The 144,179-nt window shown below is 39.7% G+C and overlaps 1 protein-coding gene across 1 annotated transcript; it reads right to left on the bottom strand.

The window, feature by feature from the left end:
- Positions 1-33,813: 33,813 nt before the first annotated feature.
- LOC141941728 (insertion element IS476 uncharacterized 39.2 kDa protein-like) lies at positions 33,814-103,743 on the bottom strand. The gene is made up of 2 exons (XM_074864706.1): positions 102,927-103,743; positions 33,814-33,899 (listed from the first exon to the last, which is right to left on the bottom strand). Exon 1 carries the CDS (start codon positions 103,741-103,743, stop codon positions 103,063-103,065), a length of 681 nt encoding a protein of 226 aa, XP_074720807.1. The 3' UTR covers positions 33,814-33,899; positions 102,927-103,062.
- Positions 103,744-144,179: the final 40,436 nt, after the last annotated feature.

The following is a 144,179-nucleotide window of genomic DNA, read 5'->3' as shown; positions in this document are numbered from 1 at the left end:
GAGAAGGGGGAGACTTGGATCCTGAGGAAACAGTACCTGAACATATTTTCTGTAGTGGGAGATGGGTGGATTAGCTTTCAAGTGATGTATATGCTAGGTGATATTTGTGTTAACCTCTTCTGCTTGGTTCAGACCAAAGGAGGAAGAGCTCATGCTTGCTTTGCACTGGTCTCAGCTGAGGCAACAAGCAGCATTTAAATCCCGCCTAGATTCAGTGCTGGCACCTTCCTAGATGAGACAACTGCCCAACTGTGTGAGTGGAAAGGTAGATAAAAGCAATTAAAGTCATCAGTGAACATTGCAATAATGAATCACTAAGAATCAGAGTATTCACCTCTTGAGGAAAAGGAACGACTTCAGATTTATCCAAAGGTGAACCAGAGCACCATTTGGATGCAGTTATGTGTCTATGAAATAAGAGCTGGGTAGAGTGTGGGGATTTGGTTTCATGTGCAGATTGCATTTACAGGGCATGTTAAGTACTTCAGTATTTAATAAAAAAACAATTAGTTATCTATGCAGAGGACAATAAGACTCCTTTGGAAATATCCATCTCATTACCATTAAAAGCAAATAAAGTGATTATGAACAGTGTAACCATACAATTAACTGATTAAATCCACACTCTTGTCTATACTGGACCTGCTTTTCAATATGACTTTTATGATTAAAAAAATAGGACTGTACATGGTGATGCATACCTAAGCCTTCTGAGCATAAGTGAAATTTTTAATTAAAAATGTATGTTTCAAGATAAAACAGCTTTTTCAAATGTAGGATAATGAAAGAATAAGGCTGTTGACAGAGGTGTAGAGCTCACAAAAATGGCTTTGGGGAGAGGAGGAGGTAATTAACTTCTGAACAATGCTTAAGTATTTGAAAATTACAAAAATCATTTATTGTAAGGATACTCCCAAACTACAGATACAATTCTAAGTATACTGCAAAACAAAAGGCAGTCAACAAACTACAATGTTATGAAAAGTAGAAGGGATAAAGCAGCCTTGTCTCCTGTAGATTTGAAAAGATTGTATTGTTCTTGCCCAAAATTCTTCACAATGAAATAAATTAGAAGACCTATAATCAAGCACCCTGGACTGTAGAGAATTTTGACTAAAATGGAGGACATGGAAGGAAATATGATGACTGGACAACAGAATAGCCTCTCCTCCAGACACCAATTATGATTTTGGCCAAACAGCAGGGTATCTCATTTTTTAAGTTTCTTAGTGTAAGTTTCCATGTCATGTGTTAGAAGTTATTTTTTGTTCAAATGTATTTTGATGTGAATAACTGAAATCCATTTTCCTGAAAAAAGGTACCTAAGGAGAAATATATTTTACAGTTGTTGCATAAAGGCAAAGAATTCAATTTTCAGTATTTAAAGATCACAGTATCCCCCCGAAACATTTTAAAGTATTTCCCAACAAAATAGATGTTGACACTGAAAGATCAAAAAGTGGTTATACGGAACACTGTGGATATATAAGGAGTGTCATTCATGAGATGACTTTTTTTTTCATGTCTTAATGTACATTTTAGTATAGTGACCAATCTACATAAAGAATAAGAAACACCAGAGTTTTGAAGGTGCTAAAACCTAGCAAGACACCAAACTTGTCAAGAGAGTGAATGAGAAACATTCTAAGTCAACTGCAGAGGAAATACAGTGTTTTCTTAGTGTACTCACTATAACAAAAAGGAGTTTTGTGATTGTTTTGCGTAAGAGCTTCAGGAGTAATTAAATGCATTTCACAGAAAAGAATCATCAAATCTAGCAATGAACAATGCAGAATGTGAGAAAAAACTATGTCCTGACAGTGTAGGATGTTTTTTGCTAGAAGTATATTTTTCATGCATCAGTCAGCCTGTTTTAAATTTTACAAGCAGTAGTACTAGAGATTGCCTGAAACTTATAAGTTTAGAGAAAAAGACCTAATAGCAAATTGCTTGGGATGTCTGATAAAATAATAAGACTACTCAAGCTTCCTCTGTATGGAAAGCAGGCCTGAATTCCCAAACAAAGTGAAATACATAAGTGGATTTTCAAAATGTGTGTCACAAGAATTTATATTGGTTGAGGAATGAGAGAGGTTTAGCAAATATTCAGCTGAAGAGCAGTTAGTCTTGTTTTCTGATAAGCTGTCAGAAAACAGCTTTATATTTTGAGCTTGGATGGGCCTAATAGTTTAGTCACCATGTCAAGCATCAGTAAAACTTCATTCTGTCAGCAGTAGACTTACAGCGTGCCACTACATTTTAAAATGAAGAGTTGGCGTGAACTCTGTTAACCATAACCTCAGGCTCTTCCTGGAACTGTGATACACCCACGCCATGCAGCCTTCACTGAATATCATGTTAACACTCCTCCCCCATGCACGGCTGTTATACTGTATGTGAACAGCAACAGTCAAATATAAGACTAAGAACCAGCTGCACCCTATTATTCAGTTCACTTTCAGATTTGCATACTTACCAAATATTCCCTCAGTGGGATATTCGTTATTTCTAGTATTTTACTTAGCACCAGTACAGAATTTCCCACTAAAATAGGTTTTCATCAGAAGGGACTTTTATTCCTTGAAAAGACATTGGATCGCAGATATATATTACTTCCAATGAATTTCCACTGAAGCACAAGGGAATTTGGCCTAGAATTTCAGAGACTGCAGTTTCAAGGCAGCGCCATCATGTGCACTGCTTTAAGTTCAGGCATGTCAAGGCTTCCAGGGAACTTTCATACAGAATTAAGAACCTGAATACTAGAAGCCCCATCTCTCTCTTTTTTACCTAAAGAGCATGCTAGAACTTAGGGACCAAAGGCTTACGCTAAATTTTGAAAAAAAAAATCTGTCTTTCAAAAATCTGTGAAAATCTAACTTTTTTTTTTCCCCAAAGTTGAGTAGGCTTGGGACCTCATTCTCTGCTTCAGCTTCAGGAATGAAAGTTCTTTGTTTTGATGACCTCTACTTCTAGACCAGGAAAAGATACACTGTCTGACTGGTAGTGCTTAAACTGAAACTGAAATTGTTGCTGAAATCACTCGGGGACTGTCCCCTGGGAGTGACAAAGTTTGCTAGATTACATAGTTCACTACACTTCCAGTAAAGCAGTGCTATAAGCTAAATTAGAAAGTCAAGCCGCTTCCTGTAGGAAAATGAAAATTTTATATTTTCATAAATCAGAACAAAAGGAATCTGCAAATTCAGTCAGTGACATATCTTTCAGCACTGAGACCAATGGTAGCTGGAGTTACTTTTACATGTTTGCTTCCTTTTGGGGGACTGCTAAAGATACACATATAGTGACAGGCTTGGAGGTCTCTTAAACCACCAGCCTGGACATGACTTCAGCTCTTACAGCCTACCATAGCAGTTGGTAGGGTTCACAACAGAACTAATCACCTTCAGCTTACATCTGCTCAGACCCCATGGGACTTAATATGACCACTGATACAGTTTGTAATTTTTCTTAGAAAGCAATTAGAAAATAAAAAGACTAGGGATAACTGAAATTTAAAGGAAGGCAACAGCAAGAAAAAAGTGAAACCACGAAGCAGCTGAAGAAGAAAAAGTGAGAGAAAAAGAGTAGGAGGAAGAGAAAACAAATCTCAGTGAAACAATAAAATGGCATTGTTATAATGAAAATCAGCTACCTGTGACTGCCTAATTGACAGGATAGTCACATCTATTCCTACATGTTCTGCCTTAGTTTTAAAAAATTGAGCTGGGCTTGATTAAGTTAATTGCTCTAGGGGCTGAAATGAATGAAGGATATAAGTGGCTTGAGAGAAGTAAAAATAAGGATTCAGTATACTACAGCATATGTATAGAAGGGGTAAAGGGCAAGAGAAGACTCTGCAGTAGCATCCGTAAGGGATCATGCACTTCACCAAGTGCTGCTAGTGGGAAAGCTGCAGTCTCCTTTGACTCCCAGCTAAATCCAAACATGGCAGAAATAAGGTAAAGGCAGTAAGATCTGTTGCATAGTCATTAGAATCGTATCATAATATCATTGTATCAGTACATCAGCTCTGTGAGATAGTGCAAAGAAACAGGACGTGACAGTACAAGTGAAATGGGATTACCTTGGATCACAAATACATTAGGAAAGCATTGTAAAGGAGTTCATCCTTGAACAGTGTTAGATGCATGCAGCCCATCAATTTAATCTGAATATGGCTCAGGATTTGTAGAACACTTTAGACACACATGCATACATATAAAACACACAACGCACTGCTGGGAATTACGTGACCATGGGAGACCAACTGCCTGCATGCAGAATGGGAATGAAATGCCACTAGTAACGCAAGAGCTCTCATATCTGTGGAAGTGACAGCTCACCAACTGTAGCCTCCAAAGCCAAGACCCAGGGAAGATGCCCAAGCTGTTTGAGCTAAGGTGCCTCTAAGTCACGAAGCTGAGACCAGCCTTTCTAGAGGGAGAGTCAGACCTTCCATGGGTTGACTCACCTTCTGAAGTTGTCTGTCTCTCCTCATTGACTGCAGAGGAAGCCTGCTACCTCACATGTTATTTTTGGTTTATTTTTGGTAAGCAGCAAAGCTTTTATAGAAGGCCTAATCACAGAAGAAACCTTGCACTGAGTAATGATAAACTGATTCAGTTTAAATGAAACAAATCTACAGATTCAGTTTTTAATTCAAGAAACGGACTGTGGGTAATTAAGGTAATTAGTGAGTGATGTCAAGTGGGCTGATGAGCTCAAAGACTCATATGTGAGGCCTGGAATTTCTTTGTCAAATTTATGAATTTGTCTGTCATTCATTATCCAAGCAAGGAGGAAACATATTACGTATAAGAGGATAAAAAATTACCTGAGAAGGGATATTAGAGGCAAGCAGAGATTCTATAGGCAACTGGAAAAAACCCTGAAAATATGTATATCTTGAAGGTGAGAAAGTGAAGGAACAAAGTGAGAACTGCCATAGTATAGCTGAGTTACATATCACAGCAAAATTTAAGACAAATACCCTTGGCCATATAAGCAAGAAGAGATGAAGGAAAGAAGAAAGAGTTCCCCATCACTGCGGGTGAGATAGCATAAGAGAAATTAAACAATCTACATAAAGGCCAGGTAGCAAAGGAATATTTTGCCCCAGTTTTCAATGAAAAGAATGCTGAATGGGAAGAGGTGAAGGAAAGAAGGCAAAGAGAAATAAAAGCATTGAAATTAAAATTATATCCAATATAGACACAGAACTCAGAGCTCAACCTGAAGAAGGTATGGGAGGGAGGGGAAACAATCCAGAATATTGAAAGAACTAACACAAGAAATTGCAAGTCTTCTATGTGGGATTTTATGGAACCAATCAAATCATGTAATATATGAGGAAAGACCAGCAAATAAACCGGTAATATTTAAGAAGGTAAAAATTAGGATTCCATTAGTGGGGCCTCAGGAATGTGCATTGTTTAGAATGTAATTAGAAGGAAATAATAATTTCCCATGGAATTATGTTGAAAATGGGATAAACACAGTAACAGTTTACCAAGAAATATTTTTTAAATGAACAGTATATTTCTTCCTTAATTTTTTTAATAAAAAGAAACTTCAGATTTAATCTAAGATATAGCTCATCTATCTAGACTTTGCCAAATCATTTAAAATTTTTTTACACTGACAGTTAGTTAACAGAGGAGCTGAGGTTTAGCTAAGAATTGTACAGTAAATACAAAATGGAGCCAACTAGGAGATGGCAGCAGTTTGTACTGAGAGGTCATTTGATTTGAGGGACAATATTCTTAAAGATTCTTAAAAAAAATGACAGACCAAATGATTGAGAGCTTTCACAAATAACAACACATAATGTAGGAATGTACAAGTTCAGTTTGGGTGCTGACATAAAGCTGAGAGACACCATCAGTATGGAAGAGAACTAGAATATCACACAATAGGCTGAGCTAATAGAAATTCATGAATTACCTAATTAATATGACATATGGAAGCTCTTGCAATTACAGGTTCATAACAAGAATAATTCCTGTAAGTTAGGAGCTCTTAGGTGTTAGTGACAGCAAAGAGGAAGGTCAGTGTTATCATTTCAGTATTGATCAATCAGGGTTTCATCTGATCTAACTTCAGATGTCTGCAGTGTAGACATATTTCCCCTAACTCCTCAATCCAGCCTGCTTTTGCAGTCAAAGGAGACAAACAGGCACTTCCAGACACTATTGATCTGACCTTTTCCAGACCTTTACTTCAGAATGAGCTGAATCACTTAGTTCTCTCTATTGATTATGAAAGAAGTCTAGACAAGTGTATGAGTTTGGGATATCTACACTGTGAATATGCTTGCAATGAACTAGGCATGTAGAGCCAATATGAAAAAGACAAATGCAATATTCTAATACGTTACTCAAGATCTTTCTCTAAAGCAAAGAAATATTTTTTCTTTACTAAGCACTATGAAAAAATTTATCTGGAATTCTGTGTAAAAGCTTACTAATTCACATTCCAGGAAGATACATTAAAGCTGTTCATAAAGAAGGGATAATGGGATGACCTGGGGAAAGGAGAGATTACTGTATGAGAGGAGACTAAAGGAGCTTGTATTGTTTGGTTAGCAAAACACAGCCTAAGAGGAAATATGACTGCTTTCTATAAAAAATTGCTGAAAACCAGAAAGGGAAATGATGCTGCTGAAGCTAAAGGCTATGGGTACAAACACATTTGGATAGCTCAGTTCCCACCTTCACTCCATTATGCTTATTGCCTGCTCATCTGCCCATGTGCAATATTTATTCACTTCCAGGACCTCTTCAGGAAGCAACCAACCAGTTCCCACCAAAAGAGAATGTAGGAGTCCTCAAGCATCCCCAGCACATATATGCCACAGCCCAGAGCATGCAACATCTACTCTCTATTTCATGCCATGGAAACGCCATTCTGTGGACTGCAACACAGTCCTCACACTTTTAAATATGATGAACCCCACCACCACCACCCCCAACAAAACAGTCATCATGTTTTAGATGTATGTGAGCACCATATGGCCAATATGGTGTGGACTGGGTTCATCTGCTCACCTGCTCTACAGAGGATTAGCCTTGAGTATCAGCCAGTCTGCACTGCTTGGTCCAGAGGACTAGAGATCACTCTGTGGGGTGGGTGTGCTTAGCAATGTAGCTGTAGCCAATGTTGTAAATAGATGGGTAGATAAGGGCCATGGCCATGAAGAGGTTCATGATGGAAATTGGTTTCTAACCATCACAGGAATGACACTAAGAAACAGTTTCCCACTGTTGCTGTGAGGACAAGAAACTAATCAGCTTCAAAAGAAAGATGATGTGTTTTGTAATGCCTGCCACAGTAGGGATAATTTTTAGGCTGGGTCTGAGCTGTCATGTCCTTATCCACAAACCACCTATACTTCCAGCAGATACTACTTTTATCTTACTTTCTAGTATATGCCAAATGGTGTCTCCGTGTAATTCTTCAAGTCCAAAATGGAGTCTGGTTCACTTTTGTATCATGCCCTTTGCAATGATGTGTGCTTTCAGTCTTGCTTTCCTATATACTCTGTTCCCACTTGCTAGGAAGTTTTACAAAGAGCAGTCTCTTTTTTTTTTTTTTAATGTGAAGAGCACTCTGAGAAGTTCAAAGAGTCTCTAATGCCAAGAAATCAGCCCTCACCTAATTAAGAGCTCATTTACTCCAAACAAAATTGCTACAGTGAGCTACAGACTGTTTCTGATCTGCTTGGAAAACACCTTTTCTGATGATGCCAGATGAAATACCATACACAGATTTTTTTCAAGCACATATACTTGGTTCTCTTTCATATGTAATGAAGATAAAAGCTCTATCTGCACACAGGTTTTCTGAATATCTAACCATATGCACTTGTCTACATCTATATACACAGAGATATATACACAAGCTGTATTAGCAGTCCATGAAGGTGAGCAAAAAGTAACATCTTTCTTTTTCTTTTGCTTTCATTTTTTATTTCCTTTTCACCATTGCCTTCTTCTCTGTTTTCTTAGTCATCTTTCCTACAGCCATAGTGTAACAAGGTACTTAAGCACACACTCAACACGGTAAATCTATATCACATATATAGAGAGCATATACTTATGCATGAATGCAGGTCCCTAAGCACACGAAGCAGTGCACATTTTCCAGGGCAGGCTAAGGAACAGTCACCCACCTCCTTCCTTCCCCTCTTCCCATCATTTACACTGTCCTTCACAGCATGCTCCCATCAAAGCCATGTGATATGGTTGCAGTAACATGGACGTATGCCCTTCCCTGCTCACACTGCAGCTTACTGAACAGTCAGCTTGACAGTTAAAAGAATCATCCTAGGCTCTGGGCTGAAACTGGTGACAGAGCATCACAGTGCCTTACATTTACTGTTTGTAATGAATAGTGTCTGGGAATTTACCTGCAACTGTCACGGACAAGCTCCTACTAATGAAATCTGAGCTAGTGTCAAAAAGGAGAGGACTCCCTTAGTTTGTTTATCACCTCATTAGCAAAATTAATTAGCAAAAACACTTCACCATGACAATCACAAATGAATCCCCAGGATATCTACCTGGAGATTTTGGGATAAAACCTTTTCCGGAGGACTATTTTCTCCGGAATCTGGTTAACTCAAGCATTAGCCCCTTTCAGGTTTGCATTTTCTATGTGCTTGCAAGGATATAAGGAAGCTCTGAAAATAATTGGAAGTGCTTGATGTATTCACTGTCTGCAATACTTTGCAAAGCTTCTTCAGAATTGTGCTTTTCAAACGAGGATAACATTCAGCAGTATGAAATCTTCAGGGACAATTAACTTCTGAATTTTGTACTCAGAAAAATATTTACAATCCTCTACTGGATAAATGATAGCATGATGCTAAAAACACAAAAACAGAGCAGAAATATACAGATTATGGATTCTCTGGCCACTCTTAAAAGCAAAGCATAATTACATTAATAAAATGAAAAGGGAACCTGAAAGTAAAGGCAGGACTCACACAGTAAAACCAAACAAAAATGTGTTAATTAAATGCCAAATCAAACTGGTGCACTTTTTAACAAGATTTTAGGTCTTGCAATGATTTGCTTATTCTGCTAAACAAAAGGAAAGGAGTTTCACAGCATGGGAGCTGAGAAGAGAAACACCCGAAAATCGACATCATCTATTTAACAAACAGAGCTGGGAAAAGAATTTTTATTCAGCTAATAAATAGGTATTGTTTTCTTTAACTGCTGGTAAATGTGTACCAGAAAGAAACAGAAAATATTTCAGTTTTGCTGCCTTATTCCCAGCCCCGTGCCATTCTGTTCTGTTCCAAAAATTTTGGCAGCTGCTAAGCAGCCAGTGAATGCAAGTGAGTGACGTTCCAGAGAATGGGATGACCTTGCCACCAGTAAATCCATGTGGACAGGTTGGAAGAAAGCTCATGTCTACAGGGCAAGACAGACAGATGACAGTTTTTTCCCAGGGTAAGACAACTCACTTGGTGGACACAACAGACAATCTGGCTACTGCATCTGTAATCCAGATGGTCATTAGTATTTGAGAATGGCTCACTATTACTGAGCCCAGTCTAGTTCATTTAATGTAGATGACCTTCTTTGCATCACCTCTAAACCAGACAGCCACTTCTTGCCTAGAGGACCCCCTGCTTTAAATATGATGAGCATTAAAGTATACTACTGCATGCAGACCCAGACATTTAGTTTGTGCTGGTATTTGTGCAGTTTATAAAAAGTACATCAGGAATAATACACTGTATTTTGAGACATAACACAACAACCCATGACATGTTTCCAATGTGCATAATTTGGGTATAGCGAGGTTTTTTTTGTTTTGCTTTGGTTTTTTTGTGAAACCATTTGAAGATCAGATTTTCAAGTGATAAAAGTGGGTAGAGTTTCTCTAAGATTATCAGCTGAAGAGCTGAATCTTAAAGCTCTATTTTAAAAACCATGCAGAGAGCGAGCTTTCAGAGGGCTGAAAGAACAAATATGACAAGACTGGATGCAAAATAGATCTCAGTCTTTTCTTGAATTTTAGATCATTACTGCTTGAAATTAAAATAAGTATTATGTTTTGGGCAAATAATACATTGTTAAAAGATTTGGGAAGGGATTAAAACAAAATTTACCTCAACCTATTCTCCTAACAGTTTTCTTTGTGGGTAAAGTAGAAACACAATTTGGAGACTAAAACACTGGAATCCTGGAATCCTTTTTCTTTTTTTTTTTTTTTTTTACTGATTTTACGGTTCATCTGAACAGTTCAAGTATTTCAGCAGATTTAAGAGGGTACCCTCTAAACCCTTTCCTTATTCCTGTAAGCATTTGTGCATATTTTTCTTCATCCTTGAGATGGGAGCTACGATTTTAAAAAAAAAAAGAATAGTAATTGTAACTGGGTCAGTGTTTACAGTTCACAGTGTAAACCTATCAGAGGGAAGCTGCAGATGTCCAGAAGGTGATATTTATCCACCTGCTCAATTATGTGACACATAAAGTGTCCTAGAATGGATAGGCAAAAATTGAGATCCTTGTGTTTGCCATCTATTTAAAAAGTGCTGCTCGGTGAATTTAAGTGAAACATCATTTTGTGGTTAAGACTCTTGGGAAGAATATGAGTAATTTATTTCCAGTTCTTACAGATTTCCAGGATGACTTTGGACAGGTGACATAAGATATTGAAAGATATTTTAATGTCTAAGATTTACAGTGGATTTACACAGTATTCAAGAGACCTAAACAACTAAGCCATATCTCCAAGGATGTTTTTAGGCTGATCAGAAAGATTTAAGCATGAGTGTAAGAACCGTAAAACCTTGACCATTTGGATGACATAAAAAGTGAGTAAATGCCACATCATTTGCATGAGAAGGGCACAAACTTTCAGTTGCATCACTAGCTGTGATGACTGCTCCATTGTGGTTCAGTGAAAGGCAACAGCTACATACAGTCTGTTGGAGTGCCAAAACAGCTTTTTTAGCTGACACTTACGAACCCTTGAATATGACACAAAGCATCAAATTCAGCCTAAAATCAAGCTAGTGGTAGTCTTCTTCATTTTAAAAAACTGACATTTTTATCCAGAAAATGGGTCACGCTGTCTTCAACTCAAAGTCTTTCCAAACTAATTCTGTCCCTACCCAGCCAAAATCTCAACTGATTATACACTGGTCTTGCTTCCTGTCCTTCCTGTTGAAAGTGGGCTACTGTATCCAAAAGCATGAAAGACTCACGGCACTGGAGAGGAAGAATAAATGAAAGAGTCTGGATTTATAGCTCACTGCCAGGAAAACTCTGGAAATGAGGAATCCTAAATTCTGTTCCTTGCTTCAGGGATGGCAAATGGTTTTTCAGCTAAGGAGTATTTGGATGCTTGAACAATGTAGTATGAAGTCTGAGTGTGACTCTATATCTCAGTTACCCCTCTCTAGGAAGCAAGAAGACTTCCCTTTCCTGTCCTTTATCCATCCTGACATTACATTAGCATTTTCAGAATGGAAATTTTCAGGGCAAGGACAGCTCTTTGTAAAACCCATGTGGAAAGAGCTCCGTGCAATAAGGCCTGTTGTACACCAAAGATACCTTTTTCTCAGCTGCAGGCACACATACCTCTCCACTTGACACCCAAGGACAAAATGTCTCTGTATACCTAATACCTGCTCTAGAAAAACCCAGAAACTCTGGACTGTGGTTGCCTACTGTGCTCATAACGCCATCCCTAGCAAAGCAGTGAAGTGCAGCGGCACAGCTGCCACCGCCCTGTGTCAGTTGGGCTCATTGTCAGGCAGGGATGCCCTGGGAGGCACAGCTGATGTTTGTGCTCCTGCACAGATGGGCCTTCCCTTCCTGCCCTGGTGATTGCTGGAGTCCGGGAGTGGGGACTGCTGCAGGGTGGAGCTGAACCATAATGTCCCCCAGACATCCTTGTCCTCCACCATCCCTCTCCAGTGCCCTTCAGCTGGGGAGCTCTGCTGACTGTCTCCACTGGACACTGGCACTAGTGTGACCTCCACAACCCTGAACCCTTTTTCAACAGACACCAAGACCCCTTCTGCATTCTTAAAAGGTCAGCTCAGAAATCAGCAGCATCAGCAACATAAGGACATTCCCTAGCGGTCAGGGTTCACATGAAGAAAAAAATAAATCCACAACTTAAAAAAAAAAAATTAGTTAAGTACTGCAATGCCACTGGATTTCATTTCACTTCTCTTTACATCCCCTGACTAGTTTTCTGTCAGTGTTTCTAGAGTTTCAAGAGGGGGAGCTAGTTAGCTAACAGAGTCTCGGTTGTTACAAAAACTTCCTTGACAGCAGCCCACAGCTTTAAGATTTTAGGTGAAACAAAATGAAAACCGAGTTCACAGCTTCAGACTCATCCCTGAGAAGTACTTTCTATGGCATTGCTACTCCTGCTTTCCCCATAAACCTGACTGATTACTGAAGATATCTCATACACACAGCATGAAAGTTGATTATGTTTTGACCTGCAAAACAACATAAACAGAATTTTTAATCATGAGACACACAAATGAGCTTGTAAAAAGTTTAAGTATGTATAATATACAGATCTAAATAACCAAGGGTATATAAACTTATGTACAGAATTACCCGTGATTGAAATTCTTGCATCAAAGATTTTAACATAGTACAGAATTTCACAAAAGAAATGTCAGGGAAGGGAAGTGGCTCATATCTATGGAGACGAGGACTTCTGCTCCTAGCAAGACAAAATGCATTCACTTGCCCTTAAGAAACGTGGAGGAGTCTTGGGCCTTTGCAGAATGTTGTACTAGTTTGCTTGTTACATGGAACAGCAAGTAACTTTTACAGCTCTTGCTGTCTTTTGAGTTTTCAGAACAAAGATCAAACATAGTCCCTTTGTGTGGTTTATCTCTTCATGCACTCTTCTTCTTCCTTAGTTATGAACTCTCCACCCACACACACACCTGTGTGCTCATCTGCCCTGGAGGTGTTGTAAATGGCAGAGCCCTGACTTCTGCTGCTCCCTGGGCAAACATTCACACAAGTGTGTGGCATGTGCCGAGAAATGTTGTAACCCCTGTAAGAGAGCTCACTGTGAAATGGCATGCAAGGTTTTGTGCAAGATCACTGCTCTACTCCCTGAATATAATATTCTGCCTTTTTTTTTTTTTTTTTTAAATATACTCTTTTAATTGAAAACAATTTGGCAAAATTGCTAGTTGTTACTTCAGTCACTGGAAGTGTTCAGCAGGCTACAAGTGTTATGCTGCATTTGTCCCATCCAACTCTATCAAGCCAGGCAGTTCAAATGGCAAATGACTTCTATAAGCCCTTCTTCCCACAAAGCTCTCACTCTAAACATTGAGCCCTGGCAACAGTGGAGCTGTAAAAGGCCCGTGCTGTGCTCTGAAAGTCACACATGGAGACTCTTGTTCTAAAATCATGTTTATTTCTCATTCTTGCTACAAAGCAATACCGTGACAGGTCAGGTCCCACTGCATGTAGCTGTTGCCAAACAGTGACTCCATTCCCCTTTATTTCATTTCTGACTCTAGCTTTTCTAAACAGTGTTTCATGGCCAAAATCATTTGCTGAGCAGAAGCAAGTAGCATATCACACTACTATTGTCAATGTCTCTCCATGATTCTGTGAGGAAAATCTCCCACCGTTGATGCATTAACTCTTCTTTTCTGTAATACTATCTTCCATAAGGGGACAAATCTTCTGCTCCATGGTAAAACTGGTGCTATTTGTATGTGTCTCTTGCTAAGAATGAAATGTTAAAGTCAGTGAAATTGCTGTCATTGGTTTCTTTCAAGTCTTGAGTTAGAATTGTAAAGCTACTGAGGACACTAGGAATATGGGGAAAGTCCCAGAAAACTCCAGGATTTCATACTCTGGAAACATGAACTCATTTTTATTTTGTGTTTGCATTATTGTATGTTTTCATTTTCATTCCATTTTCTGAATCCTGTGATGTAACTTTCTTCTGCTTTGCATGTCAACTGTTTTACAGATCAGCCTTCCTCACTTAGACACATGTCGAAAGAGAGTAAGAGCTGATTGTTACTCACAGAAATGACAATATTTTTGGTACGCTTGCCAACAAATTCCCCTCCTGATATACAAAGCTATAAGCAAAGGAGATCGCTTCAGAACAATCTGGCCAAGGCTAGCCACTGTAGTCATTGCATTCCAAATGCCATTGTGGCTCCCAGCTGAAAGCATGAAAGGTAATGAACTTTCCATTACCCTTTAGTTACTTTGCAAATACTAATCACCAGTGAAGGATCCTCGTAACAGGAAAGGAGGGGAGGTGTGTAATATGACATCTACAAGAACAATAGTAAAGCAAATAGTAACTTTAATAAATTGCAATAGTAAAGCAAAATAAATATTATTCCTTTTTAAAGTGCTTTACCACTTGCACTTTATTCCTGGAGACAAAGAAGTAATTGTGTGCTCACTGAGTGTACTCAGTGGTCAGTGTCTGTTAAGGTGATCATGGTATGTTGCAGACTTGGAAGATGCAAAACCCCTATGCAATTTTATTCAGTCATGATGCTTAAATTTGAGAGTGTTTGGCTCTCCTTATGTTTATGGTTAAGCATAATCCTGCTCTTCAGTCTGTTGATGAAATGCACAGTTGTATTGTTGTCCATGGGTACTTGCGTAAGTGCTGGGGAAGAGGCAAGAGTCTACCCTCATCTGACAGACACTTACCTACCAGGCAGCCAGGTGGATTGTACGACAATCTTTTTAAGGGCATTGCAGATGCAGAAGCAGAGGGTAACATGGATAAGCTCTGAACCCAAAGGGAAGCATGTATCAGCAGAATCCTTGCAGATTACCTTGTGAGTAGATATATTGATTTTAATCACTTTTGCATGGCAAATTGCATCACTGTGGTTGCACACCATGGCTCACAGTTATGAGGCAAACTCTCCCTGAGCTCGTTATGAGTTTGAAGTAGAGAAGCAATCTGAATCACTGTTGTCTAAAACTTTTCTGAACTAGAATTTAATATTGCTCCTACAAACATCAAGTTATCAGATTGAAACCAGCGTGTTATTTCCTTTGCTGTTAAGAGTTTCCTACTTAGGGAGAATAATGTTCTCAATTTTAGTTGAATGGTTTCTTTCAAGACATAAGACCCATCAAGTCATATTGTTTTACATTTGGATAATGTTTTCTGCTTTGATGTAGGTACTGGAAGTATGAAGTTAGCTGGCAGTGGAGGTAGAGATAGAGCTCATCATTTGTTGTCTCCATGGATGAAGCTGAGCTGTCTCTAGGATCTGAGAAAGGGCACAGTCCCTGTTCAGAACATGAAACCTCAGTGAATTTGTTTGGTACGCAGGAGATGAAACTCTTTCCATTCTTTGGGATGGGAAAGGCATGTGAATATCTGCTCCTGAGCTCCTTCTTCCCTGTAATCCTCATGCTAGACAAATGCAGTAGTCACTGACGGAACAAGAAATTAGTAGTGTCCTTTGTTCACAATGTGGTGTTTCAAGGTGATGTCAGCCCTGGCTTTAGAAAATAAAACTGATGAACAAAGCACGGCAAATTAAAACATGACATGTAGAAAGGAATAAACTTTTGGATGATTCTGTCTCCATCTTGCTGTACAAAATGATTCATGAATTAATTCTCAGTCTGCATGGCAGCAGCAGGGGGAAGAGGCAGTTCATGATAAAATAAAGCAGAGGAGCACCTTCTAAGGCCAGGTTGCTCCTTTCCAAGTCTGGGTCCCCCAGGAAGACCTGTCTGGAGTCATGAAGAGAAGGCTGGAGTCCCACTCTAGTCTAGACAGACTGCTCCACAGTTGTTCACCACCATGTTCCGCACTTCTGCAGCGCTTGCCACAGTCAAAGGCAGATGCCACAGCACACAGTCCACTAGTCTGATCCACTTCAACAATTTCTAAATATTTATTCTATCTTGTTATCTAATTAAAGTTAATTATCTTTTACCACCACATTATCATTTTCTTCTGTGATAAAAATACAAAACTTAGTAGCAGCATTTAAGACTCCCCAACAGAATGCTTACTCCTGTACAGAGATTTTTGTAACACTTCTGTTTTCTTGCTTTTTATTTAGATTCCATGGCTTTTACAATTATACCAGAATGGGGCTATCAGCTGAAAAGCAGTGAACTTGCTAGCTGAAGCCTACAAGCTTTGTGGGTCTTGTTTACCAAGCTTGTGAATTCTGGCAAAGAGGCAACTGTAGATTTTCAATTAAATGAACAGATTTGCACAGAGCCCTAATACCTGACCTGAACTGTTCACTAGTAGGAAAATCACTGCATTCCTCTTTTAATTCCTTACCTTTCTCAGCAATTAATATAAGCCAGTAAGAACTATTGTTTTCAAACCCATGGGCTACATTCCTTCCTCTCATGGGGTGGTTCAAAAGTCCTTCTACAGAACAGTTTGCTTGACCACAGAGGGGCTATCTAGAAAATCCAGTCTAGAAAATCCAATTTATCTGTGGTGAACATCTCAAATACCAGGGAGTTAGATATCATATGTTTAGAGATCAAAACTCCTCTCCTTGCAGCTTTGGGCTTCTGACCGCCACCTTCTGGCTTCTGGAGTTGTGAATCTGTCAGGACATCATGCCTCTTAACTGGTTCTTCCAGGGACCTTTGAGTGTGTCTCCATGCAGCTCAGGGGTGCTTTCTTTAACTTTGGGATTTCTGCTGCTCTTGAGGAGTCATGATCCACCACAACCTTGATTACCTCATTGACAAATTTATTTCTCCTTTGCTTGCTTAGGGAGATGGCTGAATCCCCAAGTAAGTCAAAATCCCACTGGCATTTTGCAGAGTGCTTCAGACTGCATGGATTCTAACAGAAGCAATCTATGGACACAAGTCTTCATTCATTCGTGGTTCAAGCTGAGCAATGCTAAAGAGGATGGGAGGAAAAGTTAATCCTTCAGATGACACTGGCATGGTTACAATAAGACCAATAGTCAGTCCTTTAGCACCTTTTGTATATCGAGTTTGAAAGGCACCTGGCTATTAGTGAAATGCCTCCTGGAGTGTGTTTGTAGGTACAATACAAAATTTCCAGCTGCCTGGGTGGCATTGCACTAACTGCCAACTGGCATTTGGACTATTGTACACAAAAGGTGTCTTGTGACTGCCCGTCAGTGATGTCACAGCTACGTCAATAACCTTCAGTAAACACACAAAGTCTGACTTTTATCCTTTTCCTTACAATTTCCATTACATAATACCTAAGAGACTCTCCAGGCATTGCATTTCTAAGGCGATTAGTGTATTTCTTGAGAAGCTAATGTCACTTGGCCTCTGGCTCCATGCCTCAGAGCTCCACAACTGGTGCAAGTATTAACCATCCAAATGGTAGTGCTTGTTATGCCTGCTGCCTAATCAAACTGCTACATAAATGCCTTAAATGTAAATTGCTTTAGAGCCACTCCAAATGCAGGAAAATATTACAGAAAAATTAGAAAAAAGGATTTTCCCCCTCTTATCTCCCACTAAAGAACACGGGAAGCCTCCAAGCCAAAGTTAGTATTCCTGAGAATTCACAATTAAAATCTTAAGTCTTCTCTGTGTGATAAAAAAATACTTATTTTCTTTCTCATAGAGCGGGATTAAATCGACCATGTTTACTATGCCTCCTTATAGACAGTACAAGCAGACCAGAATCTGGAGTGGCAATAGTAAAACCTCAGAATGAAATAATGTGTTCACTAACTGAAGTGCTGGATGACTCTCTGTGGTAGCAGAAAACAACATATTCCATTTCACTTACTGCCAAAAATATGTACATAAAAGCAATGGGACTAGCATGCTGTTTCAGCTCAGTTATGGGGGAAAGATCTGCAGTTTCCTCATCCTCCCAGCCACCTTTCTGCCCTCAGTCTCACTGCTTCAGCTAGCACTGGGTTTGCTGTGAGTTGCCTCGTCACGGGTGATAGGCTCGCTGGGGCAAGAGGTGCAAGATGAGATTCACGCTGGCTGACTTTCTGGGATGCAGAGGTCTCATTGTCACTGGCAGCAGTTCTGAGGTAGAGGAAAACACAATGCATCATAACACCTCGGGTCTTTGAAAAGTGGATTTGAATGCATTATAGTACAAGCAGGCAGCTGGGGAATTTATTAACCATGATTTTAGAAAATTGAAACTCTGCTTTATAAGGTGGCTTTTTTGCTTTTTAAAGAGTAAATCAGATCTGAGTTCAGTGCTCACTGACTGAATCTTCATTATGAACTAACAGCAGAGTCTCATGTCATAAAAGAAATGTTTTTCTCATTCTCCTCCCAAACCTCTGCTAGCTCTTGAATCTGAAGTTTGAGCCTGGAGAATACAAGGGGTTTAGATGTGGAGGAAAAGAAATGAGCATTGTCCTTGAAAAAGTGTCTTCCATAGCATATGTTTTGAAATACTGAATTTCTTTTTCCAATTTGGTAATTTTCATCCTTCTGGTTTTGGGGCGGCAGGCTATATTTGTACAGTATGTGTCTCACAGTGAGGATGTACATTTCAATGTTTGAACCCTTTCAATCTCTAAGAGCTACAACCAGCTACAACCATCAAAACCAACTGCCATTTTGCGACGTAAAACTATCTTGTTTTAACAAAGAAACAGAAGCTGAAGACTTTCACATTCTCAGAGGCAACTTCCCAGGGGTCTGGTTTTCTCCAAACTCTTACAAAGCAGCACAGTGGGCTTCTTGTTGGATGAAATGTCACTGATTTTAATACATGGAATTACATGTATGTAAGCATCACATTCAGTAACAAAGGCTCAAAGGATCTTGCTTTTTAAATGGGTGAACACTACTCATTTCAAACTGTTTATTTCTTGGTCAATCATATTAAAAGAATTGTTCATTTGTATTTTATTTCCTTAATGCACTATTTTAAAATTATATTATGTTCCAAGATAGTTCTAAGATAAACCAATTTAAGATAACGAACCTAATTCTTCCTTTTGTTTAGCTCTGCTTAATGCTCCTCTGCCAGAGATAATGCCATTTTGTAGGTGGCAGCTATTAACTACAGAGACACAGATATTTGAAACAAAAAGAGCCTTCCTATTGCTAGGTGCTGGTATTATCCTCTTCTGCCCTTTCCGCAAAAGTTTTGCCATACATACCTCCTATGGAATGTTCTTGAGGAGCACAGTGTTGCACTGGCAAGTTTATCACTCTCTTCTGTACTGGATTTTTTTGTTTCTGTGCAAGTGGGTATCCCAACAGTTATAGATGCAGTGACCGTCCTGATACCCTGGTGGTCATGTAGCATTGTCATGTAACAGACAATTCTAGCTATTTGGAGAATAGCTAGAATGCACTCACTTAAGACAATAAATTCCCAAGAAAGGGTGGAATGTTCAGCTGGCCAAAAAATTCTGATTAAACATTTTTTCTTTCTTTGAAATTCTCAATATTTCATGAAAATAGTGAACTTCACTAAAATTCTGGTTGCCCTTCATCACCAAGACACCTGCATCACCTGCATCTTCTGTGCAGACTTCTTCCATTAATAGAGGAGCCCAAATGTCCCCAGAACATCAGGGCAAGCACCCAGACAAGCTGCCTTTAACACAGGTTGTTCGGGTTGTTCAAGTTTGCCCGGCCTGCTGCTCACGTGAGCTCCAAAGTCCTGAATGTAACAGCTAAAATAAGGCAACTTCAAGCAATAGTACATTGGTAAAAGTAAATTTAGATCTGGTACAACTTGTTACAGAATCTGCCAGCACAAGTTGCATAGAAGTAGAAGGCATTATCTGTCCCTCATAATCCCAATAATATACACCTCTGTAGCAGATTCTAGAGAACATGGAGGGCTTTGTCCCATATACATCACACTGATTTCCATTTACACAGACCAGTTCCCTTATCAAAGAACAGGCTTGATCAGTGGAGGAAATCAGCATGATCTGATCCTCCTAATTCCTCATGGTTTAGCTAAGGGGGGGGCTGGCCTATTTTATCACCCGAGTTATTTTTTTCTCAGCTGACAACAGGACCATATTGGATGCAAAGAGCAGAGGCCAAATGTTAACTTCATCTGACATGTAACAAAAGAACAAAGCGGGGCAGGAGGTGGAATATGTGATATATTTCTGCAATGTCCATGAGAGCAGCTGGCAACTGCATATCACCAAAGCATTCTGCTTGGTTCAAGATTTTACAGCGGTTTCTGAATTGTACTAAACTAATCCCATATTTTTTACAGTTTAGCTTTCAGAATTCATTTTCAAGATCAGACACAGGCACGGAAATGTATTGCCTTGAAAGCACTTTACATAACTGTTTCAGTAATGACTGTAGGTAACTAAAGTGATATCTGCAGTGACTCAAAGCCACTAACAAGGAATCTGTTTAGAATACTATCTTTCCAGTTTCACAAGCATCCATGGAGCTATAAAAAATCTGTATTGTAATATGCTTGTCAGGTGACTAATGACCAGAATTAATTTGTTTTCACATCCCAAGATTCCTTTTCTGTTTTATCAACATTTAATTAAAACCATTCAAACCGTTTTGTGGAGTGTAAGTTGCTCCACAAATTCAGCTACTATAAAGACTGTGAAAACACATAATAATGAATCTTGGTGTACAGTGATATTTGCCACAGCAATGAGATTTGGTCTTGATCTGAGCTTCCAGCTTTAGGCTTATCTCTGAAAACAGCAACACTTTTCATGATAGACTTGAAGCATAGGTGAATTATCTTATTCAGGGATATGGTCAAACCAAAAATGATTGCTAGCATCTCCAGTCCTATTTTCTGTTGTCAATTTCAAAGGTGGGTTTTTTTCTATTTCTTTGGAAGCAACAATTTCATTTTAAAGAGAAGAGGGAAAAGAATAAACTGATTAGGTAGTGAAGGTCTCCCGGTTCCATTCAGTAACCATCCATGCTATGAGGTTTATAGTGTGATGCAAATGTTTGCTGTGCAACATTTTCTCAGTGGTACCACTCAGAAAGTCAAACTTGTTCTCCAGAAACCAGTTTGATATAACAGCTCTTGCAATGCAAATGTACTTGTCTGTGTACCACTATCCATCCTCTAGCAGCATTTCCCAGTCACAATGAGGATCCTAATGTCTCAATAAGGTAGAGAGATGGCCTTTGTCCCACTGAATTTGCAGTGATCTAAACAGAAATAATTTTCAAGAGCACCTGAGTCAGAAGAAATAAGATCTTTTTCCAGTATGTCATATCTAATGACTAGTTTTAAATGACGACCTAATACTTCGAGAATATGCACGTTCAAAATTTTGTATTCGCCGGCATGCCATTAACATACAATACCATCTTTGTACAATAGCATTAAAATTATCAACTTGTCAAGTATTCATCCAGTCAGATATTCACTTTTAAAATTTCTTTCTGTGCTTTTAGCATTATGGGAAATGAGGGAGGTAAGCTCCAAGTCACATATGCATTTCTTAGGGTGTTCCCCAAGGAGGACAAATTGAGTTTCATCACCTTCAATTCATCAAGAGGTATTTAAGGCAAAGACAGTTTAAATCAGTTCTCAGAGTTCATGCAGAATATCTGCAGCACAGATGGGATTTCACCCAAATTTCTTGAGTTCTCATCCAAAATACTATCCTTCCATTTTATTTTAATGATTTAATGTCTGGATGAAAAGTTCTTAAAAACAAAAGGTTTTGTCTTCTTAATCACACAACAACACTTTGGAACTTTCTGATAACATCTTCAGGAAAAATTGTATAAATTGGATGTCTTTTTTTTATATAATATGGGAAGTTACATGATTTAATTCAGACAGCTACAGCCAACATTTATCTCATGAGATATTTACATCAGGTTTGTCTTGCACACGTTGTTATAGTTCTGTATGAATATGCTTCCTACCAGCAATGATGTAAAGTGTTAAAAGATGCCAAGTTATTGCTTAAAATGTTGCACTGATTCCCAGCATTTGTTCCCTGAAGATAGGGAAAAGTCTGGCATCATGTATCACTGTCTTCTAAATATGAACATCTTGAACAAAACAATCACAGTGAACCCCTATTATTGTTGTCATGTCTACAAAACTAATATTTCAACAGAGTAGCAATAGGAACTCCCAGTCCACAGATTAGGATTAGATTAATCCTCTAAAGGTGAATGCAAAGAAAGATTCTCGCAACAGGACAAAACAAAGATTTGTTTTGGAGTACTCACATCTCTGTAAATCACTGAAAGTCTTCATGTAAATTGACTCAGAAAAGGTGAGTAATTTACAGTTTCTTGTCAAATTGGCAATTTCATTGAAGGAAGAACAACAATGTAATTTCTTCTGAATTCTAGATCAAACAAGAAAATTACTACTTATGGACACAATACATTTTACATTGCTAAACTGAATTAGTATGATAAAAAATGGAGAGTGTTTGCAATCTGATTTGTAATTTTTAGCTACATTTTAGCCACCTAATGAAATGACATAAAGCAACAGTTGGAAAAATCTGGCCATCTAGAAAAAATGTAGGCTTTAAAGTTGACCTGAATTTTACTTCTAGTGCTCAATTTCTCTTTTCACTTAAGGAAACAAAACAAACAAACCAAAAATAAAGAATGAAAGAAGCGAAGAAGAAAAAGTCTTCCTAGTCACAGTCAATTTGGCCTCAAAAAAAATTTGCAACAAATAGAATAAGCATATGAGTTTTCCAAAAAGCTTGGCCTGCACAGAAAATTGTTAACAGCTAATAAAAATCATTTTTGAAGTTCAAATGCCTCACTGGCATTAATGTAAAAGCTCTTTTTATTTTATCCACCATTTCATATGCAACTTTTAGTGATCTCTAACTTAGGAACGATTTGGTGAATTGTTTTCAAACACTGCAGAAACTTTTACTTTTAGATTTTACCTAGAAAAAACCTGGGAGTCTGCAGACAAACATATTTTCCCAGCCTAAATTAAAGGATGAGGAGGGCTAAAATAAAACGTCTCAATCATTACTTTCCCTCCTCCATGACCTACAGAAAAACCTGTCACCGCTTTCTTGACAAATGTAGCAGCACTATGTTCAATGTGGCTGTGTGCCAGTGATGGCATTTGTACGAAGTAGAGTTTGATGTTCATCATGCCATTGTTATGTCATGTTCATTTTCAATGAAGCCTCACACAGGTACTGGATTTTTCCTGGTGAGTTTTCATTTTTTCTTCTCTGCCCTTTTCAATACATTTATTATGTTACTAAGACAGAGCGTATAGGGTTCATCTTTGATTGTTAATAAATTACTAATCACAGTCTACCAAATAGTTTGAATTAAAATTGTATCTGTCACAGTAAGCTGTACGCTTCTGTCACTTGCAGACAGCACTGAAACAGAAATATTTTCTCTCCCAAATATCTAATACTCCCACAATTTCCTCCCAAATTCATGTGTTATCTCACTCCTCAAATATAAAATAGCATTTGCAAATGCAATGGGAACATAAAACACATTAAGAAGTGCCTTGAATTGTTCCCTGCAGAGTTGTGTAGAGCTGTCTTCATGTGTAGGTTCTGTCGTTTTCCATCTCCCTTTGTGTCCACAAGATTGCTCACTGTTTGCAGGCCAGGCTGCTGTGAGGGGAGGTTGTTTCTTGGGTGCCACACTGCAGCAGGCTTCTGCTCCCTCAAAGCCCTCATATTATCCATGTAATTAGCTCACACAAACTGATTGAGAACAACATCCTTAAGCCCAGGTAACTAGAGTTTGTTTTCACTCTACCAGATAATTAATTCAGCCAGTTAGGGCTTCTGGAAATCAGGATAGTTTTGATCCACACGCTATGATATGAATATAGGAGTTTAATTACTGACCTGGACATGGAACTGTTGCTTTAAGACAACACAATGCTATTATTAAAAGAAAGAAAAATGAGTAAAAGTAAGAAGTAAGTAATAAAACCATGGAGACATCATGATTTTCCCACAGTGAATTTTGTGACTTCTCATTATGGGGTTATGCAGAGGAGTGAAAAATGAAATCATTACATTTTAACATTTTGTGTTCTTAATGTTCCCACATTAAGTACAGGGGCATAGATACAGCAGAAACACCACTGTGGCTGGCACAGTTCACAGTTCAGTTTGTGCTTCAGTCAATCGTCAAGATGCTTTTAGAAATAATCCGAGTATAGAAATGCATTATAAGCATTTTTTGATTGATTAAATTTTCATAGTTAGAACTATCTAGTTACAAATACCGTTTTTTTTCAGAAATGAAATTTTAACAGAAATTGTTAGCATCAGTTTTAAATTAATTTCTTCAGTATCTCTGTATGGAAAATCATTATCACTGGGGATATTGATCAGTGATTCCTTCGTAAATTCATATGTTTGAAAGTAACTTATTACAACATAGCAGAAAATATAAAAAAATACATGACATGAAAAATAACCAGGAGAAACAGTAACAGCTTTGACATGTCTTTCCAGATGGAGGTTTTTCTTCTGCATGAGATAGACAGCAGTTAGAGTTCTGATGGGTTTTAATATTCAGATCAAACAGCTTCCTGAGAATTAGAGTTAACCTGGTGCAGGAAGCAGTTACCAAGGAGAAAGTGTGATGCTATTTGTTTGTCTGCATGCGGTCTGTGACCCTCTGCAGCAGAAATATTTGTGCAGCGCATTTGGCTATCAAAGGGTTTGACCGAGATAGCCCAAGAGCAGCTTCACAATGAGCCTGGCCAGGGAAGAGGCTGGATGTTAGGATGAGATATTCTGCTCTCAGTGCAGCGATAGCTTACAACTGCATCTCTTATTAAAGAGTACTGCTGAATTGCTGAGAACTAAGCATTTTGCTGGTTCTGGCAAAAAGTCAATGAGTGAAAGTGAAATCGCACACACACACCCTTCTATTGTTCTGTTTGGAAACCTTCCATTGCTTAACAACCCTTTTCTATGAAAGGGGAGAAATGATGAAAACAATATCCCTATCTGAGGATTTGATAACACTCATTTAAACCTCCCCTCCAAAATATCTATCTACTGCAAAAATCCAGGTGAAAATTTCTTTTGTGAGATATTTAGTTCTGCAATCATTATCACAATAGCTTTCAGCCCACCCACCTGGAATTCTTGAAAGAACTACCAGTATTTTATGCTGAAAGTCCCTTTTATAGATATCATTATAACTTACATATTAATGAACTAATTTGATAGAATTATTCTGCACAGTAAGTCATACCACAGCTAACAGTCATATCAAAAGGCCTAACTTTTGTGTCTCTGATTATTTTGCAAAATCCTTAATCTTTGTCTGACAGGTTCACTGTAATTTTGCTTCTCCAGGGAAACCTTTATCTCCTGTACAAGTTCAGACTCCCCATTTTCATTATCTGTACAATGTGTTGACATATGATATAACTAGCAACCGCACAGAATAGTAACACTGAATGGCGGGAGAACATCTCCCTGTTTATATTACATGAAGGTTGATTTGATGGGCTGCAGCAATTGCCTCTGAGAGCAGACATAAGAGCAGCCTGACTCTTTCAAGTTGACACTTTGCAAATACCATGCAGGGCTTGCCACGGCTGCATGCTTTGTATCAATTGCGCCAGGAGATACAGCAAATGTCACTCCCCAAAGCTGCACATTACTAAATTAGTCCTAGTGTCAATTGTTATCTGGCAGCGGTCAGTTGCCAAGCCAGCACTGTATTTTCAAGGGCTTGCTGTTTTACAATGAAAAAGCACAGGCCCAAGAAGGCTGAAGAACTACAGACACCGGCAGCTGGAACACGTGAGGATTGCCAAGCGGCACTATTTCCTTTTGTTCTACCTAATAAGGCAACTCATGTCATTCCCTGGGTGCTTGCTTACAAACAGAAGACCAAATTTGTCCCTCTATTGTACTCTTCTATAAGCACCTCTGAGTGGAACCAGTGGCAGAACCTGGTCCGAAGGGTACAACTGCAAAAGCAAATACAGTGTGACACAGCCCAGATAGAAGACATAGTTTTCCTGAAGAAGAGAATGCTGTGAAGTGCTAAAGCCCCACCTCTGTTGCCTGAAGAACAAAGTGTGTTATGACTTAGGGGTTTCTTATTCTTCTGCACTTCAACTCTTGTAGAAAATAAACTTGTCTGGGAGTCATGCACAAAAGCCCACCTTATTTCACATTTCATATATACAACATTGTTTGCAGGAGATGATAGAAAAAAATCACTGGCCACGTTTGAATGCTGCTTTCATAACATTTCCTTTCTGAGCACACAAAACAGTCCATAAGACAAGAAAGAAAAAAAAAATACTGCTTTAAATGACTTTTCTTACTGGCAAATATTTCTTAGTTTATGTTTTAAAATTAATTCAAAGTTACATCTCATTTATTTCTCTGCATGTTGAGTCCTAATCTTCACCACATTTTCATTCTCCCACATTATAGTTAACTATGTCTTCAACTTAACAACTGAAGTTAGACAGCTGACTTACAAGTCACATTCAGAAGATTTGCCCTAATGCCTTGTCTTCACAGAACACTTTTGCAAGAATGTAGAAATAGTCATAGACTCTGACTCAGGCTCCTCTCCTTCAACACGGTGTAAAATACCTCTTATAGGCCATCATAGGATAATCTTTTTCCTACAGTAGGTCTCAATCTGTCTTTATACTTACAATTAGGATTAAGTCCTCAAATTGTGAAGTTTGGAGATTTGTAAAGATATATTCAAAATGTAACTTTAACGCTGGGAGTGGGGAGTGTATTGCCTTTTCTGTAAAAGCCCTATCCTTGGCAAAGAATCTTAGAGATGACTTAACAGCCAACTAGGAAATCACAGATGTACAGTTTCACCCTCTCTGAATTAGACAGAAGATAATGGCTCTTTGAAATTCAAAGCCTCTCTTCCCACTGTCCCTATTCTGATCTACTCTCCTAGTTTCCTCACTCCCATATATCCTTAACAACTCTTTCACACAGTAGGGCTCTTGTTAGCAATGTGCACAGATCTTCATGTTCAGAGTGGGCTTCTGGGTCTGGACCTCTTATGATGGCAAAATAGACCTCGACTATAATGCATATTCACTCTCCTGTCATAGAAAAGAGGAGCAAAAGGCTGGACAAGGAACAGATTTACTGGACTGGGAGGGAGGACCATGAGGTTGTGACACAAGTGTACTTGGCACATAATAAGTCAGCAGCCTCAGAGCAGCACATTCCCACCTTCCACCTGGATGCTGCAGGCAGCTGGCTGTAGAGTCTTGAAATGCCACTCTTCTGGAGGGGCCTTCTTTGTTTGCTTGGTGTCTCACTAGAAAAGACACCAAAGACATATGAATCCCATTCCTCTGTTCCCTGGTGTAAATCTGAGTTTACTGATGTCAAATGAGGTACTCTGAATATACATCAGTGCAACTGAGTCAAATTTGGCCTGTTTTTTTTTAAACCGATGAAAGGAAAATGACCAGCAGGTAGACACCATTTCTTCTCAAGAGTGTTATAAAACAGCTCATAAAATATCCCACCTAAACAATAATATATTTTGAGATGTTCATGTAAAATAGAAATTTTGCAGAATAAAACGTCAGAGTGCTACAAATCTTCAGAGACACCCACTGCCTTCTTTCTGGAACTGTTCCTGCTGTCTTATCTCAGTGATAGGATTTGTGACTGATACTTGTTAGGGTGCCAAATCTATCATGGGGATACCCTTGTCAGTGAGAAGAGATTAAATTAGTGGTATTATGAGAACTTGTGCCAAGATACAAATGCCCTAAACAAAGGGATACTTAAAGAGGTAGTACAGACAGGAAAATGACTTGGTTTAACTACACCACCATGCACGTTCTCTCCAGACACTTTCTGTATATGTATTTTCAACTAACACTTTAAAACGCCACAAAGTCTCATTTTCTTTTGCAATAATTTCATTGCAAAGAGGCTGAAGGAAATAATTTAATTGTAAATAGGCTGAAGGACATTTCTGCCATAAGCACATAGTGACTTAACTTTCTGAAGTTGTCAGGTTTTTCAGAGCTCTTCTTGTACCTAACTATGGAAGAGAATGACAGGCTTTATTCTTGGCGAAGATAAGGGAGTCTTTTAATTGGCATTAGTAAGTATTATACCTACTTCATTATTCCTTCTCACTGATCATTCTTAAAAGAGAGTAACATAGCCCTTTTATTATGGCACACAGCTAGGATGGAGAGACTATTCCCACAACAAACTTCTGCACTTTTATTGGCAAGTTACATAGCATACCCTTTTCCTCATATTCCTGCAAGCAATGCAAAGAATAAACATCTAGAAGAAAAGAAAAATATTTTTTCCTTATTTCAAAATATGTAGCTCACCTGCGCCTTCAAAATCTCAATTTCTCCCATATACAGGTTTTCATAAAGTTTCAGCATATCTGCATTGAGACACAGACGGAACTTCCAGGATAGTATTTTTTGAAACTGGATGTCAGCAGGAATGGACAGGAGAGGACACATCCAGCTTCTGGAAGGAGGCCAGTCCTGATCCCATTAATTTTACCTCAGAATGTAAAACTATATTACAAGATTTTAGGGCTTCACAAAAGCTCAGAGATCTGTAAAGAAATTTATAAATTGTATATTCCAGCAAATTTGTCCTGCACTTAGCCTAAAACTTTCAGAAAACTTACTTCATAATTAATGTTTGCTTAACAGGATTTTTTATTAAAGGACTTCATAACAAAATTTTCAATAATTAAAATATTTGGATTCATATCCTCCCTGTGAGAAGATACCAGTCTAACTTTGTGGATGAAGAAAAAGCTGTGAACACAGGGGTTAAATTCTCATGCCAGGTCAGAAACTCAGACTTAGTGGTAGAGCTTGGAATATAAACCAGACGTCTCAACAGCTAGCACTTCGCTTTAGCCACATGTTCACTCTTACATGTACTGGGCGGCCAAAATAGCAGGCGATGTTTCTCACCACTTAATTCGGTGGTCACAGCCTGTGGCAGGGAGTAAAGCAGAACTGGTTTTAGTGGGCCAGATTCCCTCTCTAGTCAGTTTAAAGCCATTTACTTCTAGAAAATTAATTCATCCCGATGCAGCTAATAGAAGAATTAGACACAGCTAGGATAAGGATATTTCAAATAAACTTTTAAAGTCATTATAAACATTCTTTACATCTCATATATAGGGATTCAGTGACTAAGAGATGAGCAGGGGTTGTTGCCATTTCTGTTTAGTTTTTTGGCAAAATTTCAGACTTTTTAGTTTTCTTCCTCAGCTACACAATTCAAATCACACCCAGTTTGGCTTTGCAATTCTCAGCCAATAGTGATACAAAGTTTTTTACACTTTCCCAGTTTCACTGCTGACTTGTGATAAACTAACAAAATAATGTCCCATTTCCCCTTTCAATTATTCTTGTCCTGCCTAGCGTTATGAAAGAATACAACATGCAAACCCAGGCTCAACATTACAAATCTACATACTATTTAAGAATATGCACTAAACCAACATGCCAAAATACACATACAGTAGGAACAGGGAGCAAAGCAACACCTGAATTGCCAAAATACACATAGCAACATGCAGTTCATAACTCACCCATCATTATCAATATGCATATACAAGCATGAAGAAAACTAGCCCTCCACATTAGCAATGATGCCTTGCTACCAAATTCTTGCACAGATCTGTGGTGAGAATGTGTACTGAAACAGGCATGTTTCTATTGTAAAAAGCCTGCATTCACATTCTAGGTGTACAGTAAGACTACTTTCGTGAATATGCAGTTTGGGTTCTTTTAATAACCTTTCAGGGTGCAGACACTGATTCAGTAGTCAGTAGCAGAAAGCCCCAAGTGATGATACAAGTATGAAATTCTTCAATTTGGACGTCTCCATAACATCAAGAAAAAGTAAGATTCACAGATTCTAGTGCTTCTTCACATTCAGTTTTGGGAGATGAGAGGATATTCAGCATCTTCATCACGTAATAAATCCTGCTTTCTTCTCCAATACTCTTTATTTTCCTGACGGATCACAGAGTGAGTATCAATCTAACCCTTGACATACTGGCAATCTAATCAGTTCTTTCATAATGATCAACACAGTCAGCTCCAGTGAATGTTATCTAAACCCATTAGATAAATAAACTCAATAAACACTATCTTAGCTGATGTTATCTAAAACCTACCCTAAAAGTGTCACAAGCCTGTCTGCAGCCCTGGATTTTTTGGGGCTAGCTAAAGATGCAATTTGTACTTAATGCAGACAGTTTGCTATTGAGTATACACACACGAAGGCTTGTGTTGTTTCTTATTTAATCATATGCTTTCAATTATTCAAGTAGTTCCACAACATTCTGCATTCAGGCAGAACTACTTTAAGTGAATAACCCGTTCCTTAGGACAAAAGTGATAAATACATTTCAATGATATTGAGTCATTGGCAATGTAGATCTTAAAACAAAGATCTTAAAAGCTTTTGGAAGGTAACAATATTGTGTTACTTCTGTATTTTCTCTGCTAGCCTCTCAGAAGAGTGTTCATTCCCCAGAGTTGAACAGTGATCATATCTCTGTTTTAACATAATTTCTCTCATAAGTATGCATTTGAAAGGATTTGGTTTTCCTCCATACTATTACACTTAGTCTATGGATTATGTTTTGCCATATTTGGAAAAAAAAAATAATCACAAAAATGGCAGAACATTTCTAAGAATTTCCTTCCTTCCTTCCTTCCTTCCTTCCTTCCTTTCTTCCTTCCTTCCTTCCTTCCTTCCTTCCTTCCTTCCTTCCTTCCTTCCTTCCTTCCTTCCTTCCTTCCTTCCTTCCTTCCTTCCTTCCTTCCTTCCTTCCTTCCTTCCTTCCTTCCTTCCTTCCTTCCTTCCTTCCTTCCTTCCTTCCTTCCTTCCTTTTTTCAGTTGAAAAGTGGCTTTTCATTGCCAAAGTTGCAGAACCTTATTCAAAGTATGAAGCTTCATGAGGAAGAAGAAAGAGGAATGACTAGTGGTAGCTTTGACCTACTTTTGAACTTTTCTTTTATAAGTATTGCTTCTCAGTTGGTAAACCACTACTCAATCCACAATGTAGAATCCCTTACTCAAAGCATAAACAATTTTTTTAAAAATTAGAGGAATTTGTCTTTTCACGGATGCAAATTCAACTAAAATCAAGAAGACTATAAGCCAATTTTCTTTTACACTTCCCATAGGGAGATAAACCACATCAGTAAAAGCCCTCTTTCCCACAGCTTGTGAGAGGGTGTATTACCTAGGCTATACCAGCTTAATAAAAGTGATACAACTATCTCTATCTGTATCCCTATCACTGTAATTTGTGGCTACTCTGCACAGAGCCAAGAGCTTGTTCTTTAGTGATCATACCAGAAATTGAAGGAAAACCAGAGGTATCTCCAGATCAATTAATCTGCAAGATAAGAACTAGTAGCTAACTTCAAAGCCTCACCAGTGTCTGCCTCTTCATGATGCAAAAGAAGAATGAAACATTAAGTCAGTGTATGAGTGCAGGCTCAACACTCTCTCAACAGAGGGAGTATTAACTGAGGCAGGAGAAGTCCAATCTTCAAAACATGTGAAAAGCCCACATGGAGCTAGATTCATTCTGTGCTTGCAGATTAGGCACCAGAAGACAACTCTACACACCCAACTAACAGTAGTTTAGACAGTAAGTAGCAAATATGACATAGGTATGTACAAACTTTCACAAGGTTAATTACCAAATTCTTGTGGAATAATGTATCCAAAGAGCTTTTGCAAATCCTTTAGCATATACTTTTCCTTCTTTGCCTATTAAATACCTGTTGAAACCTAGCTTAAAATATCTAAAGTAGAGCAGAACTGCTTGTCAGATGAATAATGTCCTATATGCTACAGACATTGCTCTATCCTATAATAAAAATATATGGATCAGAGAATTGGTGGCATTTCTAATATACATTTATTCATATATTCTATTCATATAGATTATGCTGTGTTTTGTGGAACCACAATGTGGCTTTAAAAAGTAGTAAATATATGTGGAGCTTTTGAAAGAGAAAGTATCCCAGTCTTAAACCCTAACTGCCCAGGAACATCAAACAAAATATTGTGAGCATTAACAAAAAATGGATATTTTCTGAGTGCTTCCTTCTAATGTACATCCATAAAGCCATAATTCCACAAACATGAACTTAAAAACAAATAAAGGATTTAACTGATAAAAGTCCTGAGTACAGACGTAGTGAAATGATTGCAACCAGTTCTTGGATTCACTCTACAAACAGGATTGGAAATACAAGAAAGAGTTCAAAGACAGGGACAAGAAACTCTATCTGTGCCACAGTAAAGACAAAGTGATTTGATCAGTGATATTTGCAAAGCAAAAATATGTCTGGGGAAAAGGGAAAGAATTTGGCTGTCAAAGAAAAAGCTACAACAAATAGCTGAGTGCTGAATTAAGAAAAACAAGATACATTTTCTTACAAATAGGGTATTTAAAGAACTAAAAGCATTACACAAATGTACCACTATTTGGAACCATTGATATAAAATTATATTTTTTTAATAGAAAAGGCTTTGTTTCAAACACCGATTTAGCAAGGAAGAGCATTCAGTAGGGTGAAGTTCATCACAATTAACATCAGCTACTTTGTCTACACCTATATCATATAAGGATAAAAGCCCAAAAGCCCAGATTTTCTCCATTCACAATCGAATTTTTTGTGGCATCCAGGGATATAATCACCAGAGGCCCTACCCATCACTCAGATTTAATCTAGTTTTATAAGGAACTCTACAGCCTGTATACGCAGGAGCCCAGTCCAGATGATCATAGCGTTTTCTGGACACAGAGCGTAGGGGTTTACAGAGTCAGTATGAGTCAGTGTCTTCCTTCATTAGCTAGTCCATACTCAATAGGGCTGCCTCTCTGCAGGTGGAGCAGATCCTTTAGGTCCAACCAGTAGGTACATGTACTTTGGGATATCATGTTCAGTCCCAGTAGACAACCCAATCAGAATTTTTTGTTCAGTAACTTGTTTAATTTTAGGCCAATATCCCAAGTTTCTACCTCAGCACATGGCAATATCTGTCAGATAATTCCCTGTCCCCAGAGGTGAATAAAGAAGAATAAGGGCTAGAAATAGCAGTGAAGAAAAAGCACAAGCACTGAATAATGCAATGTTATGCAAGAAAGTAATCTAATGTACTGGAAGCACTTTAGTAGTAACACAAAACCAACATTCATGGGAAATTTTTTGCTACCCAGGGCTTCATTTAATATAGTTTTGGAAGATGTTCCTTTTAGAAAGTTCAAAACATATGAAAAATGTATGAAATTTACTTTAAGGGCTGATTTTATTTCCAAAAGATATAATTTAAAAAGTTTACATATGCTCCATTTTATTGTTTTAACTTGTAAAAATGGAGGTATTTGAATTCATGGAAATATAATTGTTCTAAAAAAAAGTCTGTTCAGAGACTATTTCCTTAATGTATTAAACTTGTTTAGACGCTTCAAAGAATTTTAAGTTGTATATCAAGAACTGCACAAAGATAAATTAAGATTATTCTTATTTCACTTTATCTCTGCCAGAAAGTCCCCTCAGATCCGCAAGTCATTTCCAGAGATTTCTGGAGTCAGTTTCTCTTATGCAGGCAATATTGTTCCATCTCTACACGTGTGGTGGTTTAGTCCCTGTCGGGGTCTGAGACCACGCGGCCGCTGCCCCTCCCCCACAAAGGGAGTGAAATACAAAGCCCCGAGGCTGAGATAAGAAGAGGTTTAATACAACAGTGCAACAGCAACACAACAAACAGCAACAATAACAATAACAGTAATAACAATGAACAGAGCAAGATATCTACCAATACAGCAGTGAGAGAACCAGCTGCGCCAACCCACGCGATCACCGATTCTTCCCGCACTCTGGCGCCCGGACCTGACGTTAGCATGGCATATGAATAACCCGGCTAGAGCTTCCCCCCACTGCTGGGGAAAGTTAACCCTATCCTGGCTAAACCAGGACAATACGCAACAATTTAAAAATGCAGAGTAATAATATCTGAACCCCTTTTTCTCATTGTTAATTGTCTTGTTTCTTTCTGGTTTGTTTTTTTACATTACTCCTTAAATTTCTGAGATTAAAGACTAATAAGTAATGCTTTTCCATAACTCAGAGAAAGGCTTTGAATATGCAACAATTAATGTTTTGCAAGTTTACAATCTGATTTCACAGCACATCCAAGTGAAAAACTGTAAACTAAAATTAGATAAGTCAGGTATCTGAACTGCAAAGGACACAGTATTAAAAACTAGGACCAGTGTGGTGGGTTAACCTTGGCTAAGGGCTAAACTCCCACTCGCTCACTCTCCACCTCACCCCTCACAGCAGGACCAGGGAAAAAAAATAGGAAGAGGAATGAGAAAGCTCATGCATTGAGATAAAGACAGAGAGATTGCTTACCAGTTACTATTGTGGTAAAACAGACTCAACTTGGGGAAAATTAACTTAATTTTTAGCCAATTAAAATAAAAATTTAATTAATAATTTGGGTAGTGTGAAACAGAAAGACAAACATTAAAAGCAACACCTTCCCCTTCCCAGTCTCCACTTCTTCACCTCTAATTCCTCTACCTCCTCATGTGGTATGTGGTGGATGGGGTGGCAGGGGGTTACAGTCAGTACACAGTGGTTCCTCTCTCTGGTCCTTCCTCTCACTTCCTCTCTTCCCCTACTCCAGTGTGGGTTTCCCTCAGCTGCCGTGGATATCTGCTCCTCCATGGAGCCTCTCTTCCTCATCTGACCTTGGTGTTCCCTCTTCTATTTCTCACTCTTCTTTTGTTCCCTCTTCTTCCTGTCCAGTGTTTTCTGCTATTTCTTAAATATGGGGGGCAGTCCTGAAGGGCAAAGGAGTCCAGGAAGGCTGGACATTCTTCAAGAAGGAAATCTTAAAGGTGCAGGAGCAGGCCGTCCCTATGTGCCAAAAGATGAGCTGATGGGGAAGAAGACTGGCCTGGCTGAACAGAGACTTTTGGCTGGAACTCAGGTTAAAAAAAGAGAGTTTACGACCTTTGAAAGAAGGGGCAGGCAACTCAGGAGGACTACAAGGATGTTTTGAGGTTATAAAGGGAGAAAATTAGCAGGGCCAAAGCCCAACTAGAACTTAATCTGTCTACTGCTGTAAAAGACAGTAAAAAATGTTTCTATGAATACGTTAACAACAAAAGGAGGCCTAAGGACAATCTCCATCCTTTATTGGATGTGGGGGGAAACATAGTGACAAAGGATGAGGAAAAGGCTGAGGTACTTAGTGACTGCTTTGCCTCAGTCTTTAATAGTAAGACCAGTAAGACTTCTCGGGGCACCCAGCCCACTGAGCTGGAACAGAGGGACGTGGAGCAGAATGAAGCCTCAAGAATCCAAGAAGAAGTGGTTGGTGACCTGCTACACCACTTAGACACACACAAGTCTATGGGGACAGATGGGATCCACCCAAGGGTACTGAGGGAGCTGGTGGAAGTGCTCACCAAGCCACTTTCAATCATTTATCAGCAGTCCTGGCTAACTGGGAAGGTCCCAGCTGACGGGAGGTTAGTAAATGTGACTCCATCTACAAGAAGGGCCAGAATAAGGATCCAGGGAACTACAGGCCTGTTAGCTTGACCTCAGTGCTGGGGAAGATTATGGAGCTGATTGTCTTGAGTGCCATCACATGGCACATACAGGACAACCAGGTGATCAGGCCCAGTCAGCACAGGTTTATGAAAGGCAAGTCCTGCTTGACTAACCCAGTCTCCTTCTATGACAAGGTGACCTGCTTAATGGATGAGGGAGAGGATGTGGATGTTGTTTCCCTGGACTTTAGTAAATCCTTTGACACTGTTTCCCACAGCATCCTCCTGGCGAAACTGGCTGCTCATGGCTTGGATGGGCATATTCTTTGCTGGGTAAAAAACTGGCTGGATGGCTGGGCCCAAAAGGTTGTGGTGAATGAAGTTAAATCCAGCAGGTGGCCAGTCACAAGTGGTGTTTCCCAGGGCTCAGTATTGGGGCCAGTTTTGTTTAACATCTTTATCAATGATCTGGACGAGGGGATCTAGTGCACCCTCAGTAAGTTTGCAGACGACAGCTAGTTGGGTGGGAGTGTTGATCTGCTTGAGGGTAGAAAGGCTCTACAGAGGGATCAGAATAGGCTGGATCAGTGGACCAAGGCCAACTGTATGAGATTCAGTAAGGTTAAGTGGTGGATCCTGCACTTGGGTCACAACAACTCCATGGAGTGCTACAGGCTTGGGCAAGAGTGGCTGGAAAGCTGCCCAGCAGAAAAGGACCTGGGGGCGTGGTCACAGCTGGCTGAATGTGAGCTGGAAGTGTGCCCAGGTGGCCAAGAAGGCCAATAGCCTCCTGGCTTGCATCAGAAATAGTGTGCCCAGCATGATTAGGGAAGTGATCATCCCCGTGTATTCAGCACTGGTCAGGCCACACCTCAAATACTGTTTTCAGTGTTGGGCCCCTCACTACAAGAAAGACATTGAGGTGCTGGAGTGTGTCCAAAGAAGAGCAACGAAGCTGGTGAAGGGTCTAGAGCACGTCTTATGAGGAGCAGCTGAGGGAACTGGAGTTGTTTAGTCTGGAGAAAAGGGGAGGTTTAGATTAGATATTAGGCAAAATTTCTTCACTGAAAGGGTTATCAAGCATTGGAATAGGCTGCCCAAGGAGGTGGTTGAGTCACCATCCCTGGAGTTATTTAAAAGACGTGTAGACATGATGCTTAGCGATGTGGTTTAGTGGTGGACTTGGCAGTGTTAGATTTATGGTTGGACTTCATGATTTTAAAGGTCCTTTCCAACCTAAATGATTCTATGATTCTTTGTTTTTCCCAGAGGAGTCACCATCTGGGCTGATGGGAAAGGCTGTGTCCTGTGGTGGGACTGCTGGAGATGGTTGGAACCAGCTGGAACCGGTTGGAACCAGCTGGAACCAGCTGGAACCGGCTGTGTCCAGCACAGGGCAGCCCTGACCTCTCCTCACAGAGACCTCTGCAGCCCCAACTTCACAGTAATTCAGCCTTTTCAAAACAAGAAGGATTTGTCCTTCAGTGATTTAAGGACTTAAAGAGATGACTCAATGACACTGCTTTTAGCTCCCCATAGATTTTTATCTTTTTTTTTCTCACCTCCATTTTCTCTTTTTGTTTGTAGATATGTGTGTGTGCATTTTTATAGTATTAAAGCTGGTATTCATTTTATTTATTCCTACAGCAATTAGTTTCAGTGCACTGCACCACTAGAATTGGATCCTTATGTAACTACCCCAGAATGGTAGATAAGTATATGTGTTTAAGCACACACAAAAATCCCACTGAAGTCATAAGGTACAGCCCTGTGTTCAGATGCTGGTCTGACATCAGTCACTGGTTAAGGTAAGGTCCTACTGGTCTGGTAGCCTTAGATAATAATCCTATCACTGATTGAAACAGAAAATACAGAGTCTTTTGTTTAGGTGGCTTATGCATCTATGTTTTCTTCTTTAAACAAAGTTTTAGAATGTCTCAGGAGGACAAATCTTCCTCATTCTGCTCATGAGTGAAATTCTGCTGGCATCCAAGGATATAATGACCACACTTTAACTTTACACAGTGCAGAGTTAACACCATATCAAAAAAAGATTGCTACAAAGAGTTATAATTTTATTCTTACTGCCATTAAGGCACGCAAACTGGATCTCAATGTGCTCATCAAGGGGCCACTCTAATTATTAGACCTATAATCTTTGAGTAGGAAAGAAGGTAACAGAACAGCTTTGGTTTGTGAAAATCCAAACCACACAATGGCATTTAGCATGGTCATTACTGTGAGCAGACCTGCAGTGCTTGAAATGACTTTCTACTAGACCAACAGTGAAGGGAAACTATGAGCCATCTAAGCTTGAAGGAGTTGGATAGAAAATGAGAAAATCAAGGAGAAATGAGATCAACAATGGTGTATATTGTCTCTTTGGTGCAAATGGTTATCCTATTGACATTCCTGGGAGATGCGTGAGTAGGTATGTCCATGAATGATGGTGCAAAAGGTTTATGGGCCTAATTCTTCAGGAGCTTTTAAATTGTGCACAGACAAAAATTTACCTGAGGGAGACAAAAGTGACCATAGGCCTCCCCTACTAGCACAAGCCATTTAGGGTACATATTCCCTGAGATTTCCTCTGCAGCTCCAGAGTCATTTTTGCATTACTGCTTAATCATGAAAGATACCTTTCCCTTTGCCTTGATGTGGCAGGCCATGAACTGTGGAGAATCAGGGACAAAAATCAGATTTATCTGATTAAAGTAGTTGTACATATTGCAAGTTTTTTAAGGTATACCACTTCTTGTCCTAAAAAGGGTATCCAAAATAAACTTAAGAACTTGGACTGCAATCTCTCACTGTTTTGATTACAAAGGGAGCAGAAAGAGACTAACTCTGTTGTAGATCAAAATGTTTGGTCAGATTAATATCAGAATTTTAAATAATCAGATGTGTCTTTTATGAGACTAAGGGTTCTTGCCATTTCAGATACCAGCTCTGAGCTCTAATCTCTTGTGTTTTACTGCCATAAAAAAATGTTACAGCTATGCTATTTGTAGAATGGGAAACAAATTTTTATTCTTCTACTGTCTTCATACTTAAAAATAACTGTAGTTTTTCTGTAATTTTCAAATGCCCAAATAAAATAATGATCCAGGAGAGGCATGTCATGATAAAAATCTCATTTTAAAGGCAACTATTTGGCAATATTATATTAGTGAAAACAGGAATTATTAGTTACTCAACAAGAATTAGCTACTGAACAGGAATGAAATCTGCTAAGCAAAACTAGTGATATGGAAGGGGAAATAAATATAAAAGGAACAATGGTGTAAAGAAAGAGCACAAAGTGGAGAGGGCGATAAAAAGGAAGGATAGATTAATAGCAGTATTGTCATGCATTCCTCTCCAACTATTTCTGTCTGTAGTTTTGCATACATTCCCTGTTAGGCTTCAGTCCCACAGATAGGTGTGAGAATAAAAGTTGACTCATGATCAGCTCAACAGGAATGCATTTATGTTTACACTTCATTACAGCTTCAGGATCTGAAGAAGTGGGAGTGACCTACTTCTTACTGTTTGTAAATAGTTGAGGTTTGTGAGTGGTAAGACTCAAAGGGAAAATGTATGTTTACATGGATGGCAAGAATCTAGAGTCAGAACAGCTAATGCAGCTATTGAAATCATAACAAACTAATTTTTCAGAGCCTTATCTAATCTCTAACATTGATTAGAAGGCCTTAATACAGCACATATCATATTCTGCCTGTAATTGTCTTGGATTGTGCTTAGAAGCAATTGCCTTCAAAGACAAGATTTTGGGTCAAATGACTCAATGCCTGATCCAGTATTATACTTCTAGGGACCTAATCACCTACAGTACTTTCACCCAAGTTTTAGAAGATGCTGAGCACCTTCAATTACCATTGAAATCAGAACACTCAGCATTTGGAGAGTCAACACCATTATCAAACTGAATCAATGCTAAGGCTTGAGAGGTGGACCTGTACAAACCTCATGAAATTCAACAAGGCCAAGTGCAAGGTCCTGCACATGGGTCAGGGCAATCCCAAGCACAAATACAGGCTGGGTGATGAGTGGATTGAGACACGCCCTATGGAGAAGGACTTGGGGGTATTAGTGGATGGAAAAGCAAATATGAGCCAGCAATGTGCTCTCACAGCCCAGAAAGCCAACTGCATCCTGGGCTGCATCAAGAGAAGTGTAGCGAGAAGGTCAAGGGAGGTGATTCTCCCTCTCTACTCCGTTCTCATGAGACTCTACCTGGAGTTCTGTGTTCAGCTCTGGGGCCCCCAGCATAAGGACATGGACCTGCTTGAGCAGGTCCGGAGGAGGCCACAAAGATGATCAGGGGGCTGGAGCACCTCCCCTCTGAAGACAGGATGAGATACTTGGGGTTGTTCAGCCTGGAGAAGAGAAGGCTCCAGGGAGACCTTATAGTGGCCTTCCAGTACTTAAAGGGGACTACAGGAAAGATGGGGAGGGACTCTTGATCAGGGAGTGTAGTGACAGAACAAGAGACAATGGTTTTAACCTGAAAGATGGTAGATTTCAATTGGACATAAGGAAGAAATTCTTTACTGTGAGGGTGTTGAGGCACTGGAACATGTTGCCCAGAGAAGTTGTGGATGTCCCCTCCCTGGAAGTGTTCAAGCCCAGGTTGTATGGGGCTTTGAGCAATCTGGTGTAGTGGAAGGTGTCCCTGCCCATGGCAGGGGGGTTGGAACTAGATAATCTTTCAGGTCCCTTTCAACCCAAGCCATTGTATGATTCTATGGTTCTATGAAATAAGCTGCTATCTGCAAAACCCAGGAATGTACTTCTTTGTGTACGCAACAAAGGTCATGATCAACTGGGGAAGATCTTCAGTGGGTTATCTATATTCCAATATCTGTTAAACCTTCTGTGTTCTTGGGAAAGGAGTTGGCAGTATACTGTACCTGCATAACATGTTTCTGAACACTGGAAACTAAATGCAGAAGAAGCTATGTCCTATCCTAAAATCCTAACATCCCTTGTATCAGCTGGCCCATTTATACTTTCCTGTGTTCTGCCAGAACTGGGAAAACAGTCCTTCCTTGTCATGTTGTCTCACCACCTCCAAGATGTTCAAGTCAGCAGGCAGGTGATGTAGAGGAGAGAATGAAGAGAGTGGGAGCCCAAGCATGTGTTAACACTGTGTGTAGCTATAGATCTGACACATTCCCTCTCAGAATTTCTCCACTTCCCCACGCTCTTCCCTAGGCACGTAAAACTCCACACGGCTTCAACATAGGGAAGTGCAGATGAGAAATACGATCATATTTCCAGCTTCCCAGCCTCCAGTGAAAGTACTGTCTAGTGAAAGGGCATTCACTAGGCAGAATCCTCCTTTGGACTCTTACACATACATAGATTTACTTGTCTGCAGTCAGGCATCTTGTCTTCAGGACTGATTAAAAGCATATTTTTTAGTGTAAAAGCTAAGAAATGCACTTGGAAACAGGTAACAAAGTTTATATTTTTTCCATCAAATTAGCACTGGAAATCATCCATCTTGAAGTGCTATGCCACCACTCAGCACATTGGTGTTTTTTAGATAGCTATAGCTTTGAGAAATCAGCATCTTCCTGAGATTTTACACATTACTTCCCCTAACAGTAAGCAATGAGTTCTTTTGACAACGAAACCTAAGAGTTCTACCTCTGTTTATACTTCAAAATAATAAATTTACAGAGGTGATATTGCACTTTATTGCAAGGCAGCATTTTCAGGTTTGAAGCTAAAAAAATCTTTCCTAGATGGGATGTTAAGTTTGATATCCCCTTACAAAAGTCAAATCCCTCCCATGCCCTCCCACACATAGTCTTCTTCACACCCATGCAGGTATGTGACATGTACCCACACTCACTCAGCTTTGCAGTGCCACCACACACCTTATGACTTCCTTCAATTTCTCCATTTTTAACACCTTTTGCACCTTCACAGAAGGACTTGACTTTGCAAAACACCAAAATAACTTTAATGCAGGAATTTAGTGTGCATTCTTGTTAGGATTCGACTACAATGCACGGCATTTCCCCCAGACCCAGACACGAAAGAAACATAATCAAAAATAAATAAAATGGAAGAAATTTTATTTATGAAGCAGAACTGTGTAAACTTGACTGGACTTTTATCTAATGACAATGTTTCTAAACTCATGTTCATCTCCTTGTTGTCCCTTCTAGCTGTACCATTGGCACCTCTACTCTGAACAGATTTAACCTGTTCATTTAGGTTTCTCTAAAGCTTTAAATGCTACTCGAAAGTTCAGAGTGGTGTATCACAAGAGCCTGTGTCAATTTTTCCATTATCCTTTTGTTTAGTGCAGATTCCTTATAAGACCTGATGCCCTCCTTGATTCTTGGCTGATGAGTATTTGTACCCTGACATCTTAACTCACTGATTACATGTCCTACCACTTATATTTTGTACCTAGTAGTGAGAAAGGTGCAAATTATCAAAGGTGCATGAGGTCTTATATCTTACTGTGTTTAATGAAGCTGGCAGTTCCTATGTATATCACTTCATTTAGTTGAAGTGACCAAGTGCATGTTACACTGACTTCAGGGATAAAGAAATTACCTCATTTGAATGTATCTCAGCTGTGCTTCATGATCTCTGAGGAAATACTGAAGAAAATATAAATATGCCTGCAGTGTCTGATGTCAGCCATGATATGCTCTCCCTGTTTTAGATTTCTATATTTCATTTGAATTCACACTGCATTAACCATATGTGAGGAGTGCATTATGCGAGGATTTAGGTGCTACTTATCCTTCTTTTTTTTTAGCAGTACAGCAATCCAATACTTTATATCACTAGAGTTTTTCTGCCTTCATTGTGATTACTCCAAAGTCATGCAGATGTGGAAAGCTGAATAATCAGTCAGTGCCTGTATTGACATTTGTGTCTCAGAACACAGACTCAACATTTTGTTAACCTACAAAACATGTCTAAATATTATTGTTATTAAGCACCCAGTCTTTACCAGTGTGTCTGGATGCCTATCTGTTCAAAACAATAAAATTTCTTTTCACCAGAATTCAGTAGTCAGCCTACCAATACGTACAGATGAGCCAGTTTTTGACAAGTAAGTTTCACGTTAAAAGAATTTTCCTCCTTCTGACATTGTGGCTTCCAGTTCCACTATGTTTCTGCCATACATGCAAAAGGACTTCTGCTCCTGGTATGATTCTCTGAAAATTAATGAACAACACAGTATTTCCAGCAAAACAAAATTCACGTCCTAGGACTGAAGTCATAGAATCATAGAACAGTTTGGGTTGGAAGGGACCTGAAAGATCATCTAGTTCCAACCCCCTGCCATGGGCAGGGACACCTTCCACTAGATCAGGTTGCTCAAAGCCCCGTCCAACCTGGCCTTGAACACTTCCAGGGAGGGGGCAATGTCAGCAGACTGGATTGGGCAAGTGTTGAAGTGAGAATGACTCCTGTGTAACTTTCATCAGTCCTGGGCTGCTCAGTGCTTCTTCTGTCCCAATCAACCTGACCTAAGACCAGCCTCATGTTGCACCTGTTAATGGATAATCTTCTTCAGCCTTGAGGTTGCACATGAGACAGTCTGGCACTGACTCAGTGAAGTTAGATACCTCCTCTCAGTTCTTCCAAACCTCTGTCCTTTTGCCACTCACTTCCTGCTCATCTGGGCAAGAGAGGGGAGTGAAGGCTTTCTGTCCCAGAGGCAGGGCAGCTCCAGGGCAGCTGAGCCATGCAAACTGGCATTCATTTACACACACAGCATGATTCTCTTCCAAGGATCAACAGTTAAGCAGAAGTTGAAAAATTTTCTGAATCTTGTTTAGCTCTTTTTTCCATTTCTGAAGTACATCATCTTTCACCAACGATACTGTGGTAAAATCTCAATCTTGTCCTGAGATATTTTCTTAAGAAAATATGGGCAGAGATAGGAGACACCAGGGTCTCCTCACAGAGAGATGAAAAATAGAAGGGTGTTATACAGATAGACAAATGACATGAAATAAGTTCAAGATGCTTTTAGCAACTCTTTTTCCTTCTTTCACAGTCCAAAATTATAATAATTTTGTATTAACTATTTTCTTTGTATTTCCTGCTAGATTTAGTGCACTTAAGCAATATATTTACAGTAAAGCAACAGTGGATAATTAAATTCTGAAGCAGAGATGGCTTTATTATTATTGGGAGAATACAGTCTGTGTCCATGTGGGTCTACCCAAGTACTTCTTGAAATTCACCAGTGTTTCATTTTCACAAAAAAAAAAAAAAAAAAAGAAGAGGTGGAGGACACATTTGACTATTTAAACTGTCCCATTTCTATGTGTTTGAAATGAGGGTTTCCTATTTGTTTACTTAAAATATTTTTTTATGTTTCACAGTATAAAAAAACTAAAATAAATAAATATTTTAATGTTGTTTAAATAGAAGTCTTTGAAAGAAATAAAACAGCTTGTACTATTTCTTTCAAAAAGAAATCTGAAATTGTCAGGTTTTGTGCTGATTCTGAACAAAGCCAAGTTTTGAAATCATTAAATACAGCATTCCTACTCTTGGCACTGGATTTGTAATGAATTTCTGCTTGTTTCTGCTTTTGTTCCTGCTGACCATGGAGGGCTATGTTGACCTGCACCTAATCCCCTCTAGCAAATTATTCCACTGCAGTGTTTCTCCCTTTAACTTGGTAAATTCAAGTCCCTGCTCATTACTGTTCAGTTATTCTTTTGGCTGAGCATTACATAGAAATTTAGAGAACAAGACTTTTAAAATTCTTTTTTCCTCTTTCCAGTCAGATGGCTGCCTTAAAGCAATATGTTTTGATGAAAAACAGGGTTGCTTTTAAGGTACGAGTTTCTCTTTCTTTCTCTCCCATAATTTTTGATGGCACCTGGGGTAGGGAGGCCTGTTGCCTGCAAGAAGGAATGTGACATATGTGGTGCTTGTGAGTGAGGCAGCATCACAGGAATGGAATGTGGAAAATTGTCTTGTCTTGGTTTTCCTTTTCCCATTTACTTTTGCCTGTTTGTGTCTACAGCCTTTTCCTTCCCTCAGTTGTTTAGTGGGGTTTGGGTTTGGTTTTTTTCTTTCTTTCTTTCTGACTTTTTAGAGGAACTTTTGGGAAAGTCAGCTCAATTTATGCTAGCAATTATCCCAGAGGGGCAGGAACTAATTGCTCTAATTATTACTTGAGGGTCATACGGGGAGATTTAAAGCCTGAGGCCAGCTATAAAGGAGCAAGTTACAAATTAGCTTTCTTGAATTTGAGAGGCAGTTGATAAATCTTGGTGTTGTAATGTTCTTAACTGCTGGGGGAGAACCTTATAGAACAGGTGGAGCAAATGCAACAGTAATATGTTTATATTTCTATTTACGTGATTTTTCAATAGGACAATAGGTTAGATTGATAAAATACAGTTGCAATGAGATTCTTCTTTGTTTAGAGAAATATTTTTTAAGAGTAAGACTACCCCATGAGAGCACTGATACACAGAAGACATGAAAGAAGTAGTTCCTACCATCACTGTAGGAAGGTGATTGGGCTCACTAGACAGAACCAATTGTAAGATCAGGATCAAACCCAGAAACATGTAATAAAAGTAATCTGAATGTCCAAAATAGGAATCAGTAGTTACTGAAGTGACAATTCAGTCATTCACATAAGGTATTTGCTAGAATTCAGAGGCCATGTCCAGCACTGAAGTTTTGTTTTGGTAAAGTTTTGGGGTTTTAATACCTTTAGATTCTTAAACCTTTCTAAAGTCCTCATAGAAGTCTTTCTAGATGTTGGCATATTATCCAGTACAAACAAAAAGCTGCCTGGGGACTCTTGTGGCCATTTTAGCATTAATACAAATACTCATAATCATTACAGACCTGAAATAAGTCATTTGAGGGGCCCCTGTTCACCCTTCAACAGTAAAAGCAACTAAGTCTCAAACAGTTAGAAAAAAAGAAAAAAAGGGAAAGGGGGTGGGGGGAAAAGACCCACAGAAATAAAGCAGGTAAGAACTTGTTTTAGTTATTTCTGTTTGGACATGATTTTTCTTTCTTGTCTGGACAAAGTCTAAAGATAGGTTTACACCAGTTTTGATTAATAGATTAAAACACATCCTGGTTTTCATGCTAGAGTCTTCCCTTGTGTTAAGTGACAGAATACATCCTGACCTGGCAATAGGTTGCATATGTGAAATGTGAAGGAAAATTTATCTTCCAGATTGTAATCCCTACTGTAAATCTTGTAAGCACATGTACTCACTAGGGTTTTTTTTATATTAAGAGATAAAGAAGACTTAACTGGTACTAGCAGGTACCAGTAAATGTAGCTTAGTTTACAGTCACCTCATTCATTGATAGCTGACTGTAATGGTGGGCAGTGGGCATGAGATTCTAATGGGAAGGCAGTTTGTTCATCTTGTCAAGGTTTAGGAAATGAGTGAGAACTTAGTCGAAAGTGTAGCAGAAAAGCTGTTATGTAGGTTATGAATAATCACCAGGCTTTGTCAGGTGTTGATGTAGATTGTGCTCAAGCCTTCACCTCACATAAAATGGTGCTCACACCTTTAATAAGGAGACTTGATTAAGATGCCATAAACACAATTCTGTAGGAAAACAGAGGTTAAAGCAGCAGGAGGCATTAGAAGAAGCCAACAGAAGACTATGGGGGTGTTTTCTAAAGGTTAGAAGAAATCACTCCCGAGTAATTCCATCTTCCCCATACACATGGAAAGGATATTTCAGCACTTCAGTGGAAACAGGCAAAAAACAAAACAACAACCAAACAAGACAACATCTGTCAGAAATGCAAGTGACAGTTTCTTGTCAACAAAACATTCCCCTGAATTTTCAGGCTTGGAGTCTTGGAGACTGGTGATGTTTGAAAATAGTCACACTTAAGGTTTGAAAAAGGTGTCATAGAAAACCAGGCAGAAAGGAACATGGCAGAGTCATCCTATCCATTCTCCTCTCCCCCTCCAAAACTAAGAGCTACTCTAGCTACATCAGCCCTGACAGGCTTGCAAGAGCAGCTGCTACACTGAGGCAGAAGACTCTCAACCAGAACTTTGCAGCTCTCAGTAAAACCTACTGAGACTTATACTCCTGATGTGCTAAGCGCAAGCGGCACACGTGTGCACTCCAGGCCTGGCACAACAAGGCACAGAGCAGTGAGTGTCCTGTGCCTTTGAAGCAGCCCTTGGAGGAGATTGTACTGGCTGTCTCCAGGCTCGCAGAGACAGGCAAGTGTCACCTTGACCTTTGTGTAAAAAGCTGTGTATAGGAGAAATTCATAAGGTCCTTTACAAAGTAATGGCTGTGGGTTTTTAATCTTTTCTAGCATATAACCACTAAATAGCCCTGTAATTAGCATTGTCTGGGTAATGGATAATCTAGGATGTTCTTGCTTTATAAGAATTTGTTCTCTTAAACCCCCACTGTGTGCATACATATACATAAACACACACACAAGTTACTACAAAAATTTCAGTTGAGATCCCCAGCAGCTGAAAAGCATTAAAAAGACCACTGGATGCCTGTGCAATCTGTTCTTAAAAACCTCCGGTTCCAAAGATCACATAACCCTCCCAGTCAATTGATGCTACGGACTATCCTTTACATTATAAAATCTTCTCTGATGTCATACTTTAAATAGCAAAATTCTCTTTAATAACAAAATTCAATTTAATAGCAATAAGTTTCTCGGAGCATATTTCCAAAGTACCAATTACCCTTTGTACTAGAGCAGTCTGTCTGACCACTATGTTTCTTTCTGAGTTTTTATTTCTCTTTTTTGATTCATTTCTTATTTCAAAATGTTAATTGTTAAATTAAACATCAAATTATTAAACATGAAATTATTAGCTAAATAGGTTCTAGTGCTTTAAACAGGAGAAGCCCCCATGGGCCACCAACCTACCAAATTAGAAAATATTCAGACACAGGTGGTCTCTTTTCCATATTTGGGTCAGATTTTATTGTTAATCTAGGTAGCACAGCCTTGTAGAACCATGTCATGCAATTCTACCCTTAAACTCCTTTATGGCCTTGGAATCAATTTTGCCTGTTTCCCATGTTCAGCTGGTGTCTGTCCCATTTGTACATACAACAAGCTCTTAAAGCACAAGTAGTCTTACAGTGAGTTTCTACAGTGACTAGAAAAAAGTAGTCTCTGCCTTCCATAGGTATCTCTAGAAGATCCAGGAAAAGTGGGGGATGTACAGCCAAGCCCATGATTTAATGTTAGATGATCTGTGGTTGTATGATTTCTTTTCACATAACAGTTGGGTAAGAGAAAGGTGTATGACCTGCCAAACCTGCTGGAGATGTGCTCTCAGCAATAAAAACTTTTCTCATATGAGTTATAGAGATACCAACAGGAATTTATAAGCACATCATTCCACCCATCAGAAAAATATGTTGTGATCGCCAGCATAATGTGACCTGCCACACAGAAAATCCTGGTTGGACTGAAGGACAGGGTGCACAGTAGCCTCAAAGTTAGTAAATTTCCAGCGAAAATTAAATTGTGTAAGGTTTAAATGGAGAGTCCATAAACACAAAACAACTCTAACACATTCCAGCTGGTCTGAGAATGCAGGCTGAATGCACACAATAACAGGATAATTTTATTTTGAGCTAGGTTTCACTCCAGCCTTTACCACAGATTTATGTGGGCTTGGCATATATGCTCCTAACTGTATTTTTAACTTCAAAAGGGGATAATGATCAATTACAGGATCCCATACTGCTGTGCGAAGAGAGGGACAAAGATTTGGGGGCAAGGTACTGAGCAGTCCTGGCTTCAGTGGCCGGCATCAATGGCAGTCACAAGCACTATGCTCTGCCTCTGTAGACTGAACCCGTGATATAGAAAAGAGTAGAGAAAAAGTCCACAAGCTTATGGATCTTTATTAACATGGAGCTTATGTAAATTGCACATTAAATAGGTTACAATACTTCCACTTGGCAAGAAGAGAGCCAACCATCTGGACTGATATGATTAGCAATGTTCATTCTAATATTCTTTGACTAAAAAGCACATAGTTTTCTGGAAACAGATATACATGAGAAAAAATGGAGGATTTCTTTAAGCTGTATTAATAGTGGAAGTTGTGCTGTGTAATTCCAATTCATTTGGGTAATGAAGTGTACTAATTTTCAGACTCAGTCCAGTTTAGACACACAGCATGCATATGCCCTGTAATAGGAGTGTTTATTAATTATATTTAATTGTCATCGCTTTTCCTAATGATAGTTGTGCTCACCCCCGTTCATTTTGTTTCTGAAATGGCGATTAGTGAGAACAGGGAACATGGATGAATAGGCAGCTGGAACTAAGGAACCATGGGTGGCTGCAGCAGAAAAATCAGCCCTCAGCAAGCCAGCCATCAACATAGTCATCTGGGCCATCATGCTCCAGTGGTTGGGAAAGGAAAGCTTGCCCAACCCCATTGCTGCTCTCCAGTGGCAAGCAGGCTAGTCGTATGAACAAGCTGAGCGCCTTTCATATAGGGATATCTGCACTATGAGCACAGGCTTAATTAGAATTTTCCAATTAGCTGATTGCACATTTCTATGAGGTTAAGTAGTGGTAACCTCCGCATCACTCAAAGCAGGGGCATTAGGGTTTATAGGCCTTAAAAATGCCACCAGTAGGTGGAGAACGAGTGACATGAATCACACACACATGAGCACACATGCACTCAATCTTGAGCCATTGCTGTAACTTGCAGAGTTGCATTTTGGCACTAGAATACCAGTTCCCAAATCCTTTCCAGTTGCAACTTTACATGTGGTTGCAAACTGAGTTTCTGGCTTAGCACCAGAAACGGAATTGCTATCATGACTCTTCATGAGGTTGTAGTCTGTATGTTTGGAAAAGCAGTGTTAGAGGGTGATGTAGCCTCCACACACGCTTATGACCGTCTGAGGTGGTTTTATATTTAAACGTTCTTCAGATTCTCTGAAGGTGCACATGTATGCTAGGCCCAAGGTAGTATTTCCAGGTTCAAGATGCCATGAAATTATTGGCCGTATTCATATAATATTCTGGCAAGCACAAGGACCTTGAATTCTGTGTACATCAGAGGAGAGCTGACAAATGCTCCATGCATCTAATACATCTCCTCTGCATTCACTTGTTTCCTTGTACACTGTGATACACTGAGAAATACTTCCCAATTTCATGAGATAAAACTGGGGTAGAGGGAGGCTGTTGTGAAGGCTGTTGCAGCCCTGTCTTTCTTAGTGCTGGACTTCATAAATTCAGTACATATGTGAATACAATGATGAACAATTTAATTGCACATCAGCCTATGAGACAAAACTTTCTTGAAATCCAGCTAGTTCTGTTGCATTTTTTCTTAAAGTAACAAACATTTTTCTGTCAGAATACCTGACACAGGCCACATCAATGCTTCTTCATTTCTGAGCCCACACAAAGTCCCTAGGTATCATTTTCTTTTTTCAGTCGTGTGTTTCTGGGAGATTAGGCTCATAAAAAAGAAGTGCCGTAGACTACTTTCATTTTGTGTGACGCTCAGTATTGTTTCCTTTTCCTCCACTGGCAAAAAGCAGTATGCATGACCACCTTGGACAGCATATTTCTCTGTTGCAACTCATTCCCCTTTTGCTTTTGGAGCATCTTCTATGACAGTAGAGAAGGCACTGCATCTTATGATGCTGCAGGGGGTTTTTTTAGGGCCTTCTTTCTGAGAAAAATTCTTGGGCCTTCCTGGAACGTATGTGTATAAAAAATATGTCATATCTGAAGACTGATAACTAAAACACGGCAGTGTCATGGGTTAACCCCAGCCAACAACTAAGCCCCACACAGCCACTTGCTCAGCCCCCCACAGTGGGATGGGGGAGAGAATCAGGAGAGTAAAAATGAGAAAACTCATGGGTTGAGATAAAAGCAGTTTAATAGGTAAAGCAAAAGCCATGCGTGCAAGCAAAACAAAATAAAGAATTCATTCACCACTCCCCATTGGCAGGCAGGTGTTCAGCCATCTCCAGGAAAGCAGGGCTCCATCACATGTATCAGTGACTTGGGAAGACAAATGCCATCACTCCGAACGTGCCCCCCTTCCTTCTGCTTCCCCCAGATTTATATGCTGAGCATGATGTCATATTGTGTGGGATATCCCTTTGGTCAGTTGGGGTCAGCTGTCCTGGCTGTGCCCCCTCCCAACTCCTCGTGCACCCCCAGCCCACTCACTGGTGGAGTGGTGTGAGAAGCAGAAAAGGCCTTGGTGCTGTGTAAGCACTGATCAGCAGTAATGAAAACATCCCTGTATATCAATACTGTTTTCAGCACAAATCCAAAACATAGCCCCATACTAACTACTGTGAAGAAAATGAATTGTATCCCAGCCAAAACCAGCACAAGGGGGTAGATAGATAAATAATTTTTAGTGAAAAGACATCTTTTACCGCAAAGATTTCAAAGGGGTTTTAAAAGAGATGTGTCACTGGAAGGAGAGGGACAGTATCTGTCCCTCTGCATGCTCAGCCAGGACAAAGGACCACTTGTGCCAACATTGCATAATTCTATCTTCCTCTCTAGTTCAACACTTGCACATCTCTTGCCAACCTTTACTAGATACACAGCATTTTTCCACTGTTCCACAAACACTTTGAATCAGAAAGATGATGGGTTGGAGGGGAATGAGCAATTGCATTTTGGCAATTGAAATGTACTCCCATCTTTGTTCTCAGTCAGCAGCATCCTGTTAACTGTAGTCATGATGTCTTGTTTCACATTCCAGTTGGGACGTCTAGTCCCTTTGTTACAGCCTTTTGCTGGAGTCTGAGACCACATGCCTTATCGTATGCAATTGGGAAGCTGTCACATATATCACCCAACAAAAGCATGGTGCCCTGGGAGAGCTCCAGAAACACTGTACACCCATGCTACCAGAAGCCTCCAGCACACTCCTAAAAGAGCAGCTCCACATTTCAGGAAGTAACACATTACAGAATGATTCTTCCATTAAGATTTATGCTTAAAATAGAGGAGCCACAACCTCATGGATCAGCAGAGTTTTCATCAGCTGATTAAGCATGACAGATGAAGCAGGCTCCTGACCTTTCTGAGGCTGAGGGGGGAAAGGAAAAAAAAAGAAAAGAAAGAGAAATGGCCTCTCTTTCACCTCCGTATTCAATTGTGCACTTCCTCAAACAAATAAAAAGACACTTTTGCAGCTGAACAAGAGGCCATGCAGTTAGCCATGGGCCCCTGACATTGTTCAATCAAGACAGAATGTGATACTATATGATTTGTCTGTTCATTGGTCCTGGGATGGGCCATTGCTCCTAAGTGAAAAATAATAGCTGTCAATTACGTCCAGATCACTCTAAGGGCCCTGGCATTCTTACACAACCTGTTACTAAACTGTTAACTTTCTGATGTCTACCTTATTACTTTAAACATGCATACCAGACTGACCTTAAATATACAAACTGAAAACAATAATAAATCTTCCCTAACACTGGGAACTTAATTTGCTGAGAGCAAACAAAATCTTGGGATCTATGAACAGCCTTTATTTTTTTTTTCTTTTTTTTTACTTTGTGAAGAGTTCTCAATGTGTAAGTTACCTTCAGTGAAGTCATACCATGTACCCTACAAGACGATCCTGTCATGAAAGTCTCCTGGATCTGAGCATGACTGTTTTAGAGGACAGAAACTAATATCTGGTTGGAAGGAATTGTTCTGATGTCTTAAAAATATTTTTAAAAACTAAAAAGCTAGGGGATTGATAACATGGAACAAATATATTTCATATATACTTTTTAAATTTTTATTTGGTCTACAGTAGCATTTAAAGAGTTGGATAGAAGTTGGTGCACTTGTGACATGTAGCACAGCTTATCATTACTGAATTTGCCTTCATTTCTTAGCAAAATTTAGTCACAATCCTGTTGTTTAAGCATTGCTAAAGTTGTTAATTGAGATTAGATTCTTTTCTACAAGCTATACTCTAGTTCACGTAGGAATTAATTCAGGGAAGTCTCATGTCCAAAATTATGAAATAAGTTATTCTAGATCATTATGGTAAATTTCTTCAGAGTATGTAATATAAAAACCTATGAAAACATGCCTGTTTTTTCTTATACTTACAGGAGCAGTAGTTAGTTATATATGACTGCAAAGAGAAGTACTAATCTACCTTATAGCCTTCTTGGTTTAACACTTGAAAATTTACTAAATGTTTAAAACTAGACATTGCAATCTTTGTCATGCCACCTTCTTCCCTTCTTCCATGCAAGAGAAGCAATCTAGATACATTGTTCCTGATATTTGTGTGGATTCAAAGGTGTTTTAAGAAAGAAAAAGACTGATGCTGTGGAATGCATTCTGCAATTTTGCATGAAATTAAAATACAAAGAGATAAATATTGTTGCTTAGATTGAAAATGCTCACCTCTATAGGTTTCCTAATCCTTTGTGAACTCCATAGCTTAAATTCAGCTCTCTGAAAGTTTTTGTGTTCACCAGCTTGTTCTCAGACAGGAGCAGCGTTGCTGGTGGAAGGTACCCACCAAATGCTCCGATCGTCATGGAGGAGAGATAAACCTTCAGAAAGAGAAAAACAGCCCACAGAAAATTTTAACAAATTTTCAAACTTTGATTCAAACTTTGAAGTCCTAGAGAACTGGCACAGAATGAAGCAGGAAAGCTACATGTTCACACTGGCTCATGAATTACCTTTCACTATTACCGAAATCAATGGTTTTTTTAGTCACCATGGGCTTGTTCAGAGCAGGGATTTGAACATAATTCCCTTACCTCATGCTTCATTTTCTTTCCCTTCTGTTCTCCACAAAAGACTTTATAAGATCCCTGATCATCCCAAAGGGGAGACAAAAATACAGAAATATGTCTGAAGAGTTTTACTAGACACAAACAGTGTTTCTTATGCAGCTCTACATTCAATTTTTGGCAGATGGCAATCTGGAATTGTTCATCTATGTGAACACTCCTATCTGAGACAGCTGGATTAGGAGTGTATTTACTCTGAGTTTTTCCGGAGGCAATGAAAAAAGAAGTCACCAGCAGAATAGAATACATGCAAGTTCCAATACCTCTCCAGTGCTTACATCGATTGAACATAGGGAGAAGAACATGCAATTACGTTTGTACTTTCATTAAGGGAATCTGTGGTCCCCCTCTCAGGACAGCTCAGCGTTCATTCTAGCTCTTTGCTTGCTCTAGAGAAGCAGTGTCATCTACTATTTATCTAGTGGGAAAGTAAGCACTTGGCTAGCCAAGTAAACAGTACATTTACTCTTTGCCAGCCGATGTCAGGTTCTATTAAAAAATACAATAACTCAGGCGAATATTTTCAGATGTTTTTTATGTGTGCTGGTTTATTCTATTAAGTAGAGTTTTCCAGGCTGACTGTTTCATTTTTAAATGCAATAAATGAATCTGAAAAGTCAAAAAATACACATAATTATTGCCAGGTCTGCAACTGATAAATAGAAATAGGAACTTTTCTTTCACAGAATGTTTACCCTCCTGTGATGGATACAAAATTACAAAAATTGCTCTTTAATGGAATGGAAATGACATAATTTTAAAAATTCAAAATACAGTATAACAACATTACTTTACTGAGATTTTTAAATTCAATTTATTGAACTGAATCACCATGTTTCACTTTGGCTCCATTTAAGAATTCATTGTACCTGGACTAGTTACTCCAGTATCTGCTGTTCCTCATGTTCTATTTTCTGCCACAAATCTCCAGATATTCCAAGATATCTGAAACAAAACTTTAAAGAGGCAACTTGGCAGGTCAATGGAACATAAACAAAATTAAAAACAGCCCACAATTAAATGCTGCAGTTTCAATTCATACTGCCTTATCCCAAAATGTTTTGTCAGTTTTCCCTGATAAGAATCCCAAAATTTTTGCAAAGTCAGAATTTCCCCAAAAGAATTGCTGTCTGTGCCTTATGTAAATCTGAAACCAGGGAGAGATCCAAGAAGAAAGTGAAGTGACTGGGACAGCATTTTACTAACCTCTTAGTCACCTTATCTACAAAACAATAGACTGAGTGGTTGGTTTTGAGACTCATATTGTCCAGGGATTCATCCAGGGATGCCTTTTTTTTTTTTTTTTCAGTGATCACAGTTTTGGAGGCTTTAGGGTACTCTCATCAAAGCCTGTTGTTTGCGGGGGTTTCAAGATTTGACTGATGTTTTTACTGTCCAGGAAGGATAGAGGTCAGCATCACAGTTGGAGGCTTAGCCTGATGACAATGCTTTTGTGAAGGTGTGGGAATGGGCTGACTAGCAAAAAGAGGACATTGTGTCTGTGTCCATTCTCAACCTAAAAAAAAAAATGTTGTCTTGTAAGGCTGTCTCAGATGTTTGTAAAATAAGACAATAATTGATTGTGTTTCAAAAATGTGTCTGATCAGAGGCAACTTGGATTCATGGAGACACTTATGGTACAGAAATATTCTCCACAGTGTAACTTTTGCTCCTCCTCATAGCCGTGACACACAAATGAAAGATCACCTTGCTCCCACCTTTCTTCAGGGAGACACACCAAATAGCTGCTCATACCTAAAGAAATATTGAAAGACTATATAGGCCTTCATGTTAAATGTCTTTTCTTCTTTTAGCAGAAACAGTCCAACTTCACTACGCAATCTCATAAAAACTGATAGTGTACAAAACAAGAGCTTCCCACTCCAAAAGAAATATCTCCTACTGCCTTCCCACCAGAGAGAGCCCATCATTTCCTGCTGGGTCACCCAATGAAATTTCCTTGCCTGATCTTCAGTGTCAGAAAGGAGAGGAATAAAGAATTTCTCATAACAGGACATGGGTCATTCCTCCTTACTTACACCAGTTTACATCTGCACCATCATGTAAAATCACATACATCCACAATCTGTTCTGAAATGCTTTTCAGAAGAAATTAAACAGCCTTTCCCTCTCCTCTTCCCATCATAGCAACCACCAAAAAGAGGTAGGGACGCTTTCTGTATCCTGGGAACCTCCTCATGAGAGATGACCTTTCTTGTTGCTCTTGTATCTTGCAGCTCAAGTATCTCCTGCATTATCAACATGAAAGGATGTTTAAGTCCTGGATGTTTAAGGCCCAAAACCTGGAAAATTGTTTTGTTCCCTGTTTGACTGCAGACTTCCTATGTGACATTAGAGAAGCCACGGAGTCTTTCTTTGCTCCAGTTTCCCTTCTATGAGAGGAGATAATTTTACTTGCCCCTCTGAGCAGCTTTAAAGAGTATGACACACTCGGGTACTACAGCAACAGAGGGCACACCAACTCTTAACGCATGCATTTAGGGAGATAGATAGTTCCCCAGTTTGGCCAGGAAAGTCAGAGAATCTGGCCCTCCATCAACACAATCGGAACAGGAGAAAATAAAGCCAGCTGGTGCATGAGGGTCTTCAGTGGTTCTGGAAATCAGCAAACAGCTACTTCGCATATGCCTGTTTCAGACAAAATTCAGGAACCCATTTTATGACCAGTCAGAGCATGTTATCTAGTCAATAAGCCTTTGCATTCATGATTATTTCTACTAGGAAGCCACAGATATTATACAGAATTAATCCAAAGGAAGCAGCATTTGTCCCATCAGAATTCTCTGCTTAACATATATTCAATCTCAGGGAGAAAAAAGTAATCATTATATTGCCTGCCAGGTACAAAAGCAGGAAAGTTTGAATGCAAACAAGAACATTTGTTACCAGTTAACGAATGTAACTATTTGCTGTTCATCACTCTTCTGCCTCTCATGGAAGTTTCAGGCATATGATGAGAGAGTCAAAACGACTCCAGAAACTTTAGCGATCTGTCACATACTGCAAGTGTGAACAGTCAAAATGATCAATGTTTGAACGTGCCATGTGATGGTAATTGACACAACAAGGAAAGCTTTTATCCATATTGAATAATTGAGAATAATCAATATATTGGCAGGACTGATTCACTGCTGATTCACAGACGAGGAAAAAAACCATATTCCTTGAATCATTTATTCACCATGACTAGTTCTGTCATATCAAACCACAATGCTGCAACAGCACTTTAGAAATGACCACTGATTTCCATCAAGCATTTAGTAAAATTTTACTGCATAGTTAGGCTTCTGTCATGTGTTCCTTCAGAAACAAAGCCCAATGCCTATTTTTCAGACTACAGTCACAAATCTCATCTTCCAGCTGGAACAACGGATCTAGGTATAGAAACAACACGCCAAAGAGCAGCAGTTTTCAATGCAGAGATTGGTGTGACTGTGCAGCCTGTAAGCCTATCTTTAATGTTGGATTTTCTTGATTTATTACAAGTTCAGAGAAGATGAATAGAACATTTCACTAAATTGCATGTTAAAATATATAGTTGGTTATACATAATACAGCTATCTGGCAGAATATATTCATTGTAAAACACAAGCCTGTCTGTGGTTTCCTTACTTTCAGGTATTCTGGTTTTCCTCCTTGCTGACCATTTTGATATTTCTCTCAGCTTTCTCCATCTTAAATATCACATGTGATTTCACAAGCAGTGTTTGGTATCATCTAGGTAAACTATCTTTTACGTATCTTTTTCATAGATACATCACTGATTAAACAATTCTTTGTAAGAATAGTTCCTTTTCCCTCTTCCTTTGCACTGTTGTACTCAGCACAATCCATTTCCTAATCACTGTTGTCATTTATCTCTTCGTTTTACCTTGTCACCTACTTAATTCCACTAGAGGCATTTCTAACATCTCTGTCTAATAATCTCCGCTAACAATGCAGAACACTATTAGCATAATAAGCATTTCCCATCTGCACAAATGAGACTCCTTCTCATCAGTCTGAAAACTAACTACTGTACATAAAAATAGCCGGGAATCATTAGAATTAAAGACAGAACATGTTCCCCTGCAAACAAGCTTCTTCCCTCTCTCCTCCTAGTGATAACAACTTCAGCTGTCTTTGCAATAGTAAAGTATGCAAGTCCAGGATTGAGCACAAGGTCCCAGGCATCCATACTCTTTAATGTTACTATGATCTCTTGCACAGTTTTGAACTAGGACAAATGGCCAACAATGCCTAAACTCATTTTAGGGGTGTAGCACAAACCATGGGCTCATCTCAGTGAGCAGTGTAAAGAGTCACATTGTTCCATGGGTGAACACAGTTTGGCTGTATGCACCATGTATACCTCTATTCCACACCCCTGAGTATGATGCAAACCCTATGGAGTTGAAGGAAGACTTGCCAGGGAATGCACTTGGACTTTGGACCTAGCCTCTCTTCTGCATGGATACTTGCAAAGGTGAGCCATGTTTGAATAAAATGAGGTAGCATCTTTCTGCATTTATCATCTTTAGAAGCTTTTCTATCAAAAGCAGAGGCATAGGTGTTGGCAGACCCTTACATTTGTGTCCTCTAAGCCAAATTAATTCCTTCCTCACAGTGTCAGACTCAGGTGACAGCCATCAGCCATCACAGGTCCCATCTCGTCCCATATTTACCTGGATCTTTAATTTGGCAAAGTCCTTGATCTGCATAGTTATTTATCCAGTCAGTATTGCAATGGATCACCTCATTCCCATTGTTATGGGAGGGCCTGGCTTGTTCAAGGAGATGTCTGGCAACCTCAAAACATGACCAAGAAAACCTACTCTTTTTGACCATAGGCCTCTACAGTTTCAACAGCATCTCACAGAAATCAAAGGAAAGTGCTGGCAAGTAACTAGAAACACAAACAGGCCTCTTATTAACGTCGAAGAAGTCATGCCTGTGCAAAACAGATGCTTGTGTAATATAGCCTCCATTTTTTTCAATGCAAGATGGGTTTGCTCCTGAAAACTTTCATTAAGTATAAAACCAGGTTTCTAGCCATACCCCATAACTGCAGAAAATTTCAGAATGTCATTGGTCAAATCACAGCTTTATGCTTGCCTTCATGTAAGGGCATGCTAAACAGATTACTTTTTTGCATGAATTCTACCACATTTGCAGGCCTACCACTTCTCTCTAAGTTTCAAAGTATTCTGAGTCTTTCTTTGCTATCAGGTCATTGATGAGAAAGATGTATTTTTGAGTGTAAATGGCGTAATATCCAGGGGAAAAAAAAAAAAAAAAGAGGTTAGGCAAAGCTATTTTTCATCCTCTAGTTCCTTGATCTGCTTCATTGCATGTCTACATAAACAGCTGTGATGCCCCACTGGAGCTGGTGGGAGAGGAAGGCCAGGAATGAGGACTAGGACTGAGGGCAAAAACAGGGCTACTTCAGTCAACTTCCACTTTAGAAAGCTTTCAAAAGCTAAATTTTAGGCCTCTAAAATGGATCATAGTTTTGGTTTCTAGACCTTCCTCTAGTCTGGATTTGTTGTATAATATCTTTCAATATGCTATGAGGTGATGTATATCAGCTCTAATTATTTCATTTTATCTGTTGCCCATTACATTTCAACAGAAAAGCCCCCACCAAACCAAAACCAGCTTTAATCTTTATAGAATAGTGTTACTTTCAGCACATACTCTCTAGCACCCAGTTGCAGTGAATGGTCAGGATTTATTTTTGTTCTTCTTTGGTGGTGGTGATGATGGTCTCCATAAATAAAAGACATCTGTAAATAAAAAAGTCATTCTGAGGAAGAATAAAATTTTGCCTCATGCTACATCCTGCTTTAACCACAAATACAGTTCTGTCCCATACATTTTTCTGGAACACCTATTATTTTTGTTAGCTTTGACCAGGCTAAGAAGGAATTAAGAACACAGAAGGATTTCACAAGTTATGAAAAAGAAAATGCAAAAAAAATTCTAATACAAAGTCACTGAGTAAGCAATGAGCATTTCAGTGTGTATCATTAGATTCTGTCCTTTGTGGCTGTACACTTGCCTCCATTTAAGGGCAGAGATAGGAAAAAACAGTTTATTTAAAATGTTGCAGCTGTACTGGTAGCTAAAAACATCACATATGTCTTCGGTTGAGGCTGAGGGCCTTGCAGAGTAACTGAGATTGTGGCCTGCAAGCTGCTGGAAAGGAATGGCAACAGCCCTTCAGCTTCACTGACCCTGCAAAGGATCCTTCTGCACATCTACCTCTTTGCACTGGTTCCCTTCAGACCACCACTGGCCAGACATTGGTGAGTTGTGTGGCAGCCTTCAGTGTGCAGTGGAACAAGTGAGATCTTTTTGAAGAGTTTTAGATCTTACTTGGCCATTTTGAGGTGATTGTTTCTGATGGAGATTTTATTTTATAATTATATTTATACATAAAAGCAGAAAACTGCAGGAAATAAGTACATTGTTTAAAAAAAGGCTGTGCCTATACTGGTAGACTAGGACTGGATAATGTAGACAAGCTCTGACATGTGTTCATCTCTACTGTTTTTGTCTACTGTCTGGCAAAGACCAGGCACAGCTGAGGAAAGAGTATATGCAAGGGTCTATCGGCAGCCAGGGTGAGGCCACCCTGCTATGGGGTAGACACTTCAGCCATATGGATATGATGCCATTTGACCACAGGACCAAATAAGAGGCCCTGGCCTGTTTTATTTGCTAGTTTTGGTGTAGCTAAAAGCCTACAGATCCCTAGTCACATCTGACTTTGTGTCTGAGGCATGCTCCTGGTGCTTCTGGTGCCCAAGGTGCAGGTAACAGAGGCAGACTTGGTTTGGCCTGTTCTCCCCCCCAGAATATGATGTAATTCAGCTCAGGAGATATTGCAATTCATCTCATCATGAGAAGTGTCACTACATAATTTTTGCAGATTATTAAGGCACTAGAAACCATGGTTGTTGATAAACTAGAGGTTTGTGTCATATGCCACAAATTTTCAGATTGAAAGAACAAATTTTAAGTAGAGAGACTCTTCAAACAGTAGGTGGAAAACACAAGGATTTAAATCAGGAATTGGATAATGCTAAGCAGCTTTCATCTACTTTAATTAGAGATAATGTTTTTTCTTAATCATAAAATTGAATTTCTGGAAATCAATTTAAAATGTGATTTTTTTAATACTTAGAGAAAAAGAATTTTCTTTTATATGTGGAGAACAATTCCAGGCTATAAAACCTAAAAGAAAATTTCTTTGTTATTATGTTTTGACCCACATCTCAGGTTGGAAATACCTGATTAATCTTATTCCTAACAATTAATTAACAAGGATCCATCAATTATTTATTAGTATCAATAACTGCCAATTTATAGATCTGTTATCATCAGTTTTAAACATAAAGACAAAGTCTGAAATTTTTCCACATCTACAACATACGATTAAAAATATTTTTTCCTTAAAATATAAAATAAAGACTACCACATAGGTTGTTGAAATTGTACTTCAAACCCCATGTCCTTATCAGTTTGCTTATAGGCAGATTAAGGTGTTTCTTTATTTGAATTTCCCTGAACTCTAAGATACTGATGAAAATATTTTGGTTTCTACAGGAACAGTATGTAGAAATATTTCCAGCTTTTAGACACATTGTCCTTATAGTGTGTCTGTTTTGTTTGCACTCATGTACATAAACACACTGAGACTATAGATTAGTATTATATATGAGACTAGTGAGAGTACTTACTATGATGAAATATATTGTGTGTGTATGCACATTTGTGTTGAATACAGACAATAGTTTTCTTTTTCACTTGTTTTGCTTTTCAAGTACTGAGTTATTTGGATGCTGAGTCAAAGGCTGCTTGATGTAATAACAGACTGGCTGCAAGAGAGACAACTTCTTGGGCAAATAAAGACAACAGGATATTTTCAAATACTTTAAAGCATTTGTAAAAAATGTTTAATATGTTTTTTCTTTTGTGCTACCCTGATAGAGACATATGATGAAATTATAAAAATATTCTGTTTCAGTGGTATAATTCTTCTGAAGATATTCTTGTTAAATAGCTACTGATACTGAACACTGTCCCCACTTTTCTCTGCTTTCATTTCCTGTACCGCCTGCCTAAGAAACAACAATGAATGTTGCTAATGTAAAAACACTGAATTTTACTAGAGTAGAATATTCAGCTTTGTATCTTTCACATGTAATAATATATCTTACATACATGTATCTATATCTTACATATATACACAATAATTGCAAATATGTATCTATGTATAGTTTTAGGTCATCTATTGTCATATTACCATGGCATGGATTTATCTTCTCATGGGATTTTACTTTGAAAAATCACCAATCCTGGGATCCTGAATAGCTAGATACACACAACAAATAGATGTCTAAAGGACTTCTAAAAAGGATCTATAAAGTAAACCGGGTGATGTGACAAATTCTCTGGATAAATGCATGATTTAACATGTTGCTTTGTATTTCAACACTATTTTCTCTATAGGTTGTTAATGCTTGTTTACATATCAGGGATTTTTTTTAGTTACATGTGCCTGAAAAGGGAGAATATTTTTATGGCTTTGCAGAGTAGACATCCACCCCCTCATTTACAATCACTGAGATGGAATGTGGAGATACTGAATTCAGTGATATTTGGATCAGGCCCTCAGACTGTAATTGGACACGCTGAGATCTCTGCTAAAAAAAGTTCCTTAAGGCAAATGATGCACTTCAGAGGACACAACCTAAATACGGCTTATAGGGCTTTTAGGAAAGCAGAAGTTTGGATAAGAGAGCTTCTAAGACACATGCCTTTCTTCTTCCTGAACAATGTGAACATTTAATTTTTCCTACACATCTCCTCCTCTTCTACTGCCTGTCAGATAAAAAAAGGCTCACAGATGGTTTTGTGGGGGAGATAAAAGACCCTCTTTTAACCTCTACCCCACCCCCCAAATAACTGCATATCCAATGCGAATTTATCAGAAGCCTTATGTGAGTTTCAAAACTTTTGCCAAGTCCACATTTTCTGTTTTACCAAAAATCTAATTTCAGATTTCATTCTTTTAATTAACAGATCACAGATACTACTTTAATTAATTATGCTCTACCAAATTAAATCAGCTATATGTGGGTGCTTGCTTTTCTGCTGAGCTCAGTTGGAATTACACTATCAGCACAAATGTTCACTGATGGAGAGGACCTGTCCGCTCTTATGACGAATGGGATCATTCTTTAGAGCATTGTGCTGGGTTTAGCTGACCAGATCTCTCCTAGGCTTACACAAGGGCAAGAAAACTTCCCTAATTAATTCCACAGCTAAGTGCCTAATCCAGCTCTACTAAATTCAAACAACTTTAACCACTGATTTCAACGGGAAGTTGAAATTGATTTCAAGCTCCCCCACAACTGTATTTCCCATCTAGAGGGTGTACGCTGTCCTTCAAGCAAACAGAACAGACATCAAATTCAAAATCCTGCAGATGTTCCCCCAGATTTGAGCAATATACAGTATTACAGTGTCACACTACATAAGAGAGCTCATCCTTCCCTCAGGACTTTCACCCATGCACTTTTCTCATTACCCCAGAGTCAGGCTGATGTGTTTAACTTAGTAAGTCAGAAGTGCCTTTTTTCATGACCTAATGAAAACATTAACATTTATTCTTGTTGTGTGATCATTTATTTCACTCTTAACTGTGTGTCTTAGAGTAAGGCTCAAAAATCAAAGACAAAGGGAATCCCAAACTCAGCAAGGATGTTAACAGTTGAAATGATTCTTGGCCCACAGTGAATTAAAGCATGGGAGCACTTCAGATGGAAGTTCTGCAGTTGAGAACAAGAAAAGAACCATAGTATAGTAAAACCAGTTTAGGTTGGAAGGGGCCTCTTGAGGTCATCTAGTCCAACCTACAGCTCACATCAGGGCCAGCCAGACCCTGACCATGGTCTTGTCTAGTCCGATTTTGAATCTCCAATGAAAGAAATTTGACAGCCTTTCCCTAGCTAGTGAGGTTTGTAGGACCATATGTTTATTCACAGAACCACAGTGGAAGAATCTAGGACACTGGTGATATCCTTGATCTCACCTTCTCCTTTTTGTGTGGCCCATCACAGTCTTTTATCTCATTTGATATTTTACCTTAAAGGTTACCAGTTCTGTGGCATGCTGAGTGCACCAAATAGATGTTTTATGAAGTCATCTGGACTATACATCGATTGACTGCACTTATGGCAACTGGACCTGATGACCCAGATGGTGTCCTGCAGGTCTCTGTTCCTAGCTGAATTTGTAAATATTAACTGCACAAGTAAACCACTACTTGCATGAATGACAGCTTGTTTTTCATAGCCTACAACAGCATATTTTTGCATGTGAAATTACCTGCTTGTGACAGCACAGGCATGTTTTGCATGCATATTTTATGAGAGCTGCCTTTGAAAGATGGTCTTTGGATAACCTATACAGTCCTCCTGGAAATCCATATAAATGACTTCTGTTCCAAGGGTAAATATATGCAAATGAAATAAAGAGGTCCCACCCTTCTTACAAAATTTCAGCTTCACACATGTCAATCCAAAAGATGCATTTTGCTTATCTGTTTATTAGAGGAACCACATAAAAAATGAAAGGAATGTTACACACCTCCTGTCAGCCCGTTCTCTATGTAAGTGTGAAAGAGATGATAGAACAGAAAAGATTGTCCAGTCCTTCACCTGCAATTAAGAGTTGAGAGGATTAGGCCACGCCTAATTTGCAGATTTGTTTCCATCCACAGTTCTATTCTCTACTATAAATTACTTAGACTGCTAAGGAATTGTGAAACAGTGTAAAAGAGGAATGTGCAAGAAATTAGGGAAGATAAATTAAGGGGAAGTTACGGAGTAAGCATAGTATTTAGCAAGACATATGCCCTGGGCTGCTTAACCTGCTCCCCAGGCCCCCATTTCAACATGACTTTGCAAGCACTGCTGACTGTTTTGTTTTATTGTGGACCATGTAGATAGTAAATGGGAATGGATGGGAGATACTACCAGGTGATGGAGGAACTCAGTAGCAACAGAAAAGCAATAAAAGAAAACATATTGTTTCTTATGTTCCTCAGTCCCACACTAAGATACTTCATACTTTCTGAATTTTGTATAAAATATTATGTCAGGTTTTCAAAGAACTCTGTCAGAATCTACTTGTCAAGTGAATAAGGGAAGTATGGCATGACACAATAGCAATGAAGTATGGCATGATACTGCAGCAATACACAAAAAAGTTGGGTTTTATTCCTTCGTCAACAAGCAGGTGGCCAGGAATAAGTCACCCAGGCCTTCCACTCCCTACTTCTGCACCTGCAAGATAACAATACCTCACTGAGATCTGTAAAGAAAAAAATGTTGATTACAATGAAAGTTCTCTTTTACTTTTTTTACAGGGAAAAAAGCAAGTTATGGTAGAAAAATGTCCTTGACCCCAAGTTGAAAGAACAGGAAAACACTTTTTATATGAAAGATAAAAACTGTGAATAACATTTCTCCCCATCTTTCTTCCACCACACTAAACATGCCTTTCATACTCTTAACAACTCTGTGGTGACAGGCAAGCCTTTCCTTTGTGTATCCAGGGAGCGGATTCTTAGCATCACTTCCTCAGCGACCTCCATAGTGGGCCCTGCTATTTGCTGCCTCTCTCAGTAGAACAGACATGGAAGATGAAGTGCAAGAGTAAGACTCCAATAAACCTTTGCTTTGGTGTCCAAAGCAATTCCCTAGCATGTCTCAGCTGCAGGAAAGTGCTTTGTATAATCTGAGATACCGGAGCAGAAAAAAGGAAGTGCTCTCTTCACACTGATAGCAACCTGCACTTATGAGTTATGAGTAGTCCCACTGACTCCTGTGAGACAGTGCAGATGACTGAGGTTTCAAAAAACCTCCTGTCATGTTTGCATGATGTGGGATCCAATATTATTATGCTGACCAAAGTGTTTATAAGCATCCTGCTAATGGTCATACTCGAGAAGCTTTGACTTTACCTCCTTCAGGGCCCAATCCAACACCCACGCAGGCTAAATAAATCCAACACCCACCCAGTGAAAATAACTCTTTAGAGAGGAAGGCAAACAGCACTGAAGGACACAAAGAGAGGCTGGCTCCCACCACTCCATTACACTTCCATGGGTTAAACTTAGCATGTTTTGCCATTTCTGTAGTTCCAGGTACTAAGTGCAGTTCCATTTCTATAATTCAAGCTATTAAGTACATTCATCATCTCATGAGTTCTGACCAAATGGCATTTGTTCAGATACTTTACAAATGTTCATGGTATACCTCATCAGGAATAATGAGATTAAACTTAAGTTCATATTCAACATAGGAAATATTTCGTAGAGCACATAAATGTTTAAAACATGATTGTGCTCTGCTACACCTCCTTTCAATGCAGTTTTAACCTCAGATGAACAAAACAACAGGGAAATCCTGCACTGATATTATAATTCTGAGGATTTATAAGGAAAACTGGGGGGAAAAAACTATGTAGCCTAGAAGGAAACTGTTACTTACATGTGGAAAAAAAATGCAGCAAAATCAAGCCCTACATAGCTGCAACTGTTTTTCTAACTGTATGAATATCCAGAAAGATACTTAACTTTCTCTCCTTGTTATAACAGGTTAGGCTAGTCTTTTGATTCATAATCTCTGACATATCTGTTCCTTAGTACTTTCTGGTCCCTAGTCATTATTAAAGTATGAAATAAAGCTGAATGACAAAAAGATCTACAGACAGAAAAATAATCACTATTCTTTAATGAGGGATGAAATTTTTGTCAACTGTTTCCAAAATTAACAAGAAGCCCCCCCCCCCCCCCCCCAAAAAAAAGCTATCTTGATTCCTACTTAAAAATATAAGAAAAAGAAGGGATGTAAAAAGACCTCATTTAGTCCATGCTCTTTCCTCAAGGATTTTTGATAATTATTCTAAGAATAGAAATGCCAGTATAATTTTCAGAAATCTTTTGTTTCTGACAGTTGCAGTATCTTTTATTGATACATATACTGTCTTAAACTATGATCTGCAATTTAAAACATCCAGTATTTAGTTTGTAACATCATGATATTTTGTGAAGGAGTTCTGTAGTGTGAATTGTCTTATTCTGGGCCCCCAGTACGATGGAGACATGGACATACTTGTGCAAATCCAGCAAAGGACAATGAAATGATGAAGGGACTGGACCATCTGACTGCGTCTGTTCAGCCTGGAGAAGAAGAGGCTCATGGGAATCTTATCAATATGTGTAAGTACCTGATAGGTGGGGAGTAAAGAAGACAGAGCCAAAGAATTCTCATTGGTCCCCATTGCAGGGTCAAGAAGGTTGTGTGGCTGTGGCCTCACCAGCATTGAATAAAGGGGAAGGATCACTCACCTCCCTTGACATGCTGGCAACACTTTTCCTAATGCAACATGGGACACCAAAGCTGGCATGAAACTGCAAAAAGCTTGTTCAGTTCTGGTTCATCTTCAAGTTGGTGTCTACCAGGACCCCCAGGTCCTTTTCTTCTATGCTGCTTTCCAGCCGGTTGGTCTCCAGCAGGTACTGGTGCGTGAGGTTACCCCTCCCCAGTTGCAGGACTTTGCACTTCTTGTTGAACTTCATGACGTTCCTATCAGACCATTACTCCAGGTGATATTTTCAGCTAGAGGTACCTTCAAAAACAACTAAAAGAGTTTGTGATTTGTTATGATTAAGATTAAATAAGACCTCCATGTTTTATGTTTGGGAAATATAAACTCTTCTATAGAAACAGTATATGTAAACAGATAAATGGAGGAAAGAGATCCAATTTTTCTTTTTCAGACACAGCCAAATAAAATTAGGAAACATTTACTGAATCTAAAATGCATCAGCTTCTTAATGATATTCCAGATGTCACTAAATGAATTTACGTTAATACAAAGCAGAAATTATAAATAAATATTAAAGGCCACATCAGGTAAGAATTCACATCCAGCCTCCAACCCAACCATGGACAAGGTAGATAGTCCCAAAAGCAGTTATCCACAATATATGAAGTCTGACTTCTGGTGTTCCTCTCCTATATAGATTATCTACTTGTATTGGATAAGCTTTGTAGCTCTCCTTTCTTTATCCTCATTCAGATTTCCTATTTTCATGAACCTTGCAGGAATACAATGTCCTTAAAACCTCTATGTCTCAGTCAAATATGATTTAAAAGTAATAATATGTTCAAATGTTAATATATGATACATAGTCACACTTAAAACACATTAATAAGCACAGGGTAATGAACCAAAGCTGCTCTGAATGGTATCTCCTTAAATCTATGCTTCAGAGCAATGGTGTGTACAAGATTTTCCCAGAAAATACTACAGAGGTAAAGAAAACATCCTTGCTTACTAATTCAAGCTGACACTACAAAAACTAGTTCTCTCTGTAATCTGTTTCACAAATGATGTAAACCAAGTAACACTAAACATGCTTTAGCTGTAAGTAGTTGTGTTTCATAGCACTACAATTAACTTAGGGAAATCTACCATATTGATTTAATCATGCTAATAAAGCATCTGGGCAATGCTGACATAAATATAATCCTTGTTCAGGGCTAAAGTTTACTTAGAATGGTCGAAGATAGAGCTTTCCCTGATTACTGATTTTTAGGAAAAGCAAAAAATATCTGTGGCAATGACTAACATTCATTCCCCTTCTGCTCAGTCAGAATACAAATGAGCTGACCTACAAGGCAAGACAGATATGCATATTTATCCAGACTTCTGCCTGTAAAGGTATTAGATGAAAGTTGTCTCATATTTAAACAATCGTCTGCAGGACTTACAACTTATGGTATTTGTTAGTCGCAATTAATACTGGGATCATCTGCTTCCTGACAGTCTCTGGCAGTTTGTTAGGAATTTTTGGTATTAATATATATTTTAAAGGTTGAAAAGTCATGCAATAGGTGCACATTTGATAGATGTGTGGATATATATTTAGAAAAGGAGTGGAAAATCCTAGCAAGTTGAGAATTTACAAAAAAAAAAAAAAAAACAAAACCGAACAAAGGAAATATCATCTTTTACTGTGTTCTCTACTTTTGCCATCTCTATTCATTCCTATGTGGTTTTGCAGGCCTGGTTGATGATTTGTCAGAAAGAGATCATATCACCAGGTTGTGTGCTTATAGAGACTTAGAAAGGATGAAGATTTGGACTCCGGAAAGACAAATCACAGGTAACTATTCAGAAGGAGCTATTACATGGTTACAAATATATAACCAGCTAGTAAATATAGTTTTCTTATTTATTAAAAAGCATTTCTATGCTTAAATGTCTTACTCAATTTGTGTATGTTACTTAATTACCTATATTGCATTTTGTATCTGTTTTTTTAAACCTGGACAACAATTGTGTGTTATTACTGATAATAAATTATAAAAGAATAATTATTTAGTGAAAGGAAAACAGATGTTTTCCCTTATTTATATCCCTTCTTGTGATATGGCTTTGATAGAAAGAAAAATTAGACCAAGTGTGAAGAAACAAGACAGGAAACTGGCCTAAGATTTCTTGTCATATGTGTGTGGTTGAGGGAACTTGTAAGGTGGGTAAGACTCTGCTTTGGTTTTATAGCAATGAGATTTGCAAGTTGCAAGTCTGTTTAATAGAGAAAGCTAAAAGCACCCCTGTATGGATTTAAATAGCAGTCTCATCTGTTCTACAAAAATACACCTTTCTTACTACTGTGATTTTGATCACCTGCTGTTCTCCAATTAAACTATGAACAAGTAAAAGGAATACAATATATTTGCATGTGAAATGCAGCACAGTAACAGAGCTTTTTTAAGCAAAGATCAATTTGGGAAGAACAATGTGTGTCTGTAGTGTACAGCAAAGATTCCTTTATTCTTCTGAATTGAGAAAACAAAGTGCTGGGAGCTCTATTTTCTTATTGAAAGAATTCTAGGATGACTTGCCACCCACCTGGGACTCCCAAGTGGCATGGTGAGTAGAAGGTAGAGGAATACTGCATGTGATAGAAGCAGCTTAAAGAACTATTGATGGAAAGGACTAGTCCAGAACTTAGAAAATACAGGTTATATTCTTGGTTTTATTGCCTACTTAGTGTGGAATGAGAAATGGTATTTCATGACTGTGTCTCAGTTCTATCTGTTAATTAAGGATTTTCTTTGTTTTGCGAGCTACTTTGGTCTAAAAGTGCAGGAAGGCCTTAGTTACTGATCTATTTCAGTGGTTTACAGAGAAGTTGCACTGTTCTTAATACATAGCTGCTTTGTTTCACAAGTTTAATGTTTTACATCCACAGAACTCAGAAAGGTAGAAAGAGGTGCATGGAAATAATATCCTTGTTGTTACAGGAGAGAGAACTAAGCTGCAAGGAAGTGAGGTACCTGATAGCAGCCATCTCGGAGAACAGCCGGGCAGTCAAAAATGGCAGCTGCATCCCCCAGTATCCAATAATGCCCCAATCCATTAGATCGTATCTCTGTCATGTAATAATAACATAGCTCTAACAGAAGTTAATGCACGAAGGAGGATTCAGTCTCATATCAGTCCTGTTTTCTTTTGGATAACAGAATTATCTGTGCTTTCAGTGCTGCAGTTCACAAAAAAACCCTTCGAAAAGCCAGGATGTTTGCAAAAGGAGTTTAAAGCAGCACAGGAAAGAATCACATCATTTAAGGTTTCCAAAAAAATGAGATGAAAGGAAGCTGTCAGGGCACCATGTGGGCCAGGGGCTCCTCATGGGGGTCTGTCAGGGCAGGGTCTGGTATCCAGGGCCATCCCAGCCAGGAGCGGGGCAGCCAGGGGGCACAGGGGCAGCCCCAGGCCCAGCCATCAGGCACCTCCATGGGGACAAGGACAGGCCAAGGCTGAGCCAGGACATGGGCCTGGCTCAGTGGGGCCCATGGCCTGGTAGGGCAGGCCTGTAGGAAGCTCGAGACTAGCCCTGTATGTCTGGGGCAGGGGCTGACGGCCCTGGGGGGCTGACATGGGGTCCTGGGCCGTGGGGGCAAGCTCAGGGGGACTGGTTAGGGACAGTGGGGGCTGGTGGTGCTCCTGGGGCCCCAGCAGCAATGTGGGTGTTAGGTGGCTTGCTCATGTGTGAGCCCTGCACTGGCAGAAAGCCATGCTGAAATGCACTGGGGAGTTTTTTCATATCAGCCCCGTTTATTAGATGCAACCCATTAGTCTCATTTGTATTTTAAACCACTCAGCTCTAGCATTTCTGAGTGCAAATTACTGTTATGTTTGTTGTTAATGAGTGAGACAACACAGGTCTCTGCTACCTTTTCCCATAGGCTTGTGAGATTTTAGCGTGACCTTAAACTTGCCTCTCTAAAGATTAGAAAGGGAAGTAATATATAGTTCTTTCAAGCATCCTTTGAAATAATACAGCCTACAAAATCACTAATTTTTCAGGCTCAAGGCATTTCTTTCACCAGCTGGTCTGCAAATTCAGCACTGAATTCAGAGGTTTCATGTTAGCACTGTTGCAATGACTACTGTTGAAACAGAGGTAAAGCTGGAAAAATTCAGCCTTGAGAAACAATCCAGCAATGACCACTGGTGTCTTGAGGCAGGGTGAAAATAAGGTATTCCACATGGATCACACTGCTAACTTGTTTTATTTCCATAAATTCCAGTGCACAAGGTGTAGGGTTTTCCCTCTTATTAAAACTGGTGTAGACATGAGGTCTGATGGTCAGTGGCAGAGGCAGGAGCTAAGACCATTCTTCCCAGCAGAGTCACACAACACAACCACCCAGTTCATCTGACAAAGGCTAACCTTCAACAAGTGCTTTTAAATAAGTGTCCTGAATTCAGTGTAGGTAGCCCACAACCCAAAGACAAGCAGCAACCTTGTGCAGTAACAAGAGCAGAATCAACATTAAATTTGGGAATGAGAGAGACAGGGGCTGATGGATGTCTATTCCCTTGGTCCCTCTACCCTTATTGCCTTTTTCCAGAAGATCTGGAAGAGGCATTTGGGTCAGGTTTTTTTAACATATTACCTTAATGAGAAAAAAAAAAAAAAAGAAAAAAAGACTGTAACCGCTGACCAGATTCCAGCAGTGCACCTTTTGTAAGGAGACACTTAAACACTCAAGAACTAAGGAAATGTAGCTTTTTAAGTAACCTAGTGATTCACATCCTCACCCAATAAAGTAAATGAGAATTTTGCCATTGATTTCAAAAGAGTTTTTTATCAGGTACAAGTACTTTTAGAGAGTGCAATAATATCATGGTGTTTCTAATCACAGGGACAACATTTTCTTCTGAAGTAATACTTTCAGTTACATCTGGTTAACAATCCTCCAATATATTATTGTCCATCAACAAATTACAGATTTTTCATAAGTCAAATATTTCAATGTGATATGCAAATCCTGACAAATACAATTCTGAAAACAAAATGGCATTTTTAATAGGAAAATTCAATTTTTACTTCCAAATGACTCTTTTTAAGTGATTTGGCCAACCGTGAATGACATATTAAGCATTTCATTTCCAGAGAAATTTCAGACACTTCTTCTGTATTCTTTTTTTTCATTTTCAGAAGAGAAAAAAAATTACAGATCCAAAGACATTTGTAGCCTTACTTAAGAAAGCCACATTTCAGCCAATCAAACCATACCACCTTGTGCTTTTGATGATATAGTACCTATGCTGGATTCTCTCTTGGTTCATATTTACTACCTTCATAATATTGCTGGATTCCCAGAGCAGCCAGGGTAGTGACATTTTACAGTGAAATGCAGTTTAAACTGCATACCAAAGATGAAAAACTGACATCCACCATAAATATACTGAAAACTGAATCTGCATTTCTGGTTTTGCCCTGTTAAAAAATGCATGGTGTTTGCAGCACTTACGTGACAACTGCATTTATTTTGCTCAGGTGAAGTTAGTTGTATTTCAAGATGCTAAATCTAGTTAAATATTTTTCCACTCGTTATTGTACTTGAAATAGTTCACTTCTCAGTCAGCTAAGAGGATCCTATTGTATACAAACATAAAATAAAATTGTTTTAGCTTGTTACATTTTCAGGCCGAGAGTGCTTCTTCTTTTTCAAGGTTAAAATTAATTCTTTGAGGAAAACAGTTATGTATTTTTTGAAAGACAAAAAAAAAAGTTCATAGAACATAACTATAGGAAACATTCAAGACTGTTACTGTTGCTACTCTGTACATATATGGAGTATATCTATAGATGGGAGAGTAAGTAGTGAGTGAAGATCCTTCCAGGAATTATAGATATCCTGTTCAAAGATTTAGGTAAAATAAATTAATAAATAAGTAGCACACAGTATGCTAAATATTCACCGAAATGGTGCCTGTATACTAGTGTATAATTAGGCCCTCTGTAAAAACACATATTAGCAGACAATTAGCAATTCCACCTTTAAGAGGCCTTCATCAGTCAAGTCATTCCATACAAACTGTAAACTTGTTATCTGCAAGCATAACTCAGAGCCAGAACCTGAATTACATATATGGTTTTCATCTTTGGAGAAAGGCTGTGTAGTGTGTCCTCTCTGCAGAAAAATCTGGTAGTTCAGCTGCACAGCCAAGCCGTAGAGACTTCCAGAAGCAAACAAGAACTTCCTGTATGAGTGGGTATGCCACATACAGACCTTTCTGTTGACACTGCAGAGTCCAGCTACTACAGTCCTTACCCTACAGTCTGTCTTAAAATGAGAGCTCTTTTTATTTTTGTCTTTGCCATTGCCATCAGTCTCATGCCATTGACTCAGTTCCTGCAGTGCCAATAGAGGCCTCTTAGCACCAGGCTAAGGGCCATTTTGTTTGGGGAAATATTATCATCTCTCCTCTTCAACCTTCTCATCCCTGCTCCACAGTCCCAGTGATATGGTGTCTCAAGCCCTCTCAGCCTGAGCTGTGGGCTTAAATTCCCAGAGGCTAAATCAACCTTAGACCCTTGCTCTCCTACCTGTGCCTGTGCTCTGGTAAAAGTTGGGTAGTACCACGTCACTTTGCTGAGTGAAGTGGTTCATATAACACAGGGGAATGTTGCCCCAAACTCTTCATTCTGTATGTCCTTTGATAGTTTTGCTAACTTTAAACAAGCTTTTCCTGCCAGAGAAACAGTTTTATTTTTCAGAAGAGGGTACATTTCTAATTATAGGACTGTTTGGTTGGTACGCATTTCAGTCTTCCTTAAAAATAAATAAATAAATAGACAGACAACTAGCATAATGGCTCATCTGTTAAAGCAGTTCTTTGGCTGGCAGAGTTTTTGGGAAGTTTATCTATAGGTGTCCACATCAAACAACATCAAACAGCACCTGTTTTCTCTTTACTCTTTATTCAGAGATCCATCCACTCACTATAATCTACCTCTTTCCATGCGCTCAAGCACTTTGCATGCCGAATGCTTTTCCTAACATGAATGAACCATGTTCTGCCTGACACCTGCATATTGCCAAGACATATTTTTTATAATTTCTTTTTAAACTTGGGCTTTAAAAGTTTAAAGGGGAGGGTGAGGAAAAAAAAAAAAAAGCATCTTAATTTTCATTCGATTTTCCAAGTATCTTTTGGTCTACCAGTAAAATTTGTCATTACAGATTTGAAGAAGGAAGGATGATTTTAGCTCTGTTTGTTCAATCCTGTCCAGTGTTTTTCTAGCTGTGACATTACTATTGCACACTGCTTCAACATAAATACACTGCAAAAAATAATACCAAACACCAAGATATGCTAACATAAGAAGATAAGAATGGCCATTTCAGCTCAGCCTGCAGGTTCATCTAGCACAATAATGTCACCACCAGCAGCCAATAGAGCCTGAGAAAGAACTGAAGAGGGTAAATGTGAGCTGATGTGTTCTCAGGTTAGTTTTACAACATCCAGTAGCAAAGCATTCAAAGACTTAAAGTAGGAGTTAACATCTTTGTGTTTAACTGTTCTGATAAGCATATCTCCCATTAATTTGTCTAACAGTTATTTGAACCCAGGTACTTCATATTCACTTCCATTTATTATATATTTCAAAGGTGTGCAGAGTAACAGAATTAATGCAACTTTTTATCAAGTCTGGGAACTCTTCAGTTGATAAATTTTAGGCATATGCACACCGACAGAAGACAACTCAGCAGAACTCAGTTCCCTGCTCTGGATCACATGCCCATATCGTGGTTTAACTCCTGTTTCTGCACCACTCCTTATCCACAGCACTCTCTCACAGGCAGTCATAAAGAAACAGGTCTCCCAAATCCCAGTCAAGCCACCCCCCCCCCCCCAAAAAAATAAGAAATCAAGGCAACAGAAACAATATTCATACACACAGACATGTTTCTGCATACCTGAAGGAGAACATTAATATATGGGTTCAGTGCTTGTATGTGGCAGACCAGAAAAATTAACTACAGGTCATACAAGCAATATTTCTGTTGGCTGTCACAATTAAGGTTTGCCTTTGTCAGAAAAACTGGTTTTCCTCTGAACATCACAAACAAGCAAACATGCTGGATTTTCCTGATTTTCTTTTCCTTGAAACTGTAAACTTTTACAACCTTTTATTTTGACTAGAAAGGAAGTTCTCAAGTCAGTATTGACACTTGCAAAATGTTTGCCTCCTTTATCTTGCAGAATAAGTTTTATTTGTATTTGTGGGTCCGAGACATTTTTTTGTCATTTCTAATGACTTTCTGCTTATTGCTGAGACACAATGTTTTTATACTTTTCAAGAAATTTTGGAACTGAAGAGCTCTCACAAGCAGCCACTTGCATTTATTTGGGGGAGTGGGGAAGGAGAAAAGTGAGATTCACAAAACATATTACAGAGACGATAAGACCATCTTAAATTTTTATTAAAAATAGATAATGCATATTTTTAGAGCATCCAATAATTTTGCATCACTTGGCCCTATGCACAATGGTCCCAACAATACTGTTGACTGTTATCGAGGCATAACACAGTACCTGTGAGGAAGATAATGGGCTCATGATAATTACCAACACAATTAGACTCACAGCAAGGCCAGTGTTCTCTCCCTCCTTTAACAAGCAGCTCCTCATCCTCCTTTCAAACATACAACTCTTTACTGTAGGCTTCTAGACATAAGGGGCCCCACATACAGGATTCATCAGGAAGCTTGCCAAAGTATTGTAATGGGAGGTAAAAGCCTAACTGCCTCACAGGTGAATGCCTCCAGTATGGATCTAAGCTGCAATGTCTTTAAAAGAACTCAATCAGTTGTTTTAATGCCATTATGTTTCAAATTTTAAGTGCAGACACTTAAGGAAAAGAATTCCCCAGTTCAGGTCTATCTAGTAGCTCTTTATGTTTGAATGACTGACACCTGTTAACTTAATTAGGTAATTAGTTTACTTTGAATTATTAAGGGAAAGATCTGAAATGATAAAAGGTATAACAGAGCTGGAGGGCTTTATTATTTTTTCTCTTTCTTTTCTGGTTTAGCTGAAAAGATAAAGAGTGAATGCACAGAAACATATGGTTCTAACCTTCTTGAAGATAGGCCTATGGGGGATTTTTCCAGGTTTGTGAAGTCAGCTCCGGACTGATGTTATCCATTTTCAAACATTTTCTTTCTCTGTTTAGCATTTTGAGTTTTCACAGACTTCTTAGTCTCTCTGGTTTTGATAGGAATCAGTCACTGATTTATTGAAGTATTTTAAGAAAAGATCATTCTACTGGTATTTTCAGTTTGGCCAAAACTGGGACAATACTGCAGTTCTCATAAGGTGGAGACCTATTCTCATGAGATTTCCTAGCTGATTTTCATAACAAAGAAGTTACTGAAAAACTTTTTTGTGTTGCCTGAACCAAACCTTTTGAGATTCATCCTCTAGTAGCAGCCTTTCGCTTTTAACAAGTTCCCACTGATATGTATAGGGAAGACAGTCTCTGTGCATTAAGAGCAGCTTGCAATACAATAGGTTTTGAGAGCCAGTAGCTTCCCAAGCTTTGAAGCACCTGGCATAATAATGGCTGTGCTGATGGATGACCTGATGTGTTACACAGACAGAGTATAGCCTATCAGCATTATACTGATGGATTCTTTCCAGTACCTAAAGAAGATTTTGAAAGGAAGACCTATTTCAACTTCAAGGGAAAAACAATAGGGCTGCAGAGCTGTGGGAGAGTGATGTATTGCTATACTATAGCTTCAGCTTCTAGGTATAGCTGTCAGAGCTTGAATGTTTCCTCTACTCAAGTAAGCATTTTCAAAGGTTAATGAGATGGAAGGCAAGACAACTGGTATTACACTAGGTAGTCTTAAAAGCATAATAAAGTGGAGCAGAATAAGTTAGGTGAGTTGCTCTGTTGCAACTAATCAATGTTATATATAAGATGAAGCAAACATATGCTATAGGGGATATGTCAACATCACCTTCTCTTTGGAGAATTAAGAATACAAACCACAGAATTCCTTATAAAACATGACCAGCAGTAGCATAGTGTAGATGGAAGAGCATTGATGTTATTTCAGTTATGTTTCTCAGTAAGCTACATTTATGATGTAAATTGGAAAAACTTCAGATAACATTTCTGAGGACACTGATATCAATTCCTATTGGGCACCTTAAGAAAAAGCAAGTACACAAACCCTTGCAGTTGGAGGACATGCAGCACTAGCTGCAGCATAGACTCCAGGTATCACAGGGCACTTTTCAACACCGGCAGGTTCAGATGAGCTCACTCTGACCAGAGCCCAGCTGACTTGACTTTTCTGATTTGTGCCCAGGTGATAAGCATTGCTAAAGGCAGGTTATACTAGTTTGGATTTTAACTACACCGACAACTTACAAGCAAAGCTGAAAGTGTGGGCAGAGTCTATCTGTCTTGTCCATCAATATAAACACATAAATGTCCGTGCATCACTTTCTTTGCTTTTTCTTGTATTATCTTAAATTAATGGAATTGCAAAGTGACATTATTTCTAACTGTATAAAGGGAAATAATTGTATTTCTCCATCTCACAGGTATGCTGGGAACCTGGATCAGTGTTAATCATATGTGTGGGAATTCAAAAGGTTCAATGTGTTGCTTGCAGCACTGAAATTGCTCCCTAACAGCTTTTACACAGAGCTTAAACGATCATGAAAATTCTGATTCTGTAAATACTAGTGAGGGAGAGAAGGAAGACAGACAACACGAGCTCTTTTGGAAGGAAGGAAGGAAGGTAGGTCTGGGAGATCCCTAGCCACAGGAGTTTTCAGAGCATCATGCAGTAGGTAGATAATTACATTCCTGGGAACCACCTCACTCCTCCTGCTTTCTTAAGTAATTCACTGTTCTAATTAGAACCAACCACAGAGCACTGATAACAAAGGGAAGCCCACATGATGTATGACAGTTATTTAACTTGTCTTGGAATCAGACAGGCAACATTATGTCTCTGGCTTCAGCTGACTGAAACAAGAAAACCATGATTACAGATAGCTATGTAAGAAAAAAATGTCTGTGTGTGGCAAGGGAAAGGATGCTGCACTACTATTGTCACAGACACAGGTGACACCAAGTGTATCAAAGTCTTCAAAATTCATTATCAATTATATACACATCCCTCTAATTTGCACTTCAGAGACTTATTGAGGACAAAAGAAGCTGTAAGCATGACTGGCTGTGTAAAGTGCTATATTTTTGTATGCCAAGCCTGAAGGGGAAGGATGAATCTTTTCTGCTTGGGCTCAAAATAGTAATGACCATGTACTTAAACTAAGAACCTGACAAAAAAAACAAAATGAGTGATCTGCTTTTTAAAGTCAGTAAAGAACAATATAGAGAGCACTTTATTTGCACAGATTGTAGTTATGTATGGACGCACGGGGTCATGTAAAAGGAGCTTTCAGTGTAGCATTTTCCTCCTGCACAGATTACTGGGATTGTGGACCTGGTAGTCTTTTACAAGAGAGCTAGACTCTCTGTTACTGTTTAAGCGAAGGTCAGGAAGTGGCAAGTAAAGAAACAGATGCAGTCTCAAAGCCTGGTGTACTAACAAGGGTACAGGCTTGCTTTCATTTATGCCAGATGCATAATGGCTAGAGAACTGAAAATGCATCCAGAGGCTGACATGATAGAAGGACAACATGCACTGGACATACCAGCTATAGCCATGGAGGCAAGAGGCAGAAGAGTACCCAGGCATTATGCTGGCTACAGAATTTCTCACAAGGGATCCTCTGTTAGATAGTACACTGACTTTAAACTCAGATTGCACTACCAGTGTTAGATACTGCACTCACAGCAGGTGAGAAGCCTGAAACCTCTGCTGAGGGCAAAAGAAGCTGTGAAAAAGACTTACCATGTAAAATGGGATGCTTTTTTCCACAGCAAGTTTGAAGTCTGTGTCAATATTTAGCACCATCACATTTCATATAGAGAACGGCACGCAGTCATGTTCCAGAGATAAATGTTTATCAGACATGGTTAACTGCAGCATGTGAACCAGCATGAGGTTCTGTCTTGCTTGCTTACAGTGCATAAGCTCTCCCATAGCTTTACTGAAATGAATAGGAGAATTTTGACAGTGAGCTACCACCCTGAATGGATGAGCAAATCAGAATCTAGCTTTTAATCATCTAAAAACATAGATTTTTTTGTTCTCTAGCCAATCAACAGATCAGCAGTTTTTACACTGGTTTCCTGCCCCATATGTTCTCAGTGAAAATTTTTCCCAACTCTTTCATTCTTTTTTGTTCTCTTTTATTTGGTAGATGTTTCTAAAACTGCAGCTGTCAAACCAGTTCATCAGAACTAGGCATGAAACAATGAAAAGCTTCAAAACCCAGGGAGCTTGGTGACAAACAGTGCTTTGGTGAAAGCCTTCCTCTTTTTCACAGCCTTCATGGCTAGAAAGACTTTTGACCTCAGAAGCACTCTCAAAAAGAACATTTATCCAGAGAATCAATGCAGGGGAAAGTTGCTCTGAGCCACTCAGCAAGTGATCCATCACCTGGGACCATTTCTCTCACATTTGTCTGGAATTCACTGCAGAGTGCCAGGAGGACTTTTCAATAGAAACCTTATGCCACCATTGATCAGAATCAATCATTTCATTAATGAACATTCAGATTTTAGGGGATGTTTTCTTTTTACACTCACCCAAGTATTTAATTTCTTTTTCTTTAAGCTTCACTTTAGAAAATTAACAGATAGCTCTGAAAAGCAGCTCAGAACTGGTCAAACCAAGAGCTACAGTGACTCTCTACTTGCATTCAAATACCAAAACAAGTGGTGACATTTTCAGAAAGTCTCCAGCACAGTGGGCTTCAGTTCTATGTCTCTAACATTTGTTACATTCTGCTTTTGAGTTGTTTTCTGTCTGTTCTTGTTGGATACATGTATATTGGCCCTGCAAAATAAATGTGTGCCAAAGACTTTTTTCTGGCCCTGAGACCAAAGGGCACACACAGGTGTCATCTACATCACATCATGCTTAGTCCAAAGACTTCTTGAGATGTCAGGTGGTTTTAGGACATAGTTACTGTGTGTTGTACATTCCTGTTTAAGGGTCTGAAACAAAGCAAGGACCATCTTATAGCCCATCACAGTGAGATGGTTTCATAGCACAAAATGAAGAAAATGTTACATGCCAATACATGTTGCAAGAAGGCATGGTGTTGAACACACTCACACACAGCCTGCACAGATACTGATGGAGGGATGTATAGAATGAAGTGACACAAAGCCAGTCTGATCCATACTGCCTTTGGGACATATTCCACATTACATGCTATCCTTCAAACTGTGCCCAGATAATGTCTAGGAGAACACTAAACAACTGCCCTGCCTACAAACATGTTAGCAAATAACCAGTATGGGCAAGCAGTTCTGCTTGCAGTTCACGCTCTGCTGCTGCTTCACTTAGCAGATAGAGATATAGGCTGTCTATCACATGATGCTTATTGCATGTGGTATGGTGTTTTCCATCTTCGTGCTTCCAGTCACAGTACTGCAGTCTGTGCTGTTTTCCTGTCCTTTAAAAACATAAATATTTCCACAAGCATCCCAGCTATGCTGTTCACACCATGCAGTGTCCATGCTATTTGAACAGTCTCAGGCCTTTTAGATCTGGAGACATAACCTGTGAGGCACAGATTGACAATTATAGGTGTCTTACAGACTTGAAATACTAAGTAAAGCACTGTGTCATGAAAAAGGTTGATCAATACTAACACAGCAGCTTGGGATCCCCATCTCTTAACTTGCATTATATACACTGAGAAAAATAAATACTAGGTTTTGACCATTAGAATAGCCCCACCTTCCAGCTTTGCATCTTACTGAATTCAAAGAAATAGCACAGGCCACCTATTTGGTTAGTAGGTATATACATGTATACACATAGACCAAAACAGAAATACATGTACAGAAAAAGAAATAACAGATTACGTTGTTAATGCCTGTGACGCCAGTTTTATGAACAAAGTTAGTGTATGTTTTACTGATATCAAAGATTATATTTTATTTAGCTAGCCATTAATGTATTACTTGAAATATTCCCTTGGAAAGTTCATTTTCAGGGTTTTTTTAGCCAAGTGAATGTCAAGCGCCATTGAAGAAACATATTACCTGACACTAATAGGGTTTTAAAAAGAAGCAGACAGTGTTACTAATATCCCTATTCTGGTCCCATAGATAAGGAACCTTTTTAATGCTTTGCTTTGTAGTAAGTGAAATTTCTCATCCTTATTTCAGATAAAATGTCAGCGGTTACTGAAAGCACATCTGAGCTTTCAGTTTAACAATTTATTAATGGAGTAGGGTGCACTACACACTTTCCAGGATCCAATTTATTTTTTGTAAATTTTAGCCAACAGCTATGATACCTGTTGTGTTCCTTGCTGACTCAATAGTCTATGTACCAAATATGTTGCTTCACCGTAAAGCTGGAAACAAGTACTGAAATAATACAAAACTTATTTCTTGCCACCACCAGTCTTTGAGCTAATTAAAGACACAGTTTGCAGATCTGCAAACTTGAATACAACTTCATAAGTGTTGTAATTAGCTCTGCTTCTTTAAACCTGCCGACCCACATGTCGGTGGTGCTCAGGTCGCAGGGACTAATACCGCGGGAGGTTAAAACCTTCTCGGAGACATCAGCACAAACACCAGTGTGGTGGTTACTAAACGTCCGTTTATTAAACTGCGTATCTTACATATATACGTTCGCCAAGCACCTCCTTCGTGGGTGTGCCCTTAGCGTTACAAGCCTGAAATGATCTCAAGCTAAAATAGATGGCCCATTCCTGGACTCTACACCTGCAGTATTCCTAAACTGTTCTTTTCCAACATGGTCATGTTAGACAACATTCAGGACAGCATTCAGCTAACTGGAATAGCACTGCTGGCACAGCTGTAGTGACTATTATGAAGAAAACATCCAAAAACTTGCAAAGCCAGGAGCAGATAACTGAAAAATCTGAAAGTTTGTCAAAGATCACACCTATTTGTCCAGTAATGCCACCAGACTGGCTATGAGAAGCTGGATCAAATATTCCTCTTCACAAAAAGCAAAGAGTTGCCCATTGCAGAGTTCTTTCCAACATTCCTATGGTGCAGGAGGGAACAGCATCAGTGCCTTTTTGATTGTAATCAAAACTCTTTTTTGTCATTGAAACCTGAAAAAATGTCTTAAAGAGATTTCAAGAGGACTCAGATGGAATTCTGAGATAATCCCATGGCCATGGTCACCCTGAGAACCCACAGTACTGAATCTATGACCGTGGTCATCAATAACACTCCAATAAATTGTCCTTACATGAGTCCTTGCTTTAACTCTTCAAAACTTCTTGTAACATTTTTTGCTCCTTGGCTGCAGATGATTACATGTAAATTGTGAACAGTCCTTGAATATTAACAGGCAGAAATACATTAATTCACTGAAGGATGAAGGCTTATTACTTAAGATTATTTTTTGGAGAAAAAGTGCTGAAATGTCACAGTTTCAGTTTAAACACTGAAAATAATTTAGTCTCAATTACTGAGACTGTTTTTTGCTTATTGTTTAGGCAGTTTTGGAAAAGAAACAACCTGGAAATCAACAAGATTTTTAAGGACTTAAAATTTTATTATGTTCCTTGTCACTGCTGTAACACATATTTCTTCCTTTACCTTCTATCATATATCTAGGAAGTTCTCTTCTCTAACCTGGTCGATTTATGAAAAGTGTTCACTTATGAAACACATTCTTAGTATGTACAAATCTGTACTTAGGTAGGGGTGATAAGTCAATAAGATGCAATGTAACTTTGCATTGAAAGACATGAATTTTGCTATAATTACAGATACATTTTCTTCTGTACCTGCACAAGAACTTGCTGAAAGCTGCTTGTAAATGCCATGTATATTATAATGGCTCATAAGTAATGAAATCTGAGCAAAATGACACAAGAATCAAAATAGTAGAAAGACATTTAAAAAAAACCCTGTGCAGTATTTTACTGGTTAGCATTTCCCAGAATTAATCTGAGTATAAGTTTATGTTGTATTTCAGATCCAGCTACTCCTAGACATACATATCAATCCATATTGCTGACACCGTGCTTCTTTTGGCCTGCCAGCAGATTACATCCTCACCATGGCTTCACCACTGGCAAGAAGCCTAGGAGAGAAGTTTGCAGATGGAGAGGGATGGAGAAATTCCCAAATAATCTGTTCCATTCTGGACAGGTTCTTATACCATGCCCACCACCACTGCATCAGGGACCTTGCTGAGCTGATATATTGGGGCCCTGCTTGCAAAGCACAAGCTCTCAGGTCTGAAATAATGATGGATGAACATTAGGTTTTGGTTCAGTTACAGGTCTGGGAAAAATTAAGAACAGTTCTCATTTTATCAGAATGAATTCACCCATCCCTAATATAGAGCTGGCGAGGTATTTTTTGCAGCATTAGAATACTGTTGCATAAGCATAGTGACTAAATGATAAATGTCTCTAATGGGGATGGAGTAATGGGCTTGAACTACTGTAGACAACTCCACTGGAACTGCTGTTCATCACTCACAGCACTGCTAACTTCAGCTTTATAGTAAACCAGTAAGACAGACATTCTTCTCCCACCCCACCCTCCCCAGTCCATGCTTGCTGAAACGGTGTTAAGGGAGTGTTGCCATTAAAAAAGGAATCACAGGTACTGGGTGTATATATTAGACTGCTGCATTAGAACTTACCCCATCACCCTGAACTCCTCATGTTGACCTGAACATCTCTTTCTCCAGAGATTATTGACATTCTACACTAAAACTACTTGTCAAAAAAAAAGCCTTGATTATTGATGATGCAAATATATTTCTTCATTATTAAGTTAATTACAATTAGCTTGGATTTTAACATATATTCATAATGATAACAGAGGGCAACATGCAGCAGAAAAAGGGTTGTAAGCTTTCCACTTACCAATTAATGTTATTATCAAATGCTAAGAAAAAAATAAGTGCCTACCAGCTGTGGCTTTATTGTGCTTTCCCAGAACTAATAATGGGAAAGCTGTGAAAGTTTTTCTTTTTTCACTTTTTTGTTTTGTGTTAGCCAACAATAATAACAACAAAAACCACAGTCTTTTGTTTCCCACATAAATATTTTTTTCAGAAGGTGATCTAAACAGAACGGTAGTGTTTAGATCTACACTTTACTAAAATTAAGAACCTCATTTTTAAACTGAAACTTCCTTCCAAGCACTTCTGACATATCATGAGCAGTTATTTCCCTGACATGCAGATGCAAAGATAAGGTCAACTGATTTGGATGAGTGACAGTGCAGTCCAGAACAAACACATTTACCCGTCTACAGCTGGTGTTTTCCTACCTTTGCATCAGATATTACACAGTGAGTCTCACTGTACTCCAGCTATTTGGTGAACTGACCACAGACAAGTTTAAGTGAAGGAAAAGCCTCCCCTTGATTCTTCAATGCCTTCTACTGCATTTTTTATGATTTTCCAGCTGTGTGCTGAAAGAAGCATGTCAATGCCAACAATTTGTTTCTGATTGAGATGACAAAATCCTTCAGACATGAATCAAACTTTATAAAGCTCTAATAGTTTTAACCTACTTAGCACTCACTTAAAGGTCACTATTAAATGGACTCAAATACTGGGCTCTCAGGCAGTCTTATTTTAGCATCTTATGACTGAACAAAGATTTTTAACCAATTTCAGTTCCATCATTTTCTTCACAGGATGAATTTTATTCTGCCTCTTAATCTATGAATTTTATTTCACCAAAACCCTGAATTGAATTTAGCTAGGCTCCTGGTTCAACAAACTGAAAATGTCTACTTGCTTCTCTAGGTAAGGCCTAGCTGATGTCTTCAGCTTCTTTCAAAACTGATGAAATTTCCTCACTGAAAGCATAATTTAACTGTAGAACTAACTGAGGTGCTAACATCACTGCTGTGGGGATGATTAGTGTTTCCAAACCGAAATGTGCTCCTTATTTCCACCCTGTGATGGCACGTTCAGCCAGGGAGCTAGTGCAGAGCTGGGCAGCTCCCCTGCCCACAAGGCTACATGCAGACCCATAGCTGGGGCAGCCTGTACAGCCAAATAACCTGCCCACCAGAAAGGCATCTGGTCAGAAGTGGTCTCCCAGGGAAGTCTCCACTTGCTGTTGAGGCAACTGTGTGAATTATTACACCTAACAGCCTGTGTTCAAACCTACAATAAGATTTAAGCTAGAGTTAAGCTCTTATGAAGCCCCAAAGAGAATTCCTGTCAAATATATAAAGCTGCTCGCTTCAGTCAAGCTCTAATGTTTTCTTCACATGCTCAGAACAGATAATTCAAATTATAAGCAAAGCTATTATTCCTGTATATAGCCCATGGTAAATTGCTACTAAATGATTTTGGTTATTCAGTTGATTAGATATTTATGAAACATATTCTAGCATCTGACTTGAAAGTAAATTGCAGCTTTTTCTGTAGCGGAGTTCATCTTTCCTGTCCAGACAGGAAAAAATGGAGGGATGTTTGCGAAGAGAAGCCTCGACAGATGCCCTTCCTCAAAAAGGCTTTTAGAAAGTTTGGCAGAGTAAGGTGAGACGGTGCAAGTTCTAGGCTTTTGACTTCTCAGGGAGTAATCAGTGGGGAATAAAATGCAATCAGACAAAAACACAGTAAAAGGAAAAATTTAAGCCAAAAAAAAGAAATTAAGAGGCTCCCAACTGATTTACCATACCCAGAGAGAAACAAAGGGTGTGAATGCAGTGATTTGATGTTAAAAATAAAAATGTAAAAAAAAAATAAAATTAGCCTGTATTAGAATTGCTGTCAAAAAGAATTTATTAACTAATGAGATAAAAGCTATTATAAAATGCCCTCAAAATGCCTTTCAAGCTCTGTCTTTTCCTACTCACTTCCCCAAAGGTTAAAAAGTGTCTAATGTTTCCTTTCTGGCCAAACACCTGTCAAATTCCTATTTTAGCTAGATTTTAATTAGGAGCAGGAACTAATACCCTACTAATTAATTGAGCATCTTCCTTTCCCAATTCCTCTGCTGCCTCTTCTTCTACAAAGATAACCCACCAAATAGGATTGCTGTACAGCCATGAAATTCCCTAAAATAAGACTATGAAGATAATAAACAGTTGAACACTCAAAAAACTAATATATTCAAATTTATTCACATACTCTTAATTAATCATTAAAATTTTGTTGGAACTGAATATCTTGAAAAAAATTTAATTTAAACAGCACATTTTCATGTGTCTGATAACATAGTTGCTATCTATCTATATCTGCAGATTGCGTATGAATTGCTTAAATGAAAGCAGAAATGGATCTCCTTGTCTTTCTTTTAATGGGGACTGTCTTTCGTTCATCTTAGATTGCTCTGCTGATATCAGGGTATGATTTCCATGTGCTTTGCTCTCAAAGTACTTGTCTGCAACTCAGCAGACTGTATGTTTTCTATAAACTTAATTCCAGTGACCACAGAAATTGTACAGTTCTTTGCAGTTAGGGAACTACCCTGATCTATTCTGCAAAGCTTTTCTTCAACAATCAAATCTCCTGCATCACATTTCTTGATCAGTATTAAATGAAAGACTTGCTGCAAAGAGAGGTGAAAGAGAACTACAGAGAAAGTGCGCTTCATAAACTCTTTAAAAAACAGCTGATCCCATCTTTAGCCTGAAAGTGGGCAGAGGCTGAAGAAGTAGGAAGAAATGCATTTGTTTTACTTTATCTAAATTAGTTTTCCCCTCACAAGCAGCCTCTTATTAGGAAAAAAAAGGATGCACTTTCTTCTGGAAGCAGTTAGGATCAAGCTTGGAATAGTATTTCTGTATATTTACAAACCAGATGTTCTGTAGAACCATCCCTGAATCACCTCCGGAGCATGCTCAACTGCATTATATTGCCATGCTCTCAAAATACATGTTCCAGTGCCATCATAGCTCACAGTACTAGTTTCAAGAGATAATATCACTTCTGGAAGTTGATGAACACCCAAATAAAACATTACTGGATCCTATCATCTTTTTTCATCATCTAAAACCTTTGTCATGCTGTCAGAGATAAAATGAATACACCAAAAAGAACATACTAGTGGTTCGATAAAAATGGAGTATCTATGATGCCTTTACTGGAAGTTACAATTTATTTTTAAACTGAATGACAAAAGTCATCTATTATAAATCTGTGATTACTGTATGTTGTTTTTACAACAGGTTTTATTTTTATCAACTATTTAATTCTAGTTATTCACCCAACTTCACTGTAAATTGGTAAGAGCCTGCAAAAGCTTCCAATGCCTTTCTCCTGTTAGGTCATTCTCTGAAAAAACAAAGGAACCAGAGCCTTATGTAGCTACACTGATCTCTTTTACTAAATACTAGCTTTAGCATTTAAGCAATTGTATGTGGTAATGAGATCCCACATCTAAAAATAATTTTCTCTTCTGACAGTGACCAAGATACAGTTATGAATGAGAAATTTCTTCACCATTGATTTTGGGTTCTTTAAGGGACAGGTCTTCCAGCTGAAGGTCTGGCATCTACCAGAGCAGCAAAGGGAAGAAAAGGATGACTTACTATGTGGGAAGGCTGAAGACAAAAGAATGAAAAGATTTGTTAATACCCTGCTCTTAAATTCTAAATGAAGCGTCTGTCATGGGCCAGCACTGGAGACAGGACATTGGGCCTAACCAAGATGGAGAGCTGACCCAATTTAAAATAACCAAACTTACGCTATGCTCTTTGGTTTAGATAAGGATATATTATCATACAGTACTTAATCTACACTTAATTTATTTTAGCCTGGGGGAAATCTACATGATGGCCACCCATATTTAAATAAAGATAGTACTTTTCCTCCAGCTTTCAATGCAGCAAATGTTGGGATTTATTAATATGCTGAGAAATGTATTTGCATTATATTCCATGAAGAGATCTCAATCTATGCTAGGTGAAAGTAATTTAAAAGCTACTGCTTTATAAAATAGTTTTACAGACTTATTAAAGTAATTAAGTATCTCTATAAGAGAGACAGAATTTCTCTTACACTAAAGTTTGAAGGACTTTATAGCTGTATTTCTTGACCGGAATAATGCTTTAAATCAATTATATTCTGTTATAATGATATTTTTGCTATAATACACAATTTGTGGCATTTCTGTAAAAGCAATTAATAGTAGCCTTTTAACACAGACTCCATACATTCTGCATACTATATACGTGAATGTGTAAAACATACCACACCTTTATGAAGCATTTTAAAATCATTTAATTGCTGCCATAAATCATTTAAATGAATCTTAGTCTGAGTAATTACTTTTGATTGGTTCAGTGTGCTGTTTTACTTAACACATTGTGTTTTTCTAATTGGCCAAGATTTTAATAACAAATTATAAAAGGGTTTGGGGAGGATGAGTAGTACAACTAGCAGTTTTAATATATGTAGTGTCCTGAACTCAGTTAATTAATGCAAACAGCAGCGTTTGAAATGTCATCTGGTTGATGCAACTGGAAGTGTTTTATAATCCTAAAATGCTCTTTAACTAATCTGCTGAGGCTTCTTAAAGATGTATTTTTAATTACTGTTATTATTTGAAATAAAACACATTTGGTTAAAGAAGTCTATGGTGACTGGTGCCTTCAGGGTATATTCTCCTTACACTTTTTTTAAAATTTAATTTAGAATTCTTCCTCCTTAAAGAATTTTGGGAAATATTGTGATTTAACTTTCTGTCTTGAGGGAAAAAGCAAGCTTGTGGCTACAGTGTCCTTGGAGAAGATCAGAGAACTTACTGTGACAGTGAGGGCTGGGCTGGTTAGGGATGCTGTTCTACTATAATTATGCCAATTCTATTCCTTTTTCGGATAGTCTATTCTCAAATAATTTCTTCCATAATAATTAATTTCTAATGAAAGTAGAGAATCAACTGGTATGTACAGAAAAGAAAACAATTGGGACTGTGATTCTGGAAATTGGTATATTTTAACCATTCCAGTTTAGCTGTTCTGGGTGGACACTTTTCTACAGAATAAGTCTTCTACGTTGTGAAAAGCGTATTTATCTTGGCATGAAAGATGGGACTTTGAGAATGGGGGAAGCTGACTATGTTAATACTATTTCCACTCAGGATCCTGAACTAAGACCACTCGGCAAGAAAGAGACACCAATTCCATTAATTTTGCCTCATTGTATAAATTGAGCCCCTGCAACTGGAGAATTAAGAACAGGTCTTTGACTTCTGTATCAGCACAGCTGAGGGATAAAACGAGGGATAAAAAAATATGCCCTGTAAGTTCCATTTGCATCTCTTTTAGATATGGTCAGAATTGGTTACTGTGGCAAGAGGGTGACAACATCTTTTTGAAGATTCCTCCCAGATATCAAATGTCACTTCTCCATGAAGCAGGCTTTCTTGCTAGTCCTAGGGATTGTATTTTTCTCAGGAATTAGCATGGTGGGAAGACCTTGGCTTTTGTTGTCTCCTAAGCATTGAACAGGAGCATCTGAAGTAGGTATCATTTCTGGCTCAAGACTTATGTTCTCATTCTAAGTTATTTCTGTTGAGTAGATGTAAAATAGTGCCTGTAATTGAAAAAAACTCAAGAAAGCCTTAAGCTACATGTCTCAGGTCCTACTGGCTGTCCAGCTGGAGCAGGACAGACCTCAGCTCATTATCGGCAAAGCTTTCCAAGAAACAGAGGCCATATCCAGGATGCAAGCAGCAGTCCCAGCATAGGTATGTCCTGAAGCAATACAACATGGCTGGAAAAGTTCTTGAAATACTTTGTTTCTTAAATCCCTGACTTGTTTTTAAAAAGGAAATAAAATTAATAAGAACAGTGTTTGAACTGTAGAAAATGAATTAAAAATTAAATTTAAGAGGCAAAATTGAAATTTGAAGCTCACAGCCCTCTTCCCTGCTCACAGCTTTAAAGGGAGTATATAATGCTATTTCTGTTTCAGATGAATTTATTTGAAAAATTGGTAAAACTCCACAGAATATTTCAGACAAAAATCTCTCATTTCAACAGAAATAATGCCCTTTTTCAACAGGGAGAAGTGCTGGCCAGAAATCAAGGCATCAGTCTTTGTGTTACAGCTTTAGCCTTGTTTTCTGTTTGCTATTTTCTACCCAAGAGCAGACTTTAGATAAATAACTTAAGACTTCTGTGGTATATAAGATGCTGAGTGGGATTTCAAAAAGCTTCATAGGGACTTCATAGGGAAGTATGAATAGGTAGGTACTAAAATAGTTTTAAGATTAGTCCCTATGTTCCCCTTGTCATCAATTGCACTTCAGAAGAGTGCTCTAAGGGTAGATGAAATCAAGATCATCACATGTTTACTCACTCTCCCAGTGGGTATCACCATCACCATAGATGTCACATGGTAATGACATTTGGTCTGGTGTGAGATCTTGTTCTCTAGGCAGACCTCTTCATACCTTGCCAGATTACAGGGTGCCCCTTTAAGGAGAGAAGAAAGACCCAGTACTTGAAATTCCAGTTGCCTCTTCATATGCAGCACTGCTGTCCCTACCTCTGCATAGCCATAAGGCAAAGAGAAGTCTCCTTGAGAAGCTCTGGGTGGAGCTATATCCTTCCAGTGTGTGTCATGATATTTATTTTTAGATACTAACAATTACCAGAGAGTTTCAGAGCTTCAGAGTAAGAATGTCTCACTCCACCCGCAACTCTCCTAGGGCCTGGTTATTTGTAAGGTTCTCAGAAAAGGCTGTGTTCTCATGTAACAGGGCTATCCAGAACAGGGACTTCAGTCCGAGTGGAAGTCTTCACTCAGGATTTTCTGGTTTTTCTTACTTTACAGTCAGCTGGTTAGCATTGCTCAACAAAGTTTGTTGTGTGAGCTGTTAGACTCTTCTTGCTCCTATTTTGTTGCTCTATACTGTGTTGTACTTTGTTGTAATAATTACAGGCTAATGTTGTAATTATAGACTTCTTAATTTTAATTTATTTCATGACAACAGCTCTGGTGAGTTTTTTATTTAAAAAGCAGATACAAATTATAATTAAAATAATGGGTAATTTAGGGGAATTTGTGCACAGACCAGTAAAACATCAAGTTAATAGCACAGACCAAAAAGCAATCTGATACTGAATAACCTCTCCAGGTAAAAAAATTCATTTCTTCCCATCAAAGGTTTCAACATTTGGATAGCAGTAGATCTCTGCATGTGTGCAAACAGGCAACTAAGCACCCTCAGCTTTCACAAAACTAAAACACTGGGCAGCACTGTGTGGGATCAGGCCCACAATCCCTTTTTCTCATCCTTCCAGGATCCTTTTCTTTGAGGAAATGCAACTCAGTGATGATGGCAGGAGTAGCAAGAAAAAAAGGAGCTTCCCTGAAAAAAAATAGGTAACATAAGAAATCCCAACACAGATTAACAGCTCCTGCACATATATTGGAACCTCCATTCAGAAAAGGTGTGTATAAGTACTTGGTTTTATGTACTTTGTCACAAATGTTTGCTCAGTTCATGAGACCTGAGTTGTATCTGCAGTAGGCTGCCTGAAGACATCTGTTTCCACTGATTGTATAGGGAGCCAAAATTTATCAGTCCTGAATAGTGAGCCAAATCACTTGCACACCTGAACACAGCTGGACGGTATGGGACAAAAGTCACTGCATCAGCCAGCGACAGGTACACCCACCACGTGCCAACCACCAGCCTTTGAGGATTATGTTAGCACAAGATCACTGAGCAAGTTAACTGAGTTACTTTTTTCCTGTGAAAGGCCATACCAAACCAACTGCTTTTCAAACCTTATGAGACATGCATTTGAGAATGTATTTCAGATTCAATAGGCTAGCTTGGGTTTATCTCTAATATGTTAAAAGGCTGGAACCTCAAAGAGGGCTTTCACCGTTTGTATTTGATTAATATTAATTATTTTATTCTCTGTAGGTTGTCCCATTGTCTTTACCACTACAGAGAATCTTCCACTAAGACTGTAAGTGATGGGATTAACACCTTCTGTATTTGATGGGCTCATGTTCTTTCTATAGAATTATTTTCTGCAAACAGATCGTTTAAAGCACTCTATGTCAGTACCCTTCTCTACTCTCTCCCATCTTCCATGTTCTGTCTCTTCATGCTCATAAAAAAATGAATGCACAAATGGTTTCTCAGCTGAACATGTTTTCCAATATTTTGTGGGTGTTGACATTCAATACACACTACATCATTTGATTAAAAAAGTATCAACTAAAATAAACAGTGTAAATGGTACATTTAAACTATCCATCTGAAAAAGTATTTTCTTAGTAGAAATATTTTGTGTGAAACTGATCATTGCAAGACATGAAAGACTTAGATTACATTCTAAGATGAACTTGCATTAAATCATAAGACTGCAAGTACTTTGTAGACTTAACAAATTATTAATGTTATATACAAATATCAGTTCTTCTACCTCAAAAATGCAAACAAATCTAGGGTGCCAGAGGCAGTTTTCTCCCAACACATGATAATACTATACACAGATTTAGGGAAGAAATTAAAAATAACATTAAATTGAAACAGCCAAGGGAATTTAGGTAGGCAGAACATAATTACCCAAGCTGGAATTTGGCCAAGACACTGGGGCTAACACTCTATCCCTTTTGAAAAGTGCCAGGAGATCTTTAATGAGAACAAGTACCCAGGGATCTCTAATGAGAACAGGGTCAGGACCTTCATTTGATATCTCAGCTGAAACATAGCAATCTCAGCAGCACCATACTACCTAACACAAGGCTGGGGCATAAGTTCAGATCTGACTCAGAAAGAAGAGTGACACCAGGAGCATCACTACCACCTTCTTCTTTCGTACCTTGCTCTCTGTGGTTTTCTCCCACTCCACAAAGCTTAGCAAAGCACTGTGTGTCAGGTAGAGCAGCACCTAGGAAGACTGGTATTTCTTTTTAAATGTATTTGGTTCAGCCATCATTGTTCCCATTTGGTATTTTCTGCTGGGTAAATCTATCAATGGGTACTGGCTGACTATGAATGGTGAGCTAACCAAGGACAGTAAAGTGGAGTCTACTCTTGACATGAGAGAACATAATTATGACCAGAAACACAAAAGCAGAAAGTGTACCATTCTAGTAATTTTAATCACTTGCATTTGTTAGTAAAAGACCTTAAAATAGTTTTGCAATGACAGTTTTAGATTGTCAGAAGAGTCTTTTTTTTTAGTGAAACATTTTAGCGTGTATTTTGTCAGTCCAAATACTGTCTTTCTGACCTCTCCAGTTCTGTGGGTTATAAAAGTGAGAATTTGGCTATGGCTGTTACCATGTCCACAATTCAGGTATGACATACTACTGCCTATTTGTATATTGTGATGTAATCATTTCCAAAACAGACACAAAAAAATCAAAGGAAGTACAAAAGCAAGCATAATTTTCAAATGCTACTGAATTCAAACCCCACATGTTAATAAACAGTCCAGTTTTTCAGAGGCACTGAGCACACTCAGATTCAGTTTATTTCAGTTTATTCCTACTGATGGCACATGATCACATGCTAAAAATGTGCTTGGCAGGATTAGGCCCCAAGCCGAAACAAACTAATTTAAAGACACTTCAATAGTATTCGCAAGGGCAGCAAATATAATCACAGGCAGTTGCTCTTTTATTTGTCTTCCATTTTTCCTACTAGGTCAACAACGAGTGCAGCTGGTCCCAGATGGTCCATAGCTTGCACAGCCAGAGAACACTGTCCTGGTTGATCAAGATAAAATCCTCCAGTGTTACAGGTGGCAAAGTGTGTCCTTACCCTCCAAACACTACAGATACCATCATAAGAAAGGTTTAATTGAGCTTAATAAATTATCCTTTTTCCTACTCTTTTCTGCTCACCATCTACAAGCCTGTGAGCTGATCCTCAAAATCACACCAAAGAAAAGTATCCCTGATGTCTCTGCACCAAATGGAAGGACAGCTAGACAAGCCACACTGTTCACACAATCTGTGGAGCTCACAACTGCATCAGTCTGTTGATGGACTTAATGCACTGTAGCATAATAGCATAATAGCTTACTTCAGCTTTGACTTCTCTCCATGCCTTGCAGATCCTAAAGATCCTATTTCTACATTATTTAAATTACACGCCAACTTCCTTCAGACTAACATCTCTGTCCATAGGATCTTCCCTTAAGAAAAAACTACAAAGCAATGAAGAGTCAGGAAACGCAAGTCAGCCACAGCTTTCTCGGCATAACAGGATGATTCTGAGTAACGTGCATCATTTGTGCAGTATGTATGGTACTCATGCTAAACACTTGGTTTGACAGAAGAACCTGAGAGATGGAATAATTTGTCTCAAAGGTCTCATTTGCTGTGGTATTTGCAATTATTGTCTTTTATCTGACATCTTGATAACAATGACATACCTTATCCTACCTGGTAAAGAGCAATTACAAATTGTTTTGAAAATTCAGCATTCCAAAGGCTTCAGTATGAAGTGATTCAAGCAGGATCCACCAGACACAGAAAGTGCTTAGTATGGCAAAGAACCAGCACCTGATGTGGGAACAACTGGACATGGGTGAGACCACACAGCCAAACTGCCACCTCCTCTTTCCCTGACTACAAAAGCTGCCACCACATCACGCGCATGGTTGGAGTGGGAAGGAGTTCAGACTACCTCACCCACCTTTTCCCCATGTAAATCTGCCCCAGCATGAACAAGGTCCTTTGTCCAAAATCCAGGAGGCAGTTCAATGAACTCAGGCAACTGTCTTGAAATCTATGTGACTTCATTTGTCTTACCTGTATTTTCAGCCATTAAATTTTGTTATGTGCTCTTTTCATCTACAGTATATATACATGTGTGTGCATATGTCCAGTTTAACAGGGAGGATGTAAATTAAAGTCTAAGTATCTAGATGTTTCAATATCTCTATGTTCACATTATGCAACCTTTTTTCATGCTGCACTGTGTACCCAAACAGACACTATGTATATCATATTCAGCTCATAAAAGCATGAAGCTCTTGGCTAGGACAGCACCCAAATTTAACTGAGAGAGAACCTGTCAGTGACTGGACAAGTACTTGCATGTCTGAACTATTACAGCTGACCTCATTAACACTGTCAGACATGTCATATGCAAGACAACATCTCTCAGGCATTTATATTCTCAGCTTGCCCCTGAATAGGCTTCGGTAGACAGATAATAGATTACATATATAAGTGTATATTTGTACTTTCCAAACATGTGAAAGTTAAACCTGAAAATGTAGTGTCCTAGTTTGAATAAGCAATGAAAAGTCAAGAGTAATGAGGGAGCCAAAATGCCTGCTGAAGGAGATGAAGAAATCTAAAAAGAGATTCTCCTATATCTGTGCAAATAAAGGAAGAAAAAGTATAGTGTTACCTACACGAGACCACTGCTTTCCCTGGGCTGAGTTACAGCAGTTACAGGTAAGTGCCTGATCAAGAATGTGCAGAACAGGAAGGTCATGTGTCATGCCAGACCCCTGTCCTGCTCAGCAGGATACCACCTCATCACTGCCCATTCCCCCAGCTGCTCTTTCAGCAGGGGATGAATCCTGCCTTTCAGCTCATCCGACCTGTTGTGGTCAAGCGTTTACCATGATTCCTTTGCTTGCGCCTAACATCTCTCTCACCTAAGTTTTGGATAGGTCCAAGACTAGAGACAGTAACCCAGCATGGCCAAGATCTCAGAAGATACCGAAGATGTTTGAAATATCCAGCAATCACTTAGCCACTACTAATAAAAGTCTAACTTCAGTATCACTTGCCTCCCCTGGACACTAACCAGAAAAGCAACAAGGAACTTTCAGTCTATGGCAAACAAGGATGCTGTACAGACAGCAGCACACAGTGTGTCCAGCCCTGGCCTTGGTTCAGAGAAGGGATTTACCCAAGTTCACATTCACCATATGTGGTGGTTTAATCCCTGACGGGGTCTGAGACCACGCGGCCGCTGCCCCTCCCCCACAAAGGGAGTGAAATACAAAGCCCCGAGACTGAGATAAGGAGAGGTTTAATACAACAGAGCAACAGCAACACAACAAACAATAACAATAACAGTGATAACAATGAACAGAGCAAAGTATATACCGATACAGCAAAGAGAGAACCGGCTGCGCCAACCCACGCGCTCACCGATTCTTCCCGCGCTCGCGCCAGGATGTGACATCAGCATGGCATATGAATAACCCGGCTAGAGCTTCCCCCCACTGCTGGGGAAACTTATCCCTATCCTGGCTAAACCAGGACACCATAATACTGACTTCACCTCATACCAAGGTCTTTTACAACTTTTGTACAGGCTGGCTGACCGGAGATAAGAACGAAATGTTCATGTTTTTACCTGCCCCTATATATACAAGATAAGTGATCAACAAACGCCAGAACTGCTGAGTCTTTCACATAACCCCTAACACATCGGCATGATTATCTGAACTTTGCTAATAATTTCTTGCTATAATTTCTTGGACCTGCAAAATTAGGCTTGAAGTCCTGTAAGAACAAGGTGCAATAGCCTTTTGCTGAGAAAAGATGAGGACAAAGCTAACATTAGCTAATATTTCAGAGCTTTCTAAAAGGTTTAATTGTGGCAATTTACAAAGGATTAAAAGAAAAGAGAGTTTTTATTTTATGATCATTGCCTCACCCATTCTTTGTTAAGATACTGACTAAGCCTCTATATGATAGAAAAGAAACTGAAGAGGTCTTTGCTTGGCAGTGGGTCGAGAACAGCTGTGAAAATAAATGATGACTAGAGAGAGAAAGAAAATATATGAGGTACCTGTATGCCTTACTGTACTTTTAAATTTATGCTGCAGATGGTGGAGTGTTTTCGAATCTCAGCACTCTGAAATAACTAACCTGGCAGGTGCACACCTGGTGGGCTTCTAAGGAGAGAGATCCAACCATTATTATCATAGACAATCCAGTTGTTAAAGCTGAAGAACTGCATGGCCATGCAGTTTTTGGTGTTTGGGTTTGTTTTTTTTTTTTTTAGCTGCGTGCCAAACCAGAGACAGAGTTTAAAGTCTGCATAAGAATTCATGCACACATATACACATACTCGTCCACATTCATGTGCATTTCATGAGAATATATGTTTGTGAGTATCTGGAGTTAATGGGAGATTAGAGTATTCCAAGCATTTTTTATTTTTTTTTATTTTTATTTCACTTTTTTTGGCATATTACTATCACAAGTACTGATAAGAGGAAGGAGACTACCTCCAGTTACAAAAAAAAAAAAAATATCCCTCAACCAATGTGATTCTTTTCAACATCTGCCTCTTTTCTTTTCTTTCATAGAAAGCATGCATGAATAATCAGGCCACAGTGCTACTGTTAATTGTAAAAATCATTAGTAAACTTCCAGGTGCTGTTTACTATATAACCATTATAATTTTCTATCCTAAAATCAGCATCTCACCAACATCATTGTCTGCCCTGGGGCATGGGGATTGTGCAGCTTTTACATTGTCAAAGGCAGTTGCAACCCCATTTGCTAGCAATGAAAGAAATGGATCCACACCTGCAGCGTTTGAGGCAATAATTCCTAATATTAGCCAGACCTCATGAGGAGAGGGCTTTTTTGCCAATCCTTTATGATTCAACACTTTACAATCCATTTGAAATAATTTAAATATTCTTTTATTTTATTACCCTTACCCCATGTTTATTCTTCCCTTCATTTCTCCCTCCTCCTGAAACAGACCTATGAATAAGAGATAGGCACTATAGTGCACCATACCTATACAGCTAAAGAAATTGAAGGAGTAAAAACCACCTCTTATTTCAGAGTATGAATTACTAGACCTATCCAAGAAAAGAGCAGAGAGATGTTCTACAACACAGTATGACTAAGTACAGATGAAATCCAAATCTCTCTTGGAAATAACACCTGGTTTCTACCCAAAAAAAGTTATTTCAAAGTCAGAATTGAATCTCTGGACCAGAATAAACTGTATCTCTTAAGCCAAACTACAGATAGCAAGACCTCAGCTGGTTCAAATCAGAATATTTTCCCTGACTTCAAGAGGGCTGCACCTGTTTGCATCTACCTGGGCTCTGCCTTTCTGTATTCTCAGCTATAACATACCAGCCTTCCACAAGTCTCTTGCCCTTTCAAAAATTACTTTGGAATTGATAGATTTATCTGTGTCTCTGAAATGCCTCCTGAATTGTCATCTTAAGTTTCCCCAAGAGACCCTGCTCAGAATTCATTCAAACAGAATTCAAACCATCTCAAGCATAACATGGTTTCTGAGAAACTTCCAATGACACTGGCTGCCAATCCAGAATTTGTTAGAGATTTAATAGAGTGAATTTCATCTTCAGCATCATATACATAACATTACTAGGCTAACATTAATACTAAAACAACCATCAGAGTTATTTTTGACATAGCAATACTCCTGGCAGGATCAGCTCTGAGTAGCTGTTCCTAAATACAAATTTACAACTTGTAGCATAGACAAAAGGAGAAGGAGCCACCTGAATACACTTAAGTAGATGCAGCATAAAAGTAACATGTGATTTAGAACATCCCTACTTGTGTGAGTTGGCTTGGAATCCAGTGAAACTGCTGAGAAGGAATAAAGGTCACAGCACTGTACCCCAAGGAAGACAGTAGAGGCCCTGACTTTAATAGTTCTAAGTCCCCCAAAACCTTTTGGGGACCCTGAGAACTGCTGAATGCAGCCAATCTGAAAAGAAGGACTGGGAAAAGAAAACCAGAGGAGTTTTTCAGCAATAGTAAGAGATGAGAAGGACAATAAGAAAAGGATGTATTGTTGGGACTTCATGCAGCAGTGTGCTTTAAAAACAGCACTGTACAGCAAAGTATTTAAGTATTTATTTGATGGCTAATGCTTGATTAAGATCAAGTTACTGGCACATAAATCCTGCCAGACTTAAAGGTTGACACACTCTGAAGAGCTTTACTGAACTGGGGACCAAACAATACTGACTCAATTAGGAAGCAATTTTGAAAACTCTAAAATATATCAGTGTCTTTGTAACAGATTGTATTGTCTTCCACAATGAAGAAGGTTCTGAATTTTCATCAAAGAAATGATGAATTATCTGGTAACATTTTCATCATGAATAGACATTTTCTAAGACATTTGGTCTTACCTTTCAAGAATTCATCCACATAAACTTTCTTATGATAACAAGGAGAATTGATCATATAAATATGTTCTTTGAAAGCACATTTTAATTTATGACTTTTTTTTCATAATGTACTATATAATGCACCCTTGGTAAGTTTGCAGACAACACCAAGTTGGGTGGGAGTGTTGATCTGCTCGAGGGTAGGGAGGCTCTGCAGAGAGATCTGGACAGGCTGGAGCGATGGGCTAAGGCCAACTGTAGGAGTTTCAATAAGGCCAAATGCCGGGTGCTGCACTTGGGCCACAACAACCCCCAGCAGCGCTACAAGGCTTGGGGAGGAGTGGCTGGAGAGCTGCCAGTCAGAGAGGGACCTGGGGGTGTTGATTGACAGCCGGCTGAACATGAGCCAGCAGTGTGCCCAGGTGGCCAAGAAGGCCAATGGCATCCTGGCTTGTATCAGAAATCGTGTGGCCAGCAGGGACAGGGAAGGGATCTTACCCCTGTACTCAGCACTGGTGAGGCCGCACCTCAATTACTGTGTTCAGTTTTGGGCCCCTCACTACAAAAAGGACATTGAATTACTCGAGCGTGTCCAGAGAAGGGCAACGAAGCTGGTGAAGGGTCTGGAGCACATGTCGTACGAGGAGCGGCTGAGGGAACTGGGGTTGTTTAGTCTGGAGAAGAGGAGGCTGAGGGGAGACCTCATCGCCCTCTACAACTACCTGAAAGGAGGTTGCAGAGAGCTGGGGATGAGTCTCTTTAACCAAGTAACAAGCGATAGGACAAGAGGGAATGGCCTCAAGTTGCACCAGGGAAGGTTTAGACTTGATATTAGGAAGCATTTCTTTACAGAACGGGTTGTTAGGTGTTGGAATGGGCTGCCCAGGGAAGTGGTGGAGTCCCCATCCCTGGAGGTGTTTAAGAGTCGGGTTGACATAGCACTGAGGGATATGGTGTAGATGGGAACTGTCAGTGTTAGGTTAATGGTTGGACTAGATGATCTTCAAGGTCTTTTCCAACTAAATGATTCTGTGATTCTGTGATTCTATAAAGGATATGACTAAAATGCACAAGAGCTAGTGCTGAAGAACAGTCATCCACATCACTAAGGACAGTATTTCCACACTTCTCAGTGTTGACCTATTTCTACTTTAGGAATTTTACTTGTGACCTGAAGCCTTCACAGGACACTGCGGAAATTCCAACAATCATAGTTGCTTTAATGTTTTTAAACAGATTTAAGTCCTGAATCATCTTGAGGCAAAGGCCAAGTGTTTGTTAAGTATTTGTCCCTACTTCTGCCCTTTAATCAATAGTAAAATTCCTTGAAAAGTAGGCTGAACTCATTTGGGAAGCCCTAAGACCCCTGTGCATCTGTGAAGGGTTTAATCTGACTTCTCAAACTGTTAGTCTGATTCCAAGCACTTTGAAGTAAATGGAAAAAAATTTAATAGACATCAATAGGTTTGATTCAGACTCATTGGGTCTTCAGAGGACCCTTTTTGGAACAGACTGGCTATTGTGCTCTTCACCTTTAATATTGACTGTCTTTTGCATCACTAGAAATTTATTTAAAATCTGCTTCATAAATAATCTGCTATTTACAATAAGTAATACACAGTATCATTTCCCTCCTTGGCTTCCACATAGCATTGTTCCAGATATTCGACTGGAAGTTTTTAGCGAGTTTAATTTTCATAACTCTATGAAGTTTGTTCCAAGATTTCCAGGTGTGTCTGATCACTGAGTTATTTGTCTTTAAATCTTTCAGGGTGAATTCTTGGTAGGTGCCAACCTTGCATGTGTCTGTTAATTGATGCTCTGTTTTCACCCATGGCAATTGCACTTCATCAGCCTGCCAGACTCTGAAAGCTTGAGCCAAATTAAAAGCCCACTGCTAGAGCTTTACATTTGGTAATTTTAAACCTCCATATTTAAGGTTGGCAAAATGTTTTGTACTTCCCATCTTCAGAGAAAGAAAAAGGATATGGCCTTAGTGACTTGCATATAAGCTGTGCAAAAGCAATCTTGGAAATGCACTGATTTGTGGAGCTGAGATAATCTGAAATGTGAACTTGCACAGATCCTGGTGTCTGAGATCTTCTTTTATATTCTGATTTATGTTTACAAGTCTTATGACTTTAAAAGTTTCTTTCTGAAAGTATTTTCCTATCTTCCATGCATTAAAAGGAGCTGAAGGGGCCATATACTATGCTTGAAAGAGTTTTGATTTCAGACCACTTTATGTGGTAGCTCGATACCTGGGTGAAATCAAATACCACTTTCAGATAGCCCAAATGTATGCAAGCATATGGCCACATCTGCACCACCCAGAAAAGCTAGCTGCCTTCATGAGATCCTCTTTTGCTATATCATCTTCTGTAGATTTCTTTATAACTGTGAAGTTACCATAACTAAAAGACAGCAATTAGTTTACTTTAATATGGATGGAAAAATATCTTGACCCAAGTCAACATTAAGTTGATTTTATTCCTGTGTGGATAAAAGCTCAGGGAAAACATATATCTGGTTGTGTCTTCTAGCCTTCATCATTCAGATGTTAATTCCCCTGCTAATCTTGGAAAAGGTCATTGTCTGTTAGTCTGTGTGGGTGGTAGAGGGATATAAATATTACTACTAATAATGAATTTATGATACTTCTTCATCACACATAATTTAAGCAATCATCCAATAAAAATCTGTCAGGGCCCCAAGGGCACCGCCAGCACTGTCCCTGCCCAGCCCCTCTGGGACCTCACCCCATCCTGCCCATGGTTCAGGAACCCATGGCAGACCCCTGGGGCCAGGAGTCCCTGCCCCAGTGACGGTGCAGCAGTGCTAGTCTCCAGCCACATCTCTGCCTCCACCTCCTTTTGCTTCTGGCTGGAGCCCCCGGCTGTGCCCTGGCCCTGGTTCATCACTTGCTGTGTTGAGGTCTGCTGATGGACCCCATTACCAGTCCCATGGGACTGTGCCCTGTGGGTGAGGGCACAGAGCAGCGAGCATTATATGGCTGACCTGTGCAACTGCTCTCGACATGAATCTGCTCTGTTGTAGGCTGTAGACTGTTAGAGGTAACCAAATGCAGTGGCTTTGGCACCCATGGGGATCCCTCCTGTCCTCCATAGGTGTGAGGCTGCCACAGTGCCATGTCCCCAGGGCCAGCCAGTGGCAAGGCGGCTGTACACATATTTCCAGCATGCACACAGACACATAGACATGTGGCTGACCACACAGATCAGCACAGAGAACAGTGCCTTTAACAACAACCATGCAAGCACACACTCCGCTCCACAAACATGAACAGCACAGAGGCTCAGTCCTCTTCCTCCTCTCCATCTATCAGGATTGAAATCCACTGGTATGTACATGAACATTTTGGGTCTACCCAGTAGCTGTTCTTAGGCAGTCACTGGCACTGGGACCTCTGAGCCCCTTAGGTCAGCAGCCTCTCACTCCAGTGGCTGGTACTGAGACCTCTCCTACCCACTAGCCAGTCCAACTTCAAGTTTGTTGTCTGCCACACTCACAAGCTGTAGAGACCAAACAGAGGACTCAGTCAAATATACTGACCAGCCACCCATTTACCCTCAACCAGCCTCTTTTACCCCATTTATCTTCTATTTTCCTGTGTTTGTTAGTCTCCAATCCACCTTGATCATTCCTGTAGTGGTTTAGCCCCTGCCGGGGTCTGAGACCACGAGGCCGCTGCCCCTCCCCCACAAAGGGAGTGAAATACAAAGCCCCAAGACTGAAATAAGGAAAGGTTTAATACAACAATGCAATAGCAACGCAACAAATAACAACAATAACAGTAATAGTGATAGCAATGAACAGAGCAAAATAGCTACCAAATACAGCAGTGGGAAGCACGATGTACAAAACCACGAGTGCACCGCGCTCCCGTGCCAGGAAAAATGTGACCTGCCAGGATGTGACGTCCGCATGGTATCTGAATAACCCGGCTAGAGCTCCCCCCCCACTGCTGGGGAAACTTAACCCTATCCTAGTTAAACCAGGACATAATCCACCCCTTTATTCTATACCATGTGCGTCACATCCAGCTGCCACTTAGCAATTAGCATTGACAAAGAAAAATTAACAAAAGCACAGTATAACTCACGGTGTGTTTTCACCCGCAATCAAGTCCCCTTGTGGCACACATCGGACCTCTCCATCCTTCTGCATCACCCACCAGGTGCACCCAGGTCCTTGAGCAAAAACAATCCCGTGGATGGGTTTGCCTTTGCCCAGCGCAGGACTAACCCAGACCATTTTTCCCAGCAGGTCCCTCATGCGCACCACAGGGACTCTGTCCCCGTCCACAACACGTGGAAGTTTTGACTGAGCCGGGCCAGCTCGATTGGCAGATCCTCTTGTGTTCACTAACCAAGTGGCCTTTGTCAGATGTGTGTCCCAGTGTTTGAAGGTTCCACCCCCCATTGCTCTCAATGTAGTTTTTAACAGTCCATTGTAGCGCTCGACCTTCCCGGAGGCTGGTGCGTGGTAGGGGATGTGGTAGACCCACTCGATGCCGTGTTCTTCTGCCCAGGCATCTATGAGGTTATTTCGGAAATGAGTCCCATTGTCCGACTCAATCCTCTCTGGGGTGCCGTGTCGCCACAGGACTCGCTCTTCAAGGCCCAGGATGGTATTTCGGGCGGTGGCGTGGGACACTGGATAAGTTTCGAGCCATCCAGTGGTTGCTTCCACCATTGTGAGCACGTGGCGCTTGCCTCGGCAGGTCTGTGGCAGTGTGATGTAGTCGATCTGCCAGGCCTCTCCATATTTATATTTCATCCATCGATCTTCATTCTGCTGGGACTTCACCTGTTTGGCTTGTTTGATTGCAGCACACGTCTCACATCCGTGGATGATCTCTGCGATGGTGTCAATGGTGAGGTCCACCCCTTGATCTCGAGCCCACCTATATGTTGCATCTCTGCCTTGGTGGCCCAAGGTCTCATGGGCCCACCGGGCTATGAACAGTTCACCTTTACGCTGCCAGTCCAAGTCCACCTGAGCCACCTCAATCTTAGCAGGCTGGTCTGCCTGCTGGTTATGCTGAGATGTTCATCAGTGGCTCGACTCTTGGGTATATGGGCGTCCACATGGCGCACCTTCACAATGAGGTTCTCCACCCGGGCTGCAATGTCCTGCCATACTTCAGCGGCCCAGATAGGTCTGCCCTTGCGTTGCCAGTTGTTCTGTTTCCATTGCTGGAACCACATCCACAGGGCACTTGCCATCACCCACGAGTCAGTGTAGATATAGAGCCTCGGCCACTTTTCTCGCTCAGCAATCTCCAAAGCCAATTGGATGGCTTTCACCTCTGCGAACTGGCTTGATTCACCTTGTCCCTCAACAGCTTCAGTGGTTTCTCGTGTGGGATGCCACACTGCAGCCTTCCATCGTCGATGTTTTCCCACAATGCGACAAGACCCATCAGTGAACAGGGCATATTGTTTTTCTTCCTCTGGCAGCTCGTTATATGGTGGGGCCTCCTCAGCACGTTTCACCTCTTGTTCTGGTGACATCCCAGCATCTTTGCTCTCTGGCCAGTTCATGATCATTTCCACTAATCCTGGGGGGTCGCGGTTCCCTATTCGAGCCTGTTGTGTTATCAACGCGACCCATTTACTCCACGTGGCATCTGTTGCATGATGTGTGGAGGGAGCCTCTCCTTTGAACATCCATCCCAGCACCGGCAGTCGAGGTGCCAGGAGGAGCTGTGTTTCCACCCCTGGGGCAATCGATTCCAGGTGTACTGGATACCCCTCCAAGTGAACGCAAACTGCGGCCTGCACTCTGGTGCTATTGGAATGGAGAAAAACGCGTTAGCGATGTCAATCGTGGCGTACCACTTGGCTGCCTTCGACTCCAGCTCATACTGGAGCTCTAGCATGTCTGGCACTGCAGCACTCATCGCTGGCGTAACTTCATTCAGGCCACGGTAGTCCACGGTCAGTCTCCATTCGCCATTAGGTTTTCTCACTGGCCATATAGGGCTGTTGAAAGGTGAGTGAGTCTTGCTGATCACCTTCTGGCTTTCTAGTCGACGGATCAGCTGATGGATGGGGACCAGGGAATCTCGGTTAGTATGGTACTGTCGCCGGTGCACCGTCTTGGTAGCAATTGGCACTCGCTGCTCTTCAACCTTAAGCGACCCCACCACCGAGGGGTCCTCTGAGAGGCCGGGTAAAGTGGACAATTGCTCAACCTCCTCCAGGGCAGCTATACCAAAGGCCCACCGGTACCCTTTTGGGTCTTTAAAGTACCCTCTCCTGAGGTAGTCTATACCTAGGATACACGGGGCATCTGGGCCAGTCACAATGGGGTGCTTATGCCAGTCCTTCCCAGTTAAGCTTACTTCAGCTTCTAATAGGGTCAGCTGTTGGGACCCCCCTGTCACTCCGGAGATGCAGATGGATTCAACCCCACTGTGGCTTGATGGCATCAAGGTGCACTGTGCGCCAGTGTCTACCAAGGCCTTATATTCTTGTGGTTCTGATGTGCCAGGCCATCGGATCCACACCTTCCAGTAAATCCGATTATCCCTTTCCTCCACCTGGCTGGAGGCAGGGCCCCTCTAATCCTGCTCACCATCACTCACTTGATCTAAGAGTGACTCCTGCAAGAATGACTTCCTGGTCCCCTCAAGAGGGTCAAGCATAATGTTGGTCATTCTATTCTGTCTGGGGGATTTCTGACTAGACACTGGAGCTGCATCTCTCTTGGAAGACTCCCCTTTCATGGTGATCTTCCCTTTCAGTTGCTGTACTCGTGCAGCTAGGGCGGAAGTGGGCTGTCCATGCCACCTTCTCATGTTCTCCCCATTGTCGCGGAGGAAGAACCACAGGGTGCCCCGTGGTGTGTACCTTCTACCGCCCTTCTCTTGGGTGGGGAAACGCCTGCTTCTAATGGCTGAGACATCAGCCCGTGCGGGTGAAACATAGGACATGTCCTGTTCCATTTTTTGGAGCCTCTGAGACAGTTCCTCTACGGCTGAAACCAAAGCATGTTGGGAGGAAGGGAGACTTCCTTCATAGTGCCGGAGCTGCATAGTCACTTCATCCACTGTCTGATTGTCTCGCCACCAGGATGCTGCTGCTAATGCTTTGGAATGTCCCTCTGGTCCACTTTGCAGGAACTTCCGCCACATCAGCTGTGTACAAGGGACCTGATCTGGATCCATTGGTGACTGCTCATCATTCAGATCACCATAGATCATATCAAACACAGCCATTTCCCTGAGGTTTTGGATGCCTTTCTCCATGTCGGTCCACTTGCCTAACCGACATAGAGAATCATCCTTGTAGGGGTACCTCTCCCTCACAGCGAGCAGGAGTCGCTTCCAAAGTCTGAGGGTTTGAGCCTGTTTCCCTATTGCCTTGTCAATACCGACCTGCTTGGCTAAAGGTCCCACCTGCTTGGCCTCTCTCCCCTCCAATTCCAAACCAGCAGCTCCAGTATCCCAGCACCGGAGCAACCAGGTGCAAATTTGCTCGCCTGCAATGCGGCTGTAATCCTTCCGCATATCTCGCAACTCACTGAGGGATAGAGATCGGATGGTTACCTCCGGCTCTTCCTCCTGCTCTCGTGATGGGCCTGGTTCATTATCACCCTGTGCACTGCGAGGGGATTTTTTGGTATATTTGGTTTTCCGTATCGGGGCAACTGATACTGGTACTGCTTGTCCCTCCGGCTCAGCTGCTGTGCTGGTGGAGGCGACCGGTACTGGCGCTGCCTGTCCCCCTGGCCCAGCTGCTGTACCAGCAGGCTCACTTTCAGACCCTGCAGCTCTTTCGCCCCCTTGAGGGCAGTGAACAGTGTTAAAGATGACACGGTAAGCATGGGCAAGCCCCCAGCACATCGCAAGGATTTGTGTCTCCCGGGGTTTGTCAGATTGGCAGCACACCTTTTCCAAACACTCCACCAGTTTATCAGGACTCTGCACTTGTTCGGCAGTGAGATCCCAAAGCATTGGGGGTGACTACTGACTCAGGCACTTGCCCATCTTTTCCCACACACCTTGCCATTTATAACTATCTGCCCCCGGGGCAGGTTTCCGGGTGGTGCTACTGTTGGAGAAATACCGCATGGCCCAAAACAAGATCTGGCAGACATTTAGAAAGCATTGTGCCGCAAACACGCTGGCCTGGATGCTCCAGGGATAGCTGAAACTCTCAAAAACCGAGAGAATCTCTTCCCCTGGCTCACCCATAGAGGGGGTGAGACCCCAAACAAAAGACCAGGCAGCAAACAGGTAGCGGTGCACCCCCACAAGCAGCGAAACGAGCCCATTATAGCAGACAGTAACCAGTAGAGCAGAACAAGACCCTTGATACATTTTCCACCGAGAACAAACACCAGCACTAGGAACACAGAGTGGAGATGAGGATTAATCCAGCCCCACCACGCAAGCAAATTGCCCAGCATTGCAAACATTTCTTATCAAACAATACAAGTAAAAACACAAAAAAATTACACCTAACAGATTGCTCTAACACACTTCTCCTTTTGTCCTTATTTCAGTCTTCTTCAGCCCCACGCTGGGCGCCAAAGTTGTAGTGGTTTAGCCCCTGCTGGGGTCTGAGACCATGAGGCCGCTGCCCCTCCCCCACAAAGGGAGTGAAATACAAAGCCCCAAGACTGAAATAAGGAAAGGTTTAATACAACAGTGCAATAGCAACACAACAAACAACAACAATAACAATAACAGTAATAGTGATGGCAATTAACAGAGCAAAATAGCTACCAAATACAGCAGTGGGAAGCACGATGTACAAAACCACGAGTGCACCGCGCTCCCGCGCCAGGAAAAATGTGACCTGCCCGGATGTGACGTCCGCATGGTATCTGAATAACCCGGCTAGAGCTCCCCCCTCACTGCTGGGGAAACTTAACCCTATCCTGGTTAAACCAGGACAATTCCCTTTCCCCACTTTTGGTCCTTCCCCTAATCAATCCATAATATGTCTTGTAATCCACTTAAAACATCCTGTTATGTTTTGAACAATCCCCAAATTCTCTTCCTTTTACAACCCATAATAAGTCTATGCTCCTTTAGGCAATGACCTTCTTTAGTTTGCATGGCATTGCAGAGAGATGGTGTCTGTTACTGGCTCAGGTCAGCATTTTCTAGTGGGTTTCACAGCAGGGACAGTGGTCTCACCATTCTCCCTGGATGGTCTCGCAAATAGCTAAAGTTTACATACATTCAAAGGAAGAATGGCTGAACTAATGGAGGATAAATTCATCGGAGATTAGCATATATCTCTGTCCTGGTTTTGGCTGGGATAGAGTTAATTTTTGTTCTTTGTAGCTCAAATAGTGCTATGTTTTGTATTCAGTACGGGATATGGTATGAGAAGAATACTGATAATACACTGATGTTTACAGTTGTCGCTAAGAGATCAAGGTCTCTCCAACTCCCCATGTCCTGTCCATGTGCAGATGTACAAGAAAGAAGCTGGGAGGCAGCACAGCCAGAGCACTGGACCCAGATTAGCTAATAGAATATTCCATATCTTGTAATGTCATGCTTAGTATATAAAGGAGGCGGAGCCAGGAAGCAGGGGGTTCTCTCTCACTTCTGGGATTGTGATGACAGGATCTTGACTTTTTCGGGATTGCTAGCCTGGAACGGGCTGGGTATAAGTTGGCAGGTGGTGAGAAATTGCATTATGCATTACCTGTTTGTACTTTCTATTATTGTTATTGCTTTATTTTAATAAAACTACTAAACTTTTTTTTATCTCAACCTATAAGTCTCCCTTTATCCCTCCAATTTTTACCCAGGCACGGAGAGGGTGAGCGAGTGGCTTCATGGTGTTCAGCTGCCAGCCAAGCTCAAACCCAACAATATCCAGCTCAGGAAGCCCCTGAGCTGCAAGTGATTTAAGACTAGGAGAAATCTGAAAGGAAGTATCATATATACTTGTTTTGTTCCTAAACTCTTCCCTCAACAGCTGCTTTTGGTTACTGTCCTAAACAAGGCACTGGGGAGACAAATCTTCAGTCTTCTCCAGGATGGCTGTTCTTACAAGGCATCACCCAGCCTTAAGGGCAATGCAGATCTGTCCCCTTCCGACACAAAGAAAAGACTTGGCTGCCCTTGTAATGAGCATTCATCTCTGTCATGTCTTTCTCTACTTTAGTCCTGTTTCGTGAGAAAATATCTCAAATGTCCAGCCCAAATGAAATTACAGAATGGCAGGAAGGAAGAAGGTCTCATTTATCACATGAAGATACTGGCAGAAGCAAAGGGGAACAATGAGTCAGGGGGCAGGTAAGAAGCGTAACTTGATTTGGGGAACATTTCCCATGTTGCAGATTTAAGACCAACCAGTACAAGCTTTCATTTTTGTGAGCTAAAATGTAAGATTGGTCCTCTAGCGCATTATTTGCTATATTTTTTGCAAAGCTTGTTTTAGACTTCTTTTATCTGAGGACAGACCAAGACAATATACAAAACAATGTAGAGCAGAACAGGAAAGGTGAGTTATTCTGCAGCCCCTAGATCTGTTATCACAAGCTGTTTCTTCATTTAACATCTCCACCGTGCCTTTCTCCATAAAGCATTATGTTTTTGCTCTGAATTAAAATTGAACTATTTGCTGTTTAATGTGAGGGGTTTTTTTACAGATTATTTAAGGCACAATTTCTGTTTATGGTCCCAGGGTATATTCTAATCACCTTTGTTTACCTCATATTCCTTTCCTAATTAACTGACAACCTATTAGCATACATTTTTTTATCCCAGGAGTATCAATTATACATAATTTATATCATAAGCATTTATTCCTTATCAGTCGGCTGAATAAAACATTTACCTGTTTATAGCTACTTGAGGTTAACACTTTTATACAAAAAACTCACCTGAGACTTCCAATCAAATTATCAGATTTTTAATTTTCTGTTACATAATGATACTGCATTAGTCATTGTAGTATTTTATTCCACTCTAGGCTAAACAATCATTTAGTGGAGCAGAGTGTTGGCAGCATTAATTAACCAATAATACATGCTCAGCTGAACAATAAGCTGCAAATAATAAAAATGCAAGATGAGATAATGTATAGACCTTCTGTGTTAATTGTATGCTGTAGAGCAGTACTAAACCCTGCCCTCAACTGTACACATGTAGCTCAGTGAGAGCTATGCATCTGAGGGCGGGCTCTGGCTGACAAGGAAGGACTGAACATTGCCACTCTTGGGCTCCAAAATTCATTGTGTGGATTTTATCTTTGCCCACTAACAGCCATTTCTGAATGCAAGCTGCAGAGGAACCAGGTGGAAAAAGTGGCTATTCTATACCTCAGGAAAATAAGTTGACAAAGATGCCATGGCAAGGAGCTTTGCATAAATGCCAAAAAAAAAAGAAGAAAAAAGAAAATGCAAACAGTCCACGGGTGAAGCAAGCTTGATAGCCTTAGCTTAGGACATTGTGTTCTTACAGGACTGGAGTCAATTAGTTTATTCCAAGCCATATCAGGCCTTTGTTGTCCTGTTTGCCTCTTTTTTTGCCTCTCATCCTTCTATATTCTTCTGAGTGTTTGGGTTTTTTCTTAATCCTTCTGTGGCTTTCTGAACTACTTCTATGTTATTCACCTTCCACTTACTTTCATAAAGTATCTTTTTTCCCATTTGATTTTTATTTTCCATTCCCCTCCCACTCCTGTGGCACTGTGACTTTTCACCCTCAGTCTCTAATATGTTTCTCACTGCATCTCCTGTTTTTTAATCCCCTTCTCTTTGTTTCTGGTCTTCTCTCATATCACTGTCCATGTACTCCCCTCTCTCTCACCATAGTTCTCTATTTACTTAGCTCTAACTTCATTTAGTATTCATTATTTCCCTGTTCTTTTACAACTATTGTGCCTTAGAGCTCTGGCTGTGGAGCAGGCTCCATTGTACCAGGCACTATAGAAACACAAAGCAAATCATGTGTTTCTGACCCAAGCAGCCAGATACAAGAGAAGAAACTAGAGAAGACTATTGCTAGATCAAAAGAAAACCTCCTCCTTTCACCCCTGCATATAGATCGTTCAATTTACTTCAGAAGGGGGAGAATAAGGACAGTGTTGATGAACAACAGTAGTCAGGGTTGGAAGCACATGAGCATTTGGGGAAAAAAAAAAAAGTAAGAGAATAACACAGAAAAAAAGCTGAAAAATGTGGGCCAGAAATTTTCATGGTGGGAGATCTTTAAGGGCAAGAAGCACACAGGAAGACACTGAAAAGACTCTACGACATACATGACGCACACTCAAAATTACAAATACAGTGGCTCATAATGACCAGTTCTGTCATGGGGTCAGGATTTATCTGACTTTGACATCTAAAATTGGAGTTAGTTAGTTCCTTGATTCTTTCTATAGTCAACCAACAAAGGGAGTTTCTGGACTGCAATTCATCACTAAAGTAAATGTCTAAAATAGCCAAGGTTGACTGCATCTTAAAAATGTGTCCACCTTTCCCTTTTCACTGAAAATGAGCCTGACTACCTCAAATATTAACTCTGTTGAAACTTAAAGCTAGGCAAGAGGGACTCTGCAGGCATGTCCATCCTTGATAATAAACTGCCCTGATTCCTAATTTTGTCCTTTGTGCTCCTGTGAGCCCAGCAGCAGAAAGACAAGGCATTTCTGGGCCACCCAGGTGCTGGAGGCCTGTGGGAGCCCTCAGACCATGCACATAATCAGGTGTAACAGCAACTCATGTCTCTGCCATTTCATCCTCCTGGATGGTGACTTTGGGCTCCCAGAAGCCGGGTCAGGTCATTTATCTTTTTCATCTTGTCTCAAATCTCGTTACTTTCTTTTGCAACATACATTTGCTAATTTGGGGTCTTCTACCCTGCTGGGGCTGGCCTCTTGATTGGGAATCCTACTTTTAATTTGATTGAGAATTCACACAGTGCTCCAAACGTAACCTCCATAAACCTCTAGGTTTGTCGGGAGCACAGCTGTCCTGATATTATGAGACATTATCTGGGTTTTGTTAACAAGATCTAATACCATCAGTACGTGACATTTCTGTGTGATGCCCTTAGCTGTTACAAGAAGGTGAAGACCTTGGACCGCCCTTCTCCTGACCACTTCTAAAACACTTTTTATGCTTCTTAACACCGGTTTGCTTCTTCCTTTCTCAGTACCAGTTTTCTAAAGATAAAATGAAGAAGTTAGGCTACATCCTGGCCATTAGCAACGGGTGGTGGGAAATGTAAACAGTGTTTGAAGCAAGAGAGTTTCTTTACTTCCACAGATTCGTTGAAGACTCTGATCTCCAGAATGCCAGAGATCTCTGGGAGTGACTGAAGTGCTCTTTGTGGAAAGTGTTTGCCTTCTGTTACCAGTAGTCTGCACTGAATGAAATCTTTCCCACTCCCACACTTCCTTGGAGTCTGTGGATAGGATTTATCCAGACAGACTATCTCTATTGTTGTCACCCCTCCCTTCACGGTGGTCCTCCTGTCCCCTTCATGTTTTTCTCTTTGACACATGAAAAGCAGTGTTAAATTTTGCAGAGGTTCAAAAATTTGTCTGAATCAAATTCTCCTGTCTGTATTCAGTACCGAGACAGCTTGTGAATGAGATGAGAGAAAAGAGAGGGAAATGTGCCTTAATAAAAGGATGCAAACAGCCCTGTAATGACTTGTTTTGCTACTTACTGTATGTTGCTGTGTGTTGCTGAAACAGATTGCTGAAGCCATCAGAAGATGAGAAGAATGTCTCTTACCTCACCTGTTAGAACAAGAACCTGGATACAGATGCCTGCTCCACAAACTCCTCTCCCTCTTCTTCCATCAGACAATGGATTCATTTCCGACCCTGTGGCTTCCAAGCTGTGGTCTGTGTACCACTAGCAGGCCATGAGGTTGTGGTAATGATCAGCAGAAGCCTGGTGAAGCATAATAATCAGCCATACCAAGTCGCCTTTGCGTTCAGTAAAACCAGAGACCAATAGGATACATGGTGGCCCACAGGAATGCTCGATGGTTGGCAAAAATGCTTCCTGGTTCACCAGAACTGTTGAGGGCTGAACAGTAGCTTTGTGGTCCAAAAAGTGAGAAATTCTGTTTCAAGCTGTACAGCTGTTTTAAATTGCATCAGATACCACATGAAATCCCCATTTATCACTTAGCAGTTTTGCTGCCCGCATCTTTTTAGAACTCTCTCGGCTTCTTTTGTTGGTGACAAGGCTTCCAGGGCATTTCACTCCTCTTAGTCCTTCTGATACAGCTGGGGCTTTATTTCTCTTGCTCTAGCAACAATGTCTTTGAAGGAGCCATCAGCCCTGCCCAGGCAAACCTGCTGAAAACACTGAGGCTATAGCGTTGCCACTGACAATCTGGCTTTTGAATACCTTTGATCCAGCTGAGGAAGCCACCAGTGTCCTTGATCCCAGAGACAGCTCATAATATGATAGTTATAAAAGTACATTCTATTTGTGAATTTAGTACATTTAATGTATAATTTCAAGACCATCAATATGCAGTATTGACAATTTATGCCCATATGCTTAACACTGTACAGGCACTCTTAAGAAAGCTTTTGAACAATACTTTTACAGTCTGATGCAACTGTCTCTCGAAGACAGTACTTAAACACAAAGAGCAGAATAACGTCCTCCTTTAAACAGGAAATCACAAGGTCAGTTTTTCCAATTTCCGCTGCTTAAAAATAAGCATCTTGCTCTACAGCGAGGCTTTTAGGTGGCTTCACCTTTACTGAGGTGCATTGCATAAAGTAGACAAGATTTAAAAAAATATCCTGGCTCAAGTCCTGAGGAGTGAAAAAGCCGTGAGCAGTTTCACGTGGGATATTTAGCTTGCAGAGCCATCAGCTCTCAGAGTGCTGACTGGGGGATCGTGAAGTTCTCTGCCCCTCAGTGAGCACTGTTTAAGCACGGAGACAGATGCTGTGGGATCCCCTCTTCACTTCCGCGGGTCCAAACCCTCCCGCGCGGGGCGGAGGCGAGGCCTCCCCGGCTCGCTGCGCCGCCTCCCGGGTTGGTGCTGCCGCCACTGGGGCGCCGGGCGGCAGCCGCGACGCGCTCCCCGGGCCGGGCCGGGCCGGCGGGCCCCGGGCGGGCAGGCGGGTCCGCCAGCTGGGGCGGCAGGCAGGCTGCCCGGCCGCTCCCCCGCGCTGCCCGCCCGCCGCCGCCTGCCAAGCCCGGCTGGCGAGGGAGGCTGCCTGCTGCCCGGCCCGGCCCCTCTTCGCCTTGCGCTCCCGTCGGGGCTGTCCCTCGCTGTCACTCTCGGGCAGAGCCTGGGTCACGCGTTTCGCAGGCTTGGCTGTCTGCTTTCCTGCTGCACACCTCCTGCGGGAAAATACACCCGTCTTAGGTACATCACCCAGAAAGCCAACCGGAGCCTGGGCTGCATCAGGAGAAGTGTGGCCAGCAGATTCTGCCCCTCTACTCCACTCTCGTGAGACCCCACCTGCAGTACTGCGTCCAGCTCTGGGTCCCCCAGCATAAGAAGTACATGGACCTGCTCGAGCGGGTCCAGAGGAGGCCACGAAGATGTTCAGGGGGCTGGAGCACCTCCCTTATGAGGACAGGCTGAGAGAGTTGGGGTTGTTCAGCCTGGAGAAGAGAAGGCTCCAGGGAGACCTTATAGCAGCCTTCCAGTACTTAAAGGGGGCTACAGGAAAGATGGGGAGAGACTCTGTATCAGTATAGTGATAGAACAAGGGGTAATGGTTTTAAACTGAAAGAGGGTAGATTTAGGTTCGATATAAGGAAGAAATTCTTTACTGAGAGGGTGGTGAGATGCTGGAACAGGTTGCCCAGAGAAGTTGTGGATGCCCCATCCCTGTAGATGTTCAAGGCCAAGTTGGACAGGGCTTTGAGCAACCTGGGCTAGTGGAAGGTGCCCACATGGCAGGGGGTTGGAACTAGATGATCTTTAAGGTCCCTTCCAACCTAAACCATTCTATGATTCTGTGATTATAAACTCTGTTACTATTTTCTCCAGCTCAGTTAAAGAATAAGCCATAGGGAAACTGTCCTTTTGGGAAAATATCCAGTTTTCAGGATCTTTCAGACACTGAATATCTCATAAAAAGTAAAAGAGAGGCCAAGGCTGGGGCATGTACCTCTTAATACCCAACTCTGTTCAAACATTGTTAGTGACTGTGCTTCCTAATACACACCTCTTAAAAAATCCCAAAATAACAGAAAACCTACACTTTCGACCTTCAGAGCCCAGAAATGAAGGAATCCCAAAGTTTTGGTCAGTTTCATCATTGCAACCAGTTCTTCAGCAGCTTACAGCACTTGTGTTAGTCTGTGCTTAGCGGAGCTCAGACGTGATGTTCTGGTTTTTGCTGTAAGAGCCAAAAGTTCAAATTATTTCAGAAAAATCAAAGAGCATAAGGATCTCCTGAAAGAAAAAAATCCACACCTTAAATAATAGGACTTACTCCTTGAAAAGGCAATGCCCCTGGACCAATTCATAGTGCATCAGAAGCGTGCATTGGTGCAAATTAACTTGACCCCGTTCAGTGAACACAGACATAAGAGATAGGAATGATTTGCTTCCCATTTTGAGTGCTCCGTAATGTTCTGTGTAGTAAAACAAATATTTATGCTCCAGAATCAACAGACAAATTTCAAAAAACATCCTGCAAATTAAACAGTATTTCAGAATTACAGCACAATATTAATTAACTCAGACTATTTTTAATGTTGGGATATGCCATTATATGAGTATTGAAATACCTTATGGTATTCTGGGTGTTCTGATTGTATTTTATGACTGAAGTAACTATTGTTTTTAATGTTAAAATAAGGCTCATTAAAATTCCTGAAGGAAGCATTTAATTCCGTTTGCCTTAAGAAACTAAACTCTGCCAAATCAGTATTTAAGCTACAAAGTATAGAGGGAAGGACTGTCTTGTCCCACATGGTGGGTTACGATGGAGGTGAATCTTTTGAATTCTCCGAGAGCCTGCGTGCCGGTGGAAGAGCCGGTCTCTGCTCGGCAGAGCCGCAGGGTGGGCCAAGTCACCACAACGACTCAGAGGAACAATTGTGCTGGTGACTTTATTAACTGACCACTTCAGTAAGTGAATGAAGGCAATTTGGCAACAATCAAGTGATAACCGTCCCAGGAATGAATAAAGGCACTTTGGTGATCAGACTATTTTCTTAATAACCCATCAATGAACAACTGATTCCAATTCAACTCCTACAAAACTTATAAACATGAATAAGTAAGAGAGAGAGAGCAGAAAGAGGAAAAAGAGAGGAGGAGGGGATAGGAAAAGGAGAATCACGACCCTTGGATCCCGCATTGTCGCAGAGTAACCAGCGTGGTCCGTAGGTGGTGGATGGACAAAGACACACATAGGGTGTTGCCTTTGTATAGTCTTTCTTACTCATGTGCAGTAGGTTGTTCCAGAAGGTTCTCATTTTCTCTGGCTTGTACCTGAGCAGTTAGGCAAGTTCCGTCTCTGGGCAACCAGAAGGGAGGGGGAGAGAAATGGCCCACCACCCCACCTCTGCAGAGCTTGCTCCACTTACCCCCCACAGGGCATCTCACTCGAGTTGTCTGAGACATCCTCTTTACGAACAGTTTCTGGTTCATGAACAGTTTGTGACAGTGACCAAGAAACAAAACCAGCAGTTTTCACAGGAAATGATCAGTTAATACAAGGCTGTCCACAAAACATATGCAGCAATTTGAGAGGTCTTTGAAAGTCGAGAGAGTATCGTGGAATTCATTAATTTACTATGAACACTGAAATATTTGTCACTTTTCTTGAAAAAGTAACACTGCTTAAGTGGAAATCTCAACTTCCAATATAAAACCAGCAGCTTTCTAGCCCTCACAGTTGTGGCAAACAAGTTGAATCATATGACACATAACCGAAATCAGAAAATAAATTAAAAAGAAAAGTATCTCACACTTTTTAAGTTCCATGGTTACTGAGGGCTTGAGGTTGATAATATTACATAATCACAGCCTCTGAGAACATCATTTCCCTGGAAAATACACACGGGCATTACAGAAACGTAACAGAGTGCTCAGTCTCATTACAAATAGCCTATTGGGGGCATTTATGAAAGAAGGATCACAGACTCAATAGATATGATATAGACGAAGGTGATGCCAATCCATAGCACACTGACTTTTCAGTAGAAAACTTCCACAATGTTATACAGGCTACAGAGAAGATGAAGCCATTTAAGTACTTTGCCTCCATCCCTCAGTTTATTCTTTGTCTGTTCAGTGGACTATGAAATCTGTATATTTCAGTAAAAGCTGGAGATTTAAGGTACTGCATGCTCAGAACATTCAGTTCTGGCAAACTGTTTTCAACGGAAAATGGTAGCAGGAAATGTGGAAGCTTCCTCTATGTCCACCTTAGGACCCTAGAGGTCCTGTTCACCCACCTTTTATTATTCATATCTTTTTATCTCTTTGTCCATTCTTCCTTCCTCTCCCAAATGTTGTCCTCTTCTTCCTCTCCTGATCTTTGCTTTCCATTCTTATCTTTGCATAACTAGCAATTCTCAAGTCCTTTGGTGAATTGTTTTAAAATTCTCCACCCCAACAGCAGCTCTTCTCTTTCTGCTAGCTGCCTCCAGGAGCTGGCAGCAGAGCAATCTAGATGAAACAATTACTTTTAGATAGGCCCTTTTGGATTCTGTTCATGCAGGAAGGGAATCCCAATAACCACTCTAGAAACTCTGTGGACCTTTCCAATTCCCAGTGAAATTTATGAAGACACTTCTAAGCCTAATCCATCAGAAATTTGTGTTAGCAGCTGCTGGACCACAAATGTTTGGCTGCTCTACAGACCACATATGGTAGCTGATGCTTGGATAATGAGAGAGAGATCTCTTGTCCACATCAGCTGTACAAAGCTTAATTATATTTCACCTTGCCCCTTTCCCAGAAATATGTCAGCTACATGGAAGATAAACTAATATCTCTGGACAAAGGATGATGGAAGAGCATTTGGTCATTCTATATATTACCAGAAACAAGGAGAAAAATTCAGTTTCTAATCAACAGCTTTTTCTAATATTACCTCCTCCATTGAATAGTGATAGGCAAAGGTGTATCTTTCCACCACTGGGGTGTTTTTGCAGCATTCTCTGGGTAATACATATTTTTGTGTTGTTCAAACAGAAAACATATTTTCCTGTTTCTTGAAAAGTCACACAATTTACACCGGGAATTTCTGCCTATACTGATTTCTGTTCCAGAACCACTCAAATTGAGAGCACTGAGTACATTCCTTTGTATGAATGTATATGAAGCTAAACTGGGGTATTATGAAAAACAGTTCACAAAGCCAGTAGAAAGCTATATATAAAATGATATTCTCATTTCAGATGAAGCCTGAGACAAAAAGAATATAGGTAAACACAGCTGCAACGTTTTTAGGCATATAATCAAAGGCACAAAAAATTATTGGAAAACTATGTTAATTATTGTAATTAAATTGTGAACAGTATTGATAGAAAAATATCTTTAAAGCATATAAAATCAAAACGAATCTTTTAACATATGGGAATTTATTCTAGAGGAAAGATGTGCCAGAAGAAAAGTACCAGTTACCTACTTGCTGCTTATTTCTAGTAGAAGTTGAAACTTAAGAGAGAAGCAAGAAATGGAAGAAACGTGGCTCAGGATCCCCTAGTTTATGAAGAAATAGGAAACTAGCATCAAAACAATAACAGAGGGTTTTATTAAAACTTCCTATGTTAGGACACTTCCCTCTCCCTCTGCAGCTCCAGTGTCATTCCCTTCTCACATCGTGTTTCTGTATCCTTTTCTTTCCTTCCTTATCAGTCTTTTGATTCTGATCTTTTCCTTACTCCCTGTAAATATTTTCTCCTTTTCTCACTGTGAATGTCACAGAAAGTGAGTGCATACTCAGCTTTCAGCTGGACTTGCTTCCACTGGGCTTAAGCACAAGTGTAAAATTGTATTTGTTGGTGGAAGACCATGAAGCTCCCTGTGCCGTCTGTGGAGATAGGCGAGCTCCTCCCAGATGGATTCACATTCAGAGGAGAAGCCAAACTAGACAAACTGGTCTTCCAAAAGATGTTATGACTGTGCAGGCAGCCTGAGACAACCAGGGACCTGGAGGAAGTCTCCATCCGCTCTTGGTCATTCCACGGAAAGCAGCCAAGGCCCCACAGTAGAACATTCTTCTGCTTTGTCTTTCTCAGGTTCATGCATATTTTTTAAATAAAAGTTTTCTCTTCAGAGCCCTTCTATTCAACAGGATCCTCTAAATTAAGTTATAACAAAGGAGGAGGAATAATTTTGAATCCTAATATTTTAGGCAGCATATACCACTAAAGACATTAGGGTAGTCTAAGGGCTAAAAAAGCTTATATACTTTATGTCTACCCTTTGCAATGGCTGCAGCCATACAGGAGTAAAACCAGCTACAGTCATGCTAAATCCCCTTTCAAAGCGGGGAGTGGATGCAGCAGCGCTGGCTTCATCACTACCAGTGGCTTGCAAGTACAGCTGGATGCCATGGTGCAGAGCATGTGCTGGCCTTCAGCACATCCCGGGTCCTGCTCTTTGCTGCTCAGAGGGGAGCCTTTCTGCCTCTTATGGAGTGCCCTTTGCCCATACGGACTGCGAAGCCTCAGGAGTCCTGAGTGCAGTGTGAGGAGTGGAATTACCTGCTCTAGAAAGTCAATCAGTTTTTAAAGCAGGATGTGAGAAGGCACTGATAGCTCCACAGATTGGAATATCTGCCCAGTAATTGTTTGGAGAGATGGGCTTTTTCTGTTTTTCTATTCAGAAACTATTTTTCTCAATTTATCTTTTGGACAGAGAGCTGACATCTTCCTTCCACAGAGAAACATTTAATTTTAAGATAATTTGCACATAATACTTTGCTTTTGCATTGCTTCAAACAGAACAATTTCCCATTAAGATAAAGCAAGGATGAGCAGACTGCAGCCACCGAACAGAGTGTGCTGGCAGAGCAGAGCAGCAGTATAATGACATTAAGACTTAGATTTTTAAAACATTCAAAAAATAAATCAAATTACAAAAAAAAAAAAAAAAAAGTCCAAAATTGTTTGAGCAGCACAGAGTCACTTGGAGGTCCTTCACAAATGCAGAAAAATTGGCTTCACCTACAGCCCTCAACTGCTCCAGCTGGTCATTACCTGACCACTAAAGCCCTTTGGATGAGTCAGTAATGTTTAAATAATCCACATCCAGACACTGTCTTACAACTTCCTTAGTGGACTGCAGTGCAAATGCATGGTACAATTAATTAACACTGGGACAAAAACCAGAGTCTCCAGCTTCCAAAACAAATGCTCAGCCATGTAGCCAAAAGCACAGCCCAGTGGCATAAGCCAATTTATTCTCTGTTTTATTAAACTTCCACAGTGTTTAGAATCACTAAGTCAGAGTAGGACTGGCACATCATGTGATGAACCTTGGTGAGCATTTCCTCACGCACTCAAAACACAATTGTAAGCCTGTATTGCTAATTCCTGTGTCTGAGGCATTTCTGGTTTACTGAAAATCGTATGTAATGATGTGAACTTTGGCAACATACGTAACAGTGCCTGAGCCAATTAAGACATGTGACTGCCTTCCTTCTAAAAGTCTGAAAATTATTTTTTGGTCTATGTGTTTCTCATGGCACTACCTGAGAGCACTATCAATGTGCAGGCCTCCAGCTGCTAACAGCTTAGCTTTGTAGCCATGATTCACCCTCATTTACTTGCAGTCATCTAAAAGTTAAGTTTCAAACATGAGCTATCTGAATTTCCTATATATTCAACAGACTGATGCAGGCACCTTGAGAAGGCAATTTGTCCTGCCCTAAGCTTAACTGTCAAAGAGAAAGAGGGTCATTAGCTCTGAGGTGGTCCATCTCTCTCTGCTGAGCATTGATATTGTCTAGACATCACCTTACAAATAAAGTTTTTTCACATAGCATGAATCACCTGAGAGGCATTCCATCCTTCATGCTATTTGGCTTCCAAATAATATCTCAGTTTTGTAATTTTGTATTAATTTCCCTTCTGTAAATAGGGGAGATCAAATAAACTAAGTACGTTACATTTCAGGATATAACTTCAATTATGTTCAAACACTATACAATTTAATGAGAACAGACACAGGTAAATTCTAGAGCTAATCAAAAATTTACTTTTTTTAGTTTTCTACTGATGTTCTTTACAGAAGTAAATTTTATTGAAATACCGCTTGGACTCCATGCAGCCAGAGGTAGGACATGCTTGCTGGCTTGTCTTAGCTCTTCTCGTTCTTTCAATGGGAGGGGAAAATAATCATGCATTTGAGACTTTTCTTCTCTATTCTTCTACCTTCTTGCAAGAAGCAATAGTAAAGAACATTTTTTAAAGGAACTAAGGATCTTACATGTGTAAATTGATCAAAAGAGTGTTTGTAGCAAGGTGAGAACTCAACATTATGACTGGAATTAATTAGATTTCAACACCAGCCTAGTCACTCTAAGATCCCTTTTTATCCCTTTAGTAGAGAGAAATGGGCACTTCTATAATGTGATTGATCTGATGTCCTTTAGACTGAGGTGAAACATTGGCCTTTGGAGGGGCCAATTTCTCTCTCTTGATGATGAAACTTATGGTGGCTAAATCAGTTATAGAGATCGTAAACATAGGCAGCAACATTTCATCCAATGAGTCTGGGGGTCATGGGGAAGGATCAATGTATTTCATATTTAACCACTTCCTAGATGGGTTAAGGCAAGTGAAAATAACAGTATCCACACAAAGGGTTTTCTCAAACAGCCACTGTGATTTAAGTTGACACTATTCCTAAATAACCTTCAGCTTACCAGACATGACTATCTACTTTAGGGTGAGCTGAATGGTTTTTTTGGCACTTAATTGACTAAATTGCTATTTAGGCTGCATTGCCTTTATTGTTCAGATCACACGCACCCCATCCCCCATGGGAGCTCAGACACCTGCCTCACATGTGGATGGTGCATCGAGGGGACTGGATCTGAAGCCAACCACGTATTACTGTTAAATGTTCAAATTTTGCAGCATGTAATCATGATCTCAACAGGCCTAAAAGACCAAGTCCTACCTGTTATCTGGGATTACCTAATATGATTTTATATCAGTTCATCTACATCAAGAACATTGCAAGATGCAGTTTTCCATTTATAATACACAGATTAACATGAGAGCAATTTTCTCACCAAGCATGAGCTGGATCTCTGAACATTTTAAATCATCCTCCCCTCCTAAAGCACTAGCCCTTTAAAGAACCCTTTCTAGTCTTGTAAAGTAAAAATGTGACTCTTAGTTCCCACATATTTAGAATTTTACAGGTTATTGAAATAGCATAAGCTGGAAATAATTGCGGTCAGCTGGCATAGTGCAGTATTCCCATTTTAGTTCATTTCTAGCCTGTACTTGTTTATAAAGCATCTTGTTGTTTTAACATCTGTCGCTTTCTAGATATAACTATCACTTCAGATCTTCTATGTTGTTTCAAAATAATCTTGAGCAAACAGGGGTTATTTGTTTGTCCTCCTTTTCCATTCATAGTTGTAGGTGGTTGATAGTAAACCAAATTCTTCTCCATTATCTATCCTCACCTAAGCCTGATCCTCTGGTTGACCCATTCTGACAGAACAGCAAGATCTGAGTCATTGTTTCTAGTGTAAAACTTGCCAGGTGCACTGTCTTGACTTATTCATAAGACTTGGCTTTCTCTTTTAAGTAGTTCTACCATACCATCTTTGACAGCATTTACAAATGGTATTGAATGTTTCTTTATAATGTTAATAGTCACAAAAAAGGACATTAAAATGTTCCCAGTAGAAGACATCTTTGCTAATACAGGTTGCCTGTTGCTCTACACTGGCAAACTTGTTTTATGATAATAAGGTCACTTCTCATCGGAAATGTTTCAAAGGTTTCACTGGCACCTGTAATGCATATTTAATGCTCCCATAATTAAAACTGATTTGACAATAATCCTGAAAGTTGACTTAGGATACCTGAAGAAAGTAAGGGAGAGAGAAGGAGGAGAGAAGGAAAGAGCTGCCTGATTTTCTAGCTAGCACCTACTCTAGTCCTCTAAAAACATCTACCAGTGTCCAGATTTCTTGAGAACATGAGACACTCTTGGAGCGAGTAGAGGCCATTTGGCTCATCATGTCTGATTCCCTTTTCCATATACACCATGATGTCTTCTAATTGTTTCTTTAATGACCTCCGTGTTTTTGCCTTAACTATCTTGCCTAGTAAGCCATTCCACACATTTATGATTCGCTGCTTGAAAAAAATGCTTCCTGACATCTGTTCTGAATTTGTTTTTCTTTAATTTTCATTTATGCCCTCTCGTTCTATCATCTGTGTTGGGCTGAAAATAGGAACCCATGTTGACATTTTCTGAACCGTTTAAATTTTATGTTCCTTAATTAAAAACTCCCTCTCAACTAGATGGAAGTCTAACCTGGTGGTGGAGAATATAAAACTGTATTTAAAACAAAATATTACTTCTATAAACATTAAAATTCATTTTTACCTATATATAATATTCCATAGGTCAGTTCATTAATGTCTCCTACAGAGAAAATTCCAATGTTTGCTAAGGTTCACTCATGAAGGGGGTATGAAATGCACTAAAAACACTAAAAAATGCCAGGACCTAAGGTTTTTTTTTCTCATTTTGTCTATTACATGCTTTTATTTTACGGTTTTATTCTTCTTTAGATGTTCTGATGTTATGAGCATTATTGGAACTGCAGTTTTCCCTTAGTCAGATTTTCAAATTAAAAATCCATTTTCAAAAAGTGCTAAACCTTTTACCTTTTCAAAATCAGGTTTTTTAAAAGATATCTCAGTTTGGAATGCCACAGATTGGAACATCCTCCCAGTCCCTTTTAAAAGAAGGAAATAATTACATTTCCATTTGAGACCCCTCAGTAACTTTAATCACCAAGGCTTTGTTGACATTAGTGGGTCATTCCAAGCTCAAGACCTTTGCACTGTATGCTCCTCTAATTGGTGAATGCAGTGAATTTATTTGGATCGTGTTGTTCAGTATGTATTTACTTCCCTCTGTTAATCCCTTCTCTAGTTTTTCAGTCATTACCTTTTCTCCTTCCCTTTTGCAAAACAATGACTGAACTGTCAAGATGATCCTAATGCTTTAAGGTTTCACTCACCACAGCCAAAAACAGTATTAGTACTAAAAGTTATTTTAGTTTTGACCATTTGATGTAACTAATGAACAAATTTCTCATCAGTTCTTCCACTTGGTATCCTCAGGCAGTCCTTTCATGTCATAGGTCCTGAGGAGCAATGCCTGTTCTCTAGCCTGGTGTGCAAGCAGCCTCCTTGGGAAGGACCAAAACAATAACCCAAACTATAGTTGTGAAAAAATGTAGATGATGATGACAAAAGTCCTCTCCTGGACTCTGTCATTTTGATACCTCTGAATGTTATTAAGAGGCAATTCACTACTAGATACATTCTATGGCAAAAATCTCACTTGCTAAAAGCACAGCTATTCTTATTAGTACATTGAATACAGAAAGAAGAAGAAAAAGTGAAGATTGTAAAGCTTTAAAAAATTGAATGAGAAATTTGACCATTCTGAGGTGGTTTTTTTTTTTTTTTTCTGTTACTGGTCACCCAAATCCCATGCATTTAAGTAATATCTCTAGGTATTTCTGAGAATGTAATTGATTCGTGAGAGAGGAATCAGGTCCTGGCACTTCCCTGAGCCTTTATGGAAAGTATGGAAAAGGACCCCTTGTTCTTTTTAGATTAGAAGTAGCCCAAAAGGCAAAGGACAAAGCATGTGCCATTTCCTTTGACCTGAGGGCCATAGGTGAGAAAAAGGACAAACACTAACCCTTCCCAACTAATTTAAGCAATAGCCCTTTTCTGCTTCACTTTAGCTCCTTTCTGCTTAGATCTTAGCATCCTTCTGCCAAAATATTATTGCCTTTCTTTGTTATCTTCTTTCCAATACTCTCTGATCTTTTCTGCCGATGTTCTAAATGTGTATTCTGATGAGGTCATGTATTATTATCCAAGTAGATAATAGGACCGAGGAGTTTTGGTGTGCCATGTTTGAGTGCCATATATCCTCCAGAATTTTGCAGTTTCTGCTGCTTTTGGGGCCAAGTGCCTTGACTGAGCCTGTATCAGTGGAATTTAGAGCAGTTTCAGAAACTTGCACAGAAACAAAGGAATGCAGAATCAGTTTAACAGAACGAGAAGCGATAGCCATCTCGACAATTTTCCAGGGTAATTTGGCTCAGTGCTTATGCCTAAAATTCATTTTGTTAGAGTGACTGATCTTCAGTGGAACTGTGTAATGAATGGACAGCTAGGTTAATGTCAATGTGCTGTTAGAGGCAGAAGCCAAAAATTCTCTTTAATGTCATCTCATTAGGAAGCCCCCGTGTAAGCATCTTTCCCGGAATACTGTGAGAATCTGTGCGCCAGAGCTGGTGGGAGGGATCCTCCACCAGCTGCCAAACATGACATTTCTGGACAGGCTGCTGAACCCTCAGCAGGTGACATCTGTGAAGCAGCCTTTCATCTTCCTGTCTCTCAATGGCTGGATACCTGCATGGGGCAGGGATCCCAGAGAGGCTCTATGAATGCAGCCTGTCTCTTTCTCCCAGCTGGGCTTCCACAGTCACAGGCTGAGGATCCCAGAATTTGAGCTTCCAGTGTCAACATCTGCTCTCAGAGCCTCTTTTGTCCATTTCTCTCTTTATGTGCTGACAGCTAAAGCCCAGTCCAGCCAATATAAACCGTCTGTAATCAACAGAACACAATCCACTGACTGTTTACAGCTTACAAGCAATAGGTGTATTTTTTCACTTCTGCGGTGTATTTAACTGAATAGGGGAGTGATGAACCAGCTGAAAGGATTGAGCAGTTTAGAAATTTTTCAATTGCTGTAAAAAAAGAGAAAGCTCCAAAGCATGATCTGAGTGAAAATTTACTTATAGGTGATAATAACATCAGAAGCATTTAAAATTTTTAAACATTGATCTACCACTTGTGGTTTTCTTGCATAGACTCTGCTGTTAAATGAACTATTTTCTGAGATGGGAAAAATAACACAAAATGGAAAAAATAGAAAAGGCAAACATTCTTTTCACAAAATTCCAAGTGATGCTAAATGTAATTTATTCATCACAATTAAGGTTATCGCAATGAATACCAAATGAATTGCTCATCATTGGCCACCCTGTTTTAAAGTGTTACCTATCCATCTGTCTGTTTTGCTAAAGGTACTTTTCACAACATATGTTTCTTTTGGCTCTTTGAGTGCCACTAGCAAAGGCATAGTCACCCATCAGAAGGACATTCAAACAAATAATAAGCAGAAAATTGTTTAAGGGTATTTCTATGTCTTTACTAGATACTTCTGGTTTACTTTTCATTATGAAGGAAGAAAGTTTTTACCTCAGTGCTGGATAAATATAGGCGGAAAGATTATTTCCTGTGGTCAGAGGATAACGATAGGAAACATGAGGTCTGGATACTTCTCTTACTTCTACCACAGGCAACCTGGCTTCCATGATCTTGAGCCTTTCAGAACAGAAAGAGAACCTAAGTAAATATTCAGGAGCTGAAATGTCATTCCATTTCAAATTGGATTGGGGTCCTAAATCATCTTTAAATAAATCAACCACAACCTTTGAGTTTTTCTTGTTTGGTGTTTGTAAAATGAGCATCCCAGCAAGCCTTTAACTGTGATAACTAATTTATGGCTATTCATAATGTACATTGGGAGCCTCGGACTAAAGGAGCTCAGTATAGCCATCTTCATGAAGCTCATCCTCCTGACACTGGTGGAACAGTACGATAACATTTTCTGCTACCACTTCTTTTCATCTGATCAGTGCCAAAATTTGCTAAAACACATATAATAGTTGATATGGGCATGGCAGTGCTTGATAGGGAGCATTGCTCTATGTGCCAAATATGACCTGTGCATACCTAAACACCTGGCCTGGCCTGGCCTTTCAGCAGAGGCACTATACCTACACTTGCACCTACTGCCTGTCTCAACAGCCACTGAGAGCAACAATAAAGATCTGACTTGTAACATGAGGAAAGGATAGAAGCCTGAAAATGGTACACCTTAGGAGGCCAGCTGTGAGCAGGCTAGATACCAAGAGGTATCTTCACTACAGGAAAATAAATAGTGACTTTCTACCTCAATATAGTTTAGAAAACAAGACTAAACACCTGGATGATGTATGAATAGAAAAGAGGTGACAGATGACCAGGCTTGTAATCCTAACAAGTAATTTAGTTTTATGTTATAGCTGAAACAGAAAGATATTTACAGTAAAAAGTATATAAATATGTGAATATAGGTATTTAGAAATTAATTTAAAATTACAAGGACCTTTGAGTACCTGCTTGTTTATTTAGATCATGAGTATTTCTGAGTAAGCACCAAGTCTTTGTATGTGTGTGCAATGCATGGGTGAATGTTGGATAGGGTGTTGTGAATACTACAGCATATAAATACAACTAATAAAATAATAGCTATACACATAGCTGCTTAGTTGTAACTCCAGACCACTATTATGAAGTAATCTCACAACTAGCATTTAGATGCAGCGTCAATGTTACTAGATCCTGAGAATATTTCCAAAGCAGTATAAATGAAGAGAAGAGCTGAAATATCTCTGATTTTTACAACTCTAAAAAGTCATTATTGCTCACAGTAAAGCAAGACCAAATAACTCAGAAGAAAATACAACCAGTCTCTGGGTCATCATTCTGCACTTTCTCAGGGGCGTTTCAAATCAAATTATGAAAAAAACACAGAGAAAAGAGCAGTGGATGTTCCTAACTCCAATACTGTGGAGAACACAGACATTAAAGGGTAAAGGTATAATGCTGTGTTCTTTAGCTATTATATCATGTAGGTAGTTAAGAAAGATGTTTTTGTCATAAACCTTGCTATTGGGGAATCAGTTAGTGAATACTAACAAATATCATCCGCCATAAATGTATACGCCTCAGTCCTCTATTGTGTCTCTACTTACATTCAACCACATCTTTTCAGTCTCATATCTCTGTTAAATTTCCAGTCCACAAAATCAATATCCTGTTAAAACACCTTCTCAATGAACAGATTCTCTGGAGAGCAGTGACAGTCTTTTGCTTAGTGTTCACCAGCATGAAGGCAGGGGAACCACCTGTTTATGCCTGAAACTCTGCTTTTCAAAAACTGTTGTCTTAAAATTACATCTTCTCCAGTTCTTAGAAATTCTTGGAATCAAAATACTCTAATTTCTTGCAGATTTATTTTGCTAATGCCAGGTAGCAATTATTTTGTCACTTGGAAGTGTGGAACATCAGTGGAGTGCTTAAAAAAACCAACAACGGACCTGGAAAGGAGAATAAATAAATTAAGAACAAAATTATCAGGTGTCCAGGATACTAATAAACTCCTTGTTAAAAGTGCTAGTTATTGAAGAACATTCTCTGGCCAAGGACAGGAATACAAATTGAGATACATCAGCCTTGAACAAAACTTCTCTATGTCTTTGCATTTATTGGCCAAATGCGTACATATTTTTTAAAGTATTTTTTTTAAGTTATTGTAAAGTAATTCATTTGCATGATAATCTTTGTGGAAATAATGATACCTTCCATCTGATTCTAATTTACTGTCAGAAAAATGTCAAGGAAGGAAGGGCAAAATCTTTTAATGTTTATTTCTGCTGTTTGAAAATGCTCTAAAAAAGGCACTATGACTCTGGTGGGGGCTCTTTGATGGAAGTTTTTATGAAGTTAATGTTGCAGAGAGATGGTCGGAAGCCCCCAACAAGTGGACTGTGGCGTGTCGAATGGTCAAACGATTCCATCTGTAGTTAAATCTGCTACTGGAAGCATTTATCAACCTCCCAGTTGTTTAATTTGGGATCCTGCTGCTCCCACACTCTATCTGGATTTTGTCATTTACTAGAGCAGCACCCTTGCTAGGTTTGGAAAGAAAAGCAAAACCATACAAGCTGATTTCAGCTGCTTCAGATGCTCTGTTCAGAAACTACAAATATTGAAAACCCCAATATTCTTATATACTCTTTTTTTTAGATAAGTGAGGGGTTTTGAGTGAGGGATTCTTTGGAAACTTTACAGTGTTAAGTAAACTTCACTAATTTCATTCTAATCCCCGTTCTTTTTACTACAGGGACTCAAAGCCAAACTGCAAATGGGATCCATCCTCCCTTGAACTTGTAAAAATCTAAATCTCGATTTTATAGCTTCATCCTTCTTCAAACAGCTCAATCCAGCTGCCCAAGTCAGCATATTTAACACTCTGTCCTATTCTCCCTCAACTTCATCTGCACCTTTCTTCCTGTTCCACTGCAGGCCCATGATAGCTCTCAAGACAAGGGAACCTAAGAGTTTCTGCTCTCAGACCATTTTCTTTCTATGCCTACCAACTTACCACAAGACTGCAGCTGAGACACAAAACTTGTTGACCTGAATATAGTTAACAAATATTTCTTTCACACAAAGGAGTCTGAAGCTCCAAGAGCAGTCTAGGATCCCGTCCCCATTGCAATAGTCATTCTTCTTTATGATATTGTGAACCTTAATCATCTTCGCTAGAAATTATTTCTTTATCACAACATCATACCAGTGCACTCCAGCCATGCTGCAGGACCCCTTCCAAGGGGAGAAGGGGTTTCATCACACTTGTATTTCATTCTTCTTCAAGCAGAAAGGGGGCACCACACAGAGCTCTTAACTGGAAGGAGGGTCAGCACCCATCAGGGGGGGTCAACAGGTGGAAGGATCCAAATCCCACTAGTAGTCATGTCAGCGAAGAACTTTAGTTAAACATTATCAAGTTACCAGAATCAATACTTCTTCCAGTGGTGCTGGGTTGTCAGTGCTGTAGAAGAGCTGAAGAGACCAGCCACAAAAGAAGGATGAGTCGATGGACATTTAATAAAAATGAATGTATCACCCCACAAATTGCAGATGAATGAGAAAGAGGGAAGCACAATGTGAGAGGAAGTAAAGTAGGAAAAGGCATAAAATACAAGCCCATTTACATGATTTCTAGGTGGCAACCATACTGAGTATATTGATCTAACAGCTCTTTGGAACAAAGAGTTACATTTTCATTCCAGTGCTGGCAGTCTGGTTAGAATATCCCATTGCGCAATGTGATCTGGATGCCAATAGCTTACTGTTGGAAGCATCTACAATAGGACCATTTCATAATATTTCTTTTATTGTGGAACTGATAGAAGCAAGAATTAATTGCAAGAACAATAACTTGCCTTAATGTCATGTATATTTTATATACTTCTCCCATTCAAAATATTATAAAGGGAAAGAAAATAAGATGAGTGACAGCTAAAAAAAAATTTAAACAGAGAAGTGAGGAGAGAGAAGGAGGGAGAGGGAAAAATTACAATAAAATTCCTTGCTATGATGAATTCGCCCCAGCTAACACCCAAGCACCTACCCGGACGCTCACTCACTCCCTTCTCCCCTCCCCCACACACACAGCTGGACAGGGGAGAAAATAGAAGAGAGTGAGAGATATCATGGGTCAAGGTAAAGGCAGGGAAAATCACTTCCCAAGTATTGTCATGGGCAAAACAAACTCAACTTCAGGTATTTAATTTATTGCCAATTCACATAATTATTTAATTACTGATTAGAGCATTGGCAAATAAAAAAAAAAAAAGACAAGCATTAAAACACTTTGGGACAAACCATCTTTCCTTCCACTTTCCCACACTCAGTCTCACTTTATACTCCTCTCCTCCCCCCTTCCTTGTTTCCACTTCACTCATTCACTTCAGACCGCTCTGCACCCTCATTATTGACACAGGTTACACTCAGTCCCCTTGGTGAGGCAACAAGCAGCACCAGAGGTGGGGTCAGCACATGGTGGTTTCTCTCTTTGTTTATCACTCTTCCTATTCTGTGCTGCGGGCTTTCCTCAGGCCACAGTCCCTTCAGTTCTGAACTTGCTCTGACATGGAGCACCCTTTCCTTTGCCTTTGATGTTCGCTGTGTTGTTTCTCATTCTTTTGTTTCCTCCTCCCCTGCCTCTGGTGTTTTCTGTCCTTTCGTATATATGTTTTCACAAAGATGCCAACCAACTCAGCTGATGGGCTCAGCTGTGTCCTGTGGTAGGTTTGTTTTGGAGATACTGGTTGTATCTGACACAAGGCAGCCCCTGGTCTATTCCCCCAGAGACCACCTGTGCAGCCCTCGCCTCTGCCAAAACTTTGCCATTTATACCAAATACACTTATGAAGAAAATGAACTTTTGGAAGTTGACTGTGAGAAAGTTAGACTATACCTCCATCAATACATTTGAGGGGAGCATTAGTCAGTGCCACAGGTGAGAGAAGACCCACACTACGCTATACATTATGTGTGCAAGGATACAAAGGCGCAGGACCTTCCAACCACCAGACATCTCTTGTCAATGGGTAATTCCTTTCCTTCCAAATCAGAGTCTCTTTCCCCTAAAGTGCAAGAACTGCTGTAGACTAATACAAGACATGGTGGCAACTTGCCCTATTTGCAAGGTACTCAGAGCTGGCCATGTGTGGACAAGAACTGCCTTACAGAGCCTGGTATTTCAGTCTAATAAACCCAGTGAAGTTACACATGAAATTAAACTGACACGAGTCATCCATGCTAGAAGAATGCTTCTATTTACTTCAGTCCCAAGATCCTGTTATTTTCCTAAAACAACTGCCATGAAGCAACCTCTATATAAGAAGTGTTTCCTTGGGTCATCTTTTCCTCCATATCTACTGCATCCTCTTTCAACTCCTAGCCTGTGTGTGTAATGTGTATACTATAGGAACTGATTTGACTCCCTGAGTCCAGCAGGTCTGCCAATCTCAATGTACTTCAGAGTAGGCTGTGGATTTGCTTGCTTAATTTTCAAACATGAGAATGATTAGAAAGTCAGTTACCAATGAGAACTGAAGTAATCTGAAGTTTCTAACATTATATTCATAATACCCACATTTAGATAATGCATAGCCTAACACTATGAGCCTGGTTTATGGTGCAATATCATCCTTAGCTCAAACTCTGGTTAAGTAAAAGAGTGGAAATGAAGACCCATTCCCAGCTCCTTTTCAAAATTAAAGCATTAGCACTGTTGCAAATAGAGATTACTGCAGCTTTGTAGCTGTGGGAAGAGCAATATAGTGTAAAAGCTAGATAGCCCATATATTAGGTGCCCCAAGACAGAACCAATAAGTGGTATAAATGCATTCTATATGGTCTTTTGTAATTAGTAATGAAATGCCTGAAATAAATCCAAAGCCTTGCAAGAAGTCAGCTTTCCCTAGAAAACCTGTTTTCAAATGGTATCATACTTCAGCATTCTTCAACTTTGTGAGTTCACAGCATCTGCTGCTTAAATATAACAGCACATATGGCAGCATCATTTTGGAAAGCAATGTAAAAAAAGACTGAAGAAACTATTATGAGGACTGCTGTCGTGCTCTTGGGGCACAATTGCAATCTTGTGTTCCCATACGGCACCACTGGAGAAAGAATGTGAAGTTTTAGTAGGGTAGATAGGGTCAAATACTGTATAATAAACTGACTCAAATGTTCCCTTTTTGTACTTACATTTTATTAGTTCCAAATGAAATACACAATATAATTTAGGTCCTGACTTTTTACTTGGGACTAAAGGAGGTGCTTCAAGTTTAGCATGAGCATAAGTGCTGTTTTGAAGCCTAAATCAGCGTTCATGCACATCCCAGAAAATGCTGACATTCTATCTCTGGCAATCCGAGTGTATAATTAATTTGTAGATCACCATACATCGCTTTTGGGAACCGGTATCAACATCTAACTATTCTGCCACTGGGTAAACATGTGGCTTTTATCAATGAATCTTTTTTTTCTGTCTGACTGTATTATAGTAGAGAGGAGTTGTGTCTCTCAGGGGTTAGCACATTCAGCTGGAATTCTACTGATGTTTCATTATTGAGGGAGTTTTATAACATGAAAACAATGGGGGTGCAATTATGCCATTAGTGCACAGCCTCCACCCAAAGGGAGAAGTATGCCCAAGAGGTTTATGAAGATACAATTCTTTCATGAATTCCTGGAAATACTATTTCCCTTTAGTGATATTACAGCATGGTATTATCCCCTTTTGAGGACATGTGTATCTTTGGGAAAACGTGGAAGAAGCTGACCCATCTCTCTTCTGCAAATATGAATCTCTATGGCCACTACACAGGGAAAATGCTTCCCGTCTGTCACTAACCACCCACAGTAATTTTCAGGGTTTTGGGGAGGTAGTTTTGAAAGAGAACAGTAAGTAGAGGTTCACGGTCCTAAATGAGCTGAGCACTGTGAATCTTTACTGAGACCAAGAAGAAAGAATCTGTCTCTTCTCTTGGTCTGTGGAATCCCATTTGATTTGTCCTGTGATGGCTGATGCTACTTGTGTCCTGCCACAGCAAATGAGTGTGCAAGGAACATAATTAGTAGCAAGCAAACAGTACAAGGACACTTACTAAGAGACTGATGTAGTCATGTACCTTCTCTGATGCCATTCATCCATTGGATGTAAATTCAATAGTGGCCAGTGGAGCTCCTCATCAAAAGGCATTAGTGAGCTTAGCAAGCTTTTCAGAAATAATTGAGAACCAATGAGTTTTAGTGGCAACTATTTTTCCTTGTTTCTACTTTCTCTCCTGCAAACAACTTAAAACTACACTTTTTCACTCACTCATTAGGTCATTTTTAGGTTATTATTAAGTAATTTTATAATAGAAAAAATCCCAAAGCACCAGAACAGCACTTCATGTAATTACTGGCTTGTTCTTCTTCAAACCACACTGTATTTCCTTGTCTTCCTGCAACAGAATTACATTAGAAAAAACAATCTCCCCGCTCCCGCCTAAAAGAGTCCCAATTTTTACCACCTCAAATGCCATGCTTGAAGTATGTTTTCTTTAAGAACTATTTCTCATTTACTGGTCATCCTCAGATTGAAGTGGTTTGTCTCAAACCGACATTTTTAGCTCCATCTATAACATGTAGGCTCATTTAGAAACCAAAGTTTTATCCCATAGTGTGAGACCTTGAACTACCTGGTAGTCATTGTTAGGCTGTAAACTAAAATCATTCAAACAATCGACTCTGGAGATTCAGATTGCACTGGTAATTGGTCCAAAATTTGGTCTGCTGTGCAGGAGACATATAAGTTACAGTTTTATTTAAAAGATGTATGTACCTAATGATTCGTTTCTTTAGGCATTATACTTAGATGAGACACTCTAGACCTCGAAGGTTTAAAGTTATCAGGATAACATTATGGTACCAAAAAGGATTTGTTTGCATACCATCATCCCTGCAGCTCTTGATCACATATGGGTAGAGAAGGATGTATTCACTGTCTGTGTCCTGCTTTGCTATATAAATCAGTACCCACTTGAGTACTTCTCGAGAGGATGGGGCCTAGGACTATTTTTTGATAGAAAAAAATACTGGAAAACTGGAACTGTTTCACTAATTTGTCTTCAGAAGATACGTTTAGAGCAGTTATTAGCACAGCAGTGAACATTTTTGTTTCAGTAATGGTCAGAGGAAATCACATCATGTCTTAAAAGATCTCAGTATGTTTTTGAGAAATATCAAGAGCTGAGAGTATTTTAGACTGCTTTTCTCTTTTTCTTTTTTACTACTTCACACCTCCTTCCTTTGATATATGGAGTTTGTTTTTTATGAATACAAAAACAGGAATTTCATGCTGTGACCCAGATTTCTATCCCATCACATACATTCCCCTGTGCATCAAGTTTAAAAGCTAAAAAGACCCAGAGTTTTGCATGAAATTTGCAACTTGGATTTTTTTTTTTTCAACTTTTGGATTTTTTTGCAAATGAGTCATTTTGTAGCAAAGGAAAAAGTTTCTGGGGGAAAACTGATCCTTTTACAAGTAAGACATCTATAGAAAGATGTCAAGAGAAATTCTGTGCTATAGACGAGGAAAACCAGCTATCTACATACCTAATGTGATAAAGAAAGCTTTATCTTCACTCTAGTGCCAAGTTCCTTAATTTCTCTGGGCTTTATTGTGATTAAGTTAAAAGCCCGTTACACTCCATTGCACTGTTCCAAAATAGATAGATACTTTGAGACTGGGTTCAACAAGGTAAAGAGATTTAAAGCAACTTCCAGCTGCGACAGCAGAGGAGGCAATAATTTAACACAAAAGAGTGATATTTATACAGTAAGTGGTTGTACAGAATGTCTTTAACTGTCCTGCAACTCCGATTTTCCCCTAGCAATTTCCTTTCTTCTAGGCTTTTGTTTTGATTTATTTCCTTCTACTTCATGAATGGCTGTACTTGTCATCAGTCTTCTGAAACATGGATTTCAGAAGATGCTAACCCACCTCGTTAGTAATCAGTTCTTCATGACAGTTTCTGTGTGTTAAACAATTTTCCTTCTAAAGGATGAACTCTGCAAAGATTCTCAACTGATTTTTCAGAAATAGGTACATGAAATAGCAATCATAACCCCATACATGAAGCTCTGTGTGGTCTTTTCCTAAAAGGCATTGAATGCCTAAATATGGAATCAAATTTTATTTGAGGGGTCTCACAGTAGCAGTGTTATGTTTATCTCTATGTTTGTCTTTAGCTCAGAACTGTGCTGTGAACAGTGATGAGGACTGAATTAAAAAATCTCAGGCATTCCTTCAAGAACTAGAGTCTGTACCCTCAACCATGAAAGAAAACAAATCAGATTTTGTTTTGATTAAACCATAACAATACATTCTCTCCTTATTTTTAGGGATAAGGATTCTTCCATGTTTTGAAAGAAAAATTCCTTCTCTCCAACACTTTGCTTTTGTTTTAGAAAACAAACATCTTGGTAGGTTTCTTTACAAAGCAATCTTTTAGAGAATAAAAGGTTAGACTCTCATGACATGCCAATTTTCCTAATTTCACTTGGACTAGTTAATACTTTTCAAATTTGTAGAAAAGAAAGCTGGTTTTGAATCTATGAGTCAAATGAGAGAGTCACATTGCCTCCAAGGCAATTGCTAAAGATGCTCAGCAGTTCAGCAAGAACATTAGCATTAGTATAGAAACTGGTCCCAATCTATAACTTTACTAATAACCAAATTTTAGCTCTCTACACAAGTCAGATTCTCACACTCATACAGTTCTGGCTTTAACCTTAATCTCTGTTTACCACAAATGTCCAATGTCAATAACATTGCTTTTTCTACTACACCCATATCCTAAACTGATGAGCATGTTGTAAGAACTTATACAAAATAAATTTGTTTCTAAACTAGTTAGACTATTTTTTTTTCCTTAGGCAAAAGAATAAGTATACAATAAGTGATTATTTCTCAGAACTGGAAACCATACATTGCCAGAGTCCTGAATGCTGCAAGGCTAATAGTGCGAGAATGCCATAGCAGCATTCTGCTAGGAAAGAAATCTACATCCTGCTTGTTTGGGTAATAGTTCTTCCATTAGAGGCAATATTAGAATTTCAGCTTTTGATCTCTCCTTGTGGACTCCTTAAAATCCAAGCTGTGAAACAGCAGCTGATGCTTTACATACTATCACAACAGCCAGCAATATACAAAACCTGGAAACGGCATGCAAGGGAAATTAATGATGGGCTGTTAAGGGATATACAGTAACTCACGTTTGCATTACACAACATACAGCAAATTAAAGCTGCCTTTCCTTTGTTGTGCTGGTGATAGAGAAAATAAACATCAAGCAGCAATGCAGAATGGCAATATCAGAGATCACTTTTAATTGCTAGAAAGCCCAGGAAAAGAAGGGATATTTTTTATCAATAGCACAGAACAAGCTGAGAAAGTTACACTGATCAGTGGACAGAAAATGAGCTCTGCGTCACCATTGCTAGCCTGAATAATAGCATATGGTACAGCAGATCTATAACAGCAACAGCCAGAGCTAGATTCTGAAACACTCGTTTGTCAAATTAACAATTGCTAAAAGCACAGCAGTAACATTAATGTATTTGTTCCTTTTTGTGTGTCATTTTATTATATTTTTGCGTATGATTACAAATAAGAAGCCATAAAAGACTTTTTTTATTTCACAGGGGCTATCTTGTATGTATTTGGTCTTAATGCAAATGAATCTATGTAACTAAGGGACCATGACATTGTAAGTACAACGCAGAAAGGGTAAATTTGGGGCTTAGTATTTATTATACTTAATATACTGTGGGTGACACAGTGTTTGTGCTAAGTGTGGTATTTCAGCTTATCTTTGACAGTAAACATCTAGTAATTTCTGCTTAATATTTTGTTGTTAGGTGCTTTCAGGCTGAATACAAATTAAGGAAATTTTCTATGTATTCTCTTTAAACTGTGAGAGCACTTAAATTAGTTTGTCTGCATGTACTGTCGATTTCAATTGCATGATCATACCTTTAATTAAATGAAGTATCAAGACACATAAGCTTAATTAACAAAAATAGACAACAAATCATATTCTTCACCTAAATCCCAAAGCAATAGAATCTGTAGCTCTTTTTTAAAGTAACTTAATGTTCCCTGGGTGAGGTCTTTTGAAACCTTCCACACTGACTCACCTTAGCTTCCATTCACCTCAGCAGATGCAGAGTTAGACACAGATGAAGGGTCTCTCACAGCAATCCCAGCCTCAGTGAGGGACACATATGAATCAAGGAACCTCAGAACTCAAACAGAAGGGGGTGTTATTAATATTCTTCTTATTAATATTATTATTACTATTTTTACAACTGCTCTGTAAAAAGTTGTGGGGTTTTTTTAACAAAAAAATAATGACAAGCAGATAAGAACTGAAACTCCTTATAAAGGTTGCAGCAGCCATGAGAAAGAAAATGCTATATGATTTTTTTCTGAACAATGGCACAGCATGACCATGAATGAAATGTGGTTTAAGTCTGCCAAATGAGATTTAGAAAATGTTACCATGCCACATCAGGATTTCTGTAAACCATTTTGAAGTCTAGATCAAGAGTAGGAGGAAGAGGATGGGACACATTCTTGTATGCATATGTATAAGCAAAAATTCTGCTCCTGTCTATCTGAACTGCTATATTACCACTCTGTCTTGCTGGACAACACTGGTAATGGTAACACCTCACGATAAAGCAATGTAAGTAGGACATGTAGGTTTGTAGCACCATGAAAAGACCACTACATGGCAGTCAGTCCCTAGCTGGCACCCTAAGGTGGTCTCAGAGCATTAGGAGAGGAGCCTGGCTCAGCTTGTGCTGTCCCCTGCACTTGTCCCCTAATTCCTCCATTTTGTCTCTCCCCAGATGTAGGACACTAAGAGCGTCTGCATACCTCCTCCTGGTGGAGTTCGTGACAGAGCTGCCCAAGGTAGCTGTAAACTGAGCCAATTTTCAGACCAGAAATAGTACGGTCAGTTGGCGGGGTGCCTGACTTAGAGCCGATCACCCTCTTTAAGAGGCAGTGCATAGCAGTGCATATTACCTTGGATTGCCACATTAATAAAATGACACTTCTTTCAGGTCCAAGAAGGTATCTTCTCACTTGACTGTTTATCTCTTGTCCCACTGCTCCACAGACACATGATCAAGTTAGGGCTATTTAGGGCAGCAGGCACTGTCAGTATTTTATTCTTTCTGCAGCAGAAATTAAAGCACCCAAGAAATTTTACTGACTGAAACAGTGTCTCAAAAGATGGGCAGCAGATGAAACAGAGGGAAGGAGGCAGGCAGGGTTTGAAAAGATGAGGTTTTACTTCTATGCCTATATTGGCAAATAAATACCTACGTCTTTCTGTGGATCTATTCCTTCGTGTGTGATCTCCCTGGTCCCTGTTCTTAACCTCTGTCATAGTTGTGCTGGAAAAACTCTGCCCTAAGAACCTTTGGCTATAATTTATTTTATGTTACATTTATAATCTACCTATCGTAGAGTATTTTCATAACTTAGATTTCATAGAAAGCTTGAATATATATTTAAGCTGTGTCTAAAGCTGTATGTTTAATGTACAACCATCAGTTCAATAAATCTGTCAGAATCAACACTTGACACTACTGCTGCATCAAAAAAATAAAACTATCCTACTCTAAATGATATTCAAACAGACTAAATGATCCTTTTCCTGTTTCAGAGCAGGAATTCAACCCTTATTTGTTCAGGATGTCAAATTGCTGGCAAAGACTACTTAGCTTGGCACGGTCTAAATCCTGTACTTAAATTGAATGTGATACCTTTTGAGTGAAAACACTCTGCCAATTTTTAAGGGATACACAACTGGGGTAAGAGACGCTAAAGGTGCATTACTTAAAGGTGTCAGTAGTCACAGAAGAAAAGCAAAAGCAGTCAAATGATTTTAAAGTGCTACAGACTGGTCTGAGACATTAGGACATTAGAACTGGTTTGGACATGAGGATCCAGAGTCTGGCCACTGTGTGACATCCAGGCACTTATCATGTAGTATAAATGGCTCAAAGCCATACCTTTATCTCCCTCTCATACAGTTCAGTCTTGTTCAATGCCAGTCTTCTCCAGGAGCAGCAATAAACTCCCTACCCTTGCTACCTCCCAATTTAAACATTAACATAAGCAAAAATTATCCAAACACACTGTGCATGTGCATATACACATACACACATACTGCTGCACCAAGAACATTTACAGTCATATCCTGAATTGCTCAAAAGGATGTCAGCTAAGATTTTTCTTAAGCAAAACATGGAAAAAAATGCTTAACTTTAGGCTTCTGCACTGGCAATAGTCTGCATAAGAACTAGTCCTCTTAAAATCCATCAATTTGAGTTTCCCACATAGCCAACAGAAATAAAGAGACATTTTTATGGTGTAGTTTATCAATCTGTTCTAGATGTCTGTTTGAGGATGAGATGAATTGCACCCCAGAAGTATCTATTAATTGCCATTGCTTACCAAGGAACTAGCACACATGTAGATGGTGGATGAGGTGAATCCCACTTTAAATTTTCTGTGTTGTAGATATTTATAACTGATAGAATGAACCCCCAGCTTTAATGTCTCAATCCTACATGCAAAGGTTTATGTCCCACATTTGACAGAAGTAAGAAAGGAGATCTTGGGGAAATGTTTTTTCTCATCTACATCTTTGCTTGCTTACTTTTCCATGTGCTGCTTCTACCTGCATCTCCATCCATGCCTCCTACTCCACAAACACGTACTTGTCCTGAGATTGGATTCCTACCTTTAATTATACCAAATGGCTCATATGCTTCCACCCCCAGCTCTCACCCCCATTCAAGGGCCTCTTCCATCCTATTTCACAAGGGCTTTCAGTCCATACCCCTCCTTGGTGGACTTTGCTTTCAAATCCTTGATAATGGGCAGTTTTAGAAAGAATTTCTTTTTTCCTTGTGAACATTAAACTATCTCAGCTACAATAACTTCTGCAGCTTCTCTTAATGTAGCATGAAGTAAATTCGTGTAAAGAAAGCCACAGCCAGGTCTATGCATCACTTCAGATGCTGAATAGGCCTTGTGCTGGCTCTGCGAAGTGAAGTTCACCCTTTGGGAGGAATTTCTCTCAAGTCAGAAGAGAACAGAAGGGAACTCTGTTCTCTCCCTCCATCAAACTATACTCCCCTTATAAACAAACTTTGAATGTGAGACGCTCTGTATTGCCAAGGCTTCCAATTTTATCACAAGCCCAAACACAGTGGATTTTTTTTCCCCCCTGTTAAATCCCAGCTCCTGGAGTCATGTGAATACCCAAGGAATTTCAGTTGTCTTATAAAATGATTGCATTTCTGGCCCACACAGATGCAAAGGAAACCCTGCAAATGTGACCCCATTGCACCCTAAACACTCAAAACCAGAAGGCAAATAAAAAGAAGCCAAGTACATTCAGTTGCATGATTTTCAGGCCAATCTCATGATTATTTCAAGCCCGATTCAAGATTTTTGGATGGTTTGGGTTGGCAGCGCTGAAGACTTCATTATAGTTTCAAAGACTATAAAAAGAAAAAAAGTTTCCAAGCTGTATAATTATCAAAATGATGGAGAGTCTGAAATACAGCAGAAATGACAGGCACGCTTGGGCCAGCATTTTCAAATGGGGCCTGATAGAGCATGCTTCAGCTATTTCATTGCAACATCCAGACACAGTGGACCTGATTAGCCTAAATATAGCTCTCACTGGAAATCAATTGGCTTAGGCAGGAGTTCGGCGACACAGGTCTTGTTCTTGACAACTGCCAGGGGTGAATTTCACCCTGAGAAAGTCAAACAAGAGGAGGGAAGGATTGCTGACCTTACTCAAACTGTCTTGAGAAAGCAATTTGTAAAATACAGGACAGATATTTATTCAAAAACATGTGGAAGTGATTTATGGATTCTGTTGAAGGTTTCTGGTATTAAAGCTTGGAAATAAGTGCTACTCCTATATTTTGGTTGTAAGATGGCTTATATTATGATGTTTCATCTTTAAACAGGCATACTAGCTTCCTAAATTTTATTGTCATTTTTCTCTCCTTTTTTCTTTTCCTGCTTTTCTTTGATTTTCCTTCCTGGTAGTCTAAGTTTTGGTTAAAAGGCAGGCTTCAGAGAGGATGGAAGTGCATGCTCTGTATATTCTTATTTGGTGAGAATTTTCTGTCCTTCCTTATGTTCAGCAGTATATTTCTCCCCAAGCAGTCCCACTGACATTAACAGGTACCTCCTAACGCCATTGTGGGCATAATATGGAAGAAAAGAAGGGTGAAACAGGCAAAGAGAACCAGGAGGTAATTTAAAGGATGTAATGAGAGAAACAAAAGCTTGTAATCTTTCCATGGGTTTTTCCATGGTGACTTACTCCTTCTTTCATTTAAGTCAGCGGGAAAATTCCTATTGATTTCAATGGCAATAGGCAGTGTTTCCTTCAGCCTATAACCATAATTATGATATTATATTGCTATACTGAAGTTTCCTATCTATAATAACATTATTTTGCCTTTAAATTTAACTCTTACTTCAGTAGGACAAATTCTACACTAAGGAGCGAATTCACCACGGTGTTCATGCACACCCTAAACTTTAAGCACACAAGCAGACCCACTGATTTACATTAAGGAAACTCACAAACAAATCAGCCCTGATCATCACCAAATTGGAACCTCTTTTGTTTATTCAAAATAAAGATATGTGCATAAACTATCCCCTTAGCCCCATCAGCTCTGCTGCAGTGCAACACCAGAAAGTACAACCCACAGCAAAATCATTCTTGGTGGCAACACCAAGTGAGTGGTTTGTGTATCACCAGTGAGGAAAAAAAATGGAAAGATGCGGGAGTTCATGACTTTCCAGGGCCAAAGATTTAACATCAATTACTTAACACCGTGCACAGAGGAAAGTCTCTTCACTTATTTATTTATTTTGGGGGAATTAGGAGGGGGTGAGGGGCTCCTTCAGAAAACCTGCAGGCAGGAGGCCCCACATGGTGGGGAGAGCGGGGGTTATTTCACTTACAAGCATCCTGGTAGCTATTCTACCTCCTTGAAACATTTTCCTTACAATCTTCAAAAGCAAAGTCCCAATTTACATTTTTAATACTGAAATGTAATACGCTGTTACCGGGAGACACCCCTGAGTGTTATTACTTATCACTGGGCCATTATAAACAATCATGAAAGATTACAGTTGATCTGCCTGGCCAGATGCATTCTTGAAAACCCAGAAAGAGGGTTAAATGAGAACCAACATATGTAAAAGATTCACAATGCTATATTTCAAATAAGAAACATGTCGGGAGTGGAAAAAAAAAAAAAGCCAAAGAGCATAGTGGTTAAAGAAAAACTGAAAGAAAAACACATAATTGCTTTTAGTCTGTCATTTCCCCCCACAGAGTAGTAAATAAGAGCTTTGATACATAAAAGCCGTTATCAAACAGTAACAAATTAGTTCTTCACCATCTGTGATCCACACGAGGGGGGTGACAGTTATAGGCAAGATTTTAAAATATGAAATCAACTATTTATGAACTGGTTTCAGAGTCTTGCTGTCTACTTTGCCTCTTAAAACGTGGCCACAAGAAAGAGATGGGGTTTTCAAAGCTAACAAAAAACAGCAGTTGTGGTTCCACTCTTTAAATGACGCTAATTGCTGGCTGACATTTGTAAACAAGATGTTTCCTTTCCTACAACTGCCTACTATAGCTCAGCATCACTTTCAAGAACAATATCTCATTTGAAAAAAATAAAATCATGACTCTGACCTTACCAAATCTTTTTACTTTGAGCTCCTTTATGTTACACATGATTGGCCCATTATTTCATACTGGATCCGCTGCTTCAGAAATATTGCAACTTAGGTCAAATTTCTTTCTTTCTTTCTTTCTTTCTTTCTTTCTTTCTTTCTTTCTTTCTTTCTTTCTTTCTTTCTTTCTTTCTTTCTTTCTTTCTTTCTTTCTTTCTTTCTTTCTTTCTTTCTTTCTTTCTTTCTTTCTTTCTTTCTTTCTTTCCTTCTTTCCTTCCTTCCTTCCTTCCTTCCTTCCTTCCTTCCTTCCTTCCTTCCTTCCTTCCTTCCTTCCTTCCTTCCTTCCTTCCTTCCTTCCTTCCTTCCTTCCTTCCTTCCTTCCTTCCTTCCTTCCTTCCTTCCTTTCTTCCTTCCTTCCAGCACACTTTCTCACTTCCTTGCTTTCTCACTCACTGCCTTCTTTTTTCTCTCTTTCTCTCTCTCCCTTTCTCCTTCTTTCTGTTTTTTCTCTTTCTTTCATTTCCCTTTTTTTTTTTTTTTCCTGCAAAACACCTCCTTTTGGCACTCTGTAGGTGAACAGATATTTCAGCTCCTGATTTTAACAAGGAAAGTACTGAGTTCTTCATGATGTGCAAATTACTATATATTAACTGACAAGTAACCCTAAGTTAATTTAGGAGAAGGAAAAAAACAACTCAAAACCACTCATTCTTTACTGATTCATCTAGCATTTCTTCTTTTGCTTCATTTCTCTGTGCAGAAGGGGTGTTTTTCTGGAGTGAAAGTAATTAAATCTCAGAGAGATGGTGGTAATTTGTTTCTACTTGGGAAGTGAGCACATTTGAAAAATGAGTTTGAATTGATCTAGGGGTTTTTCCATCTCCTCAGTGGAAGAAACAAAACAGAATTAAAAGCCTGAAATGTTAGGAGACTCTATTACTTAGAAACTGCTGAGAATGATTATTATTATTTTTTGAAAACAATGTTTTTCTTGCAG

The sequence above is a fragment of the Strix uralensis genome, chromosome 3 (assembly GCF_047716275.1).
Source record: "Strix uralensis isolate ZFMK-TIS-50842 chromosome 3, bStrUra1, whole genome shotgun sequence".
Lineage (NCBI taxonomy): Eukaryota > Metazoa > Chordata > Aves > Strigiformes > Strigidae > Strix > Strix uralensis.
This window is presented reverse-complemented; position numbering and strand designations above follow the sequence as displayed.

Coding starts and splice junctions, on each gene's coding strand:
- LOC141941728 (XM_074864706.1), bottom strand. CDS start 103,743: ATGAAATATAAATATGGAGAGGCCTGGCAGATCGACTACATCACACTG.